The sequence below is a fragment of the Bombus terrestris genome, chromosome 17 (genome assembly GCF_910591885.1).
Source record: "Bombus terrestris chromosome 17, iyBomTerr1.2, whole genome shotgun sequence".
NCBI lineage: Eukaryota > Metazoa > Arthropoda > Insecta > Hymenoptera > Apidae > Bombus > Bombus terrestris.
The window spans coordinates 3,782,384-3,926,562 of record NC_063285.1 but is presented as its reverse complement, the minus strand read 5'-3'; the positions used below and the strand labels follow the sequence as shown (position 1 = coordinate 3,926,562).

Genomic DNA, 144,179 nt, shown 5'->3' with positions numbered 1-144,179 from the left:
ACTTCCGAAAACCACTTTTTTGGGGTTTCTAAACTATAATACTTTTGCCATGATCGTCAAATCCGAACTAACGTTGGAGACGTTGACAGTATCATAGTTTCGGAGTTGGGATTAAATATTTTATCTCCATTTAAAAGTCTAACACTTTACACTTCCCGACAAAGAACAAAAAGAGCTAAGGAACCAACTTACGAACCAATATTGGTGGTGACTGAGAGTTGCCTTTTGAATGAAAAGGTTTAACCATACTCGTCCAAAAGCACAAGATTCATAATTTTAGAGACATTCCAGAAAATATGTTTTTAGTGAACAACTTTAAGAGCTGTTTCCTGTCTCTACGGGTAAATCGATCGTCGATAAAAAATTTGTGTGAGATATTTTTGATTGCATAATAAATACGCAAAGTTTCATCAAAATCGGCGTGTCATTCTCGGGTGATGCTTCTTGTTCGATTATTGCTATTTCTTATGTCAGAAGAAACTCTAAAGCTATTCTTATACATTTTTATCGGTAGACGTATGAAAGAGATTTGTTAACATTGTATACTGATATAATAATGTAATGTTTCAGGTATCTATAACTGAATTTGGCCACCCACATCCAAGTTATCAATGTATAACTGTCATAAGAGCGTTAGCATCGAAGGATGTTAATTTGGAATCTTATAAGAAGTTACTATCGCTCGAAAGTCATTACGATCGAATAAATTCCCATGAACTGTCAAACACTGTTCGCTTTATTAAAAGATTTTTCAAAACAGATGATATATTGGAGGAGGAAATGACAAAAATCGTCGGTATCTTGCAGGTAGAAATTCAATCAATATTTTAAATCTGCGATATAAATATTAAGACGAATAGAAATGTCACATATTCAATAAATATTCTCGAAAAGTATGTTTCCGTAACGTATAATATTCCCAGATACAGTCAATACAAAAAGTATTTGTACAGAACTTAACTATAACAAAATTATAGTAGAACATTTAGTACACGTTTGTAATACATTTCGTAGAACGCTTAATAACTAAATTTTAACAAATAGAAATTATATATGTATTCCTAGAAGCCTTCAAACTAATTTTCAGAAAATAAGTTTTCTCACAAAATAATTTTCTATCTCTATTTTTCAACTATTAATAAATATCTAGAAAAATATCTACGCGTGATAAATATTTCTACAGTTAGCGCTTCATAGCATAAAAGACAATCTGCATCAAAGTGCAGAGAAAATAGTGTATTTTCGAGCTATCGCGGGGAGACGCGGTCGTTAGAATACGCGCCAACGGGAGTCGTAAATTCCCGTTACGATTAGAATGATCGACACCACGAATAGTTCGATCCCCGTATTTCGATTAAGATAATAGGGGTGATTCAGGTATGATAACACTGTGGCTCACAGAGTTAAAATTTATATTTCCAACACTTAGTATACACGATTGAATAGATATAAACACTTAATAACTTAGCACGGTATGAGACTTAATGTTAGAAGTTCGGCGTTAGATCTTTGACTAACTGGGCGCTCTAGCGTTGAGACGGAAGAAAGTTCAATGTGGGTGTGCCCTTTTGCATGACGAACGCGGATTCGTTGTTTATACTTTTCGTTAAGAATGTGAGGGTAACAATCCGCGATGTCGATTGGTTTTGCCCTACGCGGATGCTTGAAGGGATGGGGAGAAGGTCTCCTACCATCGTGGTTGATAGATGACCTTGTTCATGGGAAAACCTGATTGTTTTATTGGCTAGCTGTTCGCTTTCTCCGTAATGCTTAAGAGCACGTGATAAACCCAAGGACCTTTCTAAAAAACCAGCTGAAAACACTTCTAGAATTAGAAAGTCTTTTTGGCAAACAGATGTGCTTAGACCATGTGTGCGAACAATGCAGCTAGAATTGCAACTTTATGGTGGGTCCTTGGGCCTATGGAGTGTTCGAAGGACGACACGTAGACCGTTGGTTGGCAAGCCGCGCGGGATGGCGTGCAGATGTGTTGCGCGGCAGAACAAATAGGTTTGAAAAACGAACAATATTCGGGAACACTTAAAATATCTCCACAATTCCTAGATATAAACATTATTGAAAATATATGGGACCACCTAAAACGCAAAATACAGAGTCACCATATTTCGTCTGGAAATGATTCTATGAGGACACCTTTACAAAAATGGAAAAATATTGTAAGTAGGATTTTTGTCAATCTGACAAATTCAACGACAAATGCCACAACGGTGTCACTGTCACGACCGACATACTTCAAATCCGATGGACCGATGATGGAGATAAAGATGTGGCGACCTTGGCGACAATGTATATCGCCGAAGTGCCTAATGAGTCATCTATATCCCAAAGGTCCTTCCACCGAATGTTCTAGAAGCGTGGCAACGGTCACGTATGCCTACAGTAGTACTTGCCTCACGTATGCCTACAGAGTAGTGGGGATATTGAGGGATGACAAACAAAGAAGAAACAGATCCCACAGAAAGTCAAATTGTAAGAGCTTCAGTCTTGGAAAGTCACGGCTGGAGCTCAGAACCAAATCGCAGTCAGTGTAAACTCAGAGTACAAGAAATAAATTCTTTTGTTTTTTTGTTACCTTATTTTTTTTTTTCTTTTCGTTCGAGCTACCCCTTTTTTTATTTTACGTGACAACGGCTTCAAGTCATAATAAAATCAAAAGGAATCTGCTAAATACTAAAATTATTGTACTTGTCTTGATAATTTTTTCCCTTAAACTATAACTGTACGAATATTTATTACGCATATATTTTTGCCATTTTTTAGATATTTGTTAATATTTTCACGGAGAACATAGATATCCCCGCTTTATTTCATGAAAATTATTCTACAGACTTGTAAAAATGCGTATATAACTTTTATTTGTTAAAATTTTATTAATAAACGATGTTCTACAAAATTTTTGTTGAAATCAGTTATTGTACGAATACTTTTTACGTCGACTGCGTGTGTGTTTACAACGACAAAAGCCGTTTAATGCAATTATCGGCTTTTGCGGATTTGGACAGCGCACAATTTTAATTTCTAAGCTCTATCATGTAGTATCACTATACTGCATAGACAACAGTATCAAACATTTTTTGAGTTATTATTTATTGTCGTCTACATTGTCTATTGTTGCTTATTACTAAACAATTTTAATAAAGGAAGATAATGAACATAATGTACACTGCGTATATCTCACATTAAATAACTGCTATAGGGTATACGTTCATATAATGTTCACATATACTAACGCAAGCTCGAAGTAACAAACGAGAAGTACTGAAAAGGTAGGAAAAATTAGTTTATTAATTTATATTATAATTTATTTTTTTATTTAAATATTGTTAAAATATTAGCTTATTAGACTATATTATAGTAAAAAATTATTTATTACAATAATATTAAAACTATAATTCGCTGACTATAAATTAACACACAATTGAAAACAGATTTAAATTACCACGTTGAGTAGTTTTTTCACAATAACTTGGTTTCGTTGTCATAGTGCCGAAATTAAGTTTTATAATGTAATTTAGTATCTTCAACCAATTTGTACTTTTTATATGATTTCTGAACGTGAGCGGGGTATCTGGTTTTGTGCCTATCTTTGTTCATATTGTCTAAGTTTTCCGCATTTGTATCAACACCTTGTTAGTCGTCAATGGATGGTTGTTATAAAACATAGGTATATTGCGTATACTGATTCGTTAGTTTTATTTCAGATTTTATCGTTGTTTTTACATGGTTGATAATAATGTTTCCGTGTTTTGGTTAATTAGAACATATTTTAATCAGTTTGCAACTTCTTTAACAATGACATCAGCTTGTTCGTTGCCAAGTATATCGTAATAGAATAAAATTCAGATAGTATTCGTCAGTTTCTGTATGGTACTGAGAAAATTTTATTTAATGGTTTTCATTATTATTAACACGTTCACGTCGGCGTGTTTAATTATGTTGTTAATTTTCCTGGTGATTTAGTTCCTTCAGTTCGTCAATTATTGAACTATAGTGTTGGTTGTAGGATGCATTCATCTATGTACTATCTTACAGCTTCTATTCTTCTTTAGTTGGTAAGTGTAGAAGTTTGCATTTTATCTTTTAATACGAGAGTAAGTTCTCTATAAATTTCAGGAGTATTAACTTGGACTTTGACCTGATTATCTCTCATTTGTTTGAGAGTACAGTCATCATTGGCTATTTTTTCCATTAGTTCTATGAGTGGTTCTTTGACTTGAGCTTCGATTTATATTGGTGAAGGTTTTGGTAGCTGCTTTTCGATGGCAGTTGTGTTGCTTCCTATAGATTCGTTATCCAGCTCCGCCAGTACGCTAAACGGATTACTATCCGGCATATTATTCAATCACTTATTATGTTCCGTGACTGTTTTAATCAAATTATCAGGTGGAATGATTTTCCGTTTCTTTGATGAATAGATATTGTTGCTTCTTGTTGAAATAATTCTCACTTCTAAGAAAACTCTACATCTGCTTTATTGTTTAGTTTTCCTGATCTTCGAAGCCATTAAGAATTATCTAATACAAATCAATTTGAAAGGTCTCTCAGACTCATAACCTTTTTTGGAACGTGCCTTGTACAGACGATGCAGCGGGATATAGACAGGCCACTTTCGTAATTATACAATTGTAGTATCTTAATAGAGTCTTTAAAGGAAGGATAAGTAATGATGTTTTGGTTTAACAAATAATATTCAAAATAACGAACTGATTACAATGCTGTCATACGTCTTATTCTCATACTCGGCTCTCAACTTCCCGATTCACACTCTCCCGCTTCTGCACTCGCTCACTCTCGCTTCTCAACTCCCATTGTCCGGCTTTTGCATTCGCTCTCTCCGGCTTCTCAACTAACACTTCTCAACTAACTTTAGCATCCCTTTGTCTTTTCCCGCCCTATCGCGCACGTGTTCCGCAAACGCCCGTGGCCACGGTTATCAGGGCCTTTTCCACGAAACTATTCACTTGAAAAGACCGACGACGATAGAGCCGACGATACCGCGGCTCTCGCGATATTGTTTATGGTTCGACCGATATCTTAGGCCTTTTGCCCACGATACTACACAAATACCCATAGGCCCATGTCTTCGGTGCTCTGTTGTAATGTAACACTGCCAGCGTGTGGATCTGGATTAGCATATTCTGTACTTATACTTGTACTTATACTTACACTTATTCTTACATTTACACTTACATTTATACTCAAATATATTTCTGTTACACATCCATCCACGCGTTCCTCTAACAGATAACCTCAACACCTTTAACTGGAGGGGTACCAACTTCTATAAGATCTATTAAACTATTGTTCACTTGCGGTTTAATGATGGAAATTTTTTCGTTAGCTTCAATAATATTCAGCTGCAAATTGCTGCTCTTTTTTGCGCCATTTGTGATATAGACTTGCCAACGGCAAGTTTCCTATCATAGACACGCTCTCACTGGGAAATCGAATATACGGCACTATGAACTAATCGCTTTACGTAAACACTTCTTATCGTTAGTACTTCCTGTTTCTTTGACGAGACTGAGTCAATGACTTTGATTAGTACGCTGTACTCGATGGATATTTGCACCGCATTAGATCGCGTCTCAGTGTGACGGCCGCGTTTGTGCCCATTACTCCTCGGTTTGAGGCGAATACGCAGCAAAAGTACAAAATGTATCTTGACTTCTCGTTTACGCATCGTGTTTAACCTGACAGATCCTTGAGTTAATGCTTGAAAGCTTGAGCTCTGAGACGTAAAGACCTGTTTCAGATATTAATCAATGGATCTGTGTATATAATTGATACGGTTACAATGTAGTACAATAGCACTTCCTATAACGCGAGATATACGTTCCGTTACGAATTCAAGAGTGCAAAAAAATATAATTAAATAAATATGTAGTCTTTTCTTAATATGACAAAATAATATGCGACTCACAATAATAACTGTTCACAATACCAACTGTAAACAACTCTTTATAGCACAAGAGTTAATGCAAAACTGCGCGTCGAGTTAATTCAAAGACTTACATATTTTTATATTAGAAAAGAGTCATTTGCTGCAGCTTCTTAATCGCGTTATATGGAAGCATTGGCGTAATTTTTAGTCCACGTTAGAGAAGCATCGTGTCATACGGGATCCAACTATATATTATTTTCAATCAGCACTCTTTTAATTATCTTGATCAAATATAAACATATCATACATTCTATGGGTTTAAAAATAAATCTGACAAAATATGAATGACAAACACTTAAATTGCAGGTTAATGGACATGAAGTTCCGCTTACTGATCCACCATACGTAGCAGTTTACGAACTGACATCATTACTTGAGCATAACTGTAAAGCAAATTGCTCGAAAAGTTTCACTGATACTGGAGGGCTGATTATTCATGCTGCAGTACCTATTGCAAAAGGTGACTATATTATATATATATGTCGGGTTGGCGTTAAGATTTGAGTTAGGGTTGAGGGCGTGAAACGAATCCCTATTGGCGCTAGACGTGATCATTATGCAATAGAGGAGATATTTACTAGTGCAAATATGACTATGATGGAATTGGACAAGTAATCGCGATAATTAGATACTCGAGAAGCTAATGACAATGATCCTAGGCTCACTAACGAATCCGTGGTCAAGGGGATGACGAACTCTACTTTTCTTCAGCGTCTAGGTTGTAATCAATGTTAATGCACGAGGCAATCACTACGTATCTGAGAGTTACTTGAATCGTCTTTTAGATCGTACCGGAGAGAGGTTCTCCATCACGGTAACGCTGTCGAGGAAAACTATGACGGGTGTGCCTAAGGGCACGAAATCATCGGATTCGTGGAGAAAAGCCTTCATTCGGAAAGTGAGGGAAATTGGCGTTACTGTTAATTGGTCAATTTCCATGTTGGTGGTTAGGGAAGGGTGCTAGCCGCCCTTAAGAGAAAGTTCGAGAAGAGGAAGCGTCGTTCGTGAGAAAAATAGATTTCTCCTATTTTCTCGTAGTTGGGACGAGGACTGTTTATCGGTTTGAAGGACTTTAGTTAAACAGATCTTAAGATTTATAGCGGGTCCTCGGGCTAGCTGAACATGTACTGTGGAGACGCGTCGACATCTGGTAATCATCTTACTCAAAGAATAGAGTCTGCGTGTGGCGAGCCACGGGACAGAAATCGTTGAAATGCTTACCGTCGTGGCCCGTCCTAAGTATTTCTTTTAAGGAGAGCTATAGGGTTACTTCATGCCTTTGTTAGACAAAACGTTCATCCCTTGACCGCGACTACGTTCGGCGACTGGTTGTCGCCTCGAGCCCGAGCTCACTATCATAAATCTCAAATAAATACAGTCGAATCGAATGACAACAGTTTCTTAATTCGGCTATGGTGAAATCTAAATTACAATACTAGGGGTCTTCCCAAAGTTCCGAAGGGAAGGATCCAGTATTCTTTCATCTCCGACATATATATATATATATGTCGGATTGAAGTCAGGATTAAGGAGATGGGCGTTTAATGAATTTTCATTAGAATTAGCCATTGTCGTGATACAACGAAGAGTTTATTAGCACAGGCTTATTAACAAGATTAAGCACTCGTAGCACTAGTGATAATGACCTTAGGTTCAAACGAATCCGCGGTCACGGGATGATAAACGTATGTTATCGCACAGTTCAAGTCTAACTCTTTGTTAACTAGACGTGAGGTATTCACTGGTTATAAGATAGTACTGTCACTCGTCAATGAGATCACACGAAAGAATGACTCTCCGTCTCGACGATGTCGTCGAGGAAAACTATATTGGGTGGGTCTAAGGATATGAGATCCTCGGATTCGTCAAAGAAAGCTTTCGTTCCAAAGGTGAGGGAAATTAGCGCTGTTGCTAATTGGTCAATCTCCATATCCTCCTTGAGAGGAGGTTGTTGACGGGGGGCATCGTTCGTGGAAGATAGGTTTCTCCTATCTTCCCGTAGTTGCAACAAAGACTGCTTGTCTATATGAAGGACTTTGCTTGACTAAATCTTAAGATTTATTGCGGGTCCTCGCGTTAGCTAAACATATACTGCGGAGGTATGTTGACATCTGGAGATCATCTTACCCGGAGGATAGAATGTGCATGTGGCGAGCCACGGGACAGAAACCATTGAAATATTTACTGCTGCGTGTCGCTGCGACTATTTCTTTTAAGGAGAGGTATAGAGTTACTTCATGCCTTTGTTAGACAAAACGTTCATCCCTTGACCGCGACTACGTTCGGCGACCGGTTGTCACCTCGAGCCCGAGCTCACTATCATAAATTTCGAATAAGTACAGTCGGATCGAATTACAACAGTTTCTTAGTGCGGCTATGATGAAATCTGGGTTACAGCGCTAAAGGGGTCCTCCCACCGCTCCAAAGGGGAGGCTCCGGTGTTCTTTCATCTCCGACACGGCCATTCTGACTATCACACGTCCTCGGGTGGATCTAAAATATTGAGTTTTCCTAATGTTAAACTTGATATAACTAGTATTTTGTTCCTTTATAGTTTAGCTAAATTATATTGTACTAGTTTCTTTATGGCTTAACTAACTGTCCAAATAGGTCAAGGGCCCAGGTTAACAACAGAAATTTCGATCGGACGTTCAATGATAAAGTAGGGAAGAAAAAAAACACAAAAGTCAGTAGCATTATGATTGGTATTCAAAGCGCCAGTTGCATTTTGTGAGTTACCAGTCAGACCGTAATGACATGACAGATCATTTTCGATTTCGTACACGGACGAGTCTCAGTTTGTTGGATCATATTACCGCACTGGGCGTGTGTGGAGACACTGAGTGCGGGTGCATTGACGTAATAGGTGTGTATGAAGACACTGAATGCGAGTGCAGTGTATGGAGACACTGAACACGAGTGCATTGATGTAATAGGCGTGTATGGAGACACTGAATGCTAGTGTGTGGTCACACTAGGCTTATGTGGAAATATCGAATGCTAGTGTGTGGTCGCACTAGGCTTGTGTGGAAATATCGAATGCTAGTGTGTGGTCGCACTAGGCTGGTGTGCTAGTGTATGGTAACACTAGGCTTGTGTGCTAGTGTATGGTAACACTAGGCTTGTGTGCTAGTGTATGGTAACACTAGGCTTGTGTGTGGAAACACTATGTTACATGTCATAGTCATAGTGTTAATGATCCTCTGAGATCGGTGTAGTCATATCGTCATTGTCACTGCCATTGTCATCACTACAGACGTCCAACTCAGCAGGAACGCAACTATTCGGCATTTTTCTTAATCTGTCATGACTGTATTTATACGATCGTTTGCCATCTAATGTCTTTAAAGTATATCTATCCCCTTCCAAAATCTCTGCTATTACGAATGGACCCTTGAATTTTGGCTCTAGCTTGTTTTGGTTTCTTTCCTCGATTTTGCGCAATACGAAATCACCGACATTAAACCTAACCATTTTAGCTTTGGTGTTATCGAATCTTTCTTTGTCGTGTTTGGCGCTACTTGCTATATTTTTTGTCGCCTGTTGTCTTACATCGGAGATATCTATTTCTCTTTCTTCAACGCTATCAGGTAGTAACAAGTCGTACGGTCTTGCTGTCCTACCGATTAGTAGTTCCAGTGGGCTCGCTTTAGTCACGCGGTTGGTGGTGCAATTCAGGGCCAATTGTATCTCCCCAATCGCGTCTTGCCATGATCGACCGGTCGTCTCTACTACCGTGAACATATTTTTCAACGTACTCATAACACGCTCTACCTGCCCGTTGGCTCTACTAGCACCGGTCGCTATCAAGTGGACTTTAATTTGTTTGTTTTCACAGAACTCCTGAAATTCCTTGCCCGTAAAACATCTACCCTGATCTGCTATTATCCGGCAGGGACTGCCGAATAAAAATATAGCGGACTTGAGAGCTTCGATGGTGTTAAAGGAGTCTATCTTACGGGTATGATGTAAGTGTACAAACTTCGTGAAAGCATCGACCAAAACAATGACATACTCCTTGGAATCCTTTTTACCGCTTAGCTTGCCCGTTATGTCCATGTGGACCGTATGCCAAGGTATGCTGGTCTTAGGTATAGGATGTAGCTCGGCCTGGATCTTACCCGAGCTTGCCTTCGAAACTCTACAGGCATGACAGTTCTCTACGAATTTGCGAACGTACTTCGCCATTCCTTCGAACCAGTAATACTCGTACAGCTTCTCGAGCGTCTTATCCCAACCCAAGTGCATAATCGACTGATGCACATGGTTGATAACGGACCATCTAAAGCCTCTCGGGACAATGGGCAAGCAGAGGGTTCTACCCCTCCGCTGCACTTTGCGATAGAGGATACCTGAGCGCAACTCATAGGTATTCGCGATATCTTCCGCGAGCTCGTCGTTTCGTAGTTTGCGGGTAGTTTCTATAATTTGCGGGTCGCGACGCTGTTCGGCCAGTAGCCAGTCTTCCGATATTTCGGCCAAGTTAATTTCTTTCTCCACAATTTTGTCAATTTTACGGTGGCCTAAGTCTACGGGATTTCGCGAGAAGAAATCTACGTGGGACATCCTCTTCCCTTCTCGGTACATAATGTCGAAGGTGAAAGTCTGCAAGTAAGCCCACCACCTGTGGACTCTGTCGTTCAAATGCGCTTTGTTACTTGACGCTTTCAGCGAATTGCAATCCGTAACAACAAGAAATTCTCGTCCATGTAGGTAGTGACGGAAATGCTTGATGGCGTTTACGACTGCTAACGTTTCTAGTTCGTAGGAATGATATCTAGATTCCGCGGGGGTAGTTCTTTTGCTGTAGTACTCGATTACTCTATTTTTACCTTCGACTTTATGCATCAAGATCGCTCCGTAGCCCTCCGAGCTGGCGTCGGTATGTAGCTCAATTGGGTAATTAGGGTCGAATATCATTAGTACCGGCGCGTCGGTCAGGACGGAAACTACCTGTTGTCTGATTTTCTCGTGCCTATCTGACCATGTTATGTTTTTGCTACCTGAGGTGAGCGCATACAGGGGTTTCATCATCTGCGAGAATTTAGGGACGAACCTACGGAAATACGAAGCTAACCCAATGAATTGTCTGAGCTGAGTGACGGTCGTTGGCGCGGGTAAGGAACTTAAGGCGTGTATTTTACCCGGGTTGGGGCGAACTTCTCCGTTATGGATTATATATCCCAAGTAAAGTACCGTTGTTTTCAGAAAAGAGCATTTCGCGAAGTTGAACGAAAATCCGGCTTTCACAAGAGTATCTAGTACGGTGTTCAACCTTTCTAGAGCTTGATCTATCGAGTCGGCAATAACTAAGACGTCATCTAAATAAACGACGACGTAAGAATACGCAAGGTCGCCTAAGGCGTTAAAGATGGCCCTCTGAAAAACGGACGGTGCATTTTTCAATCCGAACGGCATCGTTACATACTCATATTGTCCGTCGGGTGTAACGAACGCGGTATACTCCGTTGAATTGGGATGTATGGGGATTTGGTGGAACCCGCTGGCCATATCCAGGCTAATGAAGTATTTCGCGTTCTGCAATCTCGCAATTTGGTCAGCGATAAGGGGTAGGGGATACCGATCCGCAACCGTATTTTTATTTAGCGCTCGGAAGTCTACGCACAGTCTATCCGAGCCGTCCTTCTTCTTCACGAGCAACATAGGACTTGCGAACGGTGACTTACTAGGTCTTATAATGTTTGCTTTAATTAGTTCGCTAATTCTCTCCCGCACGGTTTTCCGCTCTTCCTCGCTAAGTCTGTAAGGACTTCTTTGGACGGTGACGTTAGGGTCGATTAGTCGTATCTCTAGCTGGCCCGTAGTTACACGAGTACGTGGGAAACCCGTGATGAATGAGTTTTTAAACCTTTCGAGAATGGAAATTAACCGGCCCTTATCGTTACCAAGTACCTCGGTGTCTACTTCACCGAGATCGATCTCGTTTTCGACGGTCCTATTACAGGCGTTAACTATTTTCGTTTTGCAAATGTTGAGACTGTCGCGCGTAATATGTACATCGAAGCCTTGGCTCAAAATTTCGCGACCAATCATGATATCGTATTTTAAGTGGCTATCGGGGAGGACGTGAAAAGTTATCTCGAGCGCAAAACCGTTGATGCATACGGTGGACAAAATCTGCGACGTACTCTTAACGCATGTATTCCCTATCCCTCGCATTACTACTACGTCGGCCGTTCGTATGCCGGGAAATTTCGGGGCAACGGACTCCTTAATCAACGAGCATTCGGCCCCAGAATCGAAACAAAATGGGAACGACTCACCCTGGAGGCTTAATTTACCGGTTGGGGCCTCCACCACGCAGAATTCGACTCGACGTTCCTGGCCGTTGCTGTCTCCTCTCTCTTTCCGCAGCGGGCAACCAGAGGCGATGTGTCCTTCCGCTTGACACTTGAAGCAAACCGGCTTGGACGATGTAGCTTGTCGGCCTCCTTCTGGACGTCGTATCTTCCGTTTCTCGGTCCGCACCTTCTTGCGGCACTCCGCCACTTCATGCCCAAAGGCACCGCAGTAGAGGCACTTGTTCCGGGGGTCGGACAGCTTGTGTCGTTTGGTTTCGGGGCTAGATGGTGTATTGCTTGTCGCCGGCCTCTTCTCGTGAGCGAAGACTCTTATTTCGTTTAAAAATTGGTCCTTGGTCTTGATATCCTTCTCGAGTGCCACTCGTTCGATACGCCGGTCGACTGACTTCACTCGATAAAAGGCGATAGCATTGAATAATTCCGGCAAGGTTATATGTTGCCACTTCATCTCTATGAGGGAACGGACGCGAGCGGCGAAAGCCGCCGTGTTTTCGCCCTTCTGTGGTTGTTCGTTAAGTATCTTCATTAGTGTCGAGGTTGCTGTATCCTTACCACCAAAACGCGTCGTAAAAAGTTCCGTAAACGCTGGCCAAGTGAGGCCTTCGTCGAACACTCCCTGCGAAAACCAATTTGCTGCGGAACCCTTCAGAGCACTGCTCAAAGCGGTGGCTAGCGAACGGTCTTGTAGGGGGTGGTCCTTCATAATCAGACCAGCAGTGGTACACCATGCGACTGGATCGGCGCCCGGGATGTCGGGGTTAAAGTCCGGTAGCACAGTTTTGGTAGGTTCCGCACTCGGCTTCAAATTCAGCTCCTCCACTAGGCCACGCAAAATGGCCCTCATTCCGTTCACCGTCATAACCGTTCCGAATCCCACTTCTGATGTCGGATTGAAGTCAGGATTAAGGAGATGGGCGTTTAATGAATTTTCATTAGAATTAGCCATTGTCGTGATACAACGAAGAGTTTATTAGCACAGGCTTATTAACAAGATTAAGCACTCGTAGCACTAGTGATAATGACCTTAGGTTCAAACGAATCCGCGGTCACGGGATGATAAACGTATGTTATCGCACAGTTCAAGTCTAACTCTTTGTTAACTAGACGTGAGGTATTCACTGGTTATAAGATAGTACTGTCACTCGTCAATGAGATCACACGAAAGAATGACTCTCCGTCTCGACGATGTCGTCGAGGAAAACTATATTGGGTGGGTCTAAGGATATGAGATCCTCGGATTCGTCAAAGAAAGCTTTCGTTCCAAAGGTGAGGGAAATTAGCGCTGTTGCTAATTGGTCAATCTCCATATCCTCCTTGAGAGGAGGTTGTTGACGGGGGGCATCGTTCGTGGAAGATAGGTTTCTCCTATCTTCCCGTAGTTGCAACAAAGACTGCTTGTCTATATGAAGGACTTTGCTTGACTAAATCTTAAGATTTATTGCGGGTCCTCGCGTTAGCTAAACATATACTGCGGAGGTATGTTGACATCTGGAGATCATCTTACCCGGAGGATAGAATGTGCATGTGGCGAGCCACGGGACAGAAACCATTGAAATATTTACTGCTGCGTGTCGCTGCGACTATTTCTTTTAAGGAGAGGTATAGAGTTACTTCATGCCTTTGTTAGACAAAACGTTCATCCCTTGACCGCGACTACGTTCGGCGACCGGTTGTCACCTCGAGCCCGAGCTCACTATCATAAATTTCGAATAAGTACAGTCGGATCGAATTACAACAGTTTCTTAGTGCGGCTATGATGAAATCTGGGTTACAGCGCTAAAGGGGTCCTCCCACCGCTCCAAAGGGGAGGCTCCGGTGTTCTTTCATCTCCGACATATATATGTCGGGTTGGCGTTACGATTAGAGTTAGGGTTAAGGGCGTAAACGAATTCCTATTGACACTAGACGTGATCACTATGCAATAGAGGAGATATTTACTAGTGCAAACATGACCATGTTGGAATTGGACAAATAATCGCGATAAATTGATACTCGAGAAGCTAATGACAATGATCCTAGGCTCAATAACGAATCCACGGTCAACGGGATGACGAACTCTACTCTTCTTTAGCGTCTAAGTTGTACTCAATGTTAATGCGTGGGGCAATCACTACGTATCCGAGAGTTACTTGAATCGTCGTCGAGATCGTACCGGAGAGTAACTCTCCGTCTCGACGATGCCGTCGAGGAAAACTATAATGGGTGGGTCTAAGGACATGAGATCCTCGGATTCGTCAAAGAAAGCTTTCGTTCCAAAGGTGAGGGAAATTAGCGCTATTGCTAATTGGTCGATCTCCATATCGGCGTTTTGAAAGAGATGCTGGTCGCCCTTGAGGGGAGGTTGTTGACGGGGGGCAACGCTCGTGGAGGATAGGTTTCTCCTATCTTCCCGTAGTTGCAACAAAGTCTATTTGACGGACTTCGCTTGACTAAATCTTAAGATCTATAGCGGGTCCTCACGTTAGCTAAACATACGCCATAAAGGCATGCCGACACCCGGCGATCATCTTACCCGCAGGACAAAATCTGCGTGTGGCGGGCCGTGGGATAGAAACTATTGAAGTATTTACTGCCACGTGTCGCTACGACTATTTCTTTTAAGGAGAGGTATAGAGTTACTCTGTGCCTTTGTTAGATAAAACGTTCATCCCTTTGACCGCGGCTACGTTCGGCGACTGATTGTCGCCTCGAGCCCAAGCTCATGATCATAAATCTCGAACAATCGGAGCGGCATTTGTTTAATCCAAGTTACAGAGTTGCGGTATTCCTGCGAATCCAAGGAGGAGCTCCGGCGTTCTTTCATCTCCGACACGGCCATTCTGACTATCACACGTCCTCGGGTGTAGCTACAATATTCAGTTTTCTTAACGTTAGTCTCGGTACAATTTACAATGTTTACAATTTAACTTAATGTCTAAATAAGCTGAGGGTCCAGTGTAACAATAAAATTTTGTTCGGAGGTTTGACAACAAAAGGAATAGAAGAGAACATGAATTAGTATCGTTGTAATTAGTATTGGAAGTGCTAGTTGCGTCCTGTGGGTTATCAGTCGGGTCATAACGGCGAAATGGACCAGTCTCGATTTCGTACCCCAATGGATCTCGTTTTTCTAGATCGCACGACCGCACCAAACTTCGTAACACTGTAGCTCATGGTGCGCGTGAACACATCACTTGCCCCTTAGTCGAGCTTCATAACACTATAGCTCATGGTGCGCGTGAACATATCACTTGCCCCTTTACCGAGCTTCATAACTCTATAGCTCATGGTGCGCGTGAACACATCACTTGCCCCTTTATCGAGCTTCATAACTCTATAGCTCATGGTGCGCGTGAACACATCACTTGCCCCTTTATCGAGCTTCATAACTCTATAGCTCATGGTGCGCGTGAACACATCACTTGCCCCTTTATCGAGCTTCATAACTCTATAGCTCATGGTGCGCGTGAACACATCACTTGCCCCTTTACCGAGCTTCATAACTCTATAGCTCATGGTGCGCGTGAACACATCACTTGCCCCTTTACCGAGCTTCATAACTCTATAGCTCATGGTGCGCGTGAATACATCACTTGCCCCTTTATCGAGCTTCATAACTCTATAGCTCATGGTGCGCGTGAGCACATCACTTGCCCCTTTACCGAGCTTCATAACTCTATAGCTCATGGTGTGCGTGAATACATCACTTGCCCCTTTACCGAGCTTCATAACATACTCCGTAAGGTGCTACGGTCTTTGTGCTAAGGATCTTCCGAGATCGAGGTACTCATGTCGTCGTGGTCACTGTTATTGCCGTCACTACCGACGTCCAACTCAGCGGGAACGCGACTGTCCGGCATTTTTCTTAATCTGTCGTGACTGTCTTTATACGATCGTTTGCCGTCTAGCGTTTTTAGAATATATCTATCACCTTCCAAAATCTCGGTTATTACAAATGGACCCTTGAATTTCGGCCAGATTGATTTCTTTCTCCGCAATTTTATCAATTTTACGGTGGTCTAAATCTACGGGGTTTCGCGAGAAGAAATCTACGTGGGCTGTCCGTTTACTTTCCAGATACATAATGTCAAAAAACAAAAGTCTGCAAGTAGGCCCATCACCGATGGTCCCTGTCATTTAAATGTACTTTATTACTCGACGCTTTCGACGAGTCGCAATCCGTGACGACAAGAAATTCCCATCCATGTAGATAGTGACGGAAACGCTCGACTGCGTTTACGACTGCTAACGTCTCTAGTTCGTAGGAATTATACCTAGATTCTGCGAGGGTAGTTCTTTTGCTGTAATACTCTATTGCTTTGCCTTTACCTTCGACTTGATGCGTCAAAATCGCCCCGTAACTCTCCGAGCTAGCGTCAGTATGTAGTTCTATCGGGTAATTGGGGTCGAATATCATTAACACCGGCGCGTCGGTCAGGGCGGAAACTGCCTGTTGTCTTATTTTCTCGTGCCTATCTGTCCAAGTTATATTTCTGTTATTTGAGATGAGCGCATACAGGGGTTTCATCACCTGTGAGAATTTAGGGATGAACTTTCGGAAGTACGAAGCTAACCCTATGAACTGCCTGGACTGTGTGACGGCTGTTGGCACAGGTAAAGAGCTTAAGGTGTGTATTTTACCCGGGTTCGGACGAACTTCTTCGTTATGAATTACATATCTCAAATAGAGCACCGATGTCTTTAGAAAAGAACAGTTCGCAATGTTAACAGAGAATCCTGCTTTTACGAGGGTATCTAATACGGTGTTCAATCTTCCTAAAGCTTGATCTATCGAGTCGGCAATAATTAGAACGTTATCGAAATAAATAACAACGTACGAATGAGCGAGGTCGCCTAGGGCCTTGCGAATGGCCCTCCGAAAAACGGGCGGCGCAATTTTTCAGTTCAAACGGCATCGTTATCTACTCATATTGTCTGTCGGGAGTAACGAACGCTGTATACTCCGCTGAATTAGGATAAGTAGGAATTTGGTGAAACCTGCTGGCCATATCCAGGCTAATAAAATATCTCGCCTCTTGCAATCTCGCGACTTGATCCGCAATAAGGAGTAAAGGGTACCGATCCGCGACGGTACTTTGATTTAGTTCTCGGGGATCCACTCGTAATCTATCTGAGCCGCTTTCTTCTTCACGAGTTACGTAGGGCTCGCGAATGGCGAATTACCAGGCCTTATGTTCTTTGCTTTAATTAAAACGCTTATTTTCTCACGTACCGCTCTTCGGTCCTCCTCACTAAATCTATAAGGACTTCCTCGTACGGTGACGTTAGGATCAATTAATCGTATTTCTAACTGGTCTGTATTTACGCGAATACGTAGGGAATCCGTAACGAATGAATCTTTGAATTTGTCGAGAAGAGAAATTGATCGACTTCTATTATTACCATGTACATCAGTGTCAGCTTCATTAACGACGATCTCGTTTGCAGTGGTTTCATTACAGACATTAATTATTTTTGTTTTACACATAGCGAGGCTATTTTGTGTAATGTTACGTCAAAACCCAGACTTAGAGTTCCGCAACTAATCGCGATATCATATTTTAGATAACTATCAGCAAGGACATGAGAAATTATCTTCGATGTAAAAATCATTAATACACACGATGAACAAATGGGGGGCGTATGTTTAATACAAGTATTTCCTGCCCCTCGCATTACTAATATGTCAGTCATTCTTTTGCCAGAAATCTCGAGGCCACGGACTCTTTAATTAGTGAACGCTCGGCTGCCGAATCGGAGTAAAATGGAAACGACTCACCCAGATGACTTGATCTACCCGATGATGCTTCCAGTACGTAGAAGTCGACTCGCCACTCGTTATTGAAATTATGGTTTTCTTTCATAATCAGGTTGACAGTTTCGCCCCGTGCAGCGGGGTCGGAACGTGCGATTTTAAGGGTTAAAACGTGGTAGCGAAAACTTGTCAGGTTTCACACTCGATTTTGCACTAGCGACTGGGTTACTCGCGCACGATGGTCGTAAGTTCTAACACTGTTATAATCGGCACTGATCCCACTTCTGATGTCGGGTTGACGTTAAGATTTGAGTTAGGGTTAGTGGCGTGAAACGAATCCCTATTGGCGCTAGACGTGATCATTATGCAATAGAGGAGATATTTACTAGTGCAAATATGACTATGATGGAATTGGACGAGTAATCGCGATAATTAGATACTCGAGAAACTAATGACAATGATCCTAGGCTCACTAACGAATCCGTGGTCAAGGGGATGACGAACTCTACTTTTCTTCAGCGTCTAAGTTGTACTCAATGTTAATGCACGAGGCAATCACTACGTATCTGAGAGTTACTTGAATCGTCTTTGAGATCGTACCGGAGAGTGGTTCTCCATCACGGTAACGCTGTCGAGGAAAACTATGACGGGTGTGCCTAAGGGCACGAAATCATCGGATTCGTGGAGAAAAGCCTTCATTCGGAAAGTGAGGGAAATTGGCGTTACTGTTAATTGGTCAATTTCCATGTTGGTGGTTAGGGAAGGGTGCTAGCCGCCCTTAAGAGAAAGTTCGAGAAGAGGAAGCGTCGTTCGTGAGAAAAATAGATTTCTCCTATTTTCTCGTAGTTGGGACGAGGACTGTTTATCGGTTTGAAGGACTTTAGTTAAACAGATCTTAAGATTTATAGCGGGTCCTCGAGCTAGCTGAACATGTACTGTGGAGACGCGTCGACATCTGGTAATCATCTTACTCAAAGAATAGAGTCTGCGTGTGGCGAGCCACGGGACAGAAATCGTTGAAATGCTTACCGTCGTGCCCCGTCCTAAGTATTTCTTTTAAGGAGAGCTATAGGGTTACTTCATGCCTTTGTTAGACAAAACGTTCATCCCTTGACCGCGACTACGTTCGGCGACTGGTTGTCGCCTCGAGCCCGAGCTCACTATCATAAATCTCAAATAAGTACAGTCGAATCGAATGACAACAGTTTCTTAATTCGGCTATGGTGAAATCTAAATTACAATACTAGGGGTCTTCGCAAAGTTCCGAAGGGAAGGTTCCAGTATTCTTTCATCTCCGACATATATATTTACCGGTTCTTTAAGGTCGATAGATTTATCAAAATAATTGACATTATTAATTATGTGATCTGTACAACCGCTACCTAATAGCCACATTATTTCATTAGCACTTATCTCGTTCACCTCACTGCTGTGTGCTGCGTGCGCTGTTGCTATTGTCATGTCGATTCGAGATTACTTCACGTTCCGCACGAGAGGCGAGAGACTCGTATTTCAATTATGATCGTTATTACAAAATTTATTAGCAACTGACAGAGTAACGATACAGAATGTTATAACAGAATAGAATAGAATGTCGAGTATTGACTTGGGAGGGTTTTTATATCAAGGGTTTGGTTCCTGTGGAGGGGTTATCGCTGGATGCCGATTACATTAGCATCCTATTATTGCTTAGTTATTGTTTCGATGGCTAAGGTATATGAGATATGATTATCCTATCGCTGTATTCCCGGGACCACCGTGACACTATCCATGTGCCTGTTTTTGAGTTACCATGCTCGCTCGTGCCGGTTGTTGATTGACGATGGAAATTTTCACATCCCCTGCTCGTATTGCCTTTGTTGCCTCTTCCTCTGCCGCGACCACGTGTTGGCCCACGCCAAAAACTGTTACTGCTTCCCGCTTGGACGCCATTTTGACACTCTCTCGCAAAGTGTCTTACTCTTCCACATCTGAAGCATTCTTCCTTTTTTGCAGAAAAGGTGTTGGATTGCATTTCTCCTCGATTGGACTTATTTTTCTTCTCCGCTATTTCAATTTTATTTTTTACATACGCTACCGTTTGATTTTCTTCTTTCAATGCATCTATTATATCCGCTATGTAGCTGTATTCTTCGGGTAACGTATTCAGCATATAATTTAATTTTTCCCTCTCACTCACTTGTGCACCCGCACATTTTAATTCGTTTATTAATTTTTCGAAATCGCTAAAGAACGATGCTGAATCACTGTAGTTGTCAAGTCTTATCTTTTCCAATCTCCTTCTGCATACGATCTGTAGTGCCGTCGACTCTTTCAAGTACATTTCATTGAACTTTTTCACTATCTCATACGCCGTGTTTTCTTCTCTAATATATTCCAATTGTCTATTTGTGATGGCACTGTAAATTATATTTATTGCTTTCAGATCCTTTTTGTCCCAGTCTTCACTGTCGGTTTCGGTCTTCACCCTAGTTGTGACAATCTCGCATTCTTTATACCTGAGAAACATCGTTATTCTTTGCTTCCACATACCGTAATCCTCACCATCGAATATAGGTATCATGATTTCCGATCATGATTCCGATAAATGATTCCTTATCTCTTACTCAAGCGTTCCTACGTGCTCGAAGTATATCTTTCCTCTTTGTAACCTTTGAAGGTTTCTTCCCTTACTGAAAACTCACTCGAACTAACTTTCAAGATTGAAACCACGCACTAAATAACTTGCAAAACTATGAACCACGCTCTACTGCCACGTAAAGATATAGGAGGAATTCGGAAATACAAATAAGTTCCTTCATTTAGCACACAACAGTTATACATATATCTTACACTCTAAAGACCTCGAAATCCTACTCGTACGTACGCTTGTTGTCAACCGACTCTTCCAGATACTTCTAACGACCGACTATTGTCTTTTGTTCCAACTAAGGTCTGGACGCCCTCTGACGCTTACACACACATTCACATGTATAGTGTAAATGTATCATGCTCTTAACAAGTACATCTTTCGCTCCCACTACCTCTCTGTAAGAATCTAACCAGTTAGCGTCCTGGCCAACTTTAACCAGGATCGCTTCGCTTTTTCCCCTTGCTACTATATCCCTTCTTTCATCCTTACCACTTTTATTTCTCAGTGCCTCCTCATCGGTCTAATCAGCTACACTCCTAATCCCTCTTCGCCTGACAATCGCCGTCCATTCACCCTCGCTTTCGGCATTTTGTCTGTTCCTACCACATGCCTCAGCATATGATAGCTTCTCTTGCCTCGGATTTCTCCTATTAGTCGTTCTTCTTTCTTTCAACGGCGATATTCCTTTCCCTTTTGCCGACTGGCCGACCTCGGTTTGAACGGCTGCCGACACGCCAGCGCGGTGTATTCACTCTTGTTCCTTAGGAGTCATCTGGGTGGGCACCATTCTCCTGTCACGACGTTCCCTTTTCATTTCGGCGTTGGTGTCGATCCAACGCCTCATATTCCTTATTTCCCTTGTATTATCAGCCTTCAACTTCTCCAGCGTCGGGTCACCCGACGTTGGGCAGATCTACTTGTAGATAAGTAAGTTGAGTTACACTTGAATTGTGGACCAGTGAGTTCAGTTCGACTTGGACTTTGGAAAAAAGCACATTGGCTACCCCGTTGACCGTGGATTCGTTATTGGGTCTAAGATCATTGCCATTAGCATTTCGAATATATAATTACCACGGTTACTTGTCAAATTCTGTAATAATCATATTTGTACTAGTAAATATCTTTTCTATTGCGTAACAACCATGTCTAATCCAAATGAAGATTCGTTACACGCCCCTAACCCTAATGATAACTCGACATGTATATAGGGAAAAATTGCTCAAAACGTTGATCTTGATGACATATTTCAAGGTCAGTGAAATCGATAAGTTCATCCACGTCGTAAATAATTACCAATAATCCTTGTATAGAAGATATATTAATATTATGTTATTACTAATAATATTTCTTCTTTGCAATTTGATATGGTAGGTACAAATATCACTGCATATCATTTATAACTATACATGATAGGTATATATAAGAGAAAACAATAAACATGCAATTGATAAACTTTTACAAATTTATCAGAAAGCAAAGCTGCAACGAAAAAACATTATCTTTAATTTTAACTCTATTTTTATTTCAAATATAACTAGTATGCTTTCTTAAAAATCGTCAATTACATAAGATTATAAAAATCGGCAATTTCAAAAATTCATACAGTTGCCTACGTATGTATGTGCGCAATGAGCACGATCCTACCTGAATCAGATCAATTAGTACGCTTACTTACGTCATGCTTTACTTTACGATTTCATTGTATCTCATCCACTTGGTACGGATAGTAATAGTACGTATAATTTGAGCTTTTTGCTTCAGCTGAAAATCGAATTCGAGGCCTGATTCTTTTCGAATTACATGCAGCCCACGCAGACCTTAGTAGGAGACATACAGAAATGGAGATTTTAGTGCCATTATTGGTAAGATGAAATATCAAATTTGATACATACTTAAATAATACTACATATTTAAATAATAATATATATGTCGATGATGAAAGGACACCGGAGCCTTCCCTTTAGAATTTTGGGAAAGTCCCTTAACACTTTAATCTAGATTCTACCATAGCCGTAATTAAGCAATTGTCGTCATTCAATCCGACTGTGTTTGTTCGGGATTTATGATAGTGAACTTGCGCTCGAGGCGATAACCAGTGGCCGAACGTAACCGCGGTCAAGGAATGAACGTTTTTACCTAACAAAGGTATGGAGTAATTCTATAGCTCTCCTTAAAAGAAATAGTTATAGCGGCACGCGACAGTAAACGCGTGTAAACGACAATTCTAACGGTTTCTGTCCTGTAGCTCGCCACACGCAGACCCTATTCTTCGGGTAAAATGATTACCAGATGTCGACGCATCTCTACAGTACATGTTCAGCTAGCCCGGCATCAGAGTGCGCCGGCTGTACGCCGGCGTGGTGCGATCGAGGCTCCTCTATGGAGCTCCAATCTGGGCAGAGGACCTGATAGCCAGCCGCCGCAGTCTTCTGAAGGTCAGAAGGTTGCACAGGACGGTGGCCATCAGGGTAGTGAGGGGCTTCCACACCATTTTTGCGGCAGCAGCGGCGGTTCTCGCCGGGTTCCCCCAGTTCGAACTGCAGGCACTGAGGTGTCGCGAGATTTACCTTCACACTCGGGGTCTGTCGGACGAGGTCGATCCGGTGGGCGCCGACGTTGAGGGTCGGGCTCGACGGGCCCTGCTCGACAGATGGCGTGCCAGGCTCGGCATGAGAGCAGGCGCGCCGGGGCTAAGGGTCCTCGAGGCCGTCCTTCCAAACTGGGACGTTTGGTTGGACGGGGCCGGGGCCGGGGCCCCCTGACTTATAGGGTGACGCAGGTACTCGGGTGTCCGTGCGGATTTCCTCCACGTCAAAAAAAAAAAAGTTATCGCTTCTTTCAACCTCATTGAAGTGCTTTATTATTGTAATCATATCGAAATATTATATCCATAGTTGTCATTTCATTCTCAAGTTTTAAGATAATGTGAAAATTTTGAGACAACATTCTGAAAATCTGTATCTATGATGTTATCTTGCATACTGTCTGTTGCGAATTATCAACTAAAGAGCGACCGGCCAAGCCCAACCGATTGGTCGATATCGCGTACCTTGAATGACTTAATACTCAAGGTGGAGGAGGTTTAATAGATCGATTGTTAGTGTATAAAAGTAAAAGTAAAGTTATTGCATAAAAGTAAAGTTTGATGTTTTGAACACAGCAGTTGTAAGATCTTGTTGAGAGTGAAGTATTTCACCCGCACGGTACGACGCTCTGTTGGTGACTGTCCTAGTATGTCGCTGATTTCCCCCATCAGCCGTTGGGTCTCGTCCATGCATTGTGCCTTCCCGACCGGGGGTTTTCCCTGAGGTTTCTCCCTGACCTCTGAATCATCAGATTTACAGCTCGAGGAGGATAGGTAATTCGAAATTTCTCAAAGAACGGATAGGTGCTATCCAAGGCATAAACGAACGGCCACTGGAAATCCCGAACACCGTTTCAAAGATCATATAAAGTTTTCGAAAACCTTGATCTCATCGTCTGTGATTTGAAAAGAAGCTAAAATAATTTCTGATAAGGCTAAGTAGGTGGCCTATTACTGCTCTTATAAACATGGATATGTAGCGACACATGAGTCATAGGACGATTCGAATCGGGAGTGACTTTTATTGTTGTACCTTAGAGTATCAACGCTGTTTTGATTTGCAAGGTTTAAGAATAAACAAACTTTGGACAAAAACATTATCGCTGTTATGAATAATCGTCAACCGGAACCACATATGACCTTCTGTAAATCCATCGGACAATATAAATAGACGGACATCCCCTCTAGGGAAAGGAGTCTTTAGAGCGAATTAGTATAGCGAAGAATAAGCGAGCAGCATAGCGAGTCATACGGTAGAATCAAGTGAGCGATGGTTACGACCGACATGCACTATCTCTGTACTTGTACTTAAAATGATTTTAACATAATTAACTATTACATTTTTACTACTCGTCTGTATTTTCGAGCTATCGCGGGGAGACGCGGTCGTTAGAATACGCGCCAACGGGAGTCGTAAATTCCCGTTACGATTAGAATGATCGACACCACGAATAGTTCGATCCCCGTATTTCGATTAAGATAATAGGGGTGATTCAGGTATGATAACACTGTGGCTCACAGAGTTAAAGTTTATATTTCCAACACTTAGTATACACGATTGAATAGATATAATCACTTAATAACTTAGCACGGTATGAGACTTAATGTTAGAAGTTAGGCGTTAGATCTTTGACTGTGGTAGGAAAATGTGAGAGATATAGGAACGGTGAGAGTTGTAGGGAATGCAGGAACTCTAGTCACCGTGAGAGACGATGGAAAACTCTGAAGCTTATTCTAATGTGAATAAGGAGGAAAGCTTGGTATGGATGTGCCCTTTGAACGAAGAACGCGGATTCGTTGCTTACATTTTTAGTTAGTAGAGTGAGGGCAATAATCCGCGATGTCGATTGGTTGGGACCAATGTTAGGAAGGAAGAGAGGAGGAAGAAACCTCCTACCAACTTGGGTCCTAGGCGACATTGTTTACAGGGAAACTCAGATTTTTCGTTAGGTATATCTCCGCTTTCTTCGTAATTCTTAAGAGCACATAATTCTAAAAACCGGCCGAAAATACTTCTGGAATTAGAAAGTCTCTTCTGGCAAACAGATGTGCTTAGACCATGTGTGTGAACAATGCAGCTAGAATTGCAACTTTATAGTGGGTCCTTGGGCCTATGGAGTGTTAGAAGGACGGCAGGTAGACCGGTGGTTGGCAAGCCGCGCGGGATGGCGTGCAGATGTGTTGCGCGACAGAACATCGTCTCTTTAATAAACTAACACGTTATTACTTAAAGTACTTAAAATTTTGTCCACGTGAACTGCCGTTCGTTGCAAAGTTCGTTACAAAAAGTTGTATAGTACTCAATTGTTCGAGGATATTTGTCTACTTATTCGACTATTTCGTAACGAATGTAATAAGCGTAGAATATTGTACTTATTAATCATTTTGAAGATACTGTCGTCGCACAGCAATTTTCTATAAAATTTTGGAGTATAACAACTTGTATGTACTATTTTTATGAACAAAATAACTGATAAATGATTGATAACTTTTAAGATCATGGATCCGCACGTGAAAAATTACGTTGTCTGTGATAAGCTGTTGACTCATGGACTCAGAAAACTACTAGTCAAAAATAGTCAATAAGGAATTTTTGATAACATTACTAATCAGTAGATTCAACACTATTGGTCTTTGTTGAATATGTAGTATATTTGTATTGTACGTGCGAGGGAGAGGGAACGTAGAGCGAAAACACAAACAAGTATGTATCCCCTCCCTAGTATTAGAATACTAAAATATTAGAATATTCACATAACTCTGCTCGCCACGTGGGCTACTCGCCGGAGGCCTAGGGCACGAGATTTCACACTGCACTTCTCTTTTTTCTCAACGGAGTTCTAGGCCATCATACAACGCTCACATACATACTATGGAGGGGATACATACTTGCTTTTTTTTTTTTATTTATTTATTAAAATTCACAATTTGTCCAATTTGGACATTTGGTGGAATTTTTTAACGGTTAAATTAGCATGTTGGTGGCTACCCCCAGCGGGGTACCATCCTCGTGTTTGTTAGGTTATGTTACGCCACGAGGCTTAACACAGGCTGTATTTTCTAACCGTCACTCGCGGCCCTACAATGTCTCAGTCAGATCGTCTTATCTGACCGCCGGATCATATACAATGTATCGACGAGCGCATAGCTGTTGCCAAGCAGCGAGTTCTCGAAACGTCGAATTTGGTCCGTTACGTTTTCCACGCAAGAATAGACATACGTGAGCATAGGCGCGAGCGGTGGCGTGACCTAAGTATAGTGGGGGTCGTCTTAAAGATGAGACAAAGAAATCATCCAAAGTGGATCAGTTCCTTGTGACGCGTCGAACATTACACATTGCCAAACATTCGCTTATTCTGTTAAGTATCATATCGTGCTACGTCCACCAAGAGACTAACTTCAAGTGTAAGAGCCTTGCTCGATACTGTATACATTTACATTATCTGCGTGCGATAAAGTTGTTAATTGTTTATATCTTTTCAATCGTGTAGACTAGTTGTTGGAAATATACATTATTATAATTCTGTGACTCTCAGTGTTATACCGCATCAACCACCCCGATTATCCTAACCGAAATACGGGGATCGAACTATTCGTGGTGTCGATTATTCTAATCGTAACGGGAATTTACGACTCTCGTTGACGCGTATTCTAACGACCGCGTCTCCCCGCGATAGTACGAAATTACATGGTCCTTCGAGCCGGATTCTGTGTCAAGTGAAAAGTGCACGCCAGTGACACCCACTCTCATACAGTGCCACGTGAATCCAACACAACCAGCAGCAGAAGCGTTACCACCCCAGCGAGGTCAGTAACGTAAAGGGTCGTCACCTTTGAAGAGGTATAATTCGGTGGTTGAAACGCAACCACACAGCCTCCCGCCACAAAGTGGACAATCGCCAACAGAAGTAAGTTCAAACGATTTCATTACCAATTACATAAAAAATAATGGCAACCGGAGACGAGCTCGCCAACTTGCGTCGTCGCCGGGGCTACTGTAGCGCCCAGTTTACACGCCTCGCAAAAAAACTGGGCGACATTGAACAATCAGGCTGTCCGGACGAGTTCGACTTGCTTCACATTAAAGACCGTCTAGAAACCTACGAGAAGGACATCCGTGCACTACAATACCAGATCGTAACTCTAGACGAGGGAGAGACCGCGCGCGGCAGTGAGCTAGAGGAAGAATACGAGAGGCTGCAACGCCGAGTAGCCAAACAATTAAGCAATACACGACGGAGCACGCCGTCACAGTCGACAAGCGGCGAATCAGCCGTCGGCCGCGAGTCCGCACCGCTTAAACTACCGGAGGTTCGCATACCTACATTTGATGGCGCCCTCGAGGATTGGCATTCGTTTCACGATGCCTTCTCATCAGCGATAGATAGAAATGAAAATTTAGCACCGGTTCAGAAATTTCATCATCTCCGAACAGCCCTGACTGGCTGGGCCGCGCGAAGCATACAGTCATTACCCATCACCGACGCAAATTACGCAATCGCCATGGACGCTCTTAGGGAAAAATTCGACTGCCACCGCCAGATCTGCATGCGTCACTGGGACCTGATTCTCGACTATCCCAGAATAACTAAAGAAACACCCGAAGCCATAGACGATCTTATCGAGACAGTCAAAGTACATCTTCAAGCGTTAGAAAGACTCGGGGACCCAGTCACGTCAAACGCCTTTCTCATAAAGCTTGTCACGTCGAAGTTACCCTCAGCCGTCGTTCGCGAATGGCAACATACCCTACCGGACAAGAAATTGCCGCCATATACGCATTTAGTGGATTTTTTGAAAACACGGACGAATAGCGACAGAGCATGCTCATCATTAACCGTCAAAAGGGGGGCGTCCGAGCAACACGACCGTCGGCGACAGGACGCGCCGCGAAGTTATACATTCGTAACTACACACAATACGTTGTTGTGTCCGAACTGCCACGGACAACACAAATTATGGAATTGCCATGTCTTCAAAACGAAGACGCCCAAAGAACGCCTGGAAATCGCCAAAAGGGCGTCGCTCTGTACCAATTGTTTAGGCAAGGGACACGCTCTCACTCAATGCTCCGCGGGATCATGTCGCATCTGTAGACAGCGACATCACACGTACCTGCATCAAGACCAGGGGCATAGCAAAACACGAACACGTGTCGACCGAACATCGAGCGGCCGATCGTCGAGCGACCGATCATCCAGCGGTCGATCTTCGCCCAGTTCACCGTCCCCGCGTTCGTCACATCGTTCGAGGCGCTCATCTTCGTCTCCCCGAGCGTCTCGCCAGTATTCTCGCCGAGATTCTCGCCGAGATTCTCGCCGAGAGTCTCCCCGAGCGTCTCCCCGAACGTCTCCCCGAGCGTCTCCCCGAACGTCTCCCCGAACGTCTCCCCGAGCGTCTCGTCGAGATTCTCGCCAAGAGTCTCCCCGAACGTCTCCGCGAACATCCCCGAAACGCGAATCTCGGTTACCGCGATCGTCGGCATCGGGATCGACCATATCGTCCAGCCCTAAACGACACGGAAAACAATGACGTCATCAGACGAGCCTGTTAGGGACCGAACCACAGAAAACGGACTCATCGACCCCGCTCCCTTTTGAACAATTGCAACACGACTTGTTAGTCACAGCGCAGGTCAACATCTTGAATAATGAAATTCAACCAGTTCGTTGTAGAGCTCTGCTAGATACCGGCTCTAGCATGAACTTTATCACCGAAAGGCTCGCTAACTCATTAAAACTCAATCAACAGAAATGTTCGGTCCCAATCGGAGCACTCAACACGTTATCGACGACCTCGAAACGCTACATCACGGCCACGATCACCTCTATTGACGGCACATACGAACGCAACTTGACGTTTCTGATCATACCGACTATCGCGTCTTGGGTCCCAAACCAACCCGTAGATCGCTCAACGATACAGATACCTAGGAATCTCCAATTAGCCGATCCAAGATTCCATAGACCTGCTCCGATCGAAATATTGTTGAGCGCCGGACCAACACTAGCATCACTCTGTGTCGGCCAACTTGATATCAGTCAAGCAAACGGGCCCGACTTGCGTCTGCAAAAGACGAGATTCGGATGGGTCATCGGGGGGAGCCCAACCTCACAATCATTAGCATTCGCATTTCACACCTCCACGACGGCTTTACAGGCGGACCTCGCCCGTTTTTGGGAAATCGACGAGGGACCGCCCACCGCACGAATTTCGGAATCGGAACGACAGTGCGAGGAGCACTTTCGAAATCACGTTCAACGCAACAACGAAGGGCGATACGTTGTCGCTCTCCCATTCAACGAAACAACTCCTCCGCTTGGATCTTCGAAAGCCATGGCAATGAAGCGACTCACTTCCCTCTGCCGTCGATTCCAACGAGACAAACAATTCGAAGCCGACTATCACGCCGTAATACAAGAATACTTGGAATTAGGACATATGACGAAGATCACCACGGACCACTGCACGGACGACGGATATTTTCTGCCACATCACGGCGTGATCAAAGAATCCAGCCGGACTACAAAACTCCGAGTTGTGTTTGACGGATCTGCACCAACCACCACCGGAGTTTCATTAAACGACGTACTTCATACGGGACCGAAACTACAAGACGACATATTTCTTATCCTTTTAAGATTTCGTTTTCATCAGTATGTCATTACAGGCGATGTCGAAAAGATGTATCGACAATTTCTTGTGCGTCCAGAGGATCGGAAATTCCAACAAATCTTGTGGCGCAACTCTGACGGAGAAGTTGACACCTATCAACTTAACACAGTGACATTCGGGCTGTCAGCGGCCCCCTATCTAGCCATTCGGTGTCTCAAACAACTGGCAGACGACGAGGGACATCGATACCCACGAGCAGCGATGGTCTTACAGCGAGACTTCTACGTCGACGATGTTCTCACAGGAGCCGACACAAAGAACGAGGCACAAATACTGAGAACGGAGCTCATAGAATTGCTTAAACTAGCCGGCTTAAACATCCGAAAATGGGCAGCGAACGACCGGGAACTGCTACGAGGACTTTCCGAGCAGGACATAAACGATAAGCTGCTACTAGGCGAATCGCAAACTTTCAAAACTCTGGGTGTTGTTTGGAATTCTTTTGACGATTCGATCCTATATTCCGTCAAAATCAATCCTACCGCCTCTCGAATTACGAAGAGAACAATCAGCTCCGAAATTGCCAAGATCTACGACCCTCTTGGATTACTGGCACCAGTGATCGTTCGTGCTAAGATGTTGCTCCAACGACTTTGGACTTTAAAACTTGACTGGGACAAATCTCTTCCGGCTGACGTACACACAGAATGGAGCAAATATTATTCACAGCTACCTTTGCTAAATAACGTGAAGTTTCCACGTAAAACTATAATCAAGACTGCAGCGGAAATCGAATTACACGGATTCTACGACGCCAGCGAAAGGGCGTATGGGGCATGCGTCTACCTTCGCACCATCGCTCCGGATGGTCATGTTTGGACACGACTCCTCACTGCAAGGTCAAAGGTGGCTCCACTCAAATCACAAACCATTCCAAGGCTGGAACTGAGTGGAGCACTTCTTCTCGCATCATTGGCCACTACAGTCCTTCAAGCGTTACCAAGCAACATTTCTCAGACCGTTTACTGGACTGATTCTACAATCGTTCTACACTGGATTAATACATCACCTCACACGCTGAAAACCTTGGTCGCCAATCGTGTGACAGAGATTCAACAAAAGACTCACACCTCAGATTGGCGCCACATTCCCACTACCGATAACCCTGCCGATCTCATATCTCGAGGCCAATCACCCCAAGACTTCCTGCGATCTACCATTTGGCAACATGGACCAGAATGGCTCCAACAACCTGAAAAATACTGGCCGTCGTGGAACCCAGTACCATTAGTTGAAATACCAGAGCAAAAGAAGGCAACATGTCTGTCCGTGACTCCGCCTGACCACAGTCTACTGGAGAGATATTCTTCTTGGCCCAAGCTGATAAGAATTGCCGCTCGTTGCCTCAGATGGAGGCAAAAACAGGATCGGGGGGGACCTCTAACCACACATGATTTAACCGATGCGCATAACAAATTGGTCAAATTGTTACAACTCTGTTATTTTCCAGATGAAATACGTACTCTCCGCACAGATCGAAATGCTGCAGTGAAGGGGAAGCTGCAACGACTCAATCCATTTCTGGACAAGGACGAGATATTGCGAGTCGGAGGCCGACTCAGTTATTCACCAATGCCCTTCACTCAAAAACACCTAATCATTCTACCCAAATCCTCAGTTACAGCACTCATAATCGAGCATGAACACCTCCTAAATCTCCACTCCGGAACTCAAGCTACCTTATATGCCCTAAGGAGATCTTACTGGCCTATCGACGGCCGTAGTCAAGTTTGGAGCACGCTGAAGAAGTGCGTACGTTGCTGCCGAGCCAATCCACCTCCAGTAGAGTACGTAATGGGCGACCTTCCAGCTGCACGGATAACGGAATCTCGTCCATTTACGAACGTCGGAATCGATTATTGCGGACCGTTCTACATCAAGGAACGAAAGGATCGCAACCGACGAAAAATCAAGGTATATGTAGCAATCTTCGTATGCCTTGCAGTCAAAGCAGTCCACCTCGAGCTGGTCACCGATCTCACTAGCGAGGCCTTCATTGCTGCTCTGCGAAGATTCATCGCTCGCCGAGGATTCTGTGTAACAATTTATTCTGACAACGGCACCAACTTCGTTGGCGCCAACAATGAATTACGAGAGCTCCGAAACCTCCTGCAGTCCGACGATCATAAGGTAAGGATTCAGTCCTTTTTAGCCGATCGACGAATCGAATGGCACTTCATTCCTCCCAACTCACCTCACTTCGGCGGGCTGTGGGAGGCTGCGGTGAAGTCCTTCAAACGACATCTCAGACGTGTCGCAGGTAACGAGCTCTTAACATACGAAAATTTGAACACACTGATCATTGAAATCGAGTCTATCCTCAACTCCCGTCCTCTGACTCCAATATCATCTGACCCAAACGATCTTCTTGTCCTTACTCCCGGTCACTTCCTCATCGGAGATGCACTAACAAGCTTTCGAGAACGAGATTTCCAGGATACTCCATCCAATCGTCTCTCCAGCTGGCAACATATTCAAAGGATCAAACAACATTTCTGGCGCCGCTGGCATCGAGAATACCTGAACGAGCTGAACATCCGAAATAAATGGAGCAAGGGCAGTCACGACATCCGAGTAGGCACCGTAGTAGTCCTCAGGGAGGATAACGTACCATCCATGCAATGGCCTTTGGGCCGCGTGATCAAGGTCCATCCAGGAGTCGACGGAATCATACGGACCGCCACCGTGCAGACGGCAACAACTACCCTGGATCGTGGCGTCAAAAGACTGGTCCCCTTACCCATTCACCCAGATCCAGACGAGTCCGACCACCCACACGGAGCCAAGGAGATTCGCCAGCGACGCAACTGACTCCACACCATATCATTTGATCGGTACCCTCTCAACGGGGGGAGGATGTTACGCCACGAGGCTTAACACAGGCTGTATTTTCTAACCGTCACTCGCGGCCCTACAATGTCTCAGTCAGATCGTCTTATCTGACCGCCGGATCATATACAATGTATCGACGAGCGCATAGCTGTTGCCAAGCAGCGAGTTCTCGAAACGTCGAATTTGGTCCGTTACGTTTTCCACGCAAGAATAGACATACGTGAGCATAGGCGCGAGCGGTGGCGTGACCTAAGTATAGTGGGGGTCGTCTTAAAGATGAGACAAAGAAATCATCCAAAGTGGATCAGTTCCTTGTGACGCGTCGAACATTACACATTGCCAAACATTCGCTTATTCTGTTAAGTATCATATCGTGCTACGTCCACCAAGAGACTAACTTCAAGTGTAAGAGCCTTGCTCGATACTGTATACATTTACATTATCTGCGTGCGATGAAGTTGTTAATTGTTTATATCTTTTCAATCGTGTAGACTAGTTGTTGGAAATATACATTATTATAATTCTGTGACTCTCAGTGTTATACCGCATCAACCACCCCGATTATCCTAACCGAAATACGGGGATCGAACTATTCGTGGTGTCGATTATTCTAATCGTAACGGGAATTTACGACTCTCGTTGACGCGTATTCTAACGACCGCGTCTCCCCGCGATAGTACGAAATTACAGGTTATGTCCTTTATAAGGTCTGCTGGGTGCTTCCTTTTTAGTCTTCTGTCCATATTTATGGTTTTGTATGTTTCCGCAGCTAGCCGGTTTATGTGTGTTGCTATTCTTGATTTGTATTTCTCGGAGTATCTGCTAATTTCTTCCTTGACCGTTGGCATTCCCAGGTCCCTTCGTAAATCTTCGTTTCTGACGTACCAAGGTCCGTTTACTATTGTTCTGAGGATTTTAGCCTGTATTACCCCTATTTTGTTTATATGGCTCATTGCTGCCGTCCCCCATAGTGGTATTCCGTACGTCCAGATTGGTTTTTTGATCGTTTTATATATTTTTAATTTATTTTCTGTGCTTAGTTTGGATTTTTGGCTTGTTAGCCAATGCATTTGTCTCCTTGTTTTCTGTCTTTTTTCTACTATTGATTTGATGTGTAGTTTCCAGGTGAGTTTTTGATCTAAGTGGAGTCCTAGGTATTTGACATGCTTTGTTTGCGTTATATGCGTGCCGTTCAATAGGATGTTTGGTGGTATCTTTTTCCGTAGCGTGAATGTAATATGGTTGCATTTATTGGGGTTTGCTTTTATTTGTTTTTCTTGTAGCCAATTTTCTACTTTTATGATATGTTCTTGTAGTATTTTGACTGCCGTTTCTGGGTTAGTATGCCTGACTAGTATAGCTGTGTCGTCCGCGAATGTCAATACTGTGCTGTTGGTAGTTGTTGGTATGTTCGCCGTGTATAATGTGTATAGTATTGGGCCTAGGACGCTTCCTTGTGGTACCCCGGCCTTGATGTCTTTAACTTGAGAATGTTTGTCCTTGATTTTTATTACGAAGGTTCTGCTGCTTAGGTAGGATTTTATTAAGTGGTGTATTTGCTCCGGGAATTGTTTCCTAATTGTTTGTAGTAGACTTTCATGATTAATTTTATCGAATGCTTTCTCTATGTCTATAAAGAGGGCTGTGCAATATTCCTTGTTTTCTAGTGCTACTATTATTTCGTTTATAAGCCTGTGCATTTGCTATATCGTGGAGTGTTTGTTTCTGAAACCAAATTGGTGATCCAGTATTAGTTTTTTTGTCTCTATTATTGGTTTTATGCGGTCGTATATTATCTTTTCCAGTATTTTGGAAAATACTGGAAGCAGTGATATTGGTCTGTAAGATACAGTTTGGTGCAGGTCTTTGCCTAGTTTAGGTAACATTTTGATCTGTGCTAATTTCCATGGTTTGGGGAAATATTGAATTCTTAGAATTGCATTGAATATTATTGTCATTAGTCTTATTGCTTTTGGCGGAAGGTTTTTCAAGATTTTACCATTGATTAGGTCGATTCCTGGCGCTTTGTTGTTTTTTGTTTTATCAATTATGTTTCTAATTTCTTGTGCCGATGTTTTAGGTATGATGGTAACCTTGTCAGTTGTGGTAATAGTGGTTTGTGGATCCTCCTCCGTATGACTTTTGAGGTTGGTGTTGTTGATAATGTGTGGTGTGAATGTGTTGCAGAGGTGGTTGGAGAATTCTTCAGCTTGTTCTTCGTTGCTTCTTGCCCATGTGTTATCTGCTTTTCTGATTGCCGGGACGGGTATTATTGGCTTCCTTATTTTTTTCGCGGCTTTCCATAGTGAATAGTTGGTGTTCTCGTGTGTGAAGAGTGTCTTCTTTAATTTTGTCGAGTATTTCTTGCGGGATTGTTATTGTTTGTCTGCTGGTTGGTTCGGGAGTAGTGGTTGTCCTTGCTGCTTCCTGGATAGCTGCTGTCAATGTTGCTACTGCCTGTTCTATGTGTTCAGGAGTTTTTAACGGGATGTTGCAGTTTATTTTGCTTTCTATTATTTCTTTGAAAGTTTGCCATTTGGTGGTTTTATTGCATAGTGTTTCTGGTTTGCTATAGTGAATTGGTTTGTTTCTGTATTCAATTATTATGGGTGTATGATCGGAACTGAGCTCGAGGTTGGGTGTTATTTTTAGTTTATTTGTGTTTAGTCCCCTTGTAACTGCAAAGTCCAGAAGATCTGGTTTTTTGTTCAGGTCAGTCGGCCAATGTGTCGGTGTTCCTGTGGATAATATATTGAGGTTATTATTTCTAATGTATTTTTCCAGTGTTCTACCTCGAGGTGTAATGTTTCTTGACCCCCAAAGCGTGTGCTTTGAGTTGTAGTCTCCCGCTGCGATGTACTTGTCCCCTAGGTCCTGGAAGTATTCTTCCCACATTTGTGTTGTTATTTTGTGTCGCGGAGGCACATATACTCCTGACAACTGGAAGTAGTTGCTGCTAGTTTGAACTGTAACAGTGGTTGCTTGTAAATATTCTTTGTTAACTTGGCTGTGTAGATAATGTTTGATATCGTTTCTGACTATCACTGCTGTCCCTCCGTGAGCTCTTCCTGAGGGGTGTTTGGTATGATATATAGGTGGTCTAGTATGGTATTTTCAAATAGCTTTTTGTAGTGAAGTGTGTTTCTGAGTCAAGTAGTATGTCTATATTATTATTGTATATGAATGTTTTAGTTTCGAGGGCCCGTTGTTGTAGGCCGTTTGAGTTCCAGGCTGCTATTTTTAGAGTGTCCGTTTTTATTTTTTGCTTAGCACGTTTGTAATTAGTTGTAGCATGACTGTGATTTGTTAGGTTTGCTGTTTGAGTACTGCGTTTTCTTCGCTTATCATTCTGGTTAGCATTTCGGTGTTCTTTATGGATTGTTTGAGCAGTTCTTTGATTTCTGCAGTGTCATTGTTACTATTGCTGTGGTATTGGTTGTGTGTTTGTGTTGGTTGGCTGGTTACTTGAGCATAGCTTAGACCACCAATGGTGTTGGTGCTGATAGGTTTGTTGTTTATTGCTTGCTCTGTATTTGGTATTATTTCACGTTTTGTGCTGTCCTGATGGGCTTGTGTGTTAGTGCTTGTCCTGCTTCGTAGGCGCGGGAACAGTTTACGTTGTAATTGTTTTCTTACTTCACATCCTTTATAGCTGGCTGGGTGGTTTCCGTTACAGTTGAAGCATTTAACTTTTTCTATTTTTCCAGAATATGGGCAGTGTAGAGTTAAGTGATTTTTTGCGCACTTGACGCAAGCTGGGCTTCTGTTGCAATAATTTTTAGTATGTCCGTATTGTTGACACCGCATGCATTCAGGTATATCTTTTTTGTGTCGTGGTGGTTCGACTGTTACTATTGTGTTTAGTATTTGTTTGATATCATATATTTCCTTGTTATTGTTTCTGGGTTCAAGTTCTATTAAGAATAGTGGTAGTGGTTGCTTTGTGTCGAATCTTGTTATATTGTTTATTGTTCTTGCTTGATGTCCAATTTTAGCTAACTCATCGCTTAGTTTATGTATGTTGATTTTAGGATGCAATCCTCTTATGACAATTTTATAGCTCCTTTCAGTTTTAAGCTGATACGTGTGGTAGATAGCATTTTTTTCTTTTAATGCTTTTATAACTTTCCTAAATGTTTCTGGTGTGTTTGTTTGTGTTTTTACTTGTTCCAATTTTGTTTGCTTCATTGTGTAGTTGTTTTTCTCGTCTAGATTATTTAGTAGATCGATGAGCGGGTCTATTATTTGGGCCTCAACAAAGATTGGTGATGGTTTTGTAATATGATTTGTTTGGGTAGTAGTTTTATTTACGGGGTCAGCGTCTATTTCTTCCGTTAGTGAGTTGAAGGAGTTACTTAATGGTAATTCTTGCAGCCATCGCTGCTTTTCTGTAACTGGGTTTCCTATGGCACTTATGTCTGTAGTTGTTTTGCGTTTTTTGCTAGCCTTCGCTAGCTTCCAACTTTCGTCCTGGTAGTATCTTTCATGTTCTGAATTGCTATCTTCCTGTCCCCGATGCTCTTTTGTTTCTTCTGGCTCAATGTTAATTTGTTTGGTTCTTATATAATATGTTTCTCCTGTTGTTGCTATGTTTATAGTTGGTATCTGCATTGCTATTTTATTTCCTCCTCACTATCACTTTGCAGCACTATTACTTTGAAACACTTTTTCACTATTCACTTATACCTGGAGAGGACGACCGTCTAGACACGTCCGTCCTCCTCGGCTGTTACATACTTGTGTATCGTTTCTCTCTACGATCCCTCACTCTCCACATACAATACAAATGTACCATATATGCAACGTACTTAATCTACAAAATACATTTTTTGTATTATCTTCGGTTGCCTTTGTTTCTATTTCTTTCGGTAATATATGCGTGTTCTAACAGTAATTATAGTTATAAGGGGCTGAAGCATTTTTTACATAATACGATAATTATACAATATTAACAGACAATTACATAAATTGTGAACAAAAATTTCTGCCATCATTTATTTGCACTTTACATTAACAAGTATTTGAAGGTTTGTTTCTTTTTGCAGCAGGAGTCAAAGAAGTATTTAGTTGATGGCTATCAATTGCTGAAGTACGAACCAAAAGTTCTACCGGAAGGAAAAATAGCTCAACATGCAGAACAAAATTTACACGAAATAAATAAGCTCTTAAAACGATTCAATGTAACATAAACTTTATCAGTACGTAGTTTGCTAAGTAAGTTCTACGTTTGGGAGTAAATATTAAACGAAAAACAAAACTGTATATATACATAGCCTTCGTAAGCAACAAACATATCGAAATAAAATTGTTAAAAAAATTTTAATAAGTATAATTACAAGCGGTAGTTATCATGTATTAGCATTCTTTGATTGAGGGGTTCATTTTTAGCACATGTTAGAAAAATTAACACATGAATCAATGATATAATTTATATTAACGTTCTCTTAATTTGGTAAGTAATTTTAGAAACTTCTAACGAATCAACAATCTTAGTTCTTCTGAAAGGGATACGACGATAGAATAAATTCTCCACATGCTTTATATATATTTTGCCGGCAGCGAAAAATACTGAAGAAATACCGAATGTACAACAGAGAGGGATATAGTAGGGGTACAATACAGTACAGGGCGGAAACGATAGAAAAAGAATAAAAGTTTATGTATCAGGGAATATTACCGTTGCAACGACAAACCTTCTTTCTTTTCGGTTCCTTGTGAAAAAAGATTTTGCTACTGACGAACCTTTTTTGAATAAAGTGAGATCGAACATGATACAATTTGATTCATATTTATTTATCTAATTAATAATTCGTTCTTTCTAATATCGTTTCTAGTAAATTCAAAATAATTTCAATAAATAAATAAATTCAACAATATTATTATTATAAAATAATAATTTACTATTTTGTGTACAATTTATATAATTCATATTTAATTTATTGTTTATTATTAATAATTTACTAATACTATTAATGAAATAGTAAAATAATATAACTATAATATATAATTATAATAATACAAAATTATATATACAAAATAATATATAACAATAATAAATAATTATATATTATAGAATAAATAGTATATAATAATATACTAACATATATGTATAACTGATTTGCTTTATACATATATATCATATATGTATCATATATACACATATGTATGAGAGAGGAAATTTCCTCTGTGATATTATATAGATATATATAGAGTATAGCTATTTTGCACGTATCTACAAATTTTATATTGTTCTTTATGTAGGTTCCAAATTTATGTGGTAAAAAACAGAGTAATGCAAGTAAATTATGACTGGCAATACAAAAGAATTGTAATAAAAAATTGTTAATTTTTAACTCGCAAACATAGACCAGACAATATTCAGACTTTGCTATACTACATTAGAAAATGGAAGAGCATAAAGAAAGCAAATAAGATTCAGAAATGAAAGAAATAAAAGAAAACACAAAAACATCTAGAAGCACAGTGAAATATAGAAAATATATTTACCGTAGTGATTATTATTTGTAAATATAAAATAATTATTAGGAATTCAAGTGTCCTGCGACATTTGTGCGTGTTTGATGAATGAGTATATGGATGTCGCTGGCGTGCTGTTTGTAACATAGCGTTGATACACTTCTTGTTCTCTTTCCTTATTTATGGTTTTCCATTGATTTTTCGGTTCGGCATGCGTAGTCTCGGAAGTCGACCCTTGTGCGTGTGTTGTAACGAATAGACAATATAATCGACGTGCGCGTTTCCAAGTTTTAACAATGATTTTCATAATATCAGATAGTAAAAATAACAATGAAAAGGAAGTAGAAGAAAATTTAAATCAAAATATTCCCAAAGTTACAATAGAAAAAAATTGTTCTTTTATATTTTTCAACAAAAAGTTAAATCTAATACAAGATTTCATTAAAAATTAATAAAATTTCAAATTAACATCAGAATGAAAAAATTAATTCAGAGATCAAACATTAAAATAACAATTTTTTAAACTAATTATCTTTATTTACTTATACTTACTAGCTTTAATACCACCATGAGAAACTTTTAACAGAGATCAACAAATTCAATATGAAATACAAATTTTAAATGTAACTTAATGTCTTCTTTTAATTTCTTCTTTGTTAAATTTTGTACTATTAATTTTTTATTAATGTATTAACCCTTTGCACTCCTATGTCGAGTATGACTCAACATCAGTTTTTATTTCAGGAGCTACTTTGTCGAGTCTCACTCCACATTCTTTCAATTCCACCTTTTTTTGTGAAATGTGCGAAAGAAAACAAGGATTGCATCCTGGAAATTGTTTCAAGATACACTTAATACTTACATACATAATACATACACTTAAAAATTACAAAATACAACAATAGCGTGAATAAAACTGGTATTTAAATGAATTTGTTTCTTCCTTTATTTATTTAAATTGTCTTATTTTTTAGTTAAAGTAAATTTCAAATAAAGCACTTAAAAGCGTTAGGAGCTGCTGGTAACAAAATTGAAATAAAATTTGGAGTGCAAAGGGTTAAACATATTTTCTAATATAATAAAGATATCATGCCTTTATTCTTTAAAAAAGTCATATCATAACTTTCATGTAACTAGTGTTACAGTAATACAATGATATTGTTAATTAATAAGATCTTAATGTAAAAAAAATTATGTAATACTATCATATTGTAGATTAAAATACCTAAGATAAAAGATAAAAAATAAATATTTAACCACATAGTTTATACCTAAAATAGGTGTGGTTAGTTGTGCTAAATGATTTCATATTATTTAAATCTACATAACAAAATCCGACATAGTCATGTCCTACAATTCTTCTACTGAAGCAAATTGTGTTTGTAGTGAAGATATTAAAAAAGATGAGGAATCTAATTTTGATTTGGTTTTAAAAGAAAAGTGGATGGAAGCCCAGAAGAATGAAGTGTTTCGTTATATATTAAACATTCAAGATTCGAAAATATTGGAAGGCAAATATCACTTTTTAGTCCAGGTAATGTTATTAAATAATTAATTATAATAAATATTTGTTTAATTTATTTTTAAATATTTTTTAGTTGTTACAATTTTGTTTAAGTAATATAGTAATTTACAGGATAAAATATTTCACATGTTTTTATTGTTCACTTGTCATATGTGTAAATGTATGCTTTAATTTTACCATCCCTTGCATAAATATTCGTAAGATAATTTTCTGGTTCAAATTTTAATAATTACAAATATGTTTTGTGTATTAATGTCATTAATACCTATAAATCTTGTTACGTATGCTTATCTCTTAGTTTTAATACTTACAAGTACAGTTTGTTGATAACTTATAAAATAAAAATAAACAGACAAAACAAAAATATTTACAAAATCAGTGACAATTTACAAAAATAAAAATGAAATAAATATTATGTAACTGTAATTATATCTAATAATATAATATAGATAATATTGTTTATTGTAGGAATTTTTATAAGAATAAAATTATATAAATTAATTTTATAGTGCAAAATCATATATAAAATAACAGTTAAAGAAGTAGCAATGAATATATCATATTTGTTATTATATTGCCAAGACAATATCAGGATTGTTTATTTATTAATCAATGTATTATACTTTTAGGAATTTATATGTATTAGTGAACTGAAATTATTTAATGTTTTATGATTTATGATTGTGAGAATTGTAATGTCTCTCTCCCCAATTGTATTTCAAAGAACTTATAATCCTTTAACACATTGGCATCAGAGCATTTAGAAACTCATCTATATATATCATTCAGGTTCTAGCAGAGGAATCCAAATGACATATATGTGAGTCATGGTGCTAATGTGTTAAGTTACTCTAGTATGACTTAGTTAATGTAACTATTTAACACAATGAAAAGAAAAAAATAATTATATCGATTCATATATATGTAAATTCATAATTAACAAATAACAAGGGAACTGCAAGACATTTGTATTACTGATTTAGTTAAAATTCTGCATATGGGAAGATCCTCACTCTGCAAAAGTATTCCATTATAAGGGCAAAGATCCAATATTTTTTGAAACATTAGTGATTGAAATTTTATTACTACGCTAAAATGTGATTCAACTGTGGTATTTAACAAACAATGCGATAGTATGATGGTAATCCGTTAAAGTCCTATGCTAAGATTCAGGATTCAATTCTTCTGTATACATATAATGTCTGTTTTTCAATATTTTTTTATTCTATTTTTTATTCTATTCTAGTTTTTATTCTATTTTGACATAAATGTTTCTTCTCTTCTTACCTTATTCTTATGATAAATAGCATTTTATATATACAATCATAAATATAACATTTATAAAGGAAACATAAATGTAATATTGTTTTTTCTGCATAGTAAATAAATTTGAAATACTGTAGTATTCAGTACTTTAATGTCCATAGAATGCATGATATATTGTTAGAAAACTTGTAAGTAGAGGAGTTCAATGATGAAAGTTTTGGCTACCACCAACCTCACATTCAGAAAACTTAATATTTGAGAAAAATCATATTGCGTGCCACAGTACATTTATTGGAGTATACAATTGCTGATTAACCAGTTAGCTGTTGTGCCTTCTTTGAAAACTTTGAAAATTGTGTACCTAAAATGTATCACAAAAAGTAAGCGATGAAGTATAATGGCCAAATACAGAGTATGTGTGGCTGTTATAATATAGAATTAAGTTGTAATGAAATGACGGTTTTATTTTTTAATTTTATTACTGATATGAATCGCCATAACACAAAATATTGCCATTTTCTGACATGATGAGTATTCCTTGGTTAAACATGCCTCCATGCTATAAACGTCGCCTATTACTAAGTTGTTGTGACTAGCATCTCGTTAACATCTTTTTGCAAAAAAGATTAATATGTGTGCGTTGCCAGAGTGCTGGTTGGCAAAATGAGTTGGTATTGATTTGGACAATAATGTGGTTACCTATGGTATGCCCGACCTACACAATTTTATCTATCTTCTCAGCATCGGACATTTATGGTGGCTGAGACTTTGTTGGAAGACTTCTGAACTCATTAGCTTGTACCTGTACCTGTATCTGTTTGCCAATAATGTACTTTATCTTCCAATGGGATGTTGCACCTTCATTTGTACATTTAGTCATTAACCAGATCTTGGAATACTTGTGTCTTGTGAATATGACTTCCATTAATTTAATCCATAGAAATTGTGGTTAAAAATTTGCAAAATATCTAAACATTGTAAGGAATAGAAAATTAGTAAAATAGCAGCTTTTATCTAAAGCTACTTTTATCTAAAAAGTATAGCCAGTGAACGGGGTCAAAAGAGTCCTACAACCGAATTTATGTAATGGTGTGCCATATAATAGTTTACCAAAAAAAACATCTTATATCAAATTTCAACTTTTTTTCTCATCTAAAAAATAATTGATCTTATACCGATGAAGATAAAATAGTAATGTATATTAGATTGATTCTTATATGTACTGATATTTTCTATTCATTAGACATAGGCATTAAATGTCTAAAATATTTAATGATTCAAATTTTTATAAAAGTTTTATATGAACAATCCAATTATATATTGTCCTCTGACAAAACATACCATACAAACTTGTTTTAATCATTATATAAATTTTCTTTATTATTGGTAATCTTATAATAAATAATATTTACTTTTTTAAATATTTAATACTGACCATTTTTATTAATTTTAGCTAAATATTGATCGCGGTTATAAAAGAAGATCTCCAGAAAATATTATTTCAATGAACCAACCTTTCAATGAGAAAGATTTTAACTTTACAAAACTTGTGTCAGAAGAACAAATAATGAATTTAAATAATATAGACAAAGATGATATAATTGCAATTAATGCTAGTCCGATTGAATACTGTCATTCTCTGCTGTTGCCACAAAGATGTAAACAATTACCTCAACTTGTAACAAAACATAGCTTAGTGAAAGCTGTTGAGTTGTTTTCCTTGAGTTTGTCTTCGTAAGTATATTCCACCTTTGAAGCAAAAATAACAGAAATTAAATCTTTAATTAATTTATAAATACATATGTTGATTGTTAAAAAGTGCAATGTCAAAGGAAAGTTAATAAAACATACTCTCATAAATTTCATTTTTCTTAATAATATTTATTAAGCATTATTCAGTTAATAAAATAAGATTATTGTAGTAATGCATTATGAGTAAAGAAGTAATTATTTTATGATTCTATTTTATTTTTGAAACTTTAATTGTTATAGCATAAAGCTTAATCAGTGATGCAATTCCAATTTAATAGGAAAAATAAAAATTTTGAAATTTTGGCATGATTTATTAACATTTTCTGACATTTAAAAATATTTACATTATAACTATTTACAATATCACATTGTTGTTTACAGTTTATAAGTATTTTCAATTAACCTTATTGTATCATTAAGCTTTTAACCTACAACGTCGTGTTAGAGACGTGGTATATCCTTCGGGCCAAACATAAACAACACGTGCACTTTGTACGTGAAACTTTGTATATTTGTTGGGATACATGCGACAAATGCTTTTTTTTCTTGTCCGCATTCGGAGGTGCAGTATATTTTCTTGAAAAATATCAGAAAGGTACCCCTAAAAATAACTTCAAAAAGAATGTTAAGCGTTGTTGAGGACATTGAAAGTTCTGCTAACATCGCAAAAAGTGATTTAATAGATATTTTAAATAGTGATAGTGACAGTAGTGATATTTCACTTTCTGTACGAGAACGTTGTAAGCGACTGGTTATCGAAGATGATACCGACGACGAAGATCACAGTAATCATCAACAACTAGAGCTATGGATTTGGAAAGAAGAAACTAATGTACCAAAAATTTGAAACTATACAGAGATTTGTGGTATAAAAGTGGCAACTTTGAGTAAGTTAGGTGAAAACAAAAAAGAAGTAGATGTTTTTAATATAATATTTGATAATATATTTTGGGAAAATATTGTTATGGAAATGAATCGATATGCAAATCAAATAATGAACAATGAAAATAAAAAACTAAAACTAGACGAAACTTGGTTTCCTGTAAACTGTGGTGGGATCAAAGTATATTTTGCACTATGTATAATAATGACTGAAGTTAAGAAACCAACAATACAAATAAATTGATCTAAGAGAGCAGTCATAGAAACTCCAATTTTCAGAAAAACGATGTCATTCAAAAGATTTCTGTAAATAACTAGATGTTTGCATTTTGCAGATAGCAATTTGGCTAACAATACAGATAAATTATGTAAACTAAAACCTTTTTTAAACCTTTTTTTTGAATCAAAGATTTATAAGAAGTATATACAACGCAAGAGGACATTGTTACCAATGAATCATTGATGAATTATAAGGGACGCTTATCCTACAAACAATTTACTCCATTGGGAGGGACAAGATCCGGTATAAAATTTTATAAATTATGTGAGTCAAAATCGGGTTATTGCTATGATTTTAAAATATACATTAGTAGTGATAAAATAAATTCTAGTGACAGTGCATCCTAAAGTGTTGTCAAGGAACTAACTGTCGAATAAAGATGAATTTGAATCTTCCGACTCCCCCCCCCCCCTGCATTGTCCTGTATAAATAAACCGACGCAACCAGAAACAGTTTAGTATCTACGAGTATTTACGAGCATCTTTCTGTATCAACGAGCGATCCAAGTGTTATCACGAGTTATTTACCGAGTTACGGGACGAGTATTTATCCGCGATTTTATTTTGCGATTTATACTTTGTACTAACGACTTAGCGAATATGGGCTGTACATTAATTTATTATTTTAAATAAATTCGACGGTTACGACAACAAACGATAATTTGCAATAAATCTCATGGTCAAACATCCATATATACCTGTCCTCTACAGTTGTACGTTACTCATCAGAAGAACGGTGCGATTTGCACAACTTTGGTGCACTGCCGTTGGTTATAGCACGCGCTATTGGAACTTAAATCGCAAGGCAATGGATTAACTATCTTGGATTTGTGCAACATGCAACAATAAATGTCTTAACCGTTTGAGTCTCAGGGGTCGAAAAATCGCGAACAGCGCGCTAACGCTTGTCTTAATCGATTGCGAAGAGAAACAAGCGGCGCAATAACGCTCGTCATATTTGTTATTTTTCTGACATAGTTTATAAATATTTCAAGTTTTTGTAAAGATATAGAAAGGATTCGGAAATACAAATAATTCCCTTTATTTAGCACACAACAGTTATACATATATCTTAAACTCTAAAAACCTCGAAATCCTATTCGCACGCACGCTTGTTGTCAACCGACTCTTCCAGATACTTCTAACGACTGACTCTTGTTTTTTGTCCCAACTAAGGCCTGGACGTCCTCTGACGCTTACACACACATTCACATGTACAGTGTAAATGTATCATGTTCCTAACAGTTTTGTTCAATAAAAATTATTGAGAAGATAACAATGAAATACAGAATACCGTCAGTCGTCCGTAGCGTTCAAATGTACTGGGACCTTTCGACACAAAATCTAAACAGCGCGATCGCGTTGCTTGGGACGCAAACGGTTAAGTTTGTGATTTTATTGTTCAATAGAATCTAATTGTGAAATTCTGATCAAAGAAATAATATTACATATTTCAAAATCTAATCCATATTATATTTATACTTACAATAAAATAATATTTTTAATCTACTATTTTAAATAACCAAGAGCTTAAATATATTTGAATTTTTGATATGAGATCTACAGAGAATAAAAAAAATAATTGGAGTAAATAAATAACTAAAACTTAATAATTTGATAATATGTTGTTTGCAGATACATCAGGGTGGCTTTCAACAGTCTTTGTGCTTTTGCATCTGTGAACCATCTTCATTGGCATTTATACTACTTGAAATGGAGGATGTTACTGGAATATATTGTAACTATATTTTTATTCTTTTATTTCTTATATATATATATATCCCACTAGTCCAGTCGAATTACATCGAATTAAATTATATCCATTTCATTAAAAAATTCAAATTGTTGTCCTATCGTTTAATGTGTTCCTATTGATAATTGAGAATGAGAATCTGTTCAAGGTAAGAGATTATTTTCAACAATACACAATCAGAAGTGGTATAATTGTAAAAATCAGCCTCTTCTCTTACTTATTGGCATATATCTGGGGACTGAGTGGAGATAGAGGAAAATATTAAGAATGAATGTTATAGGTGATTAAATAAGCTATAAAATGAGTTGTGTTTTGTTAAGATAGCAGCACCAATCGAACTACAATTTGGATAACAAATTATTATTATCACACAAGAATATCTGTGTGAAAAATTAATAACTTACTGTATTAACAAATTATAACATATGTAAAATTCGAGCTATCGCGGGGAGACGCGGTCGTTAGAATACGCGTCAACGAGAGTCGTAAATTCCCGTTAGGATTAGAATAATCGACACCACGAATAGTTCGATCCCCGTATTTCGGTTAGGATAATCGGGGTGGTTGATGCGGTATAACACTGAGAGTCACAGAATTATAATAATGTATATTTCCAACAATTAGTCTACACGATTGAAAAGATATCAACAATTAACAACCTTATCGCACGCAGATAATATAGATGTATACAATATAGAGCAAGGCTCTTACAATTGAGCTTAGTCTCTTGGTGGACGTAGCACGATATGATACTTAACAGAATAAGCGAATGTTTGGCAATGTGTAATGTTCGACGCGTCACAAGGAACTGATCGACTTTGGATGATTTCTTTGTCTCATCTTTAAGACGACCCCCCCTATCCTTAGGTCACGCCACCGTTCGCGCCTATGATCACGTATGTCCGCTCTTGCGTGGAAAACGTAACGGACCAAATTCGACGTTTCGAGAACTCGCTGCTTGGCAACAGCTATGCGCTCGTCGATACATTGTATATGATCCGGCGGTCAGATAAGACGATCTGACTGAGACATTGTAGGGCCGCGAGTGACGGTTAGAAAATACAGCCTGTGTTAAGCCTCGTGGCGTAACATCCTCCCCCCGTTGAGAGGGTACCGATCAAATGATATGGTGTGGAGTCAGTTGCGTCGCTGGCGAATCTCCTTGGCTGCGTGTGGGTGGTCGGACTCGTCTGGATCTGGGTGAATGGGTAAGGGGACCAGTCTTTTGACGCCACGATCCAGGGTAGTTGTTGCCGTCTGCACGGTGGCGGTCCGTATGATTCCGTCGACTCCTGGATGGACCTTGATCACGCGGCCCAAAGGCCATTGCATGGATGGTACGTTATCCTCCCTGAGAACTACTACGGTGCCTTCTCGGATATCATGTTTGCCCTTATCCCATTTATTGCGGCGGGTTAGCTCGTTGAGGTACTCTCGATGCCATCTGCTCCAGAACTGCTGTTTGATCTGGTGGATGCGCTGCCAGCTTGATAGCCGCCCTGATGGAACTGTCCTGAAATCACGCTCCCGTAAATTCGTGAGTGTGTCACCGATTAGAAAATGAACGGGAGTGAGGACAGGGGGATCTTTCGGATCGGATGATATGGGAGTCAGTGGGCGTGAATTAAGGATGGCTTCAATTTCAACCACAAGAGTATGAATGTGCTCAAAGGTCAAGAGTTCCGTGCCGACGACGCGGATGAGATGGCGCTTGAAGGATTTCACCGCGGCTTCCCATAAACCGCCAAAGTGTGGTGAGTTTGGAGGGTTGAAACGCCATTGGATCTGTCGGTCGGCGAGAAAAGTCTGTACCCTCTCCTTGTGGTCGTCAGACTGCAATAGGGTCCGGAGTTCTTGCAGCTCCCGGTTGGCCCCGACGAAATTGGTGCCATTGTCGGTAAGGATGGTTGCGCAATGTCCTCGCCGCGAAATGAATCGACGTAAGGCGGCTAGGAAAGCGTCGGTGGTTAGATCGCTGACTAGCTCTATGTGGACAGCCTTGGTTGCTAGACAAACGAATATGGCAGCGTATATTTTTATTTTACGTCGGTTGCGATCCCTCCTCTCCTTGATGTAGAATGGGCCGCAGTAGTCGATTCCGACGTTCGTAAACGGACGCGATTCGGTAATGCGCGCCTCTGGCAAATCACCCATCAAATATTCCACTGGCGGCGGGTTGGCTCTGCAGCAGCGGACGCACCTTTTAATGGTACGCCACACTTGGCTACGACCGTCGATCGGCCAATAGCGCAATCTTACCGCGTACAGGGTAGCTTGTGTCCCGGTGTGGTGGTTTTTCCGATGCTCCTGGTCTATGATGAGCTCTGTAACAGATGCTTTGGGCAATATAATGGGGTGTTTTTGATTGAAGGGTATAGAAGAGTTGGTTAGTCGTCCTCCGACTCGTAATATCCCATCTTCGTCGAGGAAGGGATTTAATGGCTGTAGTTTTCCTCCAACGTCCCTGCTTCGATCTTTCTGTAGTGTCCGAATTTCCGTCGCAAAATGACCGGATTGTATGATTTTGATCACCCTGTTGTGAGCCCTGGTTAATTCGTCTGTTGTTAGATGGGCAGCTAGGTGTTGTTTATGTTTCCATCGAAGACACCAAGCGACGACTCTGATTAGTCTGGTCCAGGACGAGTATCGGTGGAGGAGGGGGTTATCGTTGTTATTCGTCGTTAGACAGATCGTTTTTTTCTGTTCCGGGATGTCCCCCGACGGTGTAAGGATCCAGATCGGCCAGTTCTCCGGCTGCTGCTTGAGCCATTCGGGTCCGTGTTTCCAGATGTTTGGACGCAGGAATTCCTTGGGAGCCTGCCCTCGGGAGATCAGATCCGCTGGGTTGTCATCCGTAGGCACATGCCGCCAATCGGCGATGTTGGTTTTCGCTTGGATCTCGGCCACGCGGTTCGCTACGAATGTTTTTAATGTATGTGGCGAGGACTTGATCCACTGGAGCACGATAGTCGAATCTGTCCAATAAACTATTCGAGAAACGTCTATAGTGAGGGAAGTCTTTACCATGGACATTAGCGAGGTGAGGAGCAATGCTCCGCTTAATTCGAGTCTTGGGATTGTCTGGGATTTTAGCGGCGCGACCTTTGATCGCGCGGTGAGTAATTGGGTTTCGATACGTCCATCCGAGCTGCGACTGCGCAGATATATACATGCCCCGTATGCCTTTTCACTGGCGTCGCAAAAACCGTGTAGTTCTATCTGAGTAGCTGCCTTGACCACCGTTTTGCGAGGAAATCGAGTATCACTAAGCAAGGGTAGTTGGGTATAGTATCGGTCCCATTCTGTATGCAACTCGGATGGCAAGGATTCATCCCAGTCTAGTTTTAATGCCCAGACGCGTTGAAGCAATATTTTGGCTCTGACAATCACTGGCGCGAGCAATCCTAGTGGATCATAAATTCGGGCTATCACCGAACTTATTGATCGCTTTGTGACACGGGTGATGGTCGCTGTGGGTGCAACTGAGTATAGTATTGTGTCATCCTGGGAATTCCAATAGATACCTAGAGTTTTCAATGTCTGTGACTCACCCAATTGTAGTGTTCGATTTGTATCTTTCTCGGATAGTCCACGTAGTATGTCCTTATCGTTAGATGCCCATTCACGGATGTTTAAGCCGCCCGATCTGAGAAGGTCCGTGAGTTCGTGTCGTACCGCTATTAACTCTTCCTTTGTATCGGCCCCGGTGAGGGCGTCGTTGACATAGAAATCCCGCTGTACAACCGATGACGCTCGCGGAAATCGATCTCCTTCGTCTTCTGCTAGTTGTTTCAGGCAGCGGAGTGCTAAATATGGGGCAGCTGATAGTCCGAAGGTCACGGTGTTGAGCTGATAAGTATCGATTTCCCCGTTGGAATTGCGCCATAGAATCAGCTGATATTTACGATCGTCTGGGCGTACGAGAATTTGTCGATACATCTTCTCGATGTCACCCGTTAGGACATACTGGTGTGATCGGAATCTCAGCAGAATTTCAACCAGATCTTCTTGGAGTTTGGGTCCGGTATGCAGAGTGTCGTTGAGAGAAACTCCGGTGGTGCTGATTGCTGATCCATCGAACACTACCCGGAGTTTAGTGGTGTTGCTCGATTCCTTTATCACGCCGTGATGCGGCAAATAGTAACCATTATTTGAGGGCTGAGTGTGCGGAATCTTGGTCATATGACCTAAGTCTAAATATTCTTGGATCACCGTGTTGTACGCGGCTTCGAATTGCTTATCGCGTTGAAACCGGCGAGAAAGAGCGGCGAGTCTACTCATTGCAACGGACTTTGATGTCCCAAGTGTGGGAAGCTTCTCGTTGAAGGGCAGGGCGACGATATATCGCCCTTCCTTGTTGCGTCGGACATGGTTACGGAAATGTTCTTCGCACTGTAATTCCGATTCTGATAAATGTGTAGTGGATGGTCCCTCGTCGATTTCCCAGAATCGCGAGAGATCCGTTTGTAGATCGGCTGTGGTAATGTGAAACGAATGTGTGCCCGATTGCGTGGATGGGCTCCCCCCGATAACCCAACCGAAGCGAGTTTTTTGCAAACATAACTCAGTATCGATGGATTGTGGTATTTTAATCTGCCCGACACATAATGAGGCTAACGTTGGTCCCGAGCTTAGTAATATTTCGATAGGGCTTGGTATGTGAAATGTTGGATCGGCTAATTTTAGATTTTTGGGTATCTGGAGAGCGGACCGATCGATTGGATGGTCTGGGACTGCCGATGATATTGTTGGGATTACTAAAAACGTTGCTGTGCGTTCATATTTGCCATCCGTAGAAACAATGGTGGTCGTTAGTTGGCTCCTTGCGATAGTGGTTAAGTCGTCGAGGGCTCCGATTGGGACCGAACATCTCTTTCGTTTTATACCGAGGGAGTTTGCGAATTTCTCAGTCATGAAATTCATACTAGAGCCAGTATCTAGCAGTGCTCTGGCTCGAATTGGAGATGCCCTCTTGTCTAGCACATCGATCTGTGTTGTGACCAGCAGATCATGATGCGGCGTAACGTCTAGAGATATATGTGTCGTTTCGGTCCCTTCCTTTGCGGCCCGTTTGTCTAGTCAGTTTTGACCTGGGTGGGTTTTGGACGCGGATTCTGGGACATTACCCTTGGTCCGTGATGCGCGTGACTCATACGAAGTGTGAGCTTTCGTATCGCTTGGGGCCGAAGGTGTAGGGTTATTTGAATGTTTGGCGGGTCGTCTCGAATGGTGGACCGAACGCGGCTTCGATGATCCGGATGGCGATTGTCCATGAGAGGATCGTTTGTACGATGAACGACCTCCCGACGATCGACCGCTTGATGAACGACTGTCTGACCACGACCGACCGCTCGATGAACGATTGCCCGACGCCCGACCGCTCGATGAACAACTATCCGACGACTGAATGCTTGGCGACCGACCCTTTGACGACCGACCGCAGGACGACCGAGGATTTTCTTGTATTTGTTCTCGATGTAGGTACGTATGATGTCGTCGCCCGCAGATATGACACGAACGCGCGGTGCACTGTGTTATCGAATGTCCGTTGCCTAGACAGTTTGTACACAGCGATGCCATTTTTACGAGTTGAAGACGTTCTATGGTTGATTTGGCTTTGAAAACCTTACAGTCTCTGAGTTTGTGGGGTCCGTCGCAGGTCGGACACACCAGCGCCCTGCTGGTTGTGGCATAGGTTCGTCCACGTGGTAGGTTATATCGGCGACGAGGAGGTTTGGGGGGTGACTCCTTTGTTTTCGTTACTTTAGAGAGGAGCTGATTCCCGTTGGCTCGTGTTTTTAGGAATTCCATCAGCTGATGGTAGGAAGGTACTTCCTGATTTGGCAACGTACGTTGCCATTTACGCATACTGGACGCAGGCAATTTTGACGCGATCAACTCGATCAGTACTACATCTGAAGTTACCGACTGTCCTAATCTTTCGAGCGCTTTGAGATTTACGCTGATGGTTTCCATCAAATCCTCAATGGCTTCAGGAGTTTCCTTTTCTATTTCGGGATAACCGCGCATCAATTCCCAATGGCGCATACAGATCCGGAGGGGGCAATTGAATTTCTCCTTCAATGTGTTAAGCGCGATGGGGTAGTTGGCATCTGTGGGTTCCAATGATTGGATGCTCCGTGCGGCCCGTCCAGTGATAGCTGCGCGTAGATATTGAAATTTCTGGACATTTGTTAAATTTTCATTACGATCTACCGTGGATGAGAACGTGTCATAAAAATAGGTCCAGTTCTCGAGGGCACCGTCGAACTGAGGAGCGCGGACCTCTGGTAGGGTGAGTGATGTCGGCTCGGGCTTCACGCCTGAATCGCGCGTTTTAGTTGGCGAGGGGTTTGGTGCGGGTATTTTATCAAAGAGACCTGTGAACCGTACGTCAATCTCCAGCTTCTCTTGATACAACGCGGCGGCCCGACCGACTTCCCCTTCATCTAACCCTTCTAACTCGTCTTGAACCGCGACTAACTTCTTCCAGATGTCGTCGAACGCTTGACGGCAAGATACTAAGTAACCGTTGTTTACTTGACCAGACTCTTCGTATTCATCGAGTTGGCGTTTCGTGATTGTAAAGCGGTTGGCGAGGCCGCTGCGTCTCCGCCTCAATGTGCTGATCGAGTCAGGTTGAGCCATGTTTGGTGTTAATGGTAGGAACGATCTTACCTTGATCAAATGGGCGTTGATCTGAGAGTCGTTTTTTACTCGCTACAGTGTGGTGTGGTCTCGTGTAGATGCTGAACGAAGGAGGTGTTCCTCTCCGGTGGCGGCTCCTTTGGTCAGTTGACTAAGATGTTGGAGTGTGGATTTCACGTGACACTGTATAGTCACTGGTCAGTACACTTCTTTGGTGGCACGTGATCCGGCTCGAAGGACCATGTATTTTCGAGCTATCGCGGGGAGGCGCGGTCGTTAGAATACGCGCCAACGGGAGTCGTAAATTCCCGTTACGATTAAAATGATCGACACCACGAATAGTTCGATCCCCGTATTTCGATTAAGATAATAGGGGTGATTCAGGTATGATAACACTGTGACTCACAGAGTTAAAATTTATATTTCCAACAACTAGTCTACACGATTGAAAAGATATAAACAATTAACAACTTTATCGCACTCAGATAATGTAAATGTATACAGTATCGAGCAAGGCTCTTACACTTGAAGTTAGTCTCTTGGTGGACGTAGCACGATATGATACTTAACAGAATAAGCGAATGTTTGGCAATGTGTAATGTTCGACGCGTCACAAGGAACTGATCGACTTTGGATGATTTCTTTGTCTCATCTTTAAGACGACCCCCACTATCCTTAGGTCACGCCACCGTTCGCGCCTATGATCACGTATGTCCGCTCTTGCGTGGAAAACGTAACGGACCAAATTCGACGTTTCGAGAACTCGCTGCTTGGCAACAGCTATGCGCTCGTCGATACATTGTATATGATCCGGCGGTCAGATAAGACGATCTGACTGAGACATTGTAGGGCCGCGAGTGACGGTTAGAAAATACAGCCTGTGTTAAGCCTCGTGGCGTAACAAATAGAGTAGAAGTGTTCAAGGCAAGATCCAAATATGATACAGTGCTGAAAAACTAAAATTAATATATCTTAACATGGCAACAGAGCATGGTTAATGGTTCTGTTGATTTTGTTGGTTGGTTTGTTCGGGGGATTTAATCAGTGAATGAGTTTCATTAAGTGAATAAAAGTTCGAGAAGTTTATGGAAAAGATCACGACACCAAAGGTTAAGTAAGAAAACAATAGGAAGATTTCGAACACGCGGGAACGTTTGAGAATAATCAAAAAAGAAAAAAAAATAAAATGGAAAGGAAGGAAATCACGATACCGGTGTTTGATGGAGAGGATTACAATATGTAGAAGAAAACAATTACCATGTTTCTGAAGCTTAAAAGATGTGATACTGTCGTAATTAGAAAAAAGACTAGTACAGATAATGCAGACTGGGAGAAAAATGATTTGAAGGCAATAAATATAACTTACATCTCAAATAAGCAATTAGAATTTATTAGTGAAGAACAAACGGCATATGGAATAATGAAAAAGTTAGACGAGATGTATTTGAAGAAATTTACAGCGCTACAAATTGTGTGCAGAAATAGAGTGGAAAAATAAGGCTTGATAAGCTAGTAAATGTATGAAAAAATGCGGGTGCACAAGTGAAAGAAAAGGAAAAATTGATTTACTTGCTAAGCATCTTATCCGAAGCATATAGCTATATGGGAGATTTGGTTGATGCCTTGAAGAAAGAAGATGAAACAGTAGCGTATGTGAAAAATAAAATCGAAATAGCTGAAATGCAAAATAAATTTGATCATGGAGAAAGAAGAACTAACGCATTTGCTGCAAAAAAAGGAGGATGATTCAAATGTGGGGAAGCAGGGCATTTTGTGAGAGAATGTCAGAATGGCGTCCAAGCGGGAGGCAATAACGGTTACCTACATGTCAGGCATGTTTTTGGGTACCTTTTCGCGACAGTTCCCTGAGATTGTTATATACCATCTCTGGTCTGTGCACATGCGGGATTGTACCACGTTGACACGTTTAGCGAACCTGTGTTGCTAAGTAATGCCATGGCCTCCGTGATATTTTCGGACGCACGTATAGGTGGTCTAGGGGATAATGACGACCAAGCAATCCGTGTGAACCAGAGTGTGGCCACTTTTGCTCATTTGTGTGAGATGCGAGGTCTAAACCTGAAGACGGCACTCGCGGATGTTTCGAAGAGATGTATTGCCGAAAGTTTGCGTGACCGCTGCGACGGCGACGGAGATAGAAAAGTTCTTATGTTGGTTGCCGTCTGATTTGGGAACAGTCACTCTGGAGATAGCGGACGATATTAACGTTCTCGTCCTGGCTGCTTTTTGAGATGAATGGTGAAACACTTCCATCTGTTCAGCACTCGCAGTAGATTTGCACCCATTAATGACCTTAGTTCCATCAGAGATTATGGCGGTGGAACAGTCTTTACCGCTGGTTTTCCCGAAAGTGACAAACGTAGATCTGGCAATGGCCCGGTTGCCGGAATATTTAGTTGGTTAAGATTTCCACACAAATTTCGTAAATGCTATGATAGAATTCAGGTATTCAACCCTTTTGGCTGACTCATTTAACCCGAAAGAATATGATTTTTATATTTCGTTCATCGGTGATAATTCTTTAAAAATTAGTTTAGATGTTATTCATCATTTAGGGGAAAAATCCTTTAACTTGTCGACAACATCATTAAGAGATGGTTAGTCAAAGAATATACAAAAAAGTATAATTTTGGTTTTGTAAAAGATAAGTATGTAAAATTTGATGACAAAATCCACGTTTTGATACCGACTGTAGATATGTTCTAGTTTCGCGTAAAACTGAGATCATGTTAAATCAGCAGCTTTCGAATAATATTAGGGGTGTTGATGTGACATCTGTTCCGTTGCCCAATATCACTTGGGTTAATGGACCGCCTGGGTGTGATAAGCCCATTTGATAAATCAGTTTATCGTTCCGGTTTTTTCTAGGATGAATGATATTATCTTGACCATGACGAAGAAGGGCGCGAAAGAAATACGAGATAAATTAGCGAGGAGATATCCAACTGTCTCGGAGAAGATTTGGTTGCGTGAGGTTAGGACCATCGCGTCGGTATTGGTTAACGGAGTAAAAGAGGAGTACTCTCGTGTGTTTATCGACAAGGCGTTAATGATGCACACTGGAACAATAAGATTCTTAAATGCCTTAACATATGCGGGGGAGGTGTACATGATCGGTGACGTGAACCAGAGCAAGAGCCAGATTCCTCATTGATACTCTGTTATAACATTCTGAACACAGCTACATACATATGAGTATGAGTTAGTGTGAGAGTATGTGCGTGCGTAGCGTCTTGTAAAACAGAAGAATGCAACTGTTTCGTACGCGTGGTGCTACAAAAGATGGTGCGACAAAAAGAATGCTGAGACGCGTGCAATGTGTATCTACAAATATCTTATAAAGCACATATTAAATAAATTTTTTTTTATTTATTAGAATATTTACAATCAATTCTCGTTGAGAATTTTCAGTAACATAGTTTGGCGTGATACAATGACATGGATTATAATAGCTTTATATTGTTGATTCTAGTAGAAACTAAGGATTTAATCTAGAGGGTATTTTCTTTTTAGTCTGCGGATCTGGTCCGTCGTGTCCAGTAGTTGGGTGACTAGTGGGTTGTGGTGGTTGTTGACTCTTGTGTTATATCTGCTTCTGGACTTGTGTATTTCATCTTTGACTGTAGGTATCTTGAGGTCACGGTGGATTGTTTCGTTGGTAACATACCAGGGTGCATTTAATAGGGATCTTAGCGTTTTCGATTGGAAGCGTTGGAGTATTTCAATGTTGGAGTTACTTGCTGTTCCCCATAGTTGGATTCCGTAGGTCCAGACAGGTTTTATTACGGCCTTGTAGAGGGTTATTTTGTTCTGTATGTTTAGTTTGGAGCGTCGGCCCGTGAGCCAATGGAATTTTCTTAGTTTTTCCTTTAATTGCTTTGTTTTTTCTAAGATATGTTTTTTCCAAGTTAGCCTCCTGTCCAGGGTCATGCCCAGGTATTTTACGGAGTCCTTGCTTGGGATTATTGTGTTGTTAATGGTGACCTGGGGGCAGGTTTGTTTTCGGAGCATGAAGGTTACATGAGAGGATTTTTTTTCGTTTATTTTGAAGCCCCATTTTTGGAACCACTTTTCCATGGAGTCGAGACTTCGCTGGAGAGTGGATGAGGCAATTGCCGGGTCTGCGTGGATAGCTAGTAGTGCTGTGTCGTCGGCAAATGGTGCTATTGTTACCTCGTTTGATACAGGTAAGTCCGCAGTGTAGATGGAGAACAGTAGGGGTCCGAGGACGCTACCTTGGGGTATGCCGGATTCTATTGGGAATGTTGCGGAAGTGGCGCCTGGGCATTTAACTATGAATTGTCTGTTGGTTAGGTAGGACTTTGAGATGGTGTAGTATGGATGGGGTAGGATCTTTTCGAGCTTGTAGAGTAGCCCTTCATGCCATACTTTATCGAATGCCTGTTGAATGTCTAGGAATACCGCTGAGCAGTATTTTTTCTTTTCAAGGGTTTGGCTCATCATGTGGGTTATGCGGTGAATTTGCTCTACTGTTGAGTTGTTGTTGCTCTACTGTTGTTTTCGGAAGCCGAATTGGTGATCTGGGAGTGTTTTCAATTCTTGTAGGAGTGGAAGGAGACGATTCGTGAGCATTCTCTCGAATAGTTTAGACAGGGTAGGTAAAAGACTGATTGGGCGATAGGAGCTGGTTTCATATATTGGTTTACCGGGTTTGGGGATGAGGGTGATTAGTGAGATTTTCCACGCCTTAGGAAAGTGTTCAAGGCGGAGGATGGCGTTAATGATTGATGCGATGAGTGCTATCCCTTTTATGGGAAGTTCCTTGATTGCTTTATTTCCTATTAGTTCGTGACCTGCTGCTTTCTTGGGGTTTAGGCGACTGATTGCTTCTATGATCTCTGCAGAATTGAAGGGTTCTATAGGAGGGGACATTTGGAAGGGAGTGTGCAGGTATACGGTAACGTCCGCAGCAGCTATGGAGGAATGGGGTTTGAATACTTCAGTTAAGTGTATGGCAAATAGGTTGGCTTTTTCTATAGGTCTACGCGCCCATCCACCCTGCGGACGGCGGATTGGAGGTATTATTTGTGGGGGGCGCGTGAGTTTCCTGGAGGCCTTCCATAGTGAGTAGTTGGAGTCGGCTGTAGGGGACAAGCTGGCGAGATATTTGTTTCAACAGTCATTATTGTAGATTTTTATGATTTTGGATAGTTTTCTAGTTGCGTTGTTTAGTTTGCGTTTATCCTCCGATGTTCTATGGGTCTGCCATACTTTTCTTAGTCTACGTTTTTCTGCTATTTTTTTAATATGTACTGCGGATATTCGTGTTTGCTGATGGACGTTTTTGCCGGTGTGGTGAAGCGGATAGCGTTTATTATGCTCGTGTTTAGGTATTCTGTGGCTGCTTCAATTTCTTCATTGGTTTTTAGTGAAGTTGAGGCTGAAGTTGTGTGTGTAAATACTTCTCTAAAGAGCTGCCAGTTGGTGTGTTGGTTATAAATGTAGCCATTAGGTGTATTCTCAATGATAGTTAAACTGACTGTTACTATCACGGGGGAATGATCAGAGGAGAGATCAGCCGAGGAATTGATTTGGACGTGTCTTGACGAGATATTTTTAGTTATGAGGAAATCAAGGAGATCGGGTATTTTGTTTGTATCGGTGGGCCAGTGTGTGGGTTCGTATGTGGTAAGGTAGTTGAGGTTGTTGGTTATTATGCTGTTGTGGAGGTTTTTGCCTCTTACTGTAACCAGTCTGCTGCCCCATTGGGTGTGTTTAGCGTTGTAGTCCCCTCCGGCTATGAATCTATTGCCCAGGGTGTCCAGGAAGTTGTCGAAGTCTTCTTTGACGATGGAGTGTCTGGGAGGGCAGTATACAGCTGAAGTGGTGATTGTACCATGACAGTCTTCTATTGCTACGTTTGTTGCTTGGAGGTAGTCTTTCTGGAATGGTGGAAGTTCGTAGTGCTTAATGTTTGATTTGATTATGATTCGGGTGCCGCCGTGGGCCTTTCCGCTGGGGTGTTGGGTGTGATAGAAGTTGTAGCCGTGTACTTTGAGGTAGTTTTTGTCGGTGAAGTGGGTTTCGGATATGAGCATCACATCGATTTGCTGTTGTTTTAAGAATAGTTCTAGTTCAAATTTGTGCTGAGCTAGACCGTTGGCGTTCCACAGAGCTATTCGCATTGGTTTTATTTTACTTCTGTGCGTATGAATTTGTCCATGAAGAGTGTGAGTAGTGACAGCAAGTTGTTAATTTGCTCAGTTTGCTTCTCGATAAGTTTTTCGAATCTGATGAATTTGTCTGTGTTTTGTGGGGTGGGAATTCTATTTTCTGTGTGTACACTGTGTGTTTTCGAGTTGTTTACGTTTCCTTGTGTTGCCTGCGCATAGGATACTGATGGTGAGGTGAGTTTTTGGGGTTTAGGTTCTTGTATGGTTATGTCCTTGGGTCTCAGTTTTGGATACTTAATATTATGTAGAGTTTATAGGCTGAGCATCCTTTGTAGTTCGCAGGATGCTCTCCCTGACAGTGGATGCACTTCGCGGGGGTTTCTGGGGATTTAGCGCATTGGTCAGTGGGATGACTACCTGCTAATTTTGCGCACCGGAAGTTATCGTTGCAGTATTTCTGCGTGTGGCCGTACCTTTGGCACCTTTTGCATTGTACTATTTCTTTCTTTACAAGAGGTGGCTCGAACTTAACTATGGAATTCATCAGCCGGTTGATGTTGTAGATTTCTTTGTTGTTTGCTTTTTGTTTTAAATCTATGAAAAATAGTGATAGTGGATTTTTTGAGATTCTATGTTTAATGTTGCTTATGTTTGTTACCTCATGGCCAAGATTTTGAAGTTCGAACTTTAGTTCGTCTAGGTCGACTGAGTGGTGGATATTGCGTAGCACCACTCGAAATGGTCTTTCTTGCTTGAGTTGGTAAGTGTGGAAGTTGGCATTCAGGTTTTTTAGCAACTTCGTTAGTTTTCTGTATGCGTCAGGGTTGGCCGGCAGGATTTTAATGCTGTTATTGCTGATTTTCAGTTTATATTCGTCCTTGCCGACTTCTTTTTGGATTGTCTTTGTCATAGATTGGATGTCAATGACATCATCGATAAAGATTGGCAGGGGAGGGGGGTTTTTTGTGTATGTTGTTTATTTACCTCTGTGGTTGTGTCCATGGCGACCTCAGCCTCCAGTATCGCGAACCTGTTGTGGATAGTCACTTGGTTGGCTGGCGGGTTGGCTTGCCTTTTGCTCACATTGCCCCTGCTGGCTTCGAGTTTGCGTTTTTTCGTTTGAGGGTCGTTTGCAAGATGGGGTGTATTGCCCCTTTGCCACGGGGGAGGAAGAGCAGCGTTGTTGTAAATACGCTCCGTAGCTCCCGTTAGGGGTGATTGGGCCATCGTCGATCTAGTTAATTCAATGTGAAATAACTAGTCGAGAGGCTGTGATTTCGATCAGAGCTTAGTGGCGTTGGATTTTTCACTTTTCACTGGCACGTTTGCGAACGCTTGGCTTGGTTTGTTGGACTCGCTTTCGACAGATGGACGTCACGTGTTGTTTTGTGAACTTCGCAGGGTATATAAGAATCCCATGTCTGCGGTCCCTTTTATCTAGCGCAAAATTCGTTTGACTAATTTCCACTGATACTCGTTTGGATTCTCTAAATGTCTCGACGCTATTGCACGCTAATGTCTGGCCTACTTACGGTTTGTTAAAATATTAAGTTTTGTTGGGAATATGATACATTTACACTGTACATGTGAATGTGTGTGTGTAAGCGTCAGAGGACGTCCGGGTCTTGATTGAGGCAAAAGACAAGAGCAGTCGTTAGAAGTATCTGGAAGAGTCGGTTGACAACAAGCGTGCGTGCGAGTAGGATTTTGAGGTCTTAAGAGTATAAGATATATGTGTAACAGTTGTGTGCTAAATAAAGGGAATTATTTGTATTTCCGAATCCATTCTATATCTTTTCAAGTTTCCTACGGCTTCTCTGTATGGTGCGTTACAATCATTATTGTCTATGTTATTTTTGCTCCAATTAGTCTCGATAGGTGTAGAAACACTGTTTGATGAATGAAAAAATGAATGATGAATATTGAAAAATGAAAAATGAATATTGAACCATGTTTTAATCTATTAATTTCAAGTCTAAGAAAACTCTTTACTTCTTTCGAACTCATAATTTTGAATTCTTTATTTAAATCACTGAAAAATTTATCGATTAGAGATTTGTCTGAAGCTGCTACCAATCCATTGTCTACGTATATGGTCATCAGCATTAATTTGTCATCTTCTGTATAAATATAAAAACAAGGATCTGCGTTACTCTGGTAGAATTTTAGATTTGAAATAAATTTTGTGATACGTTTCGTCCAACATCTTGGAGACTGCTTTAAGCCATATAGACTTTTTAGTAATTTATAAACGCGATTCGTAACCATCATCATAACCTTGAGGTTGTTTCATATAGATGTCTTCTTTCAGACTTCCATATAAAAATGCGGTTTTAATGTCAAACTGTTCAAAGTGTAAATTATTTTTGGCAGCAATACCGAGCATTAATCTAATTGTGTCAAACCGAGCAACGGGACTATAGGTTTCCTTATAATCTATGCCTTCTTTCTGTGAATACCGTTTTATTACAAGTCGCGCTTTGTATCGTTCCTAATTGTCCGGATATAGCTTTACCGTTAAAACCCACCTATTACTAAGTATCTTTTGATCTTTTGGTTTTTCTACAAGAATCCACGTCTTATTTTCATAGTGCGATTTCATTTCATCATTCATAACCGTTTCCCATAACTCTTTCTTTTCAGATCTCATCGCTTCGTTAAAATCCACCGGTAATTTTTCCGCTACGTACGTTACTGGGCTACCATAAAAATCGGTTCGTTTGATCTTACCTCTATCTCTCAATTGTCTCACATTCTCGCTAGTTATAAAAGGTTGTTTTTCAGGTTCACTCTCTGCACTTTCGTACTTACATGCTCTATCGCTCTGTGCATACACATCTTCGCGTTCCACAATTTTCGGTAAACTTAAATTAACACATTTTCCAGTTTCTAGTTCGGGCTTAAATATTACGTCACGGCTCAATATTACATTTCTTACGGTCGGCACGTACGCTCGATAGCCTCGTCCGTCATCTAGATAGCCTACCAAATATCCTTTGTTAGCCTTTTTGTCCAATTTTCTTCTCTTTTCTGCAGGTATGTGTGCAAAGCACTCAGTACCAAAAACCCTAAACTTTTCTACATCTGGCGGTTTCCCGTACCACAGTTCATATGGTGTTTTCTTGTCTTGTCTTGTCGGCCCGGTCTTATTTATGACATGCACTGCAGTGTTCATGGCTTCGGCCCATAAAAACAGCGGTAGATTAGATTTCGAATATAACATCGACCGTCCTGCTTCTACTATTGTTCTATTTTCCCTTTCTGCGACGCCATTCTGTTCAGGAGTGTATGGGACGTTAATCGTATGTTTAATTCCCTGACTTCTTAAAAATTCTTTAACCTCTTTATTTTTGAATTCTTTCCCTCCATCACTATGAATTTCTTTGATCTTATCATTCAATTGTTTTTCGACTTCTAGGCAAAAAGTTCTTAACTTTTCGATTACTTCTGACTTATGTCGTAAGAAGTAAATCTTTGTGAATTTAGAAAAATCATCTTTAAACGCAAGAAAATACAATTTCTTGCCTAATGACTCGACTTCCATAGGTCCACATACATCCGTATAAATAATTTCGCGAGGTTTAGTCGCACGCTTGATTTTCTCGTGAAAACTCGATCTATGATGTTTCCCGTACGCGCAACCTTCACAGAAAAAGTTACTATCCTCTACAACTTTTATATTCGAATTCTTTAAAAAATCCTTAACGTGTCTGATGTTTCGATGACATAGCCGTTCGTGCCATAACTGCAGTGTGTCCGCGTTTGACTCCGCTCTATTGCTAAGATTACAAACTGACGGTATGATAACTCGCATGTCGACCTTATATAAATTTCCGATAACAGAACCCCTTGCTATTATTTTCTGATTCTGTAAAAACATACAGTTTATCCCTTCCCTTAAGATACAGAAATCTATGCCTCTTCTTGTGACGGATCTAATGGACAATAGATTTCTTTTCATACCTGGTACATACAAGACATCGTTCATTGTACATGCTACCCATTTGCCATCCACAAAAGTCTCTACCTTGATTTTTCCTTTGCCGTACGCATCCATGAACGGTACCATCGCCGATTTCTATCTTCACCGTGTTATCGAATTTTTCGAAGACGCTGAACCATTCTTGTCGTCCTGTCATGTGATTCGTAGCTCCTGAGTCGATTATCCAAGCATCATGGTTTGCCACTTGTATCGTTGAGGTGCTTCCTAATAGACCAATTCCGCTGTGATCTCGATTTTCATTTCTGGGTTCCTAGTTGTCTCTACTGTTGTTTCCTTTCTTATTTTTAAACCAATTTTTACTGGTGTGGCCTTTCCATTTGCATGTAAAGCATCTAAAACAATCCTTCTTTAGATGGCCAACTTTTCCACAGTTGAAACAGCTTGGTCCTTGTTTCTCGTATTCAGGTTTGCTTGACTGCTTCTGCTGTTCCCTTTTGTAATTGTTGCCTTTTGTTACCAGAGCCACCGACGTTTCCTGGTCGTCTTTCTTCCATGTGATTTCTTCCGCCATCAACCTGGTACTAAGCCTGTCTAAGGTCTTCTTTTCTTCTTCCACCGAATCCCACGCACTGTGAAAATGGTCAAATTTGTTCGGTAACACCGATAAAATGCGTGTTATCAGCATTTTCTCGCCAATTTCGCTCCCAAGAGCTTTCATCTTCGCCGCTATCAATTCCAACTTTGATAAGTTGTAAGATACATTTTCAGATTCTTCCCATTTAAAATTGAAGAAATGCTTCTGGACCATACTTAGATTCTCATCCGACTTTATGTCATATACTGTATTCAACTTTTTCCACATTTCATGTGCTGTTGTGCAACATAAAAGAAGATCCAACGGTTTCCTTCCTACTGAGGTCACAATTAATTTTCTCGCTAACCGATTAGCCTTTAAAAATTTTCTACGGGCGATTTCTTTCTCCGCATTGTTACCTGGATGACACAGATTCCCTTCACACATGTTGATCAGGTCATCTTCCTCCAAAAGTGTATGCATGACAAAACGCCACTGGAGTCAGTTTTCTCCGCCACGTAACATCTCGATCTTCGCACTTGCTGATTCCATTTTAGCACTATCACTTACTTTACTAAGCACAATACTTCGACAATTTATTCACTTCGCGTTACTATCTTACACTTTACAGCCCTGGGCCCATAACCTGTTGAGGTTATTCGGTATATAAAGAGAGAAAAACGCGTGGATAAAGTGTAAGATACAAAATATATATTTGATTTAATAGTGAAATACAGAAATACAATTTGAGCTGGTCCAGATCCGCACGCTAACAGTGTTACTTTATAACTGAAAACCCCGAAGCCAACGTCGCCTGTCTACTGTTTATGGTCTGCCTCCCTGCTATTCTTTTGTCTATGTACTGTCGATGGCTTCAGCGCTTGAGAAAGCTAAAAAGACCAGATGTGGAGTTTTCCTAGAAGTGGTGACCACTTCAACAAGATAGAACCGCGGCGTACTTAAAAGATAGAACCATTTCGAAAATGTATGAAAGTAAAACACCAGTCGAAATATTGTTAAGAAGGAAACCGAATATAAATAATTTAGGATTGTACGGAAGTAGAGTTTTCGTAAGAATACCTGAAATTAAAAGAAATTCGAAGTGGGACAAAAAGGCAGATATTGGAATACTTGTAGGTTATGAAAACGTTAGATATAGAATCTTAGTTAATAATAAAATTATAATTGCAAGACACGTACAATTTATAGATGAAAATGAAAGTTTAGTAGGATTTCAAGGAAAGGATGAATCAGATAATGAAACGGAAAGGGATTTTGACGAATATTCGGATATAAACGAAATTCATGAATGTGAAACAAGTAACAAAAAGGTCGCGCAGGTTGTAATAAAAAAGGAGAGAAACTTAAATAACGAATCAGAAAAAAACTTGAGGACATAGAAAATAATTTGAGAAGGTCAGGACGGGAAACAAAGAAACCTTAAAGATATGGCCAAACGAGCTCATATTTCATTTATGTGAATGTAGTTAGCGCAGACAGTCCTCAAACCTATGAAGAAGCTTTATGTGGAGATGATAGCAGATCATGGAAGGAAGCAGTGGATCGAGAAATAAATAGTTTAGTCAAAAATAAAACCTGGCAATTAGTAGAGAAACCAAAAGATGAAAAGGTATTAGATTTGAAATGGGTATATACGAATAAATCCGATAATCGTAAGAAAGCGCGACTAGTTGTTCGAGGCTTCCAACAAAAGGAAATACTGGAAGATTTATGCTCTCCAGTAGCAAAAATGCAAACGCTGAAGTTATTACTATCTTATTGTTGTCAATGTGGTTTGATGATTATGCAAATGGATGTAGAAACAGCATTCCTAAACGGAACTATAAAATCGGAAGTATTTGTAAAACAACCTATGGGTTACAACGATAAAAACGGGAAAGTATGTAAACTATCAAAGGCGTTATATGGATTGTGTGAAAGTTCAAGAGTTTGGTATGAATGTTTCGACGAGTATATAAAAAAATTAGGTTTTCAAAGAAGTGAGAATAATTATTGTCTGTATATGAAGTATGAGAGCGATGATGTTATATACTTAATTCTATTCGTAGATGATTTATTAATATGTGGAAAAAACAAAAGAAAAATCGATGAAATTACCCCCACGCGTCAACGACGCCAATAAGGCGAAAACACGCAAAATTGAATCACCAAACACAAACTCAAACCAACAGCAAACAACACAAATCAACACCCACAATAGGTTCGCAATACTAGAATCCTCAAACGACGCCATGGAAATCGCAGGCCCGCCACCAAACCATCACGCACAGAGAAGCCCCCCTCCCCCACCAATATTTGTCAATGATGTCATCGACATCCAGACAATGATCAAGTCCTTAGAGAGAGATATCTCCAAGGAGGACTACAACCTGAAGATTACCAACAACCAAGTCAAAATCCTGCCGACAAATCCAGAAGCCTACAGGAAACTCACCAAAACACTTAGGGCCCTGAACGCCAATTTCCACACCTACCAACTCAAAGAAGAAAGACCTTTTCGGGTGGTGCTACGAAACATCCACCACTCCGCAGACATCGACGACCTTAAAACCGAACTATCTAAACTCGGCCACGAAGTCATCAATGTCAGCAACATAAGGCATAGAGTCACGAAAGACCCGTTATCCCTATTTTTCATCGATTTAAAATAGGAACCCAACAACAAGGAAATATACAACACCAGTCGCCTAATGAACGCCATCGTAAAATTCGAACCACCGCAAATCAAAAAGGAGATAGTCCAATGCAAAAGGTGCCAAAGATATGGGCACACGCAGAAATACTGCAACCACACCTTCCGCTGCGTCAAATGTGCAGGTACACACCCCACCGACCAGTGCAGGAAATCACCGGAAACCCCAGCGAAGTGCATCCACTGTCAAGGTGACCATCCTGCCAACTACAAAGGCTGCTCAGCCTACAAAACTCTGTACTCAAACAAATACCCCAAACTTAGAACAAAAGAGGTAAATTACCAAACACCCATCTAGCCGAAATTCACCTTTACCCCAATCCCCCCAACCAATCAAACACCCAGCCCTATCAAACTCACCACTCCCTCAAACTCCTATGCCCAAGCGGTACAAGGCACACGAAATACACCAAATAGCCACAGGGATCCTCCCCAAAATAGTGCCCCCACCTCACCTAATACAGACAACGTCTCTAGACTTGAAAAGCTAATAGAGAAACAATCAGAGCAAATAAACAATTTGCTATCGCTATTAACACTCATCATGGATAAATTAATAAGCCCCGACACAAAATAAAACCAAGACGCATAGCTCTGTGGAATGCCAACGGTCTAGCGCAACGCAAACTTGAGCTAGAACTCTTCCTAAAACACCAGCTAATCGACATAATGCTCATATCTGAAACCCACTTCACCGACAAAAACTACTTGAACATAAACGGATACAAGTTCTACCATACCCAACACCCCAGCGGAAAGGCCCACGGCGGCACCGGAATCATAATCAAAGCAAACATCAAGCACTACGAACTTCCACCATTCCAGAAAGACTACCTCCAAGCAACAAACGTAGCAATAGAAGACTGTCATGGTACAATCACCACTTCAGCAGTATACTGCCCTCCCAGACACTCCATCGCCAAAGAAGACTTTGACAACTTCCTGGACACCCTGGGCAATAGATTCATAGCCGGAGGAGACTACAACGCTAAACACACGCAATGGGGTAGCAGACTGGTTACAGTAAGAGGCAAAAACCTCCTCAACAGCATAATAACCAACAACCTCAACTACCTTACCACATACGAACCCACACACTGGCCCACCGACACAAACAAAATACCCGATCTCCTTGATTTCGTCATAACTAAAAATATCTCGTCAAGACACGTCCAAATCAATTCCTCGGCTGATCTCTCCTCTGATCATTCCCCCGTGATAGTAACAGTCAGTTCAACTATCATCGAGAATACACCTAATGGCTCCATGCATAACCAACACACCAACTGGCAGCTCTTTAGAGAAGTCTTTACCCACACAACTTCAGCCTCAACCTCACTAAAAACCAATGATGAAATCGATGCAGCCCCGGAATACCTAAATGCGAGCATAATAAACGCTATCCGCGTCTCCACACCGGCAAAAACGTCCATCAGCAATCACTAATACCCCCAGTACATATTAAAAAAAATAACAGAAAGACGTAGACTAACAAGAGTATGGCAGACCCATAGAACATCGGAGGATAAACGCAAACTAAACAACGCAACTAGAAAACTATCCAAAATCATAAAAATCTACAATAATGACTGTTGAAACAAATATCTCGCCAGCTTGTCCCCTACAGCCGACTCCAACTACTCACTATGGAAGGCCTCCAAGAAACTCACGCGCCCTCCACAAATAATACCTCCAATCCGCCGTCCGCAGGGTGGATGGGCGCGTAGCCCTATAGAAAAAGTCAACCTATTTGCCAAACACTTGACTGAAGTATTCCAACCCCATTCCTCCATAGCTGCAGCGGACGTCACCGAATACCTGCACACTCCCTTCCAAATGTCCCCTCCTATTCAACCCTTCACTTCTGCAGAAATCATAGAAGCAATCAGTCGCCTAAACCCCAAGAAAGCAGCAGGTCACGACCTAATAGGAAATAAAGCAGTCAAGGAACTTCCCATAAAAGGGATTGCACTCATCGCATCAATCTTCAACGACATCCTCCGCCTTGAACACTTTCGTAAGGCGTGGAAAATCTCACTAATCACCCTCATCCCCAAACCCGGTAAACCAATATATGAAAGCAGCTCCTATCGCCCAATCAGTCTTTTACCTACCCTGTCTAAACTATTCGAGAGAATGCTCACGAATCGTCTCCTTTCACTCCTAGAAGAATTGAAAACACTCCCAGATCACCAATTCGGCTTCCGAAAACAACACTCAACAGTAGAGCAAATCCACCGCATAACCCACATGATGAGCCAAACCCTTGAAAAGAAAAAATACTGCTCAGCGGTATTCCTAGACATCCAACAGGCATTCGATAAAGTATGGCATGAAGGGCTACTCTACAAGCTTAAAAAAATCCTACCCCATCCATACTACACCATCTCAAAGTCCTACCTAACCAACAGACAATTCATAGTTAAATGTCTAGGCGCCACTTCCGCAACATTCCCAATAGAATCCGGCATACCGCAAGGTAGTGTCCTCGGACCCCTACTATTCTCCATCTACACTGCCGACTTACCCATATCAAACGAGGTAACAATAGCAACATTTGCCGACGACACAGCACTATTAGCTACTCACGCAGACCTGGCAATTGCCTCATCTACTCTCCAGCGAAGTCTCGACGCCATGGAAAAGTGGTTCCAAAAATGGGGTTTTAAAATAAACGAAAAAAAATCCTCCCATGTAACCTTCACGCTCCGAAAACAAACCTGCCCCCAGGTCACCATTAACAACACAATAATCCCAAGCAAGGACTCCGTAAGATACCTGGGCATGAACCTGGACAGGAGGCTAACTTGGAAAAAACAAAGCAACTAAAGGAAATACTAAGAAAATTCTATTGGCTCACGGGCCGACGCTCCGAACTAAACATACAGAACAAAATAACCCTCTACAAGGCCGTAATAAAACCTGTCTGGACCTACGGAATCCAACTATGGGGAACAGCAAGTAACTCCAACATTGAAATACTCCAACGCTTCCAATCGAAAACGCTAAGATTCCTATTAAATGCACCCTGGTATGTTACCAACGAAACAATCCACCGTGACCTCAAGATACCTACAGTCAAAGATGAAATACACAAGTCCAGAAGCAGATATAACACAAGAGTCAACAACCACCACAACCCACTAGTCACTCAACTACTGGACACGACGGACCAGATCCGCAGACTAAAAAGAAAATACCCCCTAGATTAAATCCTTAGTTTCTACTAGAACCAACAATATAAAACTATTATAATCCATGTCATTGTATCACGCCAAATTAAGTTACTGAAAATTCTCAACAAGAATTGATTGTAAATATTCTAATAAATAAAAAAAAACGCGTTTAGCCAAACCGGCTAGCAGCGGAAACGTTCAAAACCATAAACATGGATAGAAGGCTAAAAAGGAAGCACCCAGTAGACCTCACAAATGATATGACCTAGCGAAACCGAGGATGGTACCCCGCTGGGGGTAGCCACCTACATGTTAATATAACTGTTAAAAAATTCTACCAAATGTCCAAATTGGACAAATTGTGAATACAAATAATAAATAAAAAAAACGAAAAAGAAAACGAAAACTCGCGTTATCCTCTTCTACGTTGAGCATATCGAAGATCTCAGTTTTTAGAACAGTCTCTACCTCCCTATAACTGCAACACTTGAGTTTCAACTTTTGTGCAAATACCGAATGTTTCTTATATGTGTGAGGTGGTATGTCGTGATAGGTGCAGAAGGAATACTCCGATGTTCAACAAAAAGTTTATTACTTATAACAATCAACGAGTCAACAATTCATACGATTCACACTTAACGATTAACCATCGAGAGTTTATAATCGCATGTCTCGGCTTGTGTTTGCGTCGCTATGATACTGAACCTTTCGCACTTCGCGGCTGGAGGCAGAATGACTCTTTGTTCGAAACCGAACGGATTCTTTTCTTAGTTGCCCTTCGATATCCCTAGTACACACGCGTTTATTAGATGTAATCTAATAAACGCGGCGGTTGCCGCGCATGCATTCTTCCAAACATTCGGCGGAAGAACCATAGGAATATCGATGGCACATTAGGCGCGTCGGCCTTACGCTTTGAAGATATAGCGCTTTGTGTCGCGAAGCCGTTGGAAAGTTCCGTGCTCGTGTGCCGCCACATGTGTTTTGGAACCTAATTTCCAAATTGTATGTTATATAAAATATTTTTAAATATATCGTAATGAAAGAAATCATTGTAGAATTATATCATACGATGAGTGCAATGGCAAAACGACATTCTCCTATGCGACTCAAATTACTGTTACTACTCTTGGAACATATTGCCGTACTTCTTCCATCATCATTAAATCAATTAGAACATGATCAACTTAAAACTACTGAAATGTGACAGTAAATTCGAAATTGTTTATATCGAATGTATTTGCTTATGGAAAAAAATTATAACTTCTCAAATTTATCGATAATAGATGAAGAAAGTTTCATAATCTTCTGAATTTTCAAACTTTAAATGCTGCTTTGTAATATAACGCCAGACAATTAATTAGTGATATTTTTTGATAGGGAGAATTAATTATTAATGCTGAGATGGAAGATCTACAAAATTATATAATGATGGATGCTGTTCCGCCGTCTTGGACAAAAAGAGTTTACCCTTCAAAGTTAGGATTAAACAGTTGGTTCACGGATATGTTATATCGAATAAATGAATTATCTGATTGGGCTGCTGATTTTAATGTAACAATTTACTTATTTTTTACTATTATTCTAACTTTTATTATTGTATAAAACAATGCTCTATTAATATCGAAATATTTCAGTTTATGAAATTGATAATTGAATCCGTGGGAAATTTTGATGCCTGGAATTCAACTCAAACTGGTAAAATAAACATAGCAAAATTGAATGAGCGACAGAATAAAGCTTCGTTCAACGCACACGATTGTTGCTACCCATAAAAAGTAAAATTTTAATAACTCGTATTCCTTTCCTGTAGAAAAAAGCTGTAAAAGACTGCTTCAATCTATTCAACTAAAATTAGTTTAGATGTGAACTGATATGAATCAAAGTATTTTCATCTTCAGATAATTAATCTGTAGATAATTTGTAGTAAACAGAATATGAATCTGTCTGAACTGAATCCAAAATAGTTGGATTGAGTTTGTGTAAATTCATATTAATTGAGAACATCACTCCGATCTATTACAATACCTTTCATTAAGAAAAAATAGAAATTATAAAATTTAACATTTCCAAGCAGCTTTATTCGCACACTCGCCTTTAATATCCTGTATTTTATGCCCTTTAGCTGAACTTGAGAAACAATCTTTTGCTTGAACTATTTTCGAACCCTCGATGTTACGCCGCGCAACACATCTGCATTCCATCCCGCGCGGCGTGACAGCCAATGGTCTACGTGCCGTCCTTCGAACCCTCCACAGGCCTAAGGACCCACCATAAAGTCGAAATTCTAACTGCATTGTTCGCACGCATGGTTTACGTCAATCTGTTTGCCAGAAAGGACTTTCTAATTCCAGAAGTGTTTTCAGCTGGTTTTTTAGAAGGGTCCTTGGGTTTATTATGTGCTCTTAAGAATTACGAGGAAAGCGGAGATATACCCAACGAAAAATCTGAGTTTCCCTAGAAACAATGTCGCCTAGGACCCAAGTTGGTAGGAGGTTTCTTCCTCCTATCTTCCTTCCCAACATTGGTCATAACCAATCAGCATCGCGGATCATTGCCCTCACTTTCCTAACTGAAAATGTAAGCAACGAATCCGCGTTCTTCGTTCAAAGGGCACACCCATACCAAGCTTTCCTCCGTATTCACATTAGAATAAGCTTCAGAGTTTGATCGTCTCTCACGGTGCCTAGAGTTCCTGCATTTCCTACAACTCTCACCGTTCCTGTATCTTTCTGAGTTCCTTCATCATTCATCAAGGTGCCTACACGGCCTAGAGTCTTTTAAGGCTCTCGCTTATCCAGAACTCCGACAGTTCCTATAATTCGCAAGGGCCTAAAGCGCCTAAAGCTCTCCTTCTCTCATCCAAGACTAACCCTTCTCTCGTTATCTGTATCTTAATCAACGGCGTTAACTACTTTGTGTGATTGTATAAAGTGTTGGAAATATACATTATTATAACTCTGACTCCCAGTGTTATACCGCATTAACCACCCCGATTATCCTAACCGAAATACGGGGATCGAACTATTCGTGGTGTCGATTATTCTAATCGTAACGGGAATTTACGACTCCCGTTGACGCGTATTCTAACGACCGCGTCTCCCCGCGATAGCTCGACTAAACACTCGAGAAGATGACAAACCAGATATTAACCCTTTGAGTGCTGACTACTCGCGGCCTATGTCGTCCGTACGGACGGCGCGCGTCTAGCGCTGACGATCGCTGTGGACGGAATACTTTTTCGTTAGACTGAACTCTGTTGATTGACTATTCAAAGCGCAAATCGTAATAAGTTATAGTAATCCTTTTGCACGACATTAAATGATTAAAGAGCATTATTTTTTAGTTATTTTTAATTATTTATTATAAACATTGAAATTTACAGTTAACTAGAATTTGGGTAATAAACTAGAAAACAATAAACTAGAAAACTAAATTTAGTAAATATAACACAAGTTAATAATTTAGTTGTGTGTGAAAAATTCAGTGCTTGAGAAAACTAAAAAAACCAGATGTAGAGTTTTCTTACAAGTGGTGACCACTTCAACAATAACGAGGCACTATTGGCATTTGTTTACTGCCGTAAGGAATGCATTTATATTTATTTCACACAAACGTAATAGTATTACTTCTGCGTAGGTGTTCGGAAAAATTGAAAAACCCATACATGCGTCCTTAGCCCATGCCGGGCACTTACAGAAAGCGCATGTATATGTTCTTAGTCCACACCGATAGCTTTCGCCAGACACCTATATGCTCCCACAGCACTCAAAGGGTTAACGAATTTTCTTTCAGACGATATCGACGGGTCATTAATATTATATACCAAACGCAGAATTTCCCGTTTCTGCCAATTAACATTAAAATCTAAACAATCTTACAACATTGGTATTCAACTTTATTGCAATCTTATTCTGCTCATCAATTAATCTATTCTAATAACATAACGAATCATTATGTAGTTACCATCATCGGTATGGTTAAATGATTTTTACAATCCTCAACCATTTCTAACTGCAATTATGCAACAAACCGCACGCAAAAATGAATGGCCATTGGACAAAATGTGTTTATATCGTGAAGTACTGAGAAAAACCAAAGAAGAAATCACGTAATTATTAAAAACATTACTCCGCCATTCCTTCAAACGTATTCTTTATTTTTATTTTTCCTTACTGTATGATGTTAATATCGAGTATACTATACTTATCGCACATGTACAATGGTGAAAAAAAGTGTTTGTACATACATATCGTTATCTTTCAATGAACCTTTTTTTTTGGCGGAGTCCACGATTTATTTTTGCAGCATCAACTCTTTGTAGCCGTATGAAAGTACTATTATATATATTATTATATTATATATAATATAATACTATTAAATACATGTGTATATACAAATATTTTAAAGTATTAATAAATAAAGATATCTTAACTGTATTTTTAAACATTTTTAATATTTTATTTCAAGTACATTTATCTAAATAAACTCACTAGTTTTAATCATTAACAAAATTTAGTTACAATTTGTATAAATTTTTTTCGGAGTAGTAATAATAGATTTTTCACTAAAATTTTACAGATCAGCACGAAGAGAAGGTGCATATATAAAAGGATTATACATGGAAGGTGCACGATGGGACGATCAAACAGGATGTATCATGGACTCTCGATTTAAAGAATTGTTTCCATTATTACCAATAATATATATATATTAGGGCGATTACACAGGACAAGCAAGATTTAAAGAATATGTATGAATGTCCTGTTTATAAAACACGATCGCGAAGACCTACTTACGTGTGGACGTTTAAATTAAGAACTAAGGAGAGAGCTAGTAAATGGATTCTTGGTGGAGAGGCAATTCTATTACAAATCTAATTTTATAAATTAAATTATGGATTAAATATGCAATTAAAATAAAGATTTTCGAAATTGACAAAGAGTGTTGATATTCTTTTTCAAAACATAGTATTATTTTATGCAAGATAATATTTATATAAAAGAAGAATACAACGCATCTCTATGCACGATTACAATTTATTTCTCTATTTTAAATTTCTTTACAACTTACAAAAACATTAATCCGTACACACATTTTGTAACAAAACGATTGCATGATCGCGAATTTGAAATTAAATTTTTAAAATAAAAAATATAAATTATTACAATTTTATAAATATAGTTGTTTATTTGCGACATTAAAAACATTTTGTACACGTCAAAAATTGTTGGTATCAGTCATTATCTTCTATTGAACCCATATTTTTTCTTTTCATAATATAGATCAGTCTCTGAACTCCCAAGATTTATAACTTTTGGACAACCATCTCGCTGCAACAAAACAAATTTCAAATCTTAATCTATTACTACAAATTAGAAGTCATATATATGTCGGCTTAACGTTGGGATTGGGGGTAGAAGTGTTCGATGAATCTTAGTTGGTATTGGCCATCGATGCGGTGGATCAATGATGGAGTTTATTGACACAAGTTAGAGGTATTACAGCGTTGGTAGTTAATCACAATATTTAGATACTTGCGGCACTATGACAATGGTCTCGGGTCCGGTAACGAATCCGCGGTCAACGGGATGTCGAACGTGTATATTTCGTGAGAGGCTAAGTTATATTCTGGTTGTCACACAGAGCAAGCACTACGTACCTGAGAATTACTTGTATCGTCGTTAAGATCGTACGGAAGAGTGTCTCTTCATCACGGTGACGCTGTCGAGGAAAACTATGATGGGTGTGTCTAAGGGCACGAGATCATCGGATTCGTGGAGAAAAGTCTTCGTTCGGAAAATGAGGGAAATTGGTGTTATTGTTTATTGGTCAATTTCCATGTTGGTGGTTAGGGAAGGGTGCTAGCAGGCCTTAAGAGAAAGTTGCTATCGGGTCGCGTCGTTCATGAGAAAAATAGACTTCTCCAATTTTCCCATAGTTGAAACAAAGACTGTTTATCGGTTTGAAGGACTTCCGTTAAATAAATCTTAAGATTTATAGCGGGTCCTCGGGCTAGCTGAACATGTACTGTGGGGACGCGTCAACATCTGGTAATCGTCTTACTCGAAGAATAGAGTCTGCGCGTGGCGAGCCACGGGACAGAAACCATTGAAACGTTTACCGTCGTGCCCTGTCCCAAGTATTTCTTTTAAGGAGAGCTATAGAGTTACTTCATGCCTTTGTTAAACAAAACGTTCATCCCTTTGACCGCGGCTACGTTCGGCGACTAATTGTCGCCTCGAGCCCAAGCTCATGATCATAAATCTCAAACAACCGGAGCGACATTTATTTATTCTAAGTTACAAAGTTACGGTACTCCCGCGAATCCAAGGAGGGGTTCCGGTGTTCTTTCATCTCCGACATATATATATATCGGAGATGGAGAGACACCGGAGCCTTCCGTCGAAACCGGGGAAAAACCCCTAATATTGTAGTTTGGATTCCACCATAGCTGTAGTTAAACAATCACCGTTCTTCAGCTCGATTGTAATTGCCTGCAATCTATGAGAATGAGTTTGGGTTCGAGGTGACAACCAGTCAAGGTCAAGGTGACAACCGGTCAAGGGACGAACATTTTTCTAACAAAGTGATGAAAAAGTCTATAACCCTCCGTAAAAAGAAATAGTTGTAACGGCACTCGACAGTAAGCATACTAACGGTTTCTGTCTCGTTGCTCGTCATAAGCAGGCCCTATTCTATGGGTAGGTCGATTGCCGGTTGTCGAGACATATTCGCAAAACATCTGCAGCCAGCCTAATGACCCGTCATAAACCTTAAACCTTAATTAACGAAAATAGGCAAACAGTCTTTTCCGCGAATGACACTTCCGAAGACTGACCAATTAACAGTAACGGCAATTTCCCTCACTCTCCGAACGAAGACTTCTCTCCACGAATATAAAAGACCTGGTGCCGCTAGAGAGTGGAGTAGTTTTTCCTAAACAGCGTCACCGTGAGAGCTTCGAGTACGATTTCATCGACTAAGGTATCTTTCGATATAGTGCTTACTTCGCGTGCTAACTGAGAGTACCACCTAAGCGTTACCGACGAGTAAAGAGTAAAAGAGTCCCGTTGACCGCGGATTCGTTATCGGACCTAAGACTATCGTCATTCGCATCGCGAGTACCTAACCGCTGCAGTTTATTTGTCAAACCTCACATCTCCATACTTGTGTCAATAAACTCTGGATCACACCTTGACAATGGCTACTACTGGTGAAGATTCGTTACCTGCCCACACCTCCAATCCTACTGGCTATCCCACATATATATATGTCGGGTTGGCGTTACGATTAGAGTTAGGGTTGAGGGCGTAAACGAATCCCTATTGACACTAGACGTGATCACTATGCAATAGAGGAGATATTTACTAGTGCAAACATGACCATGTTGGAATTGGACAAGTAATCGCGATAAATTGACACTCGAGAAGCTAATGACAATGATACTAGGCTCAATAACGAATCCACGGTCATCGGGATGACGAACTCTACTCTTCTTTAGCGTCTAAGTTGTACTCAATGTTAATGCGTGGGGCAATCACTACGTATCCGAGAGTTACTTGAATCGTCGTCGAGATCGTACCGGAGAGTGTCTCTCCGTCGCGGTGATGCTGTCGAAGAAAACTATGATGGGTGTGCCTAAGGGCACGAGATCATCGGATTCGCGGAGAAAAGTCTTCGCTCGAAGGGTGAGGGAAATTGACGTTGCTGTTAATTGGTCAATTTCCATGTTGGTGGTTAGAGAAAGATATTAGCTGTCCTTGGGGAAAGTTGCTAGCGAGAAGCGTCGTTCGTGGAAGGATAGATTTCTCTTATCTTCCCGTAGTTGGGGCACGGGCCATTTGTCTATTTGAGAGACTCTGTGTAATTGAAATTTAATATTCGTAGCGGGTCCTCGCCCAGCTAAACATATACTGTGAAGATGCGTTGGCATCTGACAATCGTCTTACCCGAAGGACAAAGTCTGCGTGTGGCGAGCCACGGGACAGAAATCGTTGAAATGTTTACCGTCGTGCCCCGTCCCAAGTATTTCTTTTAAGGAGAGCTATAGAATTACTTCATGCCTTTGTTAGACAAAACGTTCATCCCTTTGACCGCGGCTACGTTCGGCGACTGATTGTCGCCTCGAGCCCGAGCTCACTATCATAAATCTCAAATAAATACAGTCGGATCGAATGACAACAGTTTCTTAATACGGCTATGGTGAAATCTAAATTACAATACTAGGGGTCTTCCCAAAGTTCCAAAGGGAAGGTTCCGGTGTTCTTTCATCTCCGACACGGCCATTCTGACTATCACACGTCCTCGGGTGGATCTAAAATATTGGGTTCTCCCAACATTAGACTTGATATGACTAATATTTTACTCCTTTGTAGTTTAGCTAAATTATACTAGTTTATTTATGGTTTAAATAACTGTCCAAATAGGTCAAGGGCCCAGGTTAACAACAAAAATTTCGATCGGACGTTCAATGATAAAGTGGGGAAGAAAAAAAAACACAAAAGTCAGTAGCATTATGATTGGTATTCAAAGCGCCAGTTGCATTTTGTGAGTTACCGGTCAGACCGTAATGACATGACAGATCATTTTCGATTTCGTACACGGACGAGTCTCAGTTTGTTGGATCATATTACCGCACTGGGCGTGTGTGGAGACACTGAGTGCGGGTGCTTTGACGTAATAGGTGTGTATGGAGACACTGAATGCGAGTGCAGTGTATGGGGACACTGAACACGGGTGCATTGACGTAATAGGCGTGTATGGAGACACTGAATGCGAGTGCAGTGTATGGAGACACTGAATGCTAGTGTGTGGTCACACTAGGCATGTGTGGAAATATCGAATGCTAGTGTGTGGTCGCACTAGGCTTGTGTGGAAATATCGAATGCTAGTGTGTGGTCGCACTAGGCTTGTGTGGAAATATCGAATGCTAGTGTGTGGTCGCACTAGGCTTGTGTGCTAGTGTATGGTAACACTAGGCTTGTGTGTGGAAACACTGTGTTACATGTCATAGTCATAGTGTTAATGATCCTCTGAGATCGGTGTAGTCATATCGTCATTGTCACTGCCATTGTCATCACTACAGACGTCCAACTCAGCAGGAACGCAACTATTCGGCATTTTTCTTAATCTGTCATGACTGTATTTATACGATCGTTTGCCATCTAATGTCTTTAAAGTATATCTATCCCCTTCCAAAATCTCTGCTATTACGAATGGACCCTTGAATTTTGGCTCTAGCTTGGTTTGGTTTCTTTTCTCGTTTTTGCGTGGTACGAAATCGCCGAGGTTAAACCTAACCACTTTAGCTTTGTTTCTATCAAATCTTTCTTTGTTGTACTGGGCTTTACTCTCTATGTTCTACGCAGCCTGCTATCTTACATCAGGGATATCGACTTCCTTTTCCTCGATATTGTCGGGTAGCAATAGGTCGTACGGTCTCGCTGTTCTACCGATTAGTAGTTGTAAAGGGCTCGAATTAGTCACGCGGTTGGTGGTGCAGTTCAACGCTAGCGGTATTTCCCCAATCGCGTCTTGCCACGGCCGCCCGGTCGTTTCTACTGTCGTGAACGTATTTTCAATGTACGCATAACACACTCTACCTGTCTATTGGCTCTATCATCGGTCGCTATCGAGTGAACTTTAATTCGTTTGCTTTCGCAGAATTCTCGAAATTCATTACCCTTAGGACATCTTTCCTGATCTGCTACTATCCGGCAGGGACTTCCGAATAAAATATAGCGGGTTTAAGCGCTTTAATGGTGTTACGGAAATCTATCTTACGAGTACGATGCAGGTATACGAATTTAGTGAACACATCGATCAAAGCAATGACGTACTCCTTTGAATCGCTTTTACCACTCAACTTGCCTGTTATGTCCATGTGGACCGTATGCCAGGATATGCTGGTCTTAGGTATAGGATGTAGTTCTATCGGGTAACTGGGGTCGAATATCATTAACACCGGCGCGTCGGTCAGGGCGGAAACTGCCTGTTGTCTTATTTTCTCGTGCCTATCTGTCCAAGTTATATTTCTGTTATTTGAGATGAGCGCATACAGGGGTTTGATCACCTGTGAGAATTTAGGGATGAACTTTCGGAAGTACGAAGCTAAGCCTATGAACTGCCTGGACTGTGTGACGGCTGATGGCACAGGTAAAGAGCTTAAGGTGTGTATTTTACCCGAGTTCGGACGAACTTCTTCGTTATGAATTACATATCTCAAATAGAGCACCGATGTCTTTAGAAAAGAACAGTTCGCAATGTTAACAGAGAATCCTGCTTTTACGAGGGTATCTAATACGGTGTTCAATCTTCCTAAAGCTTGATCTATCGAGTCGGCAATAATTAGAACGTTATCGAAATAAATAACAACGTACGAATGAGCGAGGTCGCCTAGGGCCTTGCGAATGGCCCTCCGAAAGACGGACGGCGCAATTTTTCAGTCCAAACGGCATCGTTATCTACTCATATTGTCTGTCGGGAGTAACGAACGCTGTATACTGCGCTGAATTAGGATAAGTAGGAATTTGGTGAAACCCGCTGGCCATATCCAGGCTAATAAAATATCTCGCCTCTTGCAATCTCGCGACTTGATCCGCAATAAGGAGTAAAGGGTACCGATCCGCGACGGTACTTTGATTTAGTTCTCGGGGATCCACTCGTAATCTATCTGAGCCGCTTTCTTCTTCACGAGTTACGTAAGGCTCGCGAATGGCGAATTACTAGGCCTTATGATCTTTGCTTTAATTAAAACGCTTATTTTCTCACGTACCGCTCTTCGGTCCTCCTCACTAAATCTATAAGAACTTCCTCGTACGGTGATGTTAGGATCAATTAATCGTATTTCTAACCGGCCTGTATTTACGCGAATACGTAGGGAATCCGTAACGAATGAATCTTTGAATTTGTCGAGAAGAGAAATTGATCGACTTTTATTATTACCATGTACATCAGTGTCAGCTTCATTAACGACGATCTCGTTTGCAGTGGTTTCATTACAGACATTAATTATTTTGTTTTACACATAGCGAGGCTATTTTGTGTAATGTTACGTCAAAACCCAGACTTAGAGTTCCGCAACTAATCGCGATATCATATTTTAGATAACTATCAGCAAGGACATGAGAAATTGTCTTCGATGTAAAAATCATTAATACACACGATGAACAAATGGGAGGCGTATGTTTAATACAAGTATTTCCTGCTCCTCGCATTACTAATATGTCAGTCATTCTTTTGCCAGAAATCTCGAGGCCACGGACTCTTTAATTAGTGAACGCTCGGCTCCCGAATCGGAGTAAAATGGAAACGACTCACCCAGATGACTTGATCTACCCGATGATGCTTCCAGTACGTAGAAGTCGACTCGCCACTTGTTATTGAAATTATGGTTTTCTTTCATAATCAGGTTGACAGTTGCGCCCCGTGCAGCGGGGTCGGAACGTGCGATTTTAAGGGTTAAAACGTGGTAGCGAAAACTTGTTAGGTTTCACACTCGATTTTGCACTAGCGACTGGGTTACTCGCGCACGATGGTCGTAAGTTCTAACACTGTTATAATCGGCACTGATCCCACTTCTGATGTCGGGTTGGCGTTACGATTAGAGTTAGGGTTGAGGGCGTAAACGAATCCCTATTGACACTAGACGTGATCACTATGCAATAGAGGAGATATTTACTAGTGCAAACATGACCATGTTGGAATTGGACAAGTAATCGCGATAAATTGACACTCGAGAAGCTAATGACAATGATCCTAGGCTCAATAACGAATCCACGGTCATCGGGATGACGAACTCTACTCTTCTTTAGCGTCTAAGTTGTACTCAATGTTAATGCGTGGGGCAATCACTACGTATCCGAGAGTTACTTGAATCGTCGTCGAGATCGTACCGGAGAGTGTCTCTCCGTCGCGGTGATGCTGTCGAAGAAAACTATGATGGGTGTGCCTAAGGGCACGAGATCATCGGATTCGCGGAGAAAAGTCTTCGCTCGAAGGGTGAGGGAAATTGACGTTGCTGTTAATTGGTCAATTTCCATGTTGGTGGTTAGAGAAAGATATTAGCTGTCCTTGGGGAAAGTTGCTAGCGAGAAGCGTCGTTCGTGGAAGGATAGATTTCTCTTATCTTCCCGTAGTTGGGGCACGGGCCATTTGTCTATTTGAGAGACTTTGTGTAATTGAAATTTAATATTCGTAGCGGGTCCTCGCCCAGCTAAACATATACTGTGAAGATGCGTTGGCATCTGGCAATCGTCTTACCCGAAGGACAAAGTCTGCGTGTGGCGAGCCACGGGACAGAAATCGTTGAAATGTTTACCGTCGTGCCCCGTCCCAAGTATTTCTTTTAAGGAGAGCTATAGAATTACTTCATGCCTTTGTTAGACAAAACGTTCATCCCTTTGACCGCGGCTACGTTCGGCGACTGATTGTCGCCTCGAGCCCGAGCTCACTATCATAAATCTCAAATAAATACAGTCGGATCGAATGACAACAGTTTCTTAATACGGCTATGGTGAAATCTAAATTACAATACTAGGGGTCTTCCCAAAGTTCCAAAGGGAAGGTTGCGGTGTTCTTTCATCTCCGACATATATAATTATTATTATATTTATTAATATGGCAGATTAGTGTCTTGAATTTAAAATTCAATAAAAAAAGATATTTCCTTTTCTTTTATATATATATGTCGGAGATGTAGGGACATCGGGCCTTTCTTTAGGAAGATTCCCTAATACTTGGGCTCGAGGTGACATAACTGGTCGCCGAACGTAGCCACGATCACGGGATGAACGAAATGTCTTACAGAGGAGGTACCGATGTTGAGGGATACGCTGTATAAACAATCAAGTCTTGATCAGGAGCAATGCTGGTTTACGCGGAACTGCCTAGTTACGGCGCCTGGGAATTTATTGATATTCCCTATCGCTATATATTGACATATGTAACTGTATCTGTCTTTTATTTTGCAATCTCCTTGGAGAGTTTACTGTCATCGTCTTGGAGTCAGTCTAAGAGAAACCCTGTGCCTGAGTAAACGTGTCAGCGTGCTATCAAATATATTAAAACGTACAAAGAGTTACCCGTTGACCGTGGATTCGTTACAGAACCCAAGAATATTGACAAAAGCATTCGTTATATTTATTGTTTGTTATACTAGTTAACCGTTAAACTAATTATTTACCAAACTTTGTAAAGAAATATTAATTTATGTAAATACAACCTTTATTGAACATCACGATGGCAAATTCTAACGAAGAACCATCGCGCGCTCAAAATCCTAACGATAACTCGACATTTATATAATTATTAATATATAAAATTAATATTTATTAAAAATATTTTTAATTTTATTTTTTGAGATTAGTGGAATTTCAATTAATGAATGATCAGATGGAGGATAATAACTTAATCATTCAAGAGATGATTGATGAAATTTAAATAAAATTATTCGTTCAGAAATTAATCTTTCAAAAATAATAAAAATTAAAAATAATATTCTGTTTATTGAAATTATTGCTCCAATTGAGGAAATTAAATTTCAACAATAATATGAATCTGGATAATCTGTATATCGTCGAGGTATTGATATTAATCTTAAAAAATGTTGAGGAAAAAATGTTATATTAACTCCAATAAATATTATAATAAATATTTTTAATCATTAATAATAAATAAATTTTTAATCATTTTTTATTTATTGTTAAACCTACAATTATTGGATATCAATGAATAAGTCTAGTAATAATAGCAAAAACTGCTCCTATTGATAGCACATAATGAAAATGACCAACTACATAATAGGTATCATTTAAAATAATATCAATTGATGAGTTAGATAGTATTACACCAGTTAATCCTCCAATTGTAAATGTTAAAATAAATCCAATTCATCAAATAATTGTAATATTAAAATTTATTTTGAACCATGATATGTAGCTAATCAACTAAAAACTTTAATTCCTGTTGGTACAGCAATAATTATTGTTGCTAATGTGAAATTATACTATATTTCAAAATAGAAATATTATTTGAATCCACGAACTTAAATTTTGGAGAGAATAAATTTAAATTAATTAAAATTTGATTAATAAATAGATGTGAAATTATATTAGATTTTGAAAGAGAGGTCTAATTTATTAATTTAAGTTTTAATTAATAGAAATATTTGAAATTCTACTATATTTCAAAATAGAAATATTATTTGAACCCACGAACCTAAATTTTGGGGAATAAATTTAAATTAATTAAAATTTAGTTAATAAATAGATTTGAAATTATATTAGATTTTTAAAGAGAAGTTTAATTTATTAATTTAAATTTTACTTAATAGAAATATTTATTAATATAAATATAATATAAATATTATATAAATATTATATTATATTTCAAAGTAAATGTAAATTCGAACTATCGCGGGGAGACGCGGTCGTTAGAATACGCGTCAACGAGAGTCGTAAATTCCCGTTACGATCAGAATAATCGACACCACGAATAGTTCGATCCCCGTATTTCGGTTAGGATAATCGGGGTGGTTGATGCGGTATAACACTGAGAGTCACAGAATTATAATAATGTATATTTCCAACAATTAGTCTACACGATTGAAAAGATATAAACAATTAACAACTTTATCGCACGCAGATAATATAGATGTATACAATATAGAGCAAGGCTCTTACAATTGAACTTAGTCTCTTGGTGGACGTAGCACGATATGATGCTTAATAGAATAAGCGAATGTTTGGCAATGTCGCGGACCGACTTGAATTACGCTCCGTTGTCGTTCTGTTCAGAGTTAGACGTTAGGCGTTAGAATTTTGACTAATTGGTCGCTCTTGCGTTCAGACGGAAGAAAGTTCGGTGTGGGTGTGCCCTTTTGCATGACGAAAGCGGATTCGTTGCTCATACTTTTCGTTAAGAAAAGTGAGGGTAACGATCCGCGATGTCGATTGGTTATGCCCTACGCTGATGCTTGAAGGGATGGGTAGAAGGCCTCCTACCATCGTGGTTGATAGGAGACCTTGTTCATGGAAAAACCTGATTGATTTATTAGCTAGACATTCGATTCTTCCCGATGGGTGCCTGTTCGCTTTCTCCGTATTTTTTCAGCGCGCCTAATAAACCCAAAGACCTCTCTAAAAACCACATGTGCTTCGAAAATATTTTTTGGCTTAAGAAATTCTTCAGGACAAAGGGGTTGACTGAAGACGCCTGTTGATACAATACAGTGACAGCGAAAGAATATATTGGGTTCTTAGGTTTATTGAGGGTCGGAGTGACGTTACGCAGGCCGCTGGCTGTCCGGTCGCGAGGGCTGGCATGCAGATGTTTAGGCGACGTAACAGTAAAAATATTATTTGAATCTATGAACCTAAATTTTGGGGGATAAATTTAAATTCTTTAGCCTCCAGTATCGCGAACCTGTTGTGGGTGATCACCTGGCTGGCTGGCGGGTTGGTTTGCCTTTTGCTCACATTGGTCCTGCTAGCTTCGAGTTTGCGTTTTTTCGTACGAGGGTCGTTTGCAAAGAGGGGTGTATTGCCCCTTTGCCACGGGGAAGGAAGAGCGGCGTTGTTGTAACTAAGCTCCGTAGAGCCCGTTTGGGATGATTGGGCCATCATCGATCTAGTTAATTCAATATGAAATAACTAGTCGAGAGATGGGCGTCACGTGTTGTTTTGTGAACTTCACAGGGCACTGGACACACGTCTCCACGCTTCGGCACTCACCAGCAAACTCCCGAGGATAAACTTGTCTCGGCTTTTGAGTCTTTCTTATTGTTCATTGTGAATATTTTCTCGTCGCTAGAGTTGCTAGAGAAACTAACTTTTCGCGTTCTATATTGTTTAAAAGAATCCAGACTTTTCTCACTTTGATACGTAAGTTCGTAGAATGAGGTTCCTTTGCTGTGTTTTTCTCTATGGCATGTTTAAAGTTGTTGTTTGAGTGTCAAACTCGCTCCGTTCATTTGTTCTATGCTGATAGTAATCCCGCCGATTTGATCGACTGCGGTAAATTATTGGTAGCAAAGTTCACAACACAAGTGGTTCGCTTGCAAATGAAATGTTTCAAATGCGGAAAGCACCCGATACCTTTCAAATATTAATGGACAGAGCCTTAACTGAACTTGTAGGAAAATATTGCTTTGTTTATTTGGACGACATAGTGATATTCGGAAAAGCGATTCAAGAACATAACGAAAACCTCGCAATAGTATTTCAGAGACTCAGAGAATTAGAACTTAAATTGCAACCGGGCAAATTTGAATTCATAAAACCAGAACTAGAATACTTAGGCCATGTAGTTTCAGCCGAAGAAGTTAAATCAAACCCCAAGAAATTAGACGCTGTAAAAAACTTTCGATTACCCCGCAATGCCACGGACGTGAAATCATTTTTAGGTTTAGCAGGTTATTACCCCAAATTCATTCGAAACTTTTCTAAAATCGCGAAAAGCCTTACAGAATTAACAAAAAAGGACACACCATTCCATTGGACTGACAAACACTAGACTAGCTTTGATACTTTAAAGGACAAACTCTGTAATTCCCCAATATTAGCTTAGCCAGACTTTAACAAAACCTTTACCCTAACTACCGACGAAAGTAACGAAGGACTAGGAGCAATATTGTCATAAGACAATTACATTTGTTGTTACATTTCAAGAACTCTGAATCCACCCGAACGAAATTATACCACGACAGAAAAAGAACTTTTAGCCATCGTATGGGCGTGAAAAGATTTAGACAATACCTGTTAGGACGACGCTTCATTATTCGAACCGACCACCAAGCTCTTAAGTGGCCAGACAATTGCAAAGACCCCTCTAGCAGACTAATTCGTTGGAGAATATGACTATGAAATCGAATATACAAAGGTTAAAGATAACACAGCTGCAGATGCCTTATCTAGAGTTCACGCGGTAACTTGCGACGAAGTAGTTAACCTCGGTCTAGTAATTGATCACACTAACGCATTCAACGCATGGAAAAACAACAACGAGAATCCGAAACTCTTAAAAATTAAACCGAATGACGATACATTTTGCCAATTAACTCGAAACGATTTAGAGGAATACGACGAGACACTTTGGATCAGAAAACTTTACAAAATTCTTAAAGATACAACAAAAGTTGGCATAGGAAATAATGATTTCACTGAATTAGAGAAAACGCAGATTAAACTCATGCTAATATATTTTAACGACATATACAAGAAAATTACTTATGCGCCTAACCCAATCTTAAAACTAGACGAAAACGAAATACTACAAGCAATAAAGGAAAACCATAACGACACCGTAGGACATTTAAGGATACAGAAAACGTATCAACGGATCAAGGATAAGTTCAAAATCTCCGAACTTTTAGAAAGAGTAGAAAACTTCGTGAAAACATACGACACATGTCAAAAGGAGAAACTATCACGTATCAGACCCAAAGAATCCCCTTATTACATTACTTTTATTGATAATGTTAAGAAAAAGATACATGGTAACCGATTGAAAACGTACTTTTTTCAGGATAATGCTGACCCTAGCACTAGTAATAATACCTTTAGTTAGTTGCCTTAAATCCACGGGGTAGGAATTACGCTCTGTAAACAAACTCAATCAATTCACGATCGGAAACTACAACATGATTGTGTCACGACCGGCATACTTCAAATCCGATGGACCGATGATGGAGATAGAGATGTGGCGGCCTTGGCGACAATGTATATCGCCGAAGTGCCTAATGAGTCATCTGTATCCTAACGGTCCTTCCACCGAATGTTCTAGAAGCGTAACAACGGTCACGTACGCCTACAGGGAGTTCGCTGTCGAGTGCCGAAGCGTGCAGACGTGTCTCTAGTGCCCAGTGAAGTTCCAAAGCAACACGTGTCACCCAACCGTCGAAAGTGAACACAACGTGCTCCTATCTTCCCAAGTGTTTCCTATCCGCCAGAGAGAAGAAAAGCCTACGCACCTAACCCCAACCCGATCCCTGCCGCATAGCCTCACGACTAGTTATTCATATTGAAATAGCTAGCTCGATGATGGCCCAACAACCACGACCAGGCTCGCCTGTGCAAACCCATCACTACCCCGCGCTACTCCCCCCGTGGCAGAAGTTCAGCAGATCCCCCCGTGCCAACGACGCCAATAAGGCGAAAAAACGCAAAACTGAACCAACAGACACAAACTCGAACGAACAGCCATCAACGCAAATTAACACCCACAACAGGTTCGCAATTTTGGAATCCACCAACGACGCCATGGAAATCGCAGGCTCGCCACCTAACCACCACGCACAGAGACGCCACCCTCACCCACCAATATTTATTAATGATGTCATCGACATCCAGACAATGACCAAGTCCTTAGAGAGAGATATCTCCAAGGAGGACTATAACCTGAAGATAACCAACAATCAAGTAAAAATCCTGCCGACGAATCCAGAAGCTTACAGGAAGCTCACCAAGACACTCAGGGCCCTGAACGCCAACTTCCACACCTACCAACTCAAAGAAGAAAGACCTCTTCGGGTGGTGCTACGAAACATCTATCACTCCGCAGACATCGACGAACTAAAAATAGAATTATCGAAACTCGGCCACGAAGTCACCAATGTCAGCAACATAAGGCATAGAGTCACAAAAGACCCGCTATCCCTAATTTTCATCGATTTAAAACAGAAACCAAACAACAAGGAAATCTACAATATCAGTCGCCTAATGAACGCCATCGTAAAATTCGAACCACCGCAAATCAAAAAGGAGATAGTCCAATGCAAAAGGTGCCAAAGATATGGACACACGCAGAAATACTGCAACCACACCTTCCGCTGCGTCAAATGTGCAGGTACACACCCCACCGACCAGTGCAGGAAATTACCGGAAACCCCAGCGAAGTGCATCCACTGTCAAGGTGACCATCCTGCCAACTACAAAGGCTGCTCAGCCTACAAAACTCTGTACTCAAGCAAATACCCCAAACTTAGAACAAAAGAGGAAAATTACCAAACACCCAGCTCGCCGAAATCCACCGTTACCCCAATCCCCCCAACCAATCAAACACCCAGCCCTATCAAACTCACCACTCCCTCAAACTCCTATGCCCAAGCGGTACAAGGCACTCAAAATACACCAAATAGCCACAGGGATCCTCCCCAAAATAGTGCCCCCACCTCACCTAACACAGACAACGTCTCTAGACTTGAAAAGCTAATAGAGAAACAATCAGAGCAAATAAACAATTTGCTATCGCTATTAACACTCATCATGGATAAATTAATACGCCCAGACACAAAATAAAACCAAGACGCATAGCTCTGTGGAATGCCAATGGTCTAGCGCAACGCAAACTTGAGCTAGAACTCTTCCTAAAACACCAGCTAATCGACATAATGCTCATATCTGAAACCCACTTCACCGACAAAAACTACTTGAACATAAACGGATACAAGTTCTACCATACCCAACACCCCAGCGGAAAGGCCCACGGCGGCACCGGAATCATAATCAAAGCAAACATCAAGCACTTCGAACTTCCACCATTCCAGAAAGACTACCTCCAAGCAACAAACGTAGCAATAGAAGACTGTCATGGTACAATCACCACTTCAGCTGTATACTGCCCTCCCAGACACTCCATCGCCAAAGAAGACTTTGACAACTTCCTGGACACCCTGGGCAATAGATTCATAGCCGGAGGAGACTACAACGCTAAACACACGCAATGGGGTAGCAGACTGGTTACAGTAAGAGGCAAAAACCTCGTCAACAGCATAATAACCAACAACCTCAACTACCTTACCACATACGAACCCACACACTGGCCCACCGACACAAACAAAATACCCGATCTCCTTGATTTCTTCATAACTAAAAATATCTCGTCAAGACACGTCCAAATCAATTCCTCGGCTGATCTCTCCTCTGATCATTCCCCCGTGATAGTAACAGTCAGTTCAACTATCACCGAGAATACACCTAATGGCTCCATTCATAACCAACACACCAACTGGCAGCTCTTTAGAGAAGTCTTTACCCACACAACTTCAGCCTCAACCTCACTAAAAACCAATGATGAAATCGAAGCAGCCACGGAATACCTAAATGCGAGCATAATAAACGCTATCCGCGTCTCCACACCGGCAAAAACGTCCATCAGCAATCACTAATACCCCCAGTACATATTAAAAAAAATAACAGAAAAACGTAGACTAACAAGAGTATGGCAGACCCATAGAACATCGGAGGATAAACGCAAACTAAACAACGCAACTAGAAAACTATCCAAAATCATAAAAATCTACAATAATGACTGTTGAAACAAATATCTCGCCAGCTTGTCCCCTACAGCCGACTCCAACTACTCACTATGGAAGGCCTCCAAGAAACTCACGCGCCCTCCACAAATAATACCTCCAATCCGCCGTCCGCAGGGTGGATGGGCGCGTAGCCCTATAGAAAAAGCCAACCTATTTGCCAAACACTTGACTGAAGTATTCCAACCCCATTCCTCCATAGCTGCAGCGGACGTCACCGAATACCTGCACACTCCCTTCCAAATGTCCCCTCCTATTCAACCCTTCACTTCTGCAGAAATCATAGAAGCAATCAGTCGCCTAAACCCCAAGAAAGCAGCAGGTCACGACCTAATAGGAAATAAAGCAGTCAAGGAACTTCCCATAAAAGGGATTGCACTCATCGCATCAATCTTGAACGACATCCTCCGCCTTGAACACTTTCCTAAGGCGTGGAAAATCTCACTAATCACACTCATCCCCAAACCCGGTAAACCAATATATGAAAGCAGCTCCTATCGCCCAATCAGTCTTTTACCTACCCTGTCTAAACTATTCGAGAGAATGCTCACGAATCGTTTCCTTTCACTCCTAGAAGAATTGAAAACACTCCCAGATCACCAATTCGGCTTCCGAAAACAACACTCAACAGTAGAGCAAATCCACCGCATAACCCACATGATGAGCCAAACCCTTGAAAAGAAAAAATACTGCTCAGCGGTATTCCTAGACATCCAACAGGCATTCGATAAAGTATGGCATGAAGGGCTACTCTACAAGCTTAAAAAAATCCTACCCCACCCATACTACTCCATCTTAAAATCCTACCTAACCAACAGACAATTCATAGTTAAATGTCTAGATGCCACTTCCGCAACATTCCCAATAGAATCCGGCATACCGCAAGGTAGTGTCCTCGGACCCCTACTATTCTCCATCTACACTGCCGACTTACCCATATCAAACGAGGTAACAATAGCAACATTTGCCGACGACACAGCACTATTAGCTACCCACGCAGACCCGGCAATTGCCTCATCCACTCTCCAGCGAATTCTCGACGCCATGGAAAAGTGGTTCCAAAAATGGGGTTTTAAAATAAACGAAAAAAAATCCTCCCATGTAACCTTCACGCTCCGATAACAAACCTGCCCCCAGGTCACCATTAACAACACAATAATCCCAAGCAAGGACTCCGTAAGATACCTGGGCATGAACCTGGACAGGAGGCTAACTTGGAAAAAACATATCTCGGGAAAAACAAAGCAACTAAAGGAAAAACTAATTAAATTCTATTGGCTCACGGGCCGACGCTCCAAACTAAACATACAGAACAAAATAACCCTCTACAAGGCCGTAATAAAACCTGTCTGGACCTACGGAATCCAACTATGGGGAACAGTAAGTAACTCCAACATTGAAATACTCCAACGCTTCCAATCGAAAACGCTAAGATTCCTATTAAATGCACCCTGGTATGTTACCAACGAAACAATCCACCGTGACCTCAAGATACCTACAGTCAAAGATGAAATACACAAGTCCAGAAGCAGATATAACACAAGAGTCAACAACCACCACAACCCACTAGTCACCCAACTACTGGACACGACGGACCAGATCCGCAGACTAAAAAGAAAATACCCACTAGATTAAATCCTTAGTCCTACTAGAATCAACAATATAAAGCTATTATAATCCATGTCATTGTATCACGCCAAATTAAGTTACTGAAAATTCTCAACGAGAATTGATTGTAAATATTCTAATAAATAAAAAAAAAAAAAACAACGTACGCCTACAGTGTAGTGGGGATATTGAGGGATGACAAACAAAGAATAAACAGATGCTACCGAAAGTCAAATTGTAAGATCTTCAGTCTTGGAAAGTCACGGCTGGAGCTCAGAACAAAATCGCAGTCAGTGTAAAATCAGAATACAAGAAATAAATTCTCTTGTTTTTTTTTTTGTTACCTTAATTTTTTCTTTTCGTTCGAGCCCCCTGTTTTTTATTTTACGTGACAATTGCACCACTGAAATCATTAGCTTCTCGAACACTATCAAATATTGTGCAGTTACTATATTCAAGATTAACAAAATAACTTTGTACCATTACATGCAGAAAATCAACTCATAGCGATCTCAGTACTTTGTTGCAAATACACTTCCTCGCAAATCCTTCAAAAACCCTCGATAGCGCGATCAGACAAAAGATGTGATCTATTGTGTGGAAATAACCATATCAAGATCGGACGAAAAAAAGGGTGTAAACATATCCTTTGATTTACATTTAAAAATGATTCCATTCTATTACGATCTTAGAGAACCAATAATTCCATTCTATTACGATCTAACCAGGGGGGTATGTCACGACCGGCATCCTTCAAATTCGATGGACTGATGATGGAGATAAAGATGTGGCGGCATTCGGCGGAAATGTATATCGCCGAAGTGCCTAATGAGCCATCGATATCCCAACGGTCCTTCCGCCGATCGTTCTAGAAGAAGGCGTGCGTGACAACGGTCGCGGACACCTAACAAACGCGTGGATAGTGGGGATATTGACGGGTAACAAGGAAAAAAGAAACAGATCCCATCGAAAGTCAAATTGTAAGAGCTTCAGTCTTGGAAAGTCACGGCTGGAGCTCAGAACCAAATCGTAATTAGTGTAAACTAAGTGTTCAAAAATAAATTTTCTTTTTATTTTTTTCACATTTTATTTTTCTTTTCATCTGAGATTTCCTTTTTTTATTTTATGTGACAACAGACTGTTTACGAGAGACCGACAAAACATAAGCAAGATCGCGACGAAGCGTAAGTGTCGACAGGCCTGATGAGCCATCGATATTGAGAGGTGACAAAAAGAAACGAAATGGATTGAGAGATGAGTAGTTCTTTTTTTTTTTATTTATTTATTAAAATTCACAATTTGTCCAATTTGGATTTGGTGGAATTTTTTAACGGTTAAATTAGCATGTTGGTGGCTACCCCCAGCGGGGTACCATCCTCGTGTTTCTTAGGTTGTGTCCTTTATAAGGTCTGCTGGGTGCTTCCTTTTTAGTCTTCTGTCCATATTTGTGATTTTGTATGTTTCCGCAGCTAGCCGGTTTATGTGTGTTGCTATTCTTAATTTGTATTTCTCGGAGTATCTGTTGATTTCTTCCTTGACCGTTGGCATTCCCAGGTCTCTTCGTATATCTTCGTTTCTGACGTACCAAGGTCCGTTTACTATTGTCCTGAGGATTTTAGCCTGTATTACCTCTATTTTGTTTATATGGCTCATTGCTGCCGTCCCCCATAGTGGTATTCCGTACGTCCAGATTGGTTTTATGATCGTTTTATATATTTTTAACTTGTTTTCTGTGCTTAGTTTGGATTTTCGGCTTGTTAGCCAATGCATTTGTCTTCTTGTTTTCTGTATTTTTTCTACTATTGATTTGATGTGTAGTTTCCAGGTGAGTTTTTGATCTAAGTGGAGTCCTAGGTATTTGACATGCTTTGTTTGCGTTATATGCGTGCCGTTCAATAGGATGTTTGGTGGTATCTTTTTCCGTAGCGTGAATGTAATATGGTTGCATTTATTGGGGTTTGCTTTTATTTGTTTTTCTTGTAGCCAATTTTCTATTTTTGCGATGTGTTCTTGTAGTATTTTGACTGCCGTTTCTGGGTTAGTATGCCTGACTAGTATAGCTGTGTCGTCCGCGAATGTCAATACTGTGCTGTTGGTAGTTGTTGGTATGTTCGCCGTGTATAATGTGTATAGTATTGGGCCTAGGACGCTTCCTTGTGGTACCCCGGCCTTGATGTCTTTAACTTGAGAATGTGTGTCCTTGATTTTTATTACGAAGGTTCTGCTGCTTAGGTAGGATTTTATTAAGTGGTGTATTTGCTCCGGGAATTGTTTCTTAATTGTTTGTAGTAGACTTTCACGGTTAATTTTATCGAATGCCTTCTCTATGTCTATAAAGAGGGCTGTGCAGTATTCCTTGTTTTCTAGTGTTACTATTATTTCGTTTATAAGCCTGTGCATTTGCTCTATCGTGGAGTGTTTGTTTCTGAAACCAAATTGGTGATCCAGTATTAGTTTCTTTGTCTCTATTATTGGTTTTATGCGGTCGTATATTATCTTTTCCAGTATTTTGGAAAATACTGGAAGCAGTGATATTGGTCTCTAAGATGCAGTTTGGTGCGGGTCTTTGCCTGGTTTAGGTAACATTTTGATCTGTGCTAATTTCCATGGTTTGGGGAAGTATTGAATTCTTAGAATTGCGTTGAATATTATTGTTATTAGTCTTATTGCTTTTGGCGGAAGGTTTTTCAAGATTTTACCATTGATTAAGTCGATTCCTGGTGCTTTGTTGTTTTTTGTTTTATCAATTATGTTTCTAATTTCTTGTGTTGATGTTTTAGGAATGGTGTATTCCTTGTCGGCTGTGGTAATAGTGGTTTGTGGATCCTCCTCCATATGACTTTTGAGGTTGCTGTTGTTGATAATGTGTGGTGTGAATGTGCTGCAGAGGTGGTTGGAGAATTCTTCAGCTTGTTCTTCGTTGCTTCTTGCCCATGTGTTATCTGCTTCTCTGATTGCCGGGACGGGTATTATTGGCTTCCTTATTTTTTTCGTGGCTTTCCATAGTGAATAGTTGGTGTTCTCGTGTGTGGAGAGTGTCCCTATGAACTTTGCGAATTCGTTATCGTTGTGCTCCTTCATTTTGTTTTTTATTTCCTTTGCAAGTTTGTTTAAGTGTTTTTTGTTTTCTCGGGTTCTGTATTTTTGTCATTTTGCTTTTGCTTTTCTTTTTTCTTGGATTTTGTCGAGTATTTCTTGCGGGATTGTTATTGTTTGTCTGCTGGTTGGTTCGGGAGTAGTGGTTGTCCTTGCTGCTTCCTGAATAGTTGCTGTCAATGTTGCTACTGCCTGTTCTATGTGTTCAGGAGTTTTTAACGGGATGTTGCAGTTTATTTTGCTTTCTATTATTTCTTTGAAAGTTTGCCATTTGGTGGTTTTATTGCATAGTGTTTCTGGTTTGCTATAGTGAATTGGTTTGTTTCTGTATTCAATTATTATGGGTGTATGATCGGAGCTGAGCTCGAGGTTGGGTGTTATTTTTAGTTTATTTGTGTTTAGTCCCCTTGTAACTGCAAAGTCCAGAAGATCTGGTTTTTTGTTAAGGTCAGTCGGCCAATGTGTCGGTGTTCCTGTGGATAATATATTGAGGTTATTATTTCTAATGTATTTTTCCAGTGTTCTGCCTCGAGGTGTAGTGTTTCTTGATCACCATAGCGTGTGCTTTGAGTTGTAGTCTCCCGCTGCGATGTACTTGTCTCCTAGATGCTGGAAGTATTCTTCCCACATTTGTGATGTTATTTTGTGTCGCGGAGGCACATATACTGCTGACAACTGGAAGTAGTTGCTGCTAGTTTGAACTGTAACAGTGGTTGCTTGTAAATATTCTTTGTTAACTTGGCTGTGTAGATAATGTTTGATATCGTTTCTGACTATCACTGCTGTCCCTCCGTGAGCTTTTCCTGAGGGGTGTTTGGTATCATATATGGTGCAGTATGGTATTTTCAAGTAGCTTTTTGTAGTGACGTGTGTTTCTGAGACAAGTAGTATGTCTATATTGTTATTGTATATGAATGTTTTAATTTCGAGGGCCCGTTGTTGCAGGCCGTTTGAGTTCCAGGCTGCTATTTTTAGAGTGTCCGTTTTTATTTTTTGCTTAGCACGTTTGTAATTAGTTGTAGCATGACTGTGATTTGTTGAGTTTGCTGTTTTAGTACTGCGTTTTGTTCGCTTATCATTCTGGTTAGCATTTCGTTGTTCTTTATGGATTGTTTGAGCAGTTCTTTGATTTCTGCAGTGTCATTGTTACTATTGCTGTGGTATTGGTTGTGTGTATGTGTTGGTTGGCTGGTTATTTGAGCATAGCTTAGACCACCAATGGTGATGGTGCTGATAGGTTTGGTGTTTGTAGCTTGCTCTGTACTTGGAATTATTTCAGGATTTGTGCTGTCCTGTTGGGCTTGTGTGTTAGTGATTGTTCTGCTTCGTAGGGGCGGGAACAGTTTACGTTGTAATTGTTTTCTTACTTCACATCCTTTATAGCTGGCTGGGTGGTTTCCGTTACAGTTGTAGCATTTAACCTCCTCAATTTTTCCCCGTGGATGGGCAGTGTGTCGTGAGATGATTTTTTGCGCATTTAACGCATGCCGGGGTTCTATTACAATAGTTTTTGGTGTGTCCGTATTGTTGGCACCTTATGCATTGTGGGATTTCTTTTTTATATCTGGGAGGCTCAACTTTTACTATTGTGTTTAGTAATTTTTCTATATCGTATATTTCTTTATTGTTGTTTTTAGGTTCTAGTTCAACCAGGAATAGCGGTAATGGTTGTTTGGTATCGTATTTGTTTATGTTATTTATTGACCTTACCTGGTGTCCGATTTTTGCCAGTTCTTCACTTATTTTTCCAGTATTTGTTTTTGGGTGTAGTCCCCTGATTACTGCTTTGTAGCTTTTGTCGGTTTTGAGCTGAAAAGTGTGATATGCTGCATTTTTTTCTTTTAGTGATCTTGTAATTTTTCTGAATGTTTCTGGGGTGTTGGTTTGCACCTTCACCTGGTCTATTTTTATTTGTTTGATGATATAATTGTCTTTCCCTGCGATGTTATTTAGTAGTTCGATGAGGGGGTCGATTATTTTTGCGTCTACGTATATCGGTGGTGGTTTGGGAGTACGGTTTGTCGGACTTTCAGTTGGGTCCGTTGCTGCCTCTTCTGGCAGTGCGCTGAATGGATTGTGTAGCTTGATATCTTGTAGCCATTGTTTTTTTTTTCATATGTATCAATTTTCCTCGCGCTTGCGAGCGGGGTTACCTTCCGTTTTTTGCTGGAGGTTGCCATCGTCCAGCTTTCTTCCTGGTGTATTGACATGTTTTGCTCCCCGTCGGATTGTGTTGTTTCCATAATATCAACATTTTTCTCTACATATGTAGAGTCTGTAGCTTTATTTATGAAAAATGTTTCACCGGAGTTAATTATTTTTATTGGTGGAATCTGCATGATTCCACGTTTTGTCTATTTTTGGCGTTAACTTTGTCCCTTTCTCTTCTCTCTTGCCGCACTTTCACTGGAGCACTGTTTCGCACGTCCGTTTAGGTCGCCTGTCCAGGCGGAACTCGAGAGATGAGTAGTGACCGAGAAGCGTGGTTGAGCAGTCGAAATCGAGAAACGTGAATAAATTGTCGTTCGCTCAAGTCGCGAGTCGAAACTTGTAACAAAGCCGTTAAGCGAGAATAAATATACCGTTAAACAAAACGCCGAGTATTTCTTTGGCACTCTACACGTACTAACAACACCTCAAATATATACAAAATAAAAAAAGAAAACGAATAGTAATCATTAAATAGTAAAGAATTATATGCATCCTTAAAGCAAATACATTGATATAAATCATATTTTGTTTCACTATTAAAAAGTTTTGATTATTGTAAGAAGAGACCAATAAAGAATGTACAAACTTAAAATTTTATAGAAAAAATTGTATTTAAAAAGATTTAATATACCGAATATGTTGGAAATATAATTGTGAATTACCATATATACCTTCAACTAATTTCGTTTTCAAATATTCTACTAAATATGTCTTGCATAGTCTTCTATCCTAATCATCTGTTATGTGGCCTCCATACATTATTTCTCCAAATAAATAACGAAGATGCTCCCAAGGTACTTTGATACTATTTTCCAGCTAATTAAATGATACAGATACGGTGATTGTTAGATCATCGAAGTTGAATGGATAGGACACTAAAGAAAATGGTTTTTTGAACATACATACATGTGAAAATTTAGTATATAACTTATAAGCTTGTTATAATTATATAAATTTGTTTAAACATATTTTGAATGAGAATAAATCACATTGTACTAATCAGAAAATTATTCTACGGAAAGTGTAGTTTGAAAAAATTGCCGAAAATCATTGCTAATATCATATTTATATAGTATCGAAAAGAGGGAGGTGTACGTTCTGTTATGCTGCGAGGTTTTAGCATAGGTCGTGTTTCTGGCCGTCGCTCGCGGTCATACAATGTCGCAGGCGGATCGCCTTGTCTTCCGGACGAGGGACATACAGTGCTACATCTAATTACATTAATAATTACTTATCTCTGAACGTTATACATAAATTTTATATATACATATATTATAGTATACATATATATGTATACAATACACATACATTATACATACATAAATTATATGTCGGAGATGAAAGAACACCGGAACCTTCCCTTTGGAACTTTGGGAAGACCCCTAGTATTGTAATTTAGATTTCACCATAGCCGTATTAAGAAACTGTTGTCATTCGATCCGACTGTATTTATTTGAGATTTATGATAGTGAGCTCGGGCTCGAGGCGACAATCAGTCGCCGAACGTAGCCGCGGTCAAAGGGATGAACGTTTTGTCTAACAAAGGCATGAAGTAATTCTATAGCTCTCCTTAAAAGAAATACTTGGGACAAGGCACGACGGTAAACGTTTCAATGGTTTCTGCCCCGTGGCTCGCCACACGCAGACTTTGTCCTTCGGGTAAGATGATTGCCAGATGCCAACGCATCTTCACAGTATATGTTTAGCTGGGCGAGGACCCGCTACGAATATTAAGTTTCAATTATACAAAGTCTTTCAAATAGACAAATAGCCTGTGCCCAACTACGGGAAGATAAGAGAAATCTATCCTTCCACGAACGACGCTTCCCGCTAGCAACTTTTCCCCGAGGACAGCTAATATCTTTCTCTAACAACCAACATGGAAATTGACCAATTAACAGCAACGTCAATTTCCCTCACCCTTCGAACGAAGACTTTTCTCCGCGAATCCGATGATCTCGTGCCCTTAGACACATCCATCATAGTTTTCTTCGACAGCGTCACCGTGACGGAGACTCACTCTCTAGTGCGATCTCATCAGTAATCGACCTGTCTTTCGTATACGTAGTAATTGCCCCTTGCTCTAACATACAGTGTAACTTAGACGCTAACGAAGGGTAAAGTTCGTCATCCCGTTGACCGCGGATTCGTTATTGAGCCTAGGATCATTGTCAATAGCTTCTCGAGTATCTAATTATCGCGATTACTTGTCCAATTCCATCATAGTCATATTTGCACTAGTAAATATCTCCTCTATCGCAAAACGATCACGTCTAGCGCCAATAGGGATTCGTTTCACGCCCTTAACCCTAACTCTAACCTTAACGCCAACCCGACATATATATATATGTCAGGTTAACGTTCGGTTCATGGGCGTGTAACAAATCTTCATTCGGACTGACCATCGTTGTTGTACAGTAGAGATTATATTTGCTGGTATGAATATTGATTTTTACAAAGTTTGACAAATAACCGTGCTGATTAAACACTCGAGATGTTAGTGACAATGTTCTTAGGTTCAATAACGAATCCACGGTCAACGGGGTAACTCAATGTAACGTTTTCTGTAACGCTCGGTATAATAATGCACGTAAAGACGACGTGTTCAACTCTCCAAGATGATCGCAAGAATAATAGACTGATGGGAATTCTCCTCTCCTTACGATAGCGTTTGTTCGTTGCGTATTGCCCGGGGATATCAACAAAATTCCAGCCGCGGTTGCTAGGACATTATTTACAATTTAACCAAATGTCCTAACAAGCCAAGGGTCCAGTGCAGCAACAAAAACTCTGATCGAATGTCCAATAGCAAAAAAACGAAAAACAACAATCAGTAACATTATGATTAGTATTCAAAGTGCTAGTTGCATTCTGTGAATTACCAGTCAAACCGTAATGACATGACAGATCATTTTCGATTTCGTATATGGATGAATCTCAGTTTGTTGGGTCATATTACCATACTGGGTGTGTGTGAAGACACTGAATGTCAGTGCATTGTCGCAGTAGACGTGTGTGTGGAGATACTGAATGCTAGTACACTGTCGTACTAGGCTTGTGTGCTAGTACATCATCGCACTAGGCTTGTGTGAGGAAATACTGAATGCTAGTACACTGTCGTACTAGGCTTGTGTGTGGAAATACTGAATGGTAGTATTGTGTTCATAGTGCTAATGATCCTCTGGGATCGGTGTACTCATATTGTCATTGTCACTGCCATCGTCATCACTACAGACATCTAACTCAGCAGGAATGCAACTATCGGACATTTTTCTCAACCTATCATGACTGTATTTGTATGTTCGTTTACCATCCAATGTTTTTAAAACATATCTATCTCCTTCCAAAATCTCTGCTATTACAAATGGACCCCTGAATTTTGGATTTAATTTGGTTTGGTTTCTCTCCTCATTTTTGCGTAAAACAAAATCACCAAGATTAAACTTAACCACCTTAGCTTTCGTTTTGTCGAATCTTTTTTTATCTTATTGGGCGTTAATCTCTATGTTCTGTACGGCCTGCTGTCTTACATCGGAGATATTTATTTCTCCTTCTTCAACATTGTCAGACAGTGATAAATCGTAGAGTCTTGCTGTTCTATCAATTAGCAATTCCAACGAACTCGATCCAGTCACACGATTGATGGTGCAATTCAAAGCCAATTGTATTTCGCCAATCGTGTCTTGCCATGACTACCCGGGCGATTCTACCGTTGTAAACATATTTTTCAACGTACCCATAATGCGTTCTACCTGCCCATTGGCTCTACTAGCACCGGTTGCTATTAAGTGGAGCTTAATTTGTTGATTTTGACAGAAATCTTAGAATTCTTTACCGGTAAAATATCTTCCTTGATGCGCTATTATCCGGCTAGGACTCCCGAATAAAAATATAGCGCTTAAGCTTAATATAGACTTAAGCGCCTTAATTGTATTAAGGGAATCTATTTTACGCAGGTAAAATCTATCTATGATGCAGGTATACAAATTTAGTGAAAGCATCGACCAAAACAATGATATATTCCTTCGAGTCACTTTTAGCGCTTAGCTTGCCCGTTATGCCCATGTGAACTGTACGCCAAGGTACGCTGGTCTTAGGTATAGGATGTAATTCAGCTTGTATTTTACCTGAACTAGCTTTCGAAACTTGACAAGCATGACAGTTCTCTACGAATTTACGAACATATTTCGCCATTCCTTCGAACCAGTAATACTCGTACAGCTTCTCAAGCGTTTTATCCCAACCTAAGTACATAATTGACTGGTGTACATGATTAATAACAGACCATCTAAAATCTCTTGGGACAATAGGCAAACAGAGAGTTGTGCTTTTTCTTTGTATTCTACGATAAAGGGTATCAGATCGTAATTCGTATGTATTTGCGATATCTTTCGCGAGATCATCATTTTGCAATTTAATAACGATTTCCGAAATTTGAGGATCACCACGTTGTTCCGCTAATAGCCAATCTTCCGAGATTTCAGCCAGATTAATTTCTTTCTCTTTAATTTTGTTAATTTTGGTATAATCAATATCTATGGGATTCCGCGAAAAGAAATCTACGTGAGCCATTCGTTTACCTTCTCGATATATAATGTTAAAACTAAAGGTTTGTAGGTAAGTCCACTACCTGTGAACCCTGTCATTTAGACTCACCTTATTACCGGATGCCTTCAAAGAATTACAATTAGTAACGACAAGGAATTCTTGTCCATGCAAATAGTGACGAAAATGTTTAACAGCGTTTACAACTGCTAACGTCTCTAATTCCTACGAATGGTACCTGGATTCCGCAGGACTAGTTCTTTTACTATAGTACTCTACTACTCTGTTTTCTATCTTTTACTTTCTGCATTAAAACAGCCCCATATCCATCCGAACTAGCGTCAGTATGTAATTCTATAGAATAATTAGGGCCAAATATCATTAATACCGGCGCATCGGCCAGGATAGAAATTACTTTTTGCCTTATCTTTTCGTGTTTAACCGTCCAATTTATGGTTTTGCTACCTGAAGTGGGCGCATACAGGGGTTTCATTGTTTGTAAAAATTTAGGAATGAATTTTCTGAAATAAGAGGTTAAGCCTATGAACTGCCTAAGTTGTGTGACGGTCGTTGGTGCGGGTAAAGAACTCAAGGCTTGTATTTTACCCGGGTTGGAACGAACTTCTACGTTATGAATTACATATCCCAAATAGAGTATCGACGTCTTTAGAAAAGACCATTTAACGAAGTTAAAAGAAAATCCGGCGTTTACGAGGGCATTTAATACGATGTCCAATCTTTCTAAAACTTGATCTATCGAGCCGGCAATAATTAGGACGTCATCCATATAAACAACAACGTATGAATAAGCGATGTCGCCTAAGGCATTGAGAATGGCCCTCTGAAAAACGGACGATGCATTTTTTTCAGTCCAAACGGCATCGTTATGTATTCATATTGTCCGTCGGGGGTAACGAACGCTGTATACTCCGTCGAATCAGGATGAATGGGAATTTGGTGAAACCCATTGGCCATGTCCAAGCTAATAAAGTACCTCGCCTTTTGCAATCTCGCGATTTGATCCGCAATAAGGGGTAGGGAATACCGATCCGCGATCGTATTTTTATTTAGCTCCCGGAAAGCCACACATAGTTTATCTGAACCGTCTTTCTTTTTCACGAGTAACATAGAGCTCGCGAATGGTGAATTACTAGGTCTTATAATTTTTGCTTCGATTAATTTGTTTATTCTCTCACGTACGATTCTTCGTTCTCCCTCGCTAAGTCTATAAGGACTTCTCTGTACAATGACGTTAGGATCAATTAACCGTATTTCTAACTGACCTGTATTTACGCGAGCACGTGGGAAACCCGTAATGAGTGAATCTTTGAATTTTTCGAGAACAGAAATTAATCGGCTTTTATCATTACCAATTACATCAGTGTCGACCTCATTAATATTGATCTCGTTTTCAGCGAATTTGTTACATGCATTAATTGTTTTTGTTTTACAAATAACGATGTTGTTCTGTGTGATATTTACGTCAAAACCTTGACTTAAAATTTCACGACCAATCATTATATCATACTTTAAATAACTATCTGCAAGGACATGAAAAATTATCTCCAATGTAAAACCATTAATACGTACAATGGACAAAATTTGTGATGTACATTTAATAGAAGTATCTCCTATTCATCGCATTATTACTATGTCAGTCATTCTTTTGCCGGAAAATTTCAAGGCTACGAATTCTTTAGTCAGCGAATACTCGGCTCCAGAATCGAGGTAAAATGGAAACGACTCACCCAGATGACTTAATTTACCAATTGAAGCTTTCGCTACGCAAAAGTCGACTCGACGCTCGTTATTGGAATTATAGTTTACTTTCGGTGTGCTACTATTGTCTTTTTTTCCTTCCGCAATAACGAGCAATTAGGCTCGATATGACCCTCCTCATGGCACTTGAAACAAGACACCTTTGACAATGCGGCTGGTCGATTTCCTTCTGGGTTTCGTATGTTCTTCTGCTGCTCAAATTTTATTCTCTTACGGCACTCCACTATTTTATGTCCGTGGTTTCCACACCAGAGGCACTTAATACGGTTGTCAGAAGGCTTATGTCGTTTAGCTACAGGACCCACTGATGAATTGTCTGACGAAGGCGCCGGCCTCTTCTTCGCGTAAGAGAAAGCTCGCATTTCATTTAAAAATTGATCCTCGATCTTGATATCATTCGTAGGTGCTATTCGTTCAATACGCTGATCTTAAAGTTAAATTTTTCCACCTCGCCTTCAGGAAGAAACGGAGACGAATGCCGAAAGCTCCCGTGGTTTCGTGCTTCAGTGGTTTTTCATTGGACATCTTCATTAGCGCTGAGGTTGCTGTCTCTTTGCCACCAAAACGCGCGATAAAAAGTTCTTTAAATTTTGACCAGGTAATATCTCCACCAACCAGTACTTGCGTAAGCTATTGCGCTCCAGAACCTTCTAAAGCACAACTCAAAGCAGAAAGTAACGCACTGCCTTGTAAAGGAGCTTACTTCATAATCAGATTAACAACTGCGCACCATGTAGCTGAATCGGAGCCCGCGATTTCAGGGTTAAAACGCGGTAGCGATAAATTTTTAGGTTCCACACTCGGTTTTTGCACTAGCGTGTGAATTATCTCGCGCATGATAGTCATATGCTCTTGCATTGTTATAACCGGCATTGATCCCATTTCTGATGTCGCCACACACTCCTGCTCGGACAGCCGAGGAGGACGGACGTGTCTAGACGGTCGTCCTCTCCAGGTATAAGTGAATAGTGAAAAAGTGCTTCAAAGTAATAGTGCTGCAAAGTGATAGTGAGGAGGAAATAAAATAACAATGCAGATACCAACTATAAACATAGCAACAAAAGGTGAAACATATTATATGTCGGAGATGAAAGAATACTGGAACCTTCCCTTCGGAACTTTGGGAAGACCCCTAGTATTGTAATTTAGATTTCACCATAGCCGAATTAAGAAACTGTTGTCATTCGATTTGACTGTACTTATTTGAGATTTTTGATAGTGAGCTCGGGCACGAGGCGACAACCAGTCGCCGAACGTAGTCGCGGTCAAGGGATGAACGTTTTGTCTAACAAAGGCATGAAGTAACCCTATAGCTGTCCTTAAAAGAAATACTTAGGACGGGGCACGACTGTAAGCGTTTCAACGATTTCTGTCCCGTGGCTCGCCACACGCAGACTCTATTCTTTGAGTAAGATGATTACCAGATGTCGACGCGTCTCCACAGTACATGTTCAGCTAGCCCGAGGACCCGCTATAAATCTTAAGATCTGTTTAACTAAAGTCCTTCAAACCGACAAACAGTCCTCGTCCCAACTACGAGAAAATAGGAGAAATCTATTTTTCTCACCAACGACGCTTCCTCTTCTCGAACTTTCTCTTAAGGGCGACTAGCACCCTTCCCTAACCACCAACATGGAAATTGACCAATTAACAGTAACGCCGATTTCCCTCACTTTCCGAATGAAGGCTTTTCTCCACGAATCCGATGATTTCGTGCCCTTAGGCACACCCGTCATAGTTTTCCTCGACAGCGTTACCGTGATGGAGAACCACTCTCCGGTACGATCTCAAAGACGATTCAAGTAACTCTCAGATACGTAGTGATTGCCTCGTGCATTAACATTGAGTACAACTTAGACGCTGAAGAAAAGTAGAGTTCGTCATCCCCTTGACCGCGGATTCGTTAGTGAGCCTAGGATCATTGTCATTAGCTTCTCGAGTATCTAATTATCGCGATTACTTGTCCAATTCCATCATAGTCATATTTGCACTAGTAAATATCTCCTCTATTGCATAATGATCACGTCTAGCGCCAATAGGGATTCGTTTCACGCCCTCAACCCTAACTCAAATCTTAACGCCAACACGACATAAATAAAAACCAAACAAATTAACATTGAGACAGAAGAAACAAAAGAGCATCGGGGACAGGAAGATAGCAATTCAGAACATGAAAGATACTACCAGGACGAAAGCTGGAAGCCAGCGAAGGCTAGCAAAAAACGCAAAACAACCACAGACATAAGTGCCATAGGAAACCCAGTTACAGAAAAGCAGCGATGGCTGCAAGAATTACCATTAAGTAACTCCTTCAACTCACTAACGGAAGAAATAGACGCTGACCCCGTAAATAAAACCACTATCCAAACAAATCATATTACAAAACCACCACCAATCTTTGTTGAGGCCCAAATAATAGACCCGCTCATCGATCTACTAAATAATCTAAATGAGAAAAACAACTACACAATAAAGCAAACAAAATTGGATCAAGTAAAAATACAAACAAACACACCAGAAACATTTAGGAAAGTTATAAAAGCATTAAAAGAAAAAAATTCTATCTACCACACGTATCAGCTGAAAATTGAAAGGAGCTATAAAATTGTCATAAGAGGATTGCATCCTAAAACCAACATACATAAACTAAGCGATGAGTTAGTTAAAATTGGACATCAAGCAAGAACAATAAACAATATAACAAGATTCGACACAAAGCAACCACTACCACTATTCTTAATAGAACTTGAACCCAGAAACAATAACAAGGAAATATATGATATCAAACAAATACTAAACACAATAGTAACAGTCGAACCACCACGACACAAAAAAGATATACCTGAATGCATGCGGTGTCAACAATACGGACACACTAAAAACTATTGCAACAGAAGCCCAGTTTGCGTTAAATGCGCAAAAAATCATCTCACGACACACTGCCCATCCACGGGAAAAATTGAGGAGGTTAAATGCTACAACTGTAACGGAAACCACCTAGCCAGCTATAAAGGATGTGAAGTAAGAAAACAATTACAACGTAAACTGTTCCCGCGCCTACGAAGCAAGACAAGCACTAACACACAAGCCCATCAGGACAGCACAAACCCTGAAATATTACCAAATACAGAGCAAGCAATAAACACCAAACTTATCAGCACCAACACCATTGGTGGTCTAAGCTATGCTCAAGTAACCAGCCAACCAACACATACACACAACTATTACCACAACAATAGTAACAACGACACTGCAGAAATCAAAGAACTGCTCAAACAATCCATAAAGAACACCGAAATGCTAACCAGAATGATAAGCGAACAAAACGCAGTACTCAGACAGCAAACCCTACAAATCACAGTCATGCTACAACTACTTACAAACGTGCTAAGCAAAAAATAAAAACGGACGCGCTAAAAATGGCAGCCTGGAACTGAAACGGCCTACAACAACGGGTCCTTGAAATTAAAACATTCATATACAATAACAATATAGACATACTACGTGTCTCAGAAACACACTTCACTACAAAAAGCTACATGAAAATACCATACTACACCATATATGATACCAAACACCCCTCAGGAAAAGCTCACGGAGGGACAGCAGTGATAGTCAGAAACGATATCAAACATTATCTACACAGCCAAGTTAACAAAGAATATTTACAAGCAACCACCGTTACAGTTCAAACTAGCAGCAACTACTTCCAGTTGTCAGCAGTATATGTGCCTCCGCGACACAAAATAACATCACAAATGTGGGAAGAATACTTCCAGGACCTAGGGGACAAGTACATCGCAGCGGGAGACTACAACTCAAAGCACACGCTTTGGGGGTCAAGAAACATTACACCTCGAGGTAGAACACTGGAAAAATACATTAGAAATAATAACCTCAATATATTATCCACAGGAACACCGACACATGGGCCGACTGACCTGAACAAAAAACCAGATCTTCTGGACTTTGCAGTTACAAGGGGACTAAACACAAATAAACTAAAAATAACACCCAACTTCGAGCTCAGTTCCGATCATACACCCATAATAATTGAATACAGAAACAAACCAATTCACTATAGCAAACCAGAAACACTATGCAATAAAACCACCAAATGGCAAACTTTCAAAGAAATATTAGAAAGCAAAATAAACTGCAACATCCCGTTGAAAACTCCTGAACACATAGAACAGGCAGTAGCAACATTGACAGCAACTATTCAAGAAGCAGCAAGGACAACCACTACACCCGAATCAACCAGCAGACAAACAATAACAATCCCGCAAGAAATACTCGACAAAATTAAAGAAGAAAGAAAAGCAAAAGCAAAATGGCAAAAATACAGAACCCGAGAAAACAAAAAACACTTAAACAAACTTGCAAAGGAAATAAAAAACAAAATAAAGGAGCACAACGATAACGAATTCGCAAAGTTCATAGGGACACTCTCCACACACGAGAACACCAACTATTCACTATGGAAAGCCACGAAAAAAATAAGGAAGCCAATAATACCCGTCCCGGCAATCAGAGAAGCAGATAACACATGGGCAAGAAGCAACGAAGAACAAGCTGAAGAATTCTCCAACCACCTCTGCAGCACATTCACACCACACATTATCAACAACAGCAACCTCAAAAGTCATATGGAGGAGGATCCACAAACCACTATTACCACAGCCGACAAGGAATACACCATTCCTAAAACATCAACACAAGAAATTAGAAACATAATTGATAAAACAAAAAACAACAAAGCACCAGGAATCGACTTAATCAATGGTAAAATTTTGAAAAACCTTCCGCCAAAAGCAATAAGACTAATGACAATAATATTCAATGCAATTCTAAGAATTCAATATTTCCCCAAACCATGGAAATTAGCACAGATTAAAATGTTACCTAAACCAGGCAAAGACCCGCACCAAACTGCATCTTACAGACCAATATCACTGCTTCCAGTATTTTCCAAAATACTGGAAAAGATAATATACGACCGCATAATAGAGACAAAAAAACTAATACTGGATCACCAATTTGGTTTCAGAAACAAACACTCCACGATAGAGCAAATGCACAGGCTTATAAACGAAATAATAGTAGCACTAGAAAACAAGGAATACTGCACAGCCCTCTTTATAGACATAGAGAAAGCATTCGATAAAATTAACCATGAAAGTCTACTACAAACAATTAAGAAACAATTCCCGGAGCAAATACACCAATTAATAAAATCCTACCTAAGCAGCAGAACCTTCGTTATAAAAATCAAGGACACATATTCTCAAGTTAGAGACATCAAGGCCGGGGTACCACAAGGAAGCGTTCTAGGCCCAATACTATACACATTATACACGGCTAACATACCAACTACTACCAATAGTAAAGTACTGACATTCACGGACGACACAGCTATACTAGTCAGGCATTGTAACCCAGAAACGGCAGTTAAATTACTACAAGAACATATCACAAAAATAGAAAAGTGGCTACAAGAGAATCAAATAAAAGCAAACCCCAATAAATGCAACCATATTACATTCACGCTACGAAAAAGGATACTATCAAACATCCTCCTGAACGACACGCATATAACACAAACACAGCATGTCAAATACCCAGGACTCCACTTAGATACACAACTCACATGGAAACTACATATCAAATCAATAGTAGAAAAAATACAGGAAACAAGGAGACAAATGCATTGGCTAACAAGCCGAAAATCCAAATTCAGCATAGAAAATAAATTGAAAATATATAAAACGATCATAAATCCAATCAGGGCGTACGGAATACTATTATGGGGGACGGCAGCAATCAGCCATATAAACAAAATAGAGGTAATACAGGCTAAAATCCTTAGAACAATAGTAAACGGACGTTGGTACGTCAGAAACGAAGATATACGGAGGGACCTGGGAATCCCAACGGTCAAGGAAGAAATTAGCAGATACTCAGAAAAATACAAATCAAGAATAGCAACACACCCAAACCGGCTAGCTGCGGAAACGTACAAAACCATAAACATGGACAGAAGACTAAAAAGGAAGCACCCAGCAGACCTTATAAAGGACATAACCTTTTTTTTTTTTATTTATTAGAATATTTACAATCAATTCTCGTTGAGAATTTTCAGTAACTTAATTTGGCGTGATACAATGACATGGATTATAATAGCTTTATATTGTTGATTCTAGTAGGACTAAGGATTTAATCTAGTGGGTATTTTCTTTTTAGTCTGCGGATCTGGTCCGTCGTGTCCAGTAGTTGGGTGACTAGTGGGTTGTGGTGGTTGTTGACTCTTGTGTTATATCTGCTTCTGGACTTGTGTATTTCATCTTTGACTGTAGGTATCTTGAGGTCACGGTGGATTGTTTCGTTGGTAACATACCAGGGTGCATTTAATAGGAATCTTAGCGTTTTCGATTGGAAGCGTTGGAGTATTTCAATGTTGGAGTTACTTACTGTTCCCCATAGTTGGATTCCGTAGGTCCAGACAGGTTTTATTACGGCCTTGTAGAGGGTTATTTTGTTCTGTATGTTTAGTTTGGAGCGTCGGCCCGTGAGCCAATAGAATTTAATTAGTTTTTCCTTTAGTTGCTTTGTTTTTCCCGAGATATGTTTTTTCCAAGTTAGCCTCCTGTCCAGGTTCATGCCCAGGTATCTTACGGAGTCCTTGCTTGGGATTATTGTGTTGTTAATGGTGACCTGGGGACAGGTTTGTTTTCGGAGCGTGAAGGTTACATGGGAGGATTTTTTTTCGTTTATTTTAAAACCCCATTTTTGGAACCACGTTTCCATGGAGTCGAGACTTCTCTGGAGAGTGGATGAGGCAATTGCCGGGTCTGCGTGGGTAGCTAATAGTGCTGTGTCGTCGGCAAATGTTGCTATTGTTACCTCGTTTGACATGGGTAAGTCGGCAGTGTAGATGGAGAATAGTAGGGGTCCGAGGACACTACCTTGCGGTATGCCGGATTCTATTGGGAATGTTGCGGAAGTGGCGCCTAGACATTTAACTATGAATTGTCTGTTGGTTAGGTAGGATTTTAAGATGGAGTAGTATGGGTGGGGTAGGATTTTTTTAAGCTTGTAGAGTAGCCCTTTATGCCATACTTTATCGAATGCCTGTTGGATGTCTAGGAATACCGCTGAGCAGTATTTTTTCTTTTCAAGGGTTTGGCTCATCATGTGGGTTATGCGGTGGATTTGCTCTACTGTTGAGTGTTGTTTTCGGAAGCCGAATTGGTGATCTGGGGGAGTTTTCAATTCTTCTAGGAGTGGAAGGAGACGATTCGTGAGCATCCTCTCGAATAGTTTAGACAGGGTAGGTAAGAGACTGATTGGGCGATAGGAGCTGGTTTCATATATTGGTTTACCGGGTTTGGGGATGAGGGTGATTAGTGAGATTTTCCACGCCTTAGGAAAGTGTTCAAGGCGGAGGATGGCGTTAAAGATTGATGCGATGAGTGCAATCCCTTTTATGGGGAGTTCCTTGATTGCTTTGTTTCCTATTAGGTCGTGACCTGCTGCTTTCATGGGGCTTAGGCGACTGATTGCTTCTATGATCTCTGCAGAAGTGAAGGGTGGAGGGAAGCTGAGGTGGTGATTGTACCATGATAGTCTTCTATTGCTACGTTTGTTGCTTGGAGGTAGTCTTTCTGGAATGGTGGAAGTTCGTAGTGCTTGATGATTGCTTTGATTATGATTCCAGTGCCGCCGTGGGTCTTTCCGCTGCGGTGTTGGGTATGGTAGAACTTGTATCCGTTTATGTTCAGGTAGTTTTTTTCGGCGAAGTGGGTTTCAGATATGAGCATTATGTCGATTAGCTGGTGTTTTAGGAAGAGTTCTAGCTCAAGTTTGCGTTGCGCTAGACCGTTCGCATTCCACAGAGCTATGCGTCTTGGTTTTATTTTGTGTCGGGGCTTATTAATTTATCCATGATGAGTGTTAATAGCGATAGCAAATTGTTTATTTGCTCTGATTGTTTCTCTATTAGCTTTTCAAGTCTAGAGACGTTGTCTGTATTAGGTGAGGTGGGGGCACTATTTTGGGGAGGATCCCTGTGGCTATTTGGTGTATTTCGTGTGCCTTGCACCGCTTGGGCATAGGAGTTTGAGGGAGTGGTGAGTTTGATAGGGCTGGGTGTTTGATTGGTTGGGGGGATTGGGATAACGGTGAATTTCGGCGAGCTGGGTGTTTGGTAATTTTCCTCTTTTGTTCTAAGTTTGGGGTATTTGTTTGAGTACAGAGTTTTGTAGGCTGAGCAGCCTTTGTAGTTGGCAGGATGGTCACCTTGACAGTGGATGCATTTCGCTGGGGTTTCCGGTGATTTCCTGCACTGGTCGGTGGGGTGTGCACCTGCACATTTGACGCAGCGGAAGGTATGGTTGCAGTATTTCTGCGTGTGCCCATATCTTTGGCACCTTTTGCATTGCACTATCTCCTTTTTGATTTGCGGTGGTTCGAATTTTACGATGGCGTTCATTAGGCGACTGGTGTTGTATATTTCCTTGTTGTTGGGTTTCTGTTTTAAATCGATGAAAAATAGGGATAGCGGGTCTCTTGTGACTCTATGCCTTATGTTGCTGACATTGGTGACTTCGTGGCCGAGTTTCGATAGTTCTATTTTTAGTTCGTCGATGTCTGCGGAGTGGTGGATGTTTCGTAGCACCACCCGAAAAGATCTTTCTTCTTTGAGTTGGTAGGTGTGGAAGTTGGCGTTCAGGGCCCTGAGTGTCTTTGTGATCTTTCTGTAAGCTTCTGGATTCGTCGGCAGGATTTTTACTTGATTGTTTGTTATCTTCAGGTTATAGTCCTCCTTGGAGATATCTCTCTCTAAGGACTTGGTCATTGTCTGGGTGTCGATGACATCATTAATAAATATTGTTGGGGGAGGGGGGGCGTCTCTGTGCGTGGTGGTTAGGTGGCGAGCCTGCGGTTTCCATGGCGTCGTTGGTGGATTCTAAAATTGCGAACCTGTTGTGGGTGTTAATTTTCGTTGATGGCTGTTCGTTCGAGTTTGTGTCTGCTGGTTCAGTTTTGCGTTTTTTCGCCTTATTGGCGTCGTTGGCACGGGGGGATCTGCTGAACTTCTGCCACGGGGGGAGTAGCGCGGGGTAGTGATGGGTTTGCACAGGCGAGCCTGGTCGTGATTGTTGGGCCATCATCGAGCTAGCTATTTCAATATGTATAACTAGTCGTGAGGCTATGCTGCAGGGATCGGGTTGGGGTTAGGTGCGTAGGCTTTTCTTCTCTCTGGCGGATAGGAAACACTTGGGAAGATAGGAGCACGTTGTGTTCACTTTCGACGGTTGGGTGACACGTGTTGCTTTCGAACTTCACTGGGCACTAGAGACACGTCTGCACGCTTCGGCACTCGACAGTGAACTGACGACATAACCTAGCAAACACGAGGATGGTACCCCGCTGGGGGTAGTCACCAACATGCTAATTTAATTGTTAAAAAATTCCATCAAATGTCCTAATTGGACAAATTGTGAATTTCAAGAAATAAATAAAAAAAAATGCTGGATAATTTGTCGCATAAATCTTGTATTCTCCCGCAATACTCGGACACATCCATGCTAGGGGTCTTCTCCATTGTTCCTAGTTCTCGCATGCATAATACAATGTCCATCGATGTGGATCGCCCGTGGATATCTTCTAATGCTTTCCAGCACTCTCTTGCTGTTTTCAGGGTTCTGATATCCCCAAGGTATTGGCGGCGTACATGCCGGAAAATATACGCACATGGTTTGTTGTCCATCTTTATGCATTCTGGCTTCATCATTTCCGCTGGCGTAAATCCTGGCTGTACGGCATCCCAGCAGCCCAGAAAGACCAACGAAGCTCCCGTCATTGTTCTCCAGTACTCGTAATTTCCTTTCTTCAAGATTGGATTCATCTCCTTGTCCACATCGGCCATGCTTTCTTGGTCGGACATAGTGTGCTTTCTCCTCGGATAATTTCACAAAAAAAATTGAAAACTCAAAAATATATGTCTCTCCTGCCGCAGTTTACTGCCCTGGGCCCATAACCTGTTATTTTATATAGGTTGGGGTTGATAATCGAGCTGATCCACTCGGATTGGTTATCACACCTTTTATTTTCTTTCTTATACAAAACGCCAAATCACACAGCAAGCGTCTAATCACTCGGGATGCGTCTTAGCAAATAACACGCGGTCAACTCCTAAGACAAAAGAGCGTCGTCAGGAGTCGTACCAACATAACCCTAGTAACCTTTTAGTAACTAGCGGTCATACCAACTGAGCATTTCTCAACAAATAATAGTATAGTAATAGCTCCAGCTAATACTGGTAAAGATAAAATTAATAAGATAACTGTAATACACACTGATCATGAAAATAAATTAATTTGATGATAATTTAATGAAAAATTTTTTATTATTATAATAGTTACAATAAAATTTAATGATCCAATAATAGAAGAAATACCTGTTATGTGTAAGGAAATAATTGCAATATCAACTGATGGTGATGAATGAAATAGATATGAAGATAAAGGTGGATATACAGTTCATCCTGTACCTACATTAGGTGCAAATATATTTCTTAATAATAATGTAAATAATGATGGAGGTAAAAGTCAAAATCTAATATTATTTATGCGTGGGAAAGCTGTATCAGGTGGACCTAATATTAATGGGATTAAATAATTACCAAATCCTCCAATTATAAATGGTATAACTATAAAAGAAATTATTAAAAATGCATGTCTTGTAACTAAAGAATTATAAATTTGATCACTATTAATTCGTATACCTGGATGATTTAATTCTGTTCGAATTAATAAACTTACAGATGAACCAATTATTCCTGATCAAATAGCGAAAATAAAATATATTATTCCAATATTTTTGTGGTTAGTTGATGTTCCGCCGCGCAACACATCTGCACGCCATCCCGCGCGGCTTGCCAACCAACGGTCTACGTGTCGTCCTTCGAACACTCCATAGGCCCAAGGACCCACCATAAAGTTGCAATTCTAGCTGCATTGTTCGCACACATGGTCTAGGCACATCTGTTTGCCAGAAAAGACTTTCTAATTCTAGAAGTGTTTTCAGCTGGTTTTTTAGAAAGGTCCTTGGGTTTATTACGCGCTCTTAAGAATTCCGGAGAAAGCGGGTAGTGGCCTAACGTAAGATGGAAATGTCTAACGGAAAAGTCTGGTTTCCCAAAAAACAAAGGCATCAAACTATCAACAGTAGTAGGAGGTTCCGCCCCTCTCATCACTCATCAACATCGACTAACCAATGGATATCGCAGATCGTTGCCCTCACTTCACGAACGAAAAGTGTGAGCAACGAATCCGTTTTCTTCACCCAAAAAACCACACCCACACGAGCTTTCCTCGGCAATTGCACGAGAGCAATGAGTCAGTCTTACTCATTCGGTCACCCGGTCAATCTTCTTTGTACAGTCAATCGACTAATCAGTCGCGAACTCTCTCTCTTCTAAGAATAATCCTTCTCTTCGCTATCGGTATCTTAAGTAACGACGTTATTACTTTGTGTGATTGTATAAATAGTTGGAAAAATATATATTTTTTATAACTCTGTGAATCACAGTGTTATACCACAACAACTACCCCTATTATCCTAACCGAAATACGGGGATCGAACTATTCGTGGTGTCGATTATTCTAATCGTAGCGGGAATTTACGACTCCCGTTGACGCGTATTCTAACGACCGCGTCTCCCCGCGATAGCTCGAAAATACAGTTGATACTAACCATTTTTTTATTAAGATTTATAAATTTATTTTATATTTTTAATTTTGAAGATTAATAGTTTTAGAAATTAACTTAAAATCTTTATATTTAAATATTAAAGTATTATGTCTGAAAAAGAAATAAATTGTAAATTTATTAATGGAAGTTAAAATTTTTCTAATACTAATTATATGTATATGTCGGAGATGAAAGAATACCGGAACCCCTCCTTGGATTCGCGGGAATACCGTAACTTTGTAACTTAGCATAAACAAATGTCGCACCGATTGTTCGAGATTTATGATCATGACCTTGGGCTCGAGGCAAAAATTAGTCCCCGAACGTAGCCGCGATCAAAGGGATGAACGTTTTATCTAACAAAGGCACAGAGTAACTCTATACCTCTCCTTAAAAGAAATAGTCGTAGCGACACGTGGCAGTAAATACTTCAATAGTTTCTATCCCGCGGCCCGCCACACGCAGATTTTGTCCTCCGGGTAAGATGATCGCCGGGTGTCGGCATGCCTTTGTAGTGTATGTTTAGCTAACGTGAGGACCCGCTATAGATCTTAAGATTTAGTCAAGCGAAGTCCGTCAAATAGACTGTTGCAACTACGGGAAGATAGGAGAAACCTATCTTCCACGAGCGTTGCCCCCCGTCAACAACCTCCCCTCAAGGGCGGCCAGCATCTCTTTCAAAACGCCGATATGGAGATCGACCAATTAGCAACAGCGCTAATTTCCCTCACCTTTGGAACGAAAGCTTTCTTTGACGAATCCGAGGACCTCATATCCTTAGACCCACTCATTATAGTTTTCCTCGACGACATCGTCGAGACGGGGAGTCATTCTTTCGTGCGATCTCATTGACGAGTGACAGTATTATCTTACAACCAGTGAATACCTCACGTCTAGTTAGCAAAGAGTCAGACTTGAACTGTGCGATAACATACGTTTATCATCCTGTGACCGCGGATTCGTTTCGAACCTAAGGTCATTATCACTAGTGCTACGAGTGCTTAATCTTGTTAATAAGCCTGTGCTAATAAACTCTTCGTTGTATCACGACAATGGCTAATTCTAATGAAAATTCATTAAACGCCCATCTCCTTAATCCTGACTTCAATCCGACGTCAGAAGTGGGATCAGGGCCATACGTAACGATGGAACAACTTATAGGCATCATGCGCCAGATGACTCAGTCGCGAAAGCAAAGACCGAGTGAAACATTTACGACCGTACCGCTTCCACGTTTTAACCCCGGAAGCTTGGGTTCCGACCCAGCCGCATGGTGTGCGACTGTTGACGTGATCATGGAAGAAAAACCTTTGCAAGGCAGTGCGCTACTTTGTGCCTTGAGTGCCGCTCTAGAAAGCTCGGCAGCGCAGTGGCTTACGCAAGTACCTGCTACTCGAGTTTCCTCTTGGCCAAAGTTTAAAGACCGTTTCCTTACACGCTTTGGTGGGAAAGAAACAGCTGCCACGGCGCTATGGAAGATGAAAAATGGAGCACAACTGGAGGGTGAAACCCTGGGAGATTACAGTAGCCGTTTACGTTCCTTCCTGATGGCGAGGTGGGAAAGGTGTACCAAGGACGAGATAGTCAACGCTGCCGTCCTCCTCCATATAGGTTCACAGGACCAGCGCGTCTTACGGATAGCACTCACAAGCGATATCAAGACCGAGGACCAGTTCACAGGCGAAATGACAGTGCTCTACGATTCGGTGAAGAGGCCGGCGTCTTCAGTAAGTAGCTCCTCCACGGGTCCCGAAGCTAAACAGCATAAGCCTTTTGACTCCCGACACAAGTGCTACCACTGTGGTAGACACGGACATAAAGCATCTGAGTGCCGCGGGAGGACAAGACTGGAGGCGGAGAAACGCAATCGAAAACCAGGGGAAAACCGGGCTGCCACGTCTTCGAAGGTGTCCTGCTACAGGTGTAACGAGGAGGGCCACATCGCGCCCAACTGCCCGACCTTACGTAGAGGAAACCCTGCTACGAAACAGGAGCGCCAGGTTAACTTCTGCGTGGTGGAGGCTCCGACCGGTAAATTAAGTCACCAGGGTGAGTCGTTCCTGTTTTGCTTTGATTCCGGAGCTGAATGCTCATTAATCAAAGAATCGATAGCTTCAAAATTTTCCGGCAAGAGAACGACCGAGATAGTAGTAATGCGAGGAATTGGGAACACTTGCGTTAAGAGTACGACCCAAATTCTGTCCGCCGTATGTATCAGCGGTCTTACACTGAAGATAATTTTTCACATCCTTGCCGACAATTACGAAAAACACGATATCGTTATTGGGTGCGAAATTTTAAGCCAAGGCTTCGACGTACACATGACGCGCAATAGCCTCGATATTTGTAAGTCGAAAACGGTTAATGTCTGTAATAATATCGCCGAACCTGCGATCGATCTCAATGATGTACACACCGAGGTACTCGGCGACGATAAAGACCGATTGATTTCCATTCTCGACAGATTCAAAAACTCGTTCATCACGGGTTTCCCACGTACCCGCGTAAATACGGGCCAATTAGAAATACGGTTGATCGACCCTAACATCACCGTCCAAAGAAGCCCCTATAGACTTAGCGAGGAAGAGCGGAGAATCGTACGAGCGCGAATCAGCGAACTACTCAGAGCTAACATTATAAGACCTAGCAATTCGCCGTTCGCGAGCCCTATGCTACTCGTGAAGAAAAAGGACGGTTCGGATAGATTGTGCGTAGATTTTCGAGCGTTAAATAAGAATACGGTCGCGGATCGGTACCCCCCAACCCCTTATCGCGGATCAAATCGCGAGGTTACACACGGCGAAATACTTCATTAGCCTGGACATGGCCAGCGGGTTCCACCAAATTCCTATACACCCCAATTCGGTGGAATACACGGCGTTCGTTACACCCGACGGGCAGTACGAGTACGTAACGATGCCGTTCGGATTGAAAACTGCACCGTCCGTTTTTCAGAGGGCCATTTTCAATGCCCTGGGCGACCTTGCGTATTCCTACGTCGTTGTCTATTTGGATGACGTCCTAATTATTGCCGACTCAATAGACCAAGCCTTAGAGAGGTTGGACATCGTGTTAAGTACCCTTGTAAACGCCGGGTTTTCATTTAACTTTTCTAAGTGCTCTTTCCTGAAGACGTCGATACTCTATTTGGGATATGTAATCCAGAACGGAGAAGTCCGCCCCAACCCGGGTAAAGTATATGCCTTAAGCTCCCTACCTGCGCCGACGACCGTCACACAGCTCAGGCAGTTCATAGGGCTAGCCTCGTACTTTTCGGCTCTAGCTTGGTTTGGTTTCTTTCCTCGTTTTTGCCTCGTTTCGTAGTACGAAGTCGCCGAGGTTAAACCTAACCACTTTAGCTTTGTTCCTATCAAATCTTTCTTTATCGTATTGGGCGTTACTTTCTATGTTCTGTACGGCCTGCTGTCTTACATCGGAGATATCGACTTCTTTTTCTTCGATATTGTCGGGTAGCAATAGGTCATACGGTCTCGCCGATCTACCGATTAGTAGTTGTAAAGGGTTCGAATTGGTCATGCGGTTGACGGTGCAGCTAAACGCTAGCTGCATTTCCCCAATCGCGTCTTGCCACGGCCGCCCGGTCGTTTCTACTGTCGAGAACATGTTTTTCAACGTGCCCATAACACGTTCTACTTGTCCGTTAGCCCTACTGGCACCGGTCGCTATCAGGTGAACTTTAATTCCTTTGCTTTCGCAGAACTCGCGAAATTCTTTACCCGTAAAACATCTTCCCTGGTCCGCTATTATCCGACAGGGACTCCCGAATAAAGATATAGCGGATTTAAGCGCTTTACTGGTGTTAAGAGAATCTATCTTAGGAGCATGATGCAGGTATACAAATTTAGTGAAGGCGTCGATCAACACAATGACGTACTCCTTCGAATCGCTTTTACCACTCAACTTGCCCGTTATATCCATGTGGACCGTATGCCAAGGTATGCTGGTCTTAGGTATAGGATGTAGTTCGGCTTGTATCTTACCTGAACTAGCCTTCGAAACTCTACAAGCATGGCAGTTCTCTACGATCTTGCGAACGTACTTCGCCATTCCTTCGAACCAGTAATACTCGTACAGTTTCTCGAGCGTCTTATCCCAACCCAAGTGCATAATTGACTGATGCACATGGTTAATAACGGACCATCTAAACCCTCTTGGAACAATAGGTAAACTGAGAGTCCTGCCTCTTCTTTGAATTTTTCGGCAGAAAGTGCCGGACCGTAATTCGTAAGTGTTTGCGATGTCTTCCGCGAGCTCATCATTTTGCAACTTTTCGACAATTCCGGAAATTTGGGGGTCACGACGTTGTTCGGCTAGTAGCCAATCTTCCGATATTTCGGCCAAATTGATCTCTTTCTCCGCGATTTTATCAATCTTACGGTGATCCGAATCTACGTGGTTTCGCGAAAAGAAGTCAACGTGGGCCGATACATAATGTCAAAGGTGAAAGTCTGTAAGTAGGCCCACCACCTGTGGGCCCTGTCATTCAAATGTGCCTTACTACTTGATGCTTGCAACGAGTTGCAATCGGTAACAACAAGAAATTCCCGTCCATGTAGATAGTGACGGAAATGCTTGACGGCGTTTACGACTGCCAACGTCTCTAGCTCGTAGGAATGATATCTAGATTCCGTAGGGGTAGTTCTTTTACTGTAGTACTCGATCACTCTATTCTTACCTTCGACCTTATGCATCAAGATCGCCCCGTAACCCTCCGAACTAGCGTCAGTATGTAGCTCAATGGGGTAATTAGGGTCGAATATCATCAGTACCGGCGCGTCTGTCAGGACGGAAACTATCTGTTACCTGATTTTCTCGTGCCTATCTGACCATGTTATGTTTTTGCTACCTGAGGTGAGCGCATACAGGGGTTTCATCGTCTGTGAGAACTTGGGGACGAACTTACGGAAGTAGGAAGCTAACCCAATAAACTGTCTGAGCTGAGTGACCGTCGTTGGCGCAGGTAAGGAACTCAAGGCGTGTATTTTACCCGGGTTGGGGCGAACTTCCCCGCTATGAATCACGTACCCCAAATAAAGTACCGACGTCCTCAAGAAGGAACACTTCGCGAAATTGAACGAAAATCCGGCTTTCACAAGGGTATCCAATACATTGTGCAGTCTTTCTAAAGCTTGGTCTACAGAGTCGGCAATAATTAGGACGTCGTCTAGATAAACAACGACGTATGAATGAGCGAGGTCGCCTAAGGCATTGAGAATGGCCCTCTGAAAAACGGACGGCGCATTTTTCTATCCAAACGGCATCGTTACATACTCATATTGTCCGTCGGGTGTAACGAACGCTGTGTACTCTGTCGAGTTTGGATGTATGGGAATTTGATGGAACCCGCTGGCCATGTCCAGGCTAATAAAGTACTTCGCCTTCTGCAATCTCGCGATTTGATCTGAGATAAGGGGTAGGGGATACCGATCCGCGACCGTATTTTTATTTAGCGCTCGGAAGTCTACGCATAGTCTATCTGAGCCATCTTTCTTCTTCACGAGCAACATAGTGCTCGCAAATGGCGAATTACTGGGTCTTATGATGTTAGCTTTAATCAGTTCACCGATTCTTTCTCCGTACCGTCCTACGCTCTTCCTCGCTAAGTCTGTAAGGGCTTCTTTGGACAGTGACGTTGGGGTCGATTAGCCTTATTTCTAGCTGGCCTGTGTTTACGCGTGTACGCGTAAACCCGTGATGAATGAGTTTTTAAACTTTTCTAGAATAGAAATCAATCGGCCTTTATCACTACCAATTACCTCAGTGTCTACTTCGTTAAGATCAATCTCTTTTTTGACGGTCCTATCACAGACATTGACTACCTTCGTTTTGCAAATGTCGAGACTAGTACGCGTGATATGCACGTCGAAGCCCTGACTTAAAATTTCGCGACCGATCATGATATCGTATTTCAAGTATTTATCAGGGAGAACGTGAAAAGCTATCTCCAACGTAAAACCGTTGATACACACAGTGGACAAAATTTGAGACGTACTCTTAACACACGTATTTCCTATCCCTCGCATTACTACTACATCGGTGGTTCTTTTGCCAGAAAATTTGGAGGCAGCGGATTCCTTAATTAATGAGCACTCGGCTCCAGAATCGAAGCAAAATGGGAACGACTCACCTAGGTGAGTTAATTTTCCGGTTGAAGCCTCCACCACGCAGGAATCGACTCGCCGTTCCTTGTTGTGACCGCTTTTCTTCTCCTCCCGTAACGGACAATTGGGTGCGATATGGCCGTCCGCACGGCACCTTAAGCAAAACACCTTGGATGATGTGGCTGGTCGGCTCCATTCCCGGCGCCTTGTCTCCTTCTGCTTTTCGGTCCGCATCTTCTTGCGGCACTCCATCGCCTTATGCCCGGGGGTTCCACAGTGATAACACCTAGTCTGGGAGTTGGATGGCCTACTCCGCTTAGCTTCAGGTTCTATCGGCGGATCATTTGCCAAGGGTAACGGCCTCTTCCTCGAACGAGGGAGAGCTCTCAGTTCCCGAAGAAATTGGTCCTGTGTCCGGACGTCTTGCGTGAGTGCTATCCGTTCGACACGCTGATCATATGACGTCAGTTGGAGGAGGATGACAGCGTTAATTAATTCGGCGTTGGATATAGCACTCCATCTCGCAGCCAGGAGGGAGCGAAATCGAATGCCGAAATTTACCGTGGGTTCGTCCTCCTCTGGTGGTTCCTCGAACACGTTTATCAGCGTTGAGGTTGCCGTCTCCTTGCCGTCGTAGTGTGAAAGGAAATATTCCTTGAATCATTCCCAAGTAAGGCCGCAGACCGGAACTTGCGTAAGCCACTGCGATGCAAAACCCCCCATCGCACGATTTAGGACGAAAAATAACTCGCGGTCTTGTAGGGGCTCGTTGCCCATAAGCTTACTGACTGTCTCGCACCACCCCATTGGGTCGGCGCCCGCCAGTTCAGGGTTAAAAAGCGGTAGCGAAAATTTTTCGAGTTCCACTCCATCTTTCTTTGTTAGCGTATGAAATACGTCACGCATGAAATCCATTTGCTGTTTCATCGCTCTTAACAAGTCCTTGGATCCCACTTCTGATGTCGGGGAGGCACTAGGATTTGAGGTGTGGGCAGGTAACGAATCTTCACCAGTAGTAGCCATTGTCAAGGTATGATCCAGAGTTTATTGACACAAGTATGGAGATGTGAGGTTTGACAAATAAACTGCGGCGGTTAGGTACTCGCGATGCGAATGACGATAGTCTTAGGTCCGATAACGAATCCGCGGTCAACGGGACTCTTTTACTCTTTGCTCGTCGGCAACGCCTAGGTGGTACTCTCAGTTAGCACGCGAAGTAAGCACTCTATCGAAATGATACCTTAGTCGATGAAATCGTACTCGAAACTCTCACGGTGACGCTGTTTAGGAAAAACTGCTCCACTCTCTAGCGGCACTAGGTCTTTTATATTCGTGGAGACAAGTCTTCGTTCGGAGAGTGAGGGAAATTGCCGTTGTTGTTAATTGGTCAGTCTTTGGAAGTGTCCTTCACGGAAAAGACTGTTTGCCTATTTTCGTTAATTAAGGTTTAAGGTTTATGACGGGTCATTAGGCTGGCTGCCGATGTTTTGCGAATATGTCTCGACAACCGGTAATCAACCTACCCATAGAATAGGGTCAGCTTATGATGAGCCATGAGACAGAAACCGTTAGTATGCTTACTGTCGAGTGCCGTTATAACTATTTCTTTTTATGGAGGGCTATAGACTTTTTTATGACTTTGTTAGAAAAATGTTCGTCCCTTGACCGCGGCTACGTTCGGTGACTGGTTGTCACCTCGAACCCAAACTCATTCTCATAGATTGCAGGCAATTACAATCGGGCTGAAGGACGGTGATTGTTTAACTACGGCTATGGTGGACTCCAAACTACAATATTAGGGGTTTTTCCCCGGTTTCGACGGAAGGCTCCGGTGTCTCTCCATCTCCGATATATATATAGAGACGAGATCATCGGATTCGCAGAGGAAAGTCTTCGTTCGAAAGGTGAGGGAAATTGACGTTACTGTTAATTGGTCAATTTCCATGTTGGTGGTTAGAGAAGGACGTTAGCTGTCCTTGGGAAAAGCTGCCAGTGGGAAGCGTTCGTGGAAGGATAGATTTCTCTTATCTTCCCGTAGTTGCAACAAAGACTGCTTGTCTATATGAAGGACTTTGCTTGACTAAATCTTAAGATTTATTGCGGGTCCTCACGTTAGCTAAACATATACTGCGGAGGTATGTTGACATCTGGAGATCATCTTACCCGGAGTATAGAATCTGCGTGTGGCGAGCCACGGGACAGAAACCATTGAAATATTGACTGCCGCGTGTCGCTACGACTATTTCTTTTAAGGAGAGGTATAGAGTTACTCTGTGCCTTTGTTAGATAAAACGTTCATCCCTTGGACCGCGGCTACGTTCGGCGACTGATTGTCGCCTCGAGCCCAAGCTCACTATCATAAATCTCAAATAAGTACAGTCGGATCGAATGACAACAGTTTCTTAATACGGCTATGGTGAAATCTAAATTACAATACTAAGGGTCTTCCCAAAGTTCCAAAGGGAAGGTTCCGGTGTTCTTTCATCTCCGACATATATATATTTTAATAAAACATTAATTTTGAATTGAACTTAAAATTCAAATAAACTTACTTATTAAAAATTTCTACATGAAATATATTTATATTTCAAGACTCAAATTCTGTTTATTCAGATAATCTTATTTCATTTCTTAATTTAACTATAATAATAATAATTATTATTACTTTAACTACATTTTTCATTATAGATTTTACATTAAATAATTTCTTAAACTTAAATTTATTAAAAAATCATACTATTGAAATTATTTGAACTTTAACTCCTATAATTATTTTAATAATTATTCGTTTTCCATCACTAAAAATTTTATATTATATTGATGAAATCATAAATCCTTATTTTTCTATTAAATCTATTTGTCATCAATGATATTGATCTTATGAATATCCAGAATTTAATAACTATGAATTTGATTCATATATATTAAATTGTGAATCAATAAATCAATTTCGACTTTTAGAAACTGATAATCGATTAATTATTCCATTTAAAATTTCAATACGTATAATTGTATCTTCTACAAATGTAATTCACTCATGAACAATCCCTTCATTAGGAATTAAAGTTGATGCAATTCCTGATAGAATTAATCAACTAAACATATTTTGTATTCGTCCTGGAATTTATTTTGGTCAACGCTCTGAAATTTGTGGAATAAATCATAGTTTTATACCAATTATATTAGAAAGAACTTCTTATGAATTATTTTCAAATCGGATTAAAAAAAATTAATATGAAAAATTAGTTAATTAAATAACATTAGATTGTCATTCTAAAATTAATAATTTAACTTATTATTTTTCTATCATTAAATGTCTGAAATTAAGAATTGATCTTTTAAATGAATTAGAGTAATTAAAATTTACTTCTAACGAATTCCACAAATAATACCTATTAATTGATTTATTTATCTTTTTGTTATGTATGATTTGCTTATTATCAATTATAATTTTAATAAATTCATTACTATTAAATTTAAAAATTAAAAATATGTTGAGGTGGCCGTGAGTGAGTTATAGTTGTTGGGCCTGGTCCGCTGTAATTGTCACTGGGGGCTGTAGATGTCGCTGCCGGGATACTGCTGATTTTTCCTCCGTTTTTTTGGTACGTGGAAATAAAATCGGACTCCGGTCGCCGGGATTCGAACCCGAGTTCCGAACGTTCGCAACCTAAGGCGTTAACCATTGCTTTTTTTTATTTTTGTTTATTAATTCCAGGTTTTTTACATATTTTTTTTACATAATTTTTTTTCCAGAATAAACGTAGCCATGCATTATTACTTTTTTTTTTTAAGATTATTATTGTGCCTTAAATTTAAGCCGCTGTTGCGCTGTGCCAATGTACGATATTTTAATTTATGTCCTGAAAGCCTGGACGCAAAAACAGGACAGTTCGCTAGCCTATTAGAGAGGGATGGGAGGGGTGTTCTGTGGGATTAGTATAATATTTGTTTATCTATTTACATATTTACATATTTACACTTTATTTGGTGAGCGTTGCCGTTCTGTGGCTCTTTATCTTGTTGTTTTTTGTTATGGGTTCCGTATCCACCAATATTTTTTTGTGTTTTTTCTGTGTTTGTCTTCTGTATCCTTTTGGGGGAGTGCCATGTTGTATCTCCACCTAGTGTCTGCAGTACGGCCATCTAGGTTTTCCTCGTATTGTATAGATTTCATTCCTATTTTCCTTTGCATATGGTAAATTATAGGGATGTTGTTTTGGTCTTGGAGATAGTTTCTTTCGTCTAGGTTCGGAGGGGGGGGGGGATGTAGCCTGTTAACAGAGTGTCTTTGAAGTATGCGTCGTTTGGGAATAAGCAGCCGAAGATTAGGCTGTTTTCTTTGATCTTCGCGGCTTGCGCGAAGTGGTTTCTTGTTAGTTTTAGGATATGACAGTCGATGCGGTGGATGTTGGCTAAGTCGTATATTTTTTTGTTTTTTACGTATTTTCTGTATCCGCTGTGTTCTGATCTCTAAATGCTCAGGCAAGCTCTGGTGCATTTTCTTTCGAATATGCGAATTTTTTCCATTACTGACGCTGGTATGTTGTACCATATTGGATAGCCGTAGGTTATAATGGGTCTTATTAGCGTTTGGTAGCACATGATTTTTACTTTGCTATCGAGATGTCTGGAATAAAACAGCCTTTTTGTATTCCAAAAAGCTTTGCTGGCTTTGGAGAGTTGGATTTCGATGTGTTGCTTGTAGTTTAGTTTTTCATCTATATTTACTCCTAGGTATTTCACGCAATTTTTGTGTGGTATGAGGTTCTCTTCGTTTGCTTTTTCTTTTAGATGGAATTTTCTGACGTGTTCCCTTTCTGCTGGACCGATTTTGCTTGCCATGGGTCTGAATAGAATGATTTCGCATTTGCTTGCGTTAATTTTTAGTTTCCATGTGTGATAGTAATCGCTGATTTTGTTAAAGAGTTCTTGCAGTTCTGTTCTTATCGTTTTGGTTTTGTGGCCTGTTACATAGATGATTAGGTCATCCGCGAAGGCTATGGAGCGTTTATGTGTGGATGTGTTGAGGTTAAAGAGGTTTAGTAAGTCGTTATTGTAGATGCTGAAGAGTAGCGGGGAATTTACTGTTCCTTGTTGCAGGCCGTTCTCTATGGAGAATTCTTTGCTTGAAGTGTGCGAGCCGTCGGTCATTATGAAAGTTTTGTTTGTTATCATGTCCCATACTATTTTGATTAGGTATTCGGGGAAGTTCTTTTTAATCATTTTATAAATGAGCCCTGGGATCCAGACGGTGTCGAAGGCTTTTTCGATGTCTATTAGGCAGGCGGCTACTCGTTGATTTGCGTTAAGTGCCCAGCAGATATCCGACGTAAGTTTGTTTATTGCGTGGATTGTGGAGTGTTTGTGGCGGAAGCCGAATTGGTTTTCCGGGATTATCTTATTTTTTGAGCAGAATGCTGCTAGGGCGTTGTTTATGATCATTTCGTATACTTTGCTTATGTTGGGGAGGAGGCTCATGGGTCGTAGGTTTGCAGGTGATGAGCCGTCTTTATTTTTTTTTTTGTAATGGCTATGAGTTTGGCTTTTTTTCATTTTTTGGGGAAGTACGTGTTGTTTAGTGCGTTATTAAACAGTACTGTGTAGTACCATTTTATTTTGTTTGGTAGGCGTTTGAGCGAGATGTTTGGGATGCCATCGAAGCCGGCGGATTTTTTGTTGTTTAGCGCGGAGAAGATTGTATTTAGTTGATTGAAGTTTGTAAAGTAGTTTATTTCTGGGTCGGGCTGTTTGGGGTCGTCCGATGTGTTTTCGTTTGAGAATGTGCAGACTGTTTTGTTTAGCGCTATGTCTTGTTCTATTTTATTTTTTAGTTTGTTTGTTTCGGCGATGATAATTCTGTCTAATTGTTCTCGGCCCATGTGTTCGTTTTGTGTGTGAGTTTTGGCAAAGTGGGTGCCGATAATGTCTAGTTTTTCCGTTGTTTTTGATATTATGAAGTTATCCTCGGTGTCTTTGTTGGTGTTGTGTATCTCGATGCCTGCTTCTTGGATGAGGGAGGCTTTTTCTGGTGGCAGTTTGAGGGGCGGAATGGAGTTTTGTTCCTTTGGTCTGAAAATTTGATTTATCTGCGAGAACATGCTAGCAGAGTCTTTTTTGGAGATATTTTTTATTTTATTTGTCCAGTATTGATTTATAGAGTTTGCGAATTCTTGTTTTAGTTGTGATTTTATTTCGTGTAGCAGGTACTTTAGGAATTCTATGTCTTCTCTTTTGTCGTAAGAGTAGTTGTGTCTTAGGTTGTTTAATTTAGATAGTATGTAGCTTTTATCTCGTTGTAGTTTTTTTAATTTATAGTTTACATATGGCTAGCAGGAGTCTTTTTTTTTAACGTCGGTACGAATTCTAGTAGGGCGTTTTGTATATGTTTTTCTATTTCGTCTATGAACGAGTCGATTTGTCTGTCTGTTAGGTTGACATTGTTATGGATTTTTAGGTCGCAGTTCTGTTCGAGTAGGTTTTGGAACTTTTTCCAGTCTGTCTTTTTGTAGTTGTACCTGGGTGTTTCGGTCTATGTTTCGAGTGTTAGGTAGTCAGATGTGTTCTAGCTTATGTGAAATACTATGGCGTTATGGTCGCTGTCGTAGTCTATGGTTTTAAGAGTGTTATTTGGTCGTAAGTTTTGGAATTTTATTCGGGCGTCTGCTAGGCATATGTCTAGGTAGAAGCGTCCTTTTGGGTAAGAGGGTAGCTCGGAGCTGTAGAGGTTTGTTTTGTAGAAAATGCTTTTATTGTCTAGCCAGATTCTGACGGAGTTTCCTCTCGTGTTGTTTATTTCGTTTTTCCAGCTGGTATGTTTGGCGTTAAGGTCACCGGCTATTATGTAGTAGATTTCCTGTTTGTCGAGCTGCAAAAGTTGGAAGAGATTGTCGAATTCGTCATTAAATTGTTTCTGGTTTCCGTAGGCAGCGTAGGCTGCGGTGATAAATAAGTTTTCCTTATTGTTTATTTTTATTTTTATGATCGTCGTCTCTAGGATTTTGAAGTTTGTTATTTTGTCGTTTTGTATTGTTTTGAACTTCAGGGGGTTTTTTATGAGGATTGCCGTTCCTCCTCCTTGGGTAGCGTTTGGTCTGGCGTGTCTTATTATAGAGTAGTTTTTGTAGTGCACTTTGTGTCTATAGTTCAGTTTTCTTTCTGAGATAAGTACTATGTCGGGGGTTTCTTTCTTAATTAGGGTTAGCATGCTGTACCTTTTTTGGTTTGAGATTAGTGAGTTGGCGTTTATTGATATGATTTTCAGATGTTTAACTTTTATCTGGTTTATTTTCTGCTGTGATTGGTGGGGGGGGGGGTGTTTTTTGGCCAATCTTCGTCTATATTTTCGATGATGTTGAAGATGGAATCGATTCTTTCTTCATGCGTATTTAGTGCTTTTTTGATTTCGTTTAGTTGTGTTTGTTGGTCGCTTAGAGCTTTTAGGATGCTTTTTTTGAAGTCTTCAATGACATTTATTATGCTTATTTGGGGTGAGTCTATTGTTGGGTTAGGGTTTTGTTTGACTTGTGCCGCTATGTTTGTTACTTGCGGGCTTGTCTCGTTTATACTTGTTCTTTGTTTTACTATGTCCGCGAACTTTAGCTCGGGGACGTACTTACGGCTTATTTTGGCGATTCTTTCGATTTTTGTTGTTTTTGCTTTGGTGATTTTTTCATTAATCTTTTTCCGTAATTCGACGAGTTTTGGACATCCTTTGTATGATGCAGGATGTCCGTAGTTTTTGCAGTTTACGCAGTAGATTTTTTCTTTGCTTACTGCTGCTTCTTTTTTTATTTTGCACTCGCCTGGCCCGTGCGGTTCAGTGCATTTTACACAGCGATAGTTTAGGTTATAGTTCTGTGCTGTGTGGCCTATTCGCTGGCATTTGTAGCACTGCGTGATATCGTTTTTTTTTAATTTTTTCCCAGGCTATTTTTAGATAGTTAAGTCTGTTTATTTTTAGTAGGTTCCCAATGTTGCTATCGGGGGAGACTTGTATTATATAGATTGGGAGCAATGTGTTGTTCTCCCTTGATTTTCTTGTTGTGAATCGAGTCACTTTGGTGAAGTTAACTTCTTCTATTTTCAGGACTTTTAGGTCTTCTAGTATTTCCGCTTCTGTGTAGCTGTTTCCTAGCCCTTTTAGTAGGTATGTGTGGGGTTTTTGAGATTTTGGGGTATATGTGAAATAGGCCGTGTTGGCTGCGGTCAGTATTTTTTTTTGCGTTCGCGTGGTCATTTAGGTTTTGAAGATAAAGTACGTGCTTACCTGAATGGATTCTTTCGATATGGAAATTCTTGATTTTGAGGGACTTTTCCATGAGTGCTATTGTGTCTTTCGGGTCTTGTAACGTTATGTTGATGGGGGGTGGCCTGGCCCCTTTTGCTGATGTGGGGGGGGGGGTCTGCCTGGTCTTCAGCGGGGTGGCTGGGTGGCAGGCCCTTGTGAGTTTGGTTTTTCAGTAATGATGAGGGTTGTGGTGTTGTTTTTTTCGGCGGGGCGGCGGGGGGGGTGCTTGTCCGGGCGGTATAGCTTTTGCTTGTGGTTATTGGTGACGTGTCCGGGGGAGTGGGCTGTCTGGTTGCCTTTTCCCTTAATACGTCGTTTTTTTTAAATGTTTTCGATAATGGTTTCATGCGGTTGCGGTGAGCAGGGGTCTTGGGCTTGGAGGGCATCGAATCTGTTTTTTAATGTGATAGTCATTGGTTGAGGTTGTGGGCTTCTTCTTTGTTTCATATTTTCGTTTTTATCGTCGTGCTCTTCTTGTGAGTCGCTTTCTTCTCTTTTAAATTTTCTTGTTTTGAGTTTATTTTGTTCCTGGTTACCAGGTTTGGGGGGCGGATTGAGTTTCCGCGTCTTTTGTGTATCAGTTCTTATGCTGCTATCTTTAATTATTTGTTGTTTTTCTATCTTTCTTTTGATTCCTTTTTTTGACGAGCTTATGGCGGATTCCGCCTCCTTGGTTTCGATTTCATTCTTTTCTTCTTCTATTTTTATATTGTTTGTAGAGTGGTTGATGTTATCTCTATTTTTTCACTGTTTAGCACTCTTTTTATTTTTCTTTTTTTTTGCTCTCTCACTGTCTACTGTGCACTGTATAGCTTGCCGCGCTCACTGTTAGGGCCTACGCCTGTTTATCCCTTAGGGCCGAGAGGTCCGACCTGCTCGGAGGATTACGGTCAACTGACGAGAACGAGTACTCTCAACGCGGTATGAGCGTTGGCTGAAGTAATCAGCTTTGTTATTTCATGTTATCCAATAGACAAAATATTTAAGAAAACATACATGTATTTATGAGGATAAATGGTATTTTTTTAGACGTGCATACAGATATATAACATTTTTCCTGGCTTCGTTTCCCAAACAATGGATTGTGAAGTTCCGTCATATAGGTACGCGTATACTTAAAAAGTAGCGAGTCAAGTGGACGGAACTTCGTAATTGATTTTCTGGAAAACCAAGTCTTGTGTTAAAAATTGTTACTTCATCATCGACTTATTTTTGTATAGGAAATCAGGCCCTTTCGACCTGCACCAACATAATACCCTAATTTTCTCGCCTACTTCAATTTTGAAATTATTTAGTTTCACTGCATTGCGTATAACTACCAACAGCAAAATATTAATATTCACGAACAACACGGCTGTTCTGACAACGATCATAAATCGTCAAATCCACGTCATTCCATACTACCTGACAGCGGACCGTTAGGTTTTGACTTGACCTTTGCACATGGCCCAACATTACATTTGCCCCATTACCTAGGGTAATTAGGATCCGTTCCTTGTCCCTCAACGCCGACAAACGCAGCAGCCTGTAAAAACTGCAATCATTCGACCAAGAAGAGTTTTTTTTTGGTCTTGAGTCTAGTCTTGTGTACAGTTTGGCCGTGATTTGAACTTCATTGTAATATTATACTTAATCGTTCTCGTGAATAAAAGCCTACAAAATTTTAAAAACACGGTCAAATTACGTTACTCCTTCTTTATCATAAATTTTACGTGATACTGTAGAACGGCTTCTTTGGTCTCTATTATAGTAACGCGGAAAGATCGCCGACATAGAGACAATGTCGGCGACGAAGAGCAAATGCCAACAAGCAGAAACGGTCGAAAAACTTGAATAGGGCTTAGCGGCACTCGACAACAAAACTTTCCAACGGCGGTCCAAACATCACCGAGGCGCAAGTGCCGACAGGCCTAATCAGCCATCGATATCCGTAAGGTTCTTCCTTATAGGACATTTTTTGTAATATTGGAAGAAGGCGTAGGTAGCAACGGTGGTGGATGCGTAACGAACGCGCGCGTAATAGAGATATTGATGGATGACGAAAAGAAACGAATCGGATCAAGAAAATAGTTGAGTTGTAACCGAGGGCAGAGAATCGTCAGTTGGAATCGAGAGTTGTACGTAAATACCAATGGTCAAAGGAGAAATCGGCAAGCATTTAAAAAGAAAAACACAAGGATAGAACGGCAATATATCCAAACCAGCTAGCTGCTGAAGCGAGCAAAACTCTCATAAAAAGAAGAATAAAAAGAAAACACCCCACTGACCTCGCTACAGAATTAAAATAGTCAAACTCGGATAAAGTTAGAAAAATTTAACAAATGTCCAGCTGGACAAATTGTAAAGTGCAAATTAAAAAGAATAAAAAAAGAATAAAAATAAAAAAAGGAAATGGATTGCATGTTTGCCCATATAAGAGTAATCCAAGCGATGAAAACTTTGAATAATGCATGTTACTTAACACCCTGCTGCGGTCTTCCATTCAACTAAATTATTCGGTAAGAGTTTGAAGAAGAATATTACCTTTGCATACAAAGATTCGTTTTCGTTTGTTTTATCTTCTAAGTAAGGACCGGGGAAATGTAGTAATATGTTACTTATATCCTTCATAATAATTTTCATTGCAAAGAACCGGTACATTCTATTATCGCAAACAAAATTTTGGCATTAGTGAAATTTTTACAAACTCTTATTTTCTCTTTGAAATGTTCCAATGTATTTATAACATTCTCTGCTATTTCTTTCGCAGCTTTCCTACGCGGGTCATATTACCATCTTATAATATAATTTTGTATCAGTGCGTTCCCTAGATTTTCTATGATCGCACGTCTTTTTCTCAAATATGTCGGTTTCAACGGTCGGACAAAATTTTGCTCTATACGTTTAAAGAATACAAAAGTTCTTAGAGAAAGAAAGGAGAGCAGTAAGAACAAAGAGACCCGAAGAGCGCGCATCAGGGTTAAAAAGAACATGAATTTAATTTCCAAATATTTTGGATTCTCGCATCCTGATATTAACCTTCTGCTTAATCTATTTTCATTGTTAAGAAACATTTTAAACACAATACTATTTACAATACAAAGATAAAATACTTTATTTTATGTACCGCGTTGTGAAAATAAAGATAGTTTATTTTTTACTACATATTTAAAATATTTTATTCGTACTGTAAAACAACAACTACTTAAAATGGTATTTAAAAGAAATATCCAGAAAGAAAATTCAGAAATAGAAATAACTTTTTATTATATAAATATCTAACTCATCGGTTTCATCGGTTTCATCGGTTACTCTGTAAAATACTATTTCGAATCAATTTTACAGTCTCTCACACCAGTAGTGACAAGTTTTTAACCGTAATTAAAAAATTATCGTAATCAATATTGAAGTAGTCGAGTAATAATAATCTTTTAATGTTTCGAAAATCATATAGAGTAAATAGAAAAATAATTATTTGCAGATAATATTGACATAATTTAACCGTTTGAGCCCCAGGGGTCTTTGAAAAACCAGGGTCGAAACGTGCCGAACGGCACGATAGCCTCTTAATCGATTGCGAAGAGAAACAAGCGGCACAATAGCGCTCGTCATATTTGTTACTCTTACGAAATACATCTATATATTTATATACGCGTACTATTAGTTTATAAATATTTCAAGTTTTGTTCAATAAAAATCATCAAGATAACAATGAAATACAAAATACCGTTAGTCGTCCGTAGAGTTCAAATGTACTGGGACTTTTCGACACAAAATCTAAACAGCCCGATCACGCTGTTTGCTACTCAATCGGTTAAAGAAACAACGATACGTCTAACGTGCGCGTGTGTCTGATAACGACGATACCGCGCTCTCTAACTTGTTCCCCGCCGAATTAATCTTGGGTAACAGCTTTAATGCGCGTAGAACAATTGACAAAGTTAAAATTGGAAAAAAAAAATATCGAAGAACAAACGATGAGAATGTTTCAAATTGTTTTCGACGATTAAAACGAAATTTACGAATACAACTGAAGCGAATGCCGCGACGCGATTTACGACTGAACGAATGCGACTGAATTAACGATACACGCGTGTCGATGCCGCTCGCATTTGAAAGACCCGCACGAGACGGTTTACTAATCGTTCGCTCGCTAAAACGATACTTACCTTCATCGATGCTTGGAGATACTGTTCGCAACTGAAGATTTCGCACAGGACTGTCCACTGATCGTTACGCCTGATGGAACGACTCTGTCCTCTCCACGAACGCTTGCAGCCATGTCCACGAATGCTTGAAGATATTGACGCACCGAGGAAACCTGTTCAGAAAAGTATCAACTGACCGTTACGACTGACGAAACGATTTCACCAGCACGAGCGCTTGAAGAGCACTGAGAAATTGAAACGGTTGTTTAGTCCACGTTTAGCGATACGAAGGCACGGAAACTGACTCGATGCTACATGTTTGCGATTGAACTACTCGAACGAGACTACCAATACCGTTGTTAGACTCGAGCGTGTTAGACCCAAGTGCAAGCGTCGAGTGAGACTCCAACAAGGCTCAAAACGAAGGACCCCAAATACGCACGCTGATTGGTTTTCAAGAAAATCGTCAAACGGCATATTCGCCCGCAGGATGGCGTTTACTGCGCGAATACGCCCCAAGTTGGGGGATCCTTCGCTGGAAGAGCGTGAACGATACCTGGATGAATGCCATGCTTAGATATTATTGGGCGAGGGGTAAGGGGCGCTCGACCGTTCGGACCGTTAAAATCCGTCAATTATCCTTACAAAAAACTCATAGCATAGGAAATTAGAAATACTGCTACGAATGTTGAAGGGAATCGTTTTAGCTGTTGGAGTACCCTTCTAAAATAGCGCCTTGACTGTGAAAGCGAGCTACAACGAGACAAAAGCTACGTACTATCCAAAATAAACAATCTAAAATACAACTATTCTTACGACAAAAAGAGAAGATTGGCAAATAAATTAAAAAAAAAATATGTGTAAAATGTTCCTACAGACAAATCAAATTTTTAGGTAAAAAGAACCTAATTCTATCCCTTCTTTCAAGCTGCCTCCAGAGAAAGCTCCCCTCCTCCAAGATGCTGGTATAGCGATAGAGAACATCAATAAAAGCATGGAGTCTAGTTATTTCATAATATGTAAAACGACGCAAAAACTATACGATATCGGCACTCACTTTTTCAAAACACACACACACACACACAACGAACACATGGGTCGAGGATAATTAAACAGAATTATTATCTCCCAAACGAATAAACTGAAAAATAAAATAGAACCAGACATATCGCTAAATAAGACAGTTTTCATATTCTTTAACGAAAACCTGCCTCGGATAACCCCAAACAACCAGACACAGAAATAAAATACTTTATAAATTATAACCAACTAAAAATCATTTTCTCTAAATTAAACGATAAAAAAATCATCCAGTTTCGACGACATCCCGAACATTTTGCTCAAACGCTTACCCAACAAAATAAAATGATATTACACAGTGCTCTTTAATAATACTAACAGCAATGACAAAAGGAAAAAAGATAATGAAAACCGCTTCTCACCCTCAAACCTACGATATATAAGTCTCCTACCCAACATAACCATAATATTCGAAATAGCCATAAATAACCCCCCTAATCTCTTTTTGCACAAAAAATAACGTAATTCAATCCCGGTAAACTCCAGTCAATTTAACCATATTACACTTACAATACGAAAACGAAAAGCGCCTGATATCCAATTGAATTTGGACGTACGGATGACCACCACTATGGGAGACAGCTGCAATGAGTCAGGTAAATAAACCAGAGTCGCTACTAGAAAATACTCAGAATAGTAGTCAGTATCAGAAACGAGGTTATATGCAAGACCTAAAGATATCAATGGTCAAAGAAGAAATCGGCAAGTACTTAAAAAGAAAAACACAAGGAAAGAACGGCAATACATCCAAACCAGCTAGCTGCTGAAGCGAGAAAAACTCTTATAAAAAGAAGAATAAAAAGAAAACACCCCACTGACCTCGCTACAGAAATAAAGTAGTCAAACTCGATGATGGTATTCCGCGGGGGGTAGCCTTCTACGTGTTATTTAGCAATAAAGCATCACCCTGTATATGATATAGTATAAGTATATAGGATTTCTGGAAATATAACTTATATGTAAGTTATTATTACAAAAATCTTTTTCTATCGACTGAAAATTTCTTTTTATTGCAGTTTGCTTATTGCAATTTTCCAACCGATGACAATTTAGTATTGATCTACAGCCAAATGCTAGAACAACACCTGATGAATCCTATCAACAAATTTAACTTATCGTTGACAAAAATTGCAAAATCATTATTAAATGCACCATGTAAATGTCACCATAAAAATTTCAACAACATCCCTACCAACAGCAGTCAAATTTCATTACGTATTTAATCTACGTGATCTCTCAAACATCTTTCAAGTAAGATTTATTTCAACAAAACAAGTAATAATAAAATGACAAAAGCTTAATTAAAACCATAGAAATTTATCGGCGTTTGTTGCAGTTTACCTTTTAAAATTAATATTCTTCTTTGTGTAAAGTATTTCCAAATTGGTGACGTTTGTACAGTAATATTTTTCCATAGGAAGCTTTATTTATCTCCGAGTAAATCAAAATTAAAGTGCTGCGAGTTTTGCGACATCAAAAAACGCAACATCTTGCAACAGATGTTCGATGCGTCCTCCGTTTTCTTGTAAACAGAGCCTGACTGTTCTCTTAAAATTTTACTGTATTGTGTCTTCGTGTATCCCCAGTACAGAGGATTTAAATCTTAGGACTGACCAGGTCAAAGCACAGACCCTCCTCGATCGACTACCTGTTTCCAAAACAGCTGGTCAAATGCTCTTCGTTCGCTGTTGAGTGCCGAAGCGTGCAGACGTGTCTCTAGTGCCCAGTGAAGTTCGAAAACAACACGTGTCACCCAACCGTCGAAAGTGAACACAACGTTCTCCAATCCTCCCAAGTGTTTCCTATCCGCCAGAGAGAAGAAAAGCCTACGCACCTAACCCCTACCCGAACCTTTCCTCATAGCCTCACGACTAGTTATTTATATTGAAATAGCTAGCTCGATGATGGCCCAGCAATCACGACCAGGCTCGCCTGTGCAAACTCAAAATTACCCCGCGCTACTCCCCCCGTGGCAGAAGAGCAGCAGATCCCGCCGTGCCAACGACGCCAATAAGGCGAAAAAACACAAAATTGAACCATGAAATACAAACTCGAACCAACAGCAAACAACACAAATTAACAGTCACAACAGGTTCGCAATATTGGAATCCTCAAACGACGACATGGAAATCGCAGGCCCGACACCAAACCACCACGCACAGAGAAGCTCCCCTCCCCCACCAATATTTGTTAATGATGTCATCGACACCCAGACAATGACCAAGTCCTTAGAGAGAGATATCTCCAAGGAGGACTATAACCTGAAGATAACAAACAATCAAGTAAAAATCCTGCCGACGAATCCAGAAGCTTACAGAAAGATCACCAAGACACTCAGGGCCCTGAACGCCAACTTCCACACCTACCAACTCAAAGAAGAAAGACTTTTTCGGGTGGTGCTACGAAACATCCACCACTCCGCAGACATCGACGAACTAAAAATAGAACTATCGAAACTCGGCCACGAAGTCACCAATGTCAGCAACATAAGGCATAGAGTCACAAGAGACCCGCTATCCCTATTTTTCATCGATTTAAAACAGAAACCCAACAACAAGGAAATATACAACACCAGTCGCCTAATGAACGCCATCGTAAAATTCGAACCACCGCAAATCAAAAAGGAGATAGTGCAATGCAAAAGGTGCCAAAGATATGGGCACACGCAGAAATACTGCAACCATACCTTCCGCTGCGTCAAATGTGCAGGTGCACACCCCACCGACCAGTGCAGGAAATCACCGGAAACCCCAGCGAAATGCATCCACTGTCAAGGTGACCATCCTGCCAACTACAAAGGCTGCTCAGCCTACAAAACTCTGTACTCAAACAAATACCCCAAACTTAGAACAAAGGAGGAAAATTACCAAACACCCAGCTCGCCGAAATTCACCGTTATCCCAATCCCCCCAACCAATCAAACACCCAGCCCTATCAAACTCACCACTCCCTCAAACTCCTATGCCCAAGCGGTGCAAGGCACACGAAATACACCAAATAGCCACAGGGATCCTCCCCAAAATAGTGCCCCCACCTCACCTAATACAGACAACGTCTCTAGACTTGAAAAGCTAATAGAGAAACAATCAGAGCAAATAAACAATTTGCTATCGCTATTAACACTCATCATGGATAAATTAATAAGCCCCGACACAAAATAAAACCAAGACGCATAGCTCTGTGGAATGCGAACGGTCTAGCGCAACGCAAACTTGAGCTAGAACTCTTCCTAAAACACCAGCTAATCGACATAATGCTCATATCTGAAACCCACTTCGCCGAAAAAAACTACCTGAACATAAACGGATACAAGTTCTACCATACCCAACACCGCAGCGGAAAGGCCCACGGCGGCACTGGAATCATAATCAAAGCAAACATCAAGCACTACGAACTTCCACCATTCCAGAAAGACTACCTCCAAGCAACAAACGTAGCAATAGAAGACTATCATGGTACAATCACCACCTCAGCTTCCCTCCACCCTTCACTTCTGCAGAGATCATAGAAGCAATCAGTCGCCTAAGCCCCATGAAAGCAGCAGGTCACGACCTAATAGGAAACAAAGCAATCAAGGAACTCCCCATAAAAGGGATTGCACTCATCGCATCAATCTTTAACGCCATCCTCCGCCTTGAACACTTTCCTAAGGCGTGGAAAATCTCACTAACCACCCTCATCCCCAAACCCGGTAAACCAATATATGAAACCAGCTCCTATCGCCCAATCAGTCTCTTACCTACCCTGTCTAAACTATTCGAGAGGATGCTCACGAATCGTCTCCTTCCACTCCTAGAAGAATTGAAAACTCTCCCAGATCACCAATTCGGCTTCCGAAAACAACACTCAACAGTAGAGCAAATCCACCGCATAACCCACATGATCAGCCAAACTCTTGAAAAGAAAAAATACTGCTCAGCCGTATTCCTAGACATCCAACAGACATTCGATAAAGTATGGCATGAAGGGCTACTCTACAAGCTTAAAAAAATCCTACCCCACCCATACTACTCCATCTTAAAATCCTACCTAACCAACAGACAATTCATAGTTAAATGTCTAGGCGCCACTTCCGCAACATTCCCAATAGAATCCGGCATACCGCAAGGTAGTGTCCTCGGACCCCTACTATTCTCCATCTACACTGCCGACTTACCCATGTCAAACGAGGTAACAATAGCAACATTTGCCGACGACACAGCACTATTAGCTACCCACGCAGACCCGGCAATTGCCTCATCCACTCTCCAGAGAAGTCTCGACTCCATGGAAACGTGGTTCCAAAAATGGGGTTTTAAAATAAACGAAAAAAAATCCTCCCATGTAACCTTCACGCTCCGAAAACAAACCTGTCCCCAGGTCACCATTAACAACACAATAATCCCAAGCAAGGACTCCGTAAGATACCTGGGCATGAACCTGGACAGGAGGCTAACTTGGAAAAAACATATCTCGGGAAAAACAAAGCAACTAAAGGAAAAACTAATTAAATTCTATTGGCTCACGGGCCGACGCTCCAAACTAAACATACAGAACAAAATAACCCTCTACAAGGCCGTAATAAAACCTGTCTGGACCTACGGAATCCAACTATGGGGAACAGTAAGTAACTCCAACATTGAAATACTCCAACGCTTCCAATCGAAAACGCTAAGATTCCTATTAAATGCACCCTGGTATGTTACCAACGAAACAATCCACCGTGACCTCAAGATACCTACAGTCAAAGATGAAATACACAAGTCCAGAAGCAGATATAACACAAGAGTCAACAACCACCACAACCCACTAGTCACCCAACTACTGGACACGACGGACCAGATCCGCAGACTAAAAAGAAAATACCCACTAGATTAAATCCTTAGTCCTACTAGAATCAACAATATAAAGCTATTATAATCCATGTCATTGTATCACGCCAAATTAAGTTACTGAAAATTCTCAACGAGAATTGATTGTAAATATTCTAATAAATAAAAAAAAAAAGGTTATGTCCTTTATAAGGTCTGCTGGGTGCTTCCTTTTTAGTCTTCTGTCCATGTTTATGGTTTTGTACGTTTCCGCAGCTAGCCGGTTTGGGTGTGTTGCTATTCTTGATTTGTATTTTTCTGAGTATCTGCTAATTTCTTCCTTGACCGTTGGGATTCCCAGGTCCCTCCGTATATCTTCGTTTCTGACGTACCAACGTCCGTTTACTATTGTTCTAAGGATTTTAGCCTGTATTACCTCTATTTTGTTTATATGGCTGATTGCTGCCGTCCCCCATAATAGTATTCCGTACGCCCTGATTGGATTTATGATCGTTTTATATATTTTCAATTTATTTTCTATGCTGAATTTGGATTTTCGGCTTGTTAGCCAATGCATTTGTCTCCTTGTTTCCTGTATTTTTTCTACTATTGATTTGATATGTAGTTTCCATGTGAGTTGTGTATCTAAGTGGAGTCCTGGGTATTTGACATGCTGTGTTTGTGTTATATGCGTGTCGTTCAGGAGGATGTTTGATAGTATCCTTTTTCGTAGCGTGAATGTAATATGGTTGCATTTATTGGGGTTTGCTTTTATTTGATTCTCTTGTAGCCACTTTTCTATTTTTGTGATATGTTCTTGTAGTAATTTAACTGCCGTTTCTGGGTTACAATGCCTGACTAGTATAGCTGTGTCGTCCGTGAATGTCAGTACTTTACTATTGGTAGTAGTTGGTATGTTAGCCGTGTATAATGTGTATAGTATTGGGCCTAGAACGCTTCCTTGTGGTACCCCGGCCTTGATGTCTCTAACTTGAGAATGTTTGTCCTTGATTTTTATTACGAAGCTTCTGCTGCTTAGGTAGGATTTTATTAAGTGGTGTATTTGCTCCGGGAATTGTTTCCTAATTGTTTGTAGTAGACTTTCATGGTTAATTTTATCGAATGCTTTCTCTATGTCTATGAAGAGGGCTGTGCAGTATTCCTTGTTTTCTAGTGCTACTATTATTTCGTTTATAAGCCTGTGCATTTGCTCTATCGTGGAGTGTTTGTTTCTGAAACCAAATTGGTGATCCGGTATTAGTTTTTTTGTCTCTATTATTGTTTTTATCCGGCAATAAATTATTTTTTCCGGTATATTGGAAAATACTGGAAGCAATGATATTGGTCTGTAAGATGAAGTTTGGTGCGGGTCTTTGCCTGGTTTATGTAACATTTTGATCTGTGCTAATTTCCATGGTTTGGGGAAGTATTGAATTCTTAGAATTGCATTGAATATTATTGTCATTAGTCTTATTGCTTTTGGCGGAAGGTTTTTCAAGATTTTACCATTGATTAGGTCGATTCCTGGCGCTTTGTTGTTTTTTGTTTTATCAATTATGTTTCTAATTTCTTGTGCCGATGTTTTAGGTATCGTGTATTCCTTGTCGGCTGTGGTAGTAGTGGTTTGTGGATCCTCCTCCGTATATCTTTTGAGGTTGCTGTTGTTGATAATGTGTGGTGTGAATGTGTTGCAGAGGTGGTTGGAGAATTCTTCAGCTTGTTCTTCGTTGCTTCTTGCCCATGTGTTATCTGCTTTTCTGATTGCCGGGACGGGTATTATTGGCTTCCTTATTTTTTTCGTGGCTTTCCATAGTGAATAGTTGGTGTTCTCGCGTGTGGAGAGTGTCCCTATGAACTTTGCGAATTCGTTATCGTTGTGCTCCTTTATTTTGTTTTTTATTTCCATTGCAAGTTTGTTTAAGTGTTTTTTGTTTTCTCGGGTTCTGTATTTTTGCCATTTTGCTTTTGCTTTTCTTTTTTCTTGGATTTTGTCGAGTATTTCTTGCGGGATTGTTATTGTTTGTCTGCTGGTTGGTTCGGGAGTAGTGGTTGTCCTTGCTGCTTCCTGAATAGTTGCTGTCAATGTTGCTACTGCCTGTTCTATGTGTTCAGGAGTTTTTAACGGGATGTTGCAGTTTATTTTGCTTTCTATTATTTCTTTGAAAGTTTGCCATTTGGTGGTTTTATTGCATAGTGTTTCTGGTTTGCTATAGTGAATTGCTTTGTTTCTGTATTCAATTATTATGGGTGTATGATCGGAGCTGAGCTCGAGATTGGGTGTTATTTTTAGTTTATTTGTGTTTAGTCCCCTTGTAACTGCAAAGTCCAGAAGATCTGGTTTTTTGTTCAGGTCAGTCGGCCAATGTGTCGGTGTTCCTGTGGATAATATATTGAGGTTATTATTTCTAATGTATTTTTCCAGTGTTCTACCTCGAGGTGTAATGTTTCTTGACCTCCAAAGCGTGTGCTTTGAGTTGTAGTCTCCCGCTGCGATGTACTTGTCCCCTAGGTCCTGGAAGTATTCTTCCCACATTTGTGTTGTTATTTTGTGTTGCGGAGGCACATATACTGTTGACAACTGGAAGTAGTTGCTGCTAGTTTGAACTGTAACAGTGGTTGCTTGTAAATATTCTTTGCTAACTTGGCTGTGTAGATAATGTTTGATATCGTTTCTGACTATCACTGCTGTCCCTCCGTGAGCTTTTCCTGAGGGGTGTTTGGTATCATATATGGTGTAGTATGGTATTTTCAAATAGCTTTTTGTAGTGAAGTGTGTTTCTGAGACAAGTAGTATGTCTATATTATTATTGTATATGAATGTTTTAGTTTCTAGGGCCCGTTGTTGTAGGCCGTTTGCGTTCCAGGCTGCTATTTTTAGAGTGTCCGTTTTTATTTTTTGCTTAGCACGTTTGTAATTAGTTGTAGCATGACTGTGATTTGTTGGGTTTGCTGTTTGAGTACTGCGTTTTGTTCGCTTATCATTCTGGTTAGCATTTCGGTGATCTTTATGGATTGTTTGAGCAGTTCTTTTATTTCTGCAGTGTCATTGTTACTATTGCTGTGGTATTGGTTGTGTGTATGTGTTGGTTGGCTGGTTACTTGAGCATAGCTTAGACCACCAATGGTGTTGGTGCTGATAGGTTTGGTGTTTATTGCTTGCTCTGTATTTGGTATTATTTCAGGTTTTGTGCTGTCCTGATGGGTTTGTGTGTTAGTGCTTGTCCTGCTTCGTAGGGGCGGGAACAGTTTACGTTGTAATTCTTTTCTTACTTCACATCCTTTATAGCTGGCTGGGTGGTTTCCGTTACAGTTGAAGCATTTAACTTTTTCTATTTTTCCAGAATATGATGCCCACCTTATGTTCACGAGTTAAATGGAACAGCTGAGCGCTACAATAGAATAATCACGAATTTCGCTAGATGCTTATTACATAATTCAAAACTAAATATTAAATATTGGCCGGAAATAGTTATGTTGAGGTTATTCGTTATATAAAGAGAGAACGCGTGGATAAAGTGTAAGATACAAAATATATATTTGATTTAATAGTGAAATACAGAAATACAATTTGAGCTGGTCCAGATCCGCACGCTAGCAGTGTTACTTTATAACTGAAAACCCCGAAGCCAATGTCGCCTGTCTACTGTTTATGGTTTGCCTCCCTGCTATTCTTTTGTCTATATACTGTCGATGGCTTCAGCGCTTGAGAAAGCTAAAAAGACGAGATGTGGAGTTTTCCTAGAAGTGGCGACCACTTCAACACCCTCCCCAAAACTCTACATCCCTACAAACAATTATATCTTAATATTTTTCTAACTCTCGTCGTAAATATCTGAACCTTGATTTTGTCAATGTCTTCACAAATACATTTTCCAGCTGCCTTTCTCTTTTCCATTCAAATTAATTTATTACTAAAAACAAATTACGAGAAGACTAAACAGATCATGTAGAGTTTTTTTTTTAGAAGTGATAGTCACTTCGACACCCTCCCTAAAACCTCTACATCTCTATAAACAATTACCTCTTAACATCTTTTTTATTTTTCAAACCTAACTTTTGTCTTAAATATTCAAATCTTGGTTTTGACAACGCCTTTGTACATATATCTGCCAGTTGCTCTTCGTTTGTTACATATGTTTTATCAATTTCGCCTCTATTGTATAAATCTCGCAAGAAATAATATCTTACGTCAATATGCTTACGTCTTTGATGGAATTCTGGAATCTTAATTAATTTTACGGCACTAGTATTGTCTATACGTAGCATATACTTAAAGATCTCTATTTTACGTTCAAAAAATATTTTCTTTAGCCACATAATTTCTTTCGCTCCTGAGACTGCACTGACATACTCAGCTTCTGTTGTGGATGGAGCTACACATTGTTTTCGCTCACATTGCCATGTAATGGCCGCATTCGCATACTTACATACAACGCCTGATGACGACTTTCTTGTTTCTTTGTCGCCTGCATAGTCAGCATCGCTAAAGGTTTCCAGATCGCCTGCTTTGCATATAAGAATCCCATGTCTGCGGTCCCTTTTATCTAGCGCAAAATTCGTTTGACTAATTTC

At 40.6% G+C, this 144,179-nt stretch overlaps 4 protein-coding genes, 2 long non-coding RNA genes and 1 pseudogene across 12 annotated transcripts in view; 5 read left to right on the top strand and 2 right to left on the bottom strand.

Moving 5' to 3' along the window:
• LOC125386773 (SET domain-containing protein SmydA-8-like) overlaps positions 1-6,700 on the top strand; it is a 15,148-nt gene extending 8,448 nt beyond the window's left edge. Inside the window, exons 3-5 of the mRNA XM_048413904.1 lie at positions 571-807; positions 6,272-6,451; positions 6,677-6,700. Coding sequence (XP_048269861.1) covers positions 571-807; positions 6,272-6,451; positions 6,677-6,700 — 441 coding nt within the window. The remainder of the gene's footprint in view (positions 1-570; positions 808-6,271; positions 6,452-6,676) is intronic.
• Positions 6,701-27,741: 21,041 nt separating this feature from the next.
• Positions 27,742-30,025, top strand: LOC125386772. The gene is made up of 3 exons (XM_048413903.1): positions 27,742-27,873; positions 28,990-29,811; positions 29,951-30,025. The coding sequence occupies exons 1-3, from the start codon at positions 27,742-27,744 to the stop codon at positions 30,023-30,025; spliced, it is 1,029 nt and encodes a 342-aa protein (XP_048269860.1).
• Positions 30,026-30,114: 89 nt separating this feature from the next.
• Positions 30,115-37,934, top strand: LOC125386771. The gene is made up of 3 exons (XM_048413901.1): positions 30,115-31,744; positions 31,859-32,520; positions 37,791-37,934. The coding sequence occupies exons 1-3, from the start codon at positions 30,115-30,117 to the stop codon at positions 37,932-37,934; spliced, it is 2,436 nt and encodes an 811-aa protein (XP_048269858.1).
• A 1,020-nt stretch (positions 37,935-38,954) lies between these two features.
• LOC125386631 (GDP-D-glucose phosphorylase 1-like) lies at positions 38,955-74,826 on the top strand. Of its 5 annotated transcripts, none has more exons than XM_048413598.1 (8): positions 38,955-39,640; positions 39,967-40,141; positions 40,609-40,756; positions 43,467-43,747; positions 46,562-46,664; positions 71,269-71,442; positions 71,526-71,666; positions 74,470-74,826. In XM_048413598.1, the coding sequence occupies exons 3-7, from the start codon at positions 40,667-40,669 to the stop codon at positions 71,661-71,663; spliced, it is 786 nt and encodes a 261-aa protein (XP_048269555.1). In that variant the 5' UTR covers positions 38,955-39,640; positions 39,967-40,141; positions 40,609-40,666; the 3' UTR covers positions 71,664-71,666; positions 74,470-74,826. The 5 variants fall into 5 exon arrangements, with proteins under 5 accessions (XP_048269555.1, XP_048269552.1, XP_048269554.1 ...); XM_048413595.1 differs by lacking the exon at positions 38,955-39,640 and adding an exon at positions 39,647-39,845; XM_048413597.1 differs by lacking the exons at positions 38,955-39,640; positions 39,967-40,141 and adding an exon at positions 39,647-39,845.
• On the bottom strand, positions 41,262-44,337 carry LOC125386633. Of its 3 annotated transcripts, XR_007226977.1 has the most exons (4): positions 44,110-44,337; positions 43,684-43,762; positions 42,822-42,981; positions 41,262-42,374 (listed from the first exon to the last, which is right to left on the bottom strand). It is a non-coding gene; the product is annotated as an uncharacterized LOC125386633 (long non-coding RNA). The 3 variants fall into 3 exon arrangements; XR_007226975.1 differs by lacking the exon at positions 41,262-42,374 and having other exon boundaries at positions 42,407-42,981; XR_007226976.1 differs by lacking the exon at positions 41,262-42,374 and having other exon boundaries at positions 42,407-42,981; positions 44,169-44,337.
• Positions 74,827-74,909: 83 nt separating the features above from the next.
• Positions 74,910-75,914, bottom strand: LOC125386634. Its single transcript, XR_007226978.1, has 2 exons — positions 75,551-75,914; positions 74,910-75,221 (listed from the first exon to the last, which is right to left on the bottom strand). It is a non-coding gene; the product is annotated as an uncharacterized LOC125386634 (long non-coding RNA).
• A 47,970-nt stretch (positions 75,915-123,884) lies between these two features.
• On the top strand, positions 123,885-124,553 carry LOC125386632 (annotated as a pseudogene).
• Positions 124,554-144,179: the final 19,626 nt, after the last annotated feature.

Coding starts and splice junctions, on each gene's coding strand:
- LOC125386772 (XM_048413903.1), top strand. CDS start 27,742: ATGGACGCTCTTAGGGAAAAATTCGACTGCCACCGCCAGATCTGCATG. Junction 27,874..28,989: donor ATCTTATCGAGACAGTCAAA/GTACATCTTCAA, acceptor CTCAATCAACAG/AAATGTTCGGTCCCAATCGG. Junction 29,812..29,950: donor CTGCACCAACCACCACCGGA/GTTTCATTAAAC, acceptor TTGTGCGTCCAG/AGGATCGGAAATTCCAACAA.
- LOC125386771 (XM_048413901.1), top strand. CDS start 30,115: ATGGTCTTACAGCGAGACTTCTACGTCGACGATGTTCTCACAGGAGCC. Junction 31,745..31,858: donor TGCACGGATAACGGAATCTC/GTCCATTTACGA, acceptor TATGCCTTGCAG/TCAAAGCAGTCCACCTCGAG. Junction 32,521..37,790: donor TAGTCCTCAGGGAGGATAAC/GTACCATCCATG, acceptor TTCTTTTTGCAG/CAGGAGTCAAAGAAGTATTT.
- LOC125386631 (XM_048413594.1), top strand. CDS start 40,568: ATGTCCTACAATTCTTCTACTGAAGCAAATTGTGTTTGTAGTGAAGAT. Junction 43,748..46,561: donor TTTTCCTTGAGTTTGTCTTC/GTAAGTATATTC, acceptor TGTTGTTTGCAG/ATACATCAGGGTGGCTTTCA. Junction 71,443..71,525: donor ATTGGGCTGCTGATTTTAAT/GTAACAATTTAC, acceptor GAAATATTTCAG/TTTATGAAATTGATAATTGA.